The 120,764-nt window shown below is 39.6% G+C and overlaps 2 protein-coding genes and 1 long non-coding RNA gene across 4 annotated transcripts; 2 read left to right on the forward strand and 1 right to left on the reverse strand.

Annotated features, from left to right (window-relative positions):
• The first annotated feature begins 27,750 nt into the window (after positions 1-27,750).
• MAN2B2 (mannosidase alpha class 2B member 2) lies at positions 27,751-55,061 on the forward strand. The gene is made up of 19 exons (XM_041403070.1): positions 27,751-27,969; positions 30,159-30,305; positions 34,086-34,191; positions 36,608-36,780; positions 38,034-38,149; positions 39,140-39,317; positions 40,567-40,765; positions 43,187-43,377; positions 44,103-44,289; positions 45,137-45,267; positions 46,304-46,560; positions 48,508-48,699; positions 50,906-51,158; positions 51,267-51,377; positions 51,492-51,684; positions 52,345-52,500; positions 52,874-52,986; positions 53,842-53,959; positions 54,829-55,061. Exons 1-19 carry the CDS (start codon positions 27,838-27,840, stop codon positions 54,921-54,923), a joined length of 3,048 nt encoding a protein of 1,015 aa, XP_041259004.1. The 5' UTR covers positions 27,751-27,837; the 3' UTR covers positions 54,924-55,061.
• Positions 55,062-72,643: 17,582 nt separating this feature from the next.
• Positions 72,644-112,463, reverse strand: LOC121335192. Of its 2 annotated transcripts, XR_005952528.1 has the most exons (3): positions 111,133-112,463; positions 83,162-83,239; positions 72,644-72,784 (listed from the first exon to the last, which is right to left on the reverse strand). It is a non-coding gene; the product is annotated as an uncharacterized LOC121335192 (long non-coding RNA). The 2 variants fall into 2 exon arrangements; XR_005952527.1 differs by lacking the exons at positions 72,644-72,784; positions 83,162-83,239 and adding an exon at positions 104,757-105,624.
• Positions 78,114-82,457, forward strand: LOC121335191 (S100 calcium binding protein P). Its single transcript, XM_041403048.1, has 2 exons — positions 78,114-78,251; positions 82,308-82,457. The coding sequence occupies exons 1-2, from the start codon at positions 78,114-78,116 to the stop codon at positions 82,455-82,457; spliced, it is 288 nt and encodes a 95-aa protein (XP_041258982.1).
• Positions 112,464-120,764: the final 8,301 nt, after the last annotated feature.

Consider the following 120,764-nt stretch of genomic DNA (forward strand, 5'->3'; position numbering starts at 1 on the left):
CAACACAAACATTTCCTAATGCAAAACAACAAGGTCTCTATATATCTAAATTTGTCCATGAGTTAGTGGAGAACAACTGAGACTTCCCTTAATATCTGTGAGGTCAACTTTTTAACAACTAAAGATTCAACTCAGTGAACAAAGGTCTTGAGAATTCAGGGAAGCCACACCCTTAGATGGGAGATTTGTACATAAACCTGATCTTAACATTTTTATTTAATACTTGTTCTGAGAGAATAACTCACAGCTTCAACTTGACAACTTAACTAAGCATCGCAGAACATTTTAAGACATGCTTTCTCCAAAGGGATCATGGTACAAGTTAATTTTAAACTAGTTTAAAAATGAAATTTAGGCTTTAGAAAAACCAGAGGTTTGATGTATTGTATCAATACACTTATCACAAGTCTCAATTCTGCACTATATTTAAAAAGACAGCACTTGAATATGTAACTAAATGGAAAGAAGTCAAATTATGAGATACAGCTGTAAAAATAACACCTGCTCTACTCGTTCTTCCTTGAGGATCTGGTTAGATTAACACATATGTAATACTTATGATTTATTCATTGGTTTCTGAGTAGAAACATAAAGTAGCTAGACTGAACTATAAAAAACAAGTTAGTATAATTTCTCCTTTTATCACACTTGAGGAATAGCAATATGAGCCCTGTCAGATTGTACATGGGGGTTTTTTCCCCTTGTTTTAGAACAGCTAATTTAAGCACATGATTCAGTTATCACAGCACTGATACACTAGGCCAGGAAAAATACAGCCAACACGACTTTAAGAAAACTTGATTCTCAGATTCTAAAATTCAAATACAGAACTGTAACCCCTAAATACAAACTAACAAACAGTTAGAGAAACACAACAGGAAGCCTGGCTTCTCTAAGCACACATTCTTTAATCAGTTAATTTAAAAAAAATTTAGGAGTCTGATGATTAATACCTAATGCAATGAAGTAGTTACCATGAGGAAATCACCATAGCTCTCTCTTAGTACCCTACTGGCACACTGTGGCTTTAATGTCAGCTAGGCCAGGAAAACTTTGGTAAATCCTGACAGATGTTTCATTCTTGTGGTATTTCTAAAATTTTTACTATAATGCATAGAATTGGACCCTGAAGTGAAAAGCTTCTGCAATAGAAATGAGACTGGTAAAGGCATTTGCCATGAAATAAGAATCACCCCATACCTCAGTAAGTTGCTTTAAGGCAAGGGCAAAGGGCTTCAGTGCACAGTAATTAAATATCTCATTGATTTAATGATCATTTGGTAAGGAAAAAAAAATTAAATCAGCACTCATTTGTTGAAGCACTCAGGCTGTGGGCAAAAGCCTCTGACAAAAGGACTTTTATGACCTTCCTAGCAAAGACATGATGGTTTCAGCTGATAATCAGAGATACCTGGCAGAGGCACCAGGGTTGTTTGGGCTTTTTTTGGGGAGATGATAATTTTTAGTTCCATGTTCTATTGACTGAGATGTGACAGATTTTCCAAATAAACATGTATGATCTGCAGCCTAGGTTATTTTACAAATTGGCTTCAAACATATTAAAAAATCACATGACATTTTCCCAAAGTCTTCAGCGTGAACCTATGTTGTACATGTGTTCCAAATTTCAACTCAATCCCTATGGAAATAAAAACCATTTTTATTAGGTTTTACTAGAACAATATTCTAAATGAACTTCATGACCACAACACAGTTGTATGAGTTACATTTTTAACTTTTCAAGCACATAAGAAAAGAGCAATGGGATGAAGAAGAGTAGGCAATCATAATGCAGCCAGGCTGTGTCCACAAGGATGTGGTGTGCAATAAATAGAAACAGAGTGTGGCATATGGGGACTGTCCATCACTATTTACACGCTGTACCCGTTGGCATTGCAGCAGAAGAAATTTTTTAAAATTATTTCCTTTTTCAGAAGGAATTTTTAAGAATTTTAAATTCTGTGTTATTCTTGATTTATGAAACACAATTTCTCCTTTTATGAATGAAAATTGATAATTCAAGTAAAAGATCACTGAATTTTAACAACATGTGCTAAATCAGGCTCAGCCATCCAGGATGTGCAATTGTACTGAACAGATGTGCATGGAATAAAAAGAAAGGATAAAAACATCTTAATACACCAAAAATTATGTCCTTACATTTGGGTATGGAAAGTAAATTAGCCAAATCCTTTAAATTTTTACTCAAACAAATTACTAATAAAGACAACAACAGTTTACTCATTAAGGTCCTTAGTTATAAAATTTAAAACTTACAGGAGGACTACTGTTCCCCACAGAGGCCCCTCATAAAATTAAGATCTGTATTTCTTACTGAAAGTAGATAGAATAAAAGACTTTGGGGCCTAAAAGCTGTCTTCATAAAAAGATAATTATTCCCTAGTTCTGTCAAGAATTATTAATTCAGTGCTGGAATCACTGTGTGGAAATCCACAGTTTGTATTACGAAGCAGGCCAGACTAAATTGCTGAAATCACCTCCTTTTTTTGATCATCAGTGTCTCTCTGAGTGCTTAATGCTGTGACATCAAAGAAACAAGTGACAACATTTGCCAACAGCTTTCATAAAAGAAATAATGAAACAAAATCAATAAATGCTGCAAATATTAACTATTTTTAAACTATCTTACTATTGACTTAATGATAGAGATCAAATAGATCAATTGCACACCAGCTTTCACCAAAAAAGTCCAGCTATAGTCTCTAATTTATCAGTGGTCACTCACTGCACATACCCTAAAAATGTCAGCAAGACTTTATACAGAAGTATCAGAGAAACTGGTATTTCCTAAATATGTGTTTTCTCTAGCACAGAATGGCAACAGCACGTGGGTTTTTTTTATTTTCCTGGAAGTTAGTCAATATCTCCCTGCAACAGCAAGTTACTATCATTTCATGTTGTTTTTTCAGCTTGTCTAACAAAAAAAACATTAATTTTCAAGTAGTGAAAATTTGTAATTACTCTCAGTACAATGTTTCCAACTCTAATTTTATATGTATCTCCCCTAGGTAGACTAACAAGTGATTTCCTAAATTATATATATGAAATATAAATTACACAAAATCAAAACTGTAAAACATGTTTCAACTCTTCTCATACTCTACATTTGATCTATAGTTATAGCATATTTTCTACATTTTCCCCATGAATATCCCTATGGAAAAACTGCAATCAGTGCAGTAAAATACTGCATGTCTAGTCAAGCTACAAGAGACAGAACTAGGAGAAAAAAGTAGAAGACTGTACAATTAAATATATATTTAGAAGATTACTACACTGTGTAAAAGGAATGATAAAAAGCAACAAAAAAGCATGTCACAAATTAGTGTAGGACTTGGGTAATGCCTACAGACAGTGTTACAATATTGGTATAATGACTGTTAGCCCTGAGAGAGGAACTGCTTTGTTTTTCACATGGGAAGAAATGTACACATCCACAAAGGGCTGGGGTTTTTGTCAACATCTTCATCTGCCTGGTCTCTGATATTCTGTCAGACATTTCAGTGCCAAGGCAAGGCACGGTGAGCACAACAAATAAGCAAACCTAAAAGACTCCTCAAGCTAGACATAGCTAGAGTTTTCCCCGAAGAATAAAGGGTTCACCTTCTTCTTCTTCTTAGCAGCATAAAAGGCAAACACTTTCTTTTATTCTGTGTAAAACCAAGAAAACCTGAAGGTGAATGCCACTTCTTTAAACAAACACTGTACAGTTGCAGAGGTGTACAGTACACATAAAAAAGCTGTAAAATAAGGGCTGTGTTATTTCTTTTTAAAATCAGTTACTGGTTTGAAGCTACTAAAGATTGTTCCTGATATTTAGAACACCATGATAGTGAATGCAGATAATTGTCCTTGAAATCCAGTGTACTCAGAAATGTTGGGTAGACTTAAGCCTTGAGTTTTTACATACAATCTAATATATTTACATACTATATTTGTATATGTCCCTATACACTAGTGTATTTACGCAGTATTATGCTGAAAGGAAAATTTTAAATAATATCAGAATAGTGCTCATTAAAGTTACAATTAGTCTAGACTTTGCTGCACATTATTCCATCAGGAATCACACTGAAGAGCTGGAGGTGCTTGGGGGGTGAGTTAGCACAGCTGCTTCACATCTCTGCAGGTCCATGTGCACAAAGCCCATCTCACCAGGCCACAGCTGTCATTGCCTGACAAGAACTGGACTCTGCCTCTGACTAGACCCAAAGACTGACCAGACTTCACACAGCTGGATGAATTTCTGTGGGTAATACCTGCATTTATTATATATGTTTTTAATCACCCTATTTTCCTGCCAAGAAGTCCTGTCTTCAAGGAAAGTTTAAGTATTTTTATAGTAAGCTAAAATGTGTAATAATTGAAGCCTTAGGTCAGCAGTTTCCATGTCTGTAAGACCTCTACTACTGAAAATGTACTTCCACAGCTCTTGGAATAAAGAAAAAAAAACCATATTGATTGTTGAGCAGAATCAGCCATTTAAGAAAATATAACACACTCTACATGGCAATATGGAAAAAAGAAGTGGGTAAGGCACAGTTCTAACCATCTTAAATAAAGAATGAAGAAGATGGAGAAATTTTTAAAAAAGGTAAGATTCTAGAAAAATATTTACATTCAGATTATCATTCATATTCATATTATCAATTCAGAAGAGAAATGCTTTGAGTAATTCAAAAATCTAACAGCACACGCGAACAAAAAAAAATGCTGTATCAAAAGATATTTGTAGAAGATCAAACTTTTTCTGATGAAGACATTGTAAAAATGACATTTAATTATCTGTTTATACCTACAGGACTGGAATAATAACCAGTTTAAATCCTGCACATCTGTTGCTGTATTTTCTCAGTATTTCAAGGACACTGACTTTATTTAACCTTACCCCATACTGGCCACCTACAGTTAGATTTTCCTCCTATACATGACATATTGTTACTTTGCTAAAAGCCAAATTACTGGACCTGATCTGAGAAAAAAAATCTCACACAAGGCGACCAACTGCCCCGGAATGGGGTGGCAAAGGGGCCCAGGGGGCCAGCACAACCACGCAGTTTGTCCCCACACCGCGGAGCCACTCACGCCGTGTTCACACTCCAGCCATCCCAGCTTTTCCCCATCAGCACATCCCATAATTAAACACATGATATGCCTGTCACGTTAGAAGTCACCTGAGCTGCTGCAGCAATCAGAATTCCCGTTTGAATAAGGTAAATCACCATAATGCAACCTCAGCCCCCCTCCACACTCGTGGCACAAACAGCCCTTCCACGGCGTTCACCCGCTGACCTCTGAGACTGCAGGCAGTGCTGGCCGTCCACTGACACGTCTGCAAACGGGATATGACACACTCAGCCATAAAAATACAACAAATAACCCTTCTGGTTTTATTACTTGTCATCTACTAGATGTATTAAAAAAAAAATCCTGAGCAAATCTCCTCTGGGAGGATTTGAAAAGCTGTGATTTAGCAGACATTTCAGGATTTTCAGAAAAAAGAGGTATCTATGTTCTATATCCCCAAATCCCACCTGCAAGAAGGGAACAAAGCCAGCAGCTACAACTTCATGGTTTCAAGCAATACTTTACAACTGATCCCTGCAGAAAAACAGCTATCACCTCATCAGCAAAAATTGATATGAAAAGTCAGATTTCTGCTCCTCCTGAAGTCAATGAAGTTTTACTGTAGCATTCAATAGGTTCTAAATTGAGTCCCATTAGGATAGAATTCATTTTTTAATGATTTTCTCTTCTTCTTAAAAAGAGCAAAGTAACTGCATTCTAAAATATTAATTATCATCACCTGCAGACAATTACAGTAAAACCTTGTGACTTTGTAACAATGATAGAGACACTTGATAAGATTTTCTGATTTTGCAAATTAACCAACTGAAAAAGTACAATAGGAAAGCAACATAAATTTACTAAGTTTAGTTACAATTGTTTATACCACTTCACAATCTATCAGTCAATCTGGTATGTTGCATCTTAGTTTTCAGATCCTTCACTTGCATTCCTGGATGTATTTAAGCATCATTACTGCAAAATGATACTTAATGGTACGAATACAAAGGAAGTATGACAATATCCTGAACCCAGTAATAGGTTTTATTTCTCACCAAATCCACAGATTCCTTGCTCACATAATTTTCATTTTGCAGTCAGTTAGAAGTCCAATGCCACAAGACTGTCACAGCAGCTAAACTTCCACAAATTTGATTTTTTAAACTTTAAGTATTGCATATAATTATTCTTTTTATATATTATTATCAAATATCATTTACTAGTGAAATATGGCTTCTGAATTTGACTTTAATTTTCACAACTACTGCTATAAAGCTAATACCCTATAAAATTATGACATAATTACATTTGAAATCTGTGAAAATTGTATCTTTTTCATTTACTTTTTTCTTTTATAGCAACTTGTAAATATTTAGCCAAAACCTCCAGTCCCTTTCATTTTCATTTTCTATGTTCACACAGTTGTTTTTCTGCATTTGTACATACCCTTGAAGCATCTAAAGGCAATTGGGAAAAAAGATGCTAAAACATTAATTTTTTTAATCAGCAAGAGACTATGTGAGAAGACACTGTAATTACTTTATTTTCTTAATGTACTCTTTTTCATGCTAAATATTTCTGTAAAGCAAGCCATTTTAATCCAAAATTATTTTTTATTTCTGTAGTTATGGGAAGTCTCTCCTTCTCCCTCATAAACACAATTCTTAAAAAGTTATTTGCCAGCAGTGCAAATGCAAATAACCAGAAATTAAAAACTGCAGTATGTAACTTGATGACTGCTACATGCTGGGATCATCAAAATTTTTACCTTACTTTACTTAACACTCTAAAAAGAAATAACTCACTTAATGTCATACCTGTAGCTGTCTTGTTTTTTCCACACTACTCATTATGTGGCCCAATCCTTTATATTTCCTATAGTTTATAGCTTTCTCTACAGGATTTCCACTGAACAATGCAAGAGTGCCTACCCAGCAATTCAGCATCTCAACTTAGATACCTAAAAACTAAAACCACACAATTAGGGACAGCACATTAAAAAGTGCACTGCTTCTTAGCTTGCACAGAAACCCCACCACAGGGAAAGAGATTGCAGCTCTCCAGAATGCTAACAACACGTCTTCCAATTTTTGTAATAGATCAGACACGGCTCATAGAACAGTATTCTGCATTTCACTACTCTGATTCATCTGCTCAACCGGGTGAAAATTAAACCAGCATCATAATATAATTATTATACTACAATGCATACATGTCAGGCATTTAAATTAGGCTCCACAGGCAATTGCACACTTGATACAGCAGTTCTGAAGCGTTTCAAAGGTAAAAAAAAAAAAAAAAAGAGAAGGTTTTCAAAGGTTAGAAAATTTCCATGTTCTTAAAAAAAGAAAACATATTCCATTAGATGACAGAAAACCTAATACCTTCCCAGATCTTCTGTAACTTTGCAATCATTTTCTACTGGAAAATTCCCTGTTTCTTGAACTGAGTAGGTCGCTATTTGCTATAGAAACTTATCAGTCTGTGCTTTTAATGAAGAGCTGGCCTAAAAGTACATACTCCCTTGGTGGATTACAGCTTCACTGTCAATGCCAGCAGTGGTGCCAGGCAGCCTTCCAGCACCAGAAGTGAAGCAGTTCTCAAGTAAGCTGTGTTACTCCCTAGGCCATGCAGGAGACTCATCTCCATGTCTCTCCTCCCCTCCTCATAATGCCTCTTCCCATGTTTTCACCTCGTTCCCAGTCTCTGTTCAGGCAGCTTCAGCATGTAACTGTGATGACCAAATATTACCAGTGTCCTCCACACACCCGGAGTTCTGATTTCCTTTACACCTGAGCTCCACAGTGCCAGTCCCTGTGCCAGTTCCTTCAACCCCAGCATCCTTCTCCAAGGTACTCTTGATGGCCAGTACCTGCTCTATGTCAAATCAAACAGTGATTCTTCCTCTACTCAGCCCCTTTCCAGCAGACAGAGAGAATGCAATTCAAAGAAGAGAACAGAAAATTGTAAGACTTCAACACCTAAAAACTTCTCTGATTTCAATCAGACCAGAACTGCAGTTACACAAAGGTCAATTCAGCTCTGCATCAGGGTACATTCCCTGCATGCTGAGCTGACAGAAAAGAAGGGGAAAAAATTCTATTTACCCATTTCTACCAACACTTACATGAGACTATTTAAACAATCATTTTTCAGAGGTTTATAAGTTGGTCAAAGAGTGGGTATTCACAGGGACAGTCAGACACTCTTCAATATTGATTATATTCACCTTGCCAATTTGAAGTTCCTCCTTCAAAGCACCCAAGTACTAGAGCTTTTCAAGGAGAAGTTGATGGAATTCTTTCTTTTTTTAATGGGCAAAAGGATCCCACTAATTTTCCTGTGAAGCTTAGGGTCAAAGCTAAGTTGGCAGTCTTAACCAGATTTTTCTGTGAAAAATCAGCCTGAAGCCAGTCCAGGGGGAGAAAATTGTTAGCCTCAGGAGTTTGTTAGCCTCAGTGGTTGGAAACTGGAAATATAATCCTGCAAAAGGAACTGTATTACCTTCAATAACAGAAAACGGTTAACTTCTATCAGAGTTTAAAAACATAATTCAAATATATTTGTGGTAATTTTGACAGGATGTCAAAATAAATGTTTGCAGACAAATGGAAAACACTGAAAATTCTTTAAAAATTAAACTGAAAAATTTTAAAAATCACCTCTTTCCAGCTCATTGTAATTGACAAAAAAAACCTATTTTCAAATGAAGAGAAAGGACAAAAATCTTTAACATATGTGACAGTATATTCTACATACCAACCCTCCATTACTAAGAGTAACTAACATATTTAACATCAAATCCTATCTCATACCTAACAACCCATGATGCAAGCAGATGTTTTTAATCCCAACAAGGAAATTTTCTTCTTTGAGAACTGTGAAGTGGCATGGCCATCCACTTTCATCAAAGCCCTGTGTTCCATTAGGAAATCCGTGTCTCTGGGGACACATGCACACAGAGGAAGTTTACATGCTGGAGGAAAAACACATGCATAAGTAGAGCTACACCAGCTTTGTCCTCTGATGGCAGTAAGTGTTAAAACTATGACCTTGTTCCCAACACCAGGACTTTTGCCACTACACAGAAAGTAGTTTCCAATACAGGCATTTTTGTCCCACAGGACCCCCATCACCTCAAAACAAAACGAGCTCATCATGACTACCGGCAATCCCTGGCAGTATTGACTGTACATTTCTCTTCCCTGGGCCTGCATGCACAGTAATTGATTATAAAAAATAACTACACCATCATCCAGCAACAGTTATTGATCAGCTTGTAATGAACACAAATGTAAGCTTAGTGTTTTATAGAGCCTGTGTCTATTTATGTATTTCTGTTTACTACAAATAAATCAATTTCAAGTGGAACATTTTGCTGTGTTCCAGTTATCTCAAATCATCCCTCTGCAGTTCTTAGTTTCCACTGAAGTTTGCCATTATTTATTCACTTCAAATACTAAAACCACAACTACTAGATGTAAGAGGACAGAAAGAAGAAAACAAAACCATCCTTGTAACTATTCACACCACAGAGAACCCCCAAAATATTAGCTATATACATTGGAAAAATAAATGTTTTAAGGATGTTGATGGAAGCTTATGATCACAACACAGTTCTTATCCAAAACCTACATCCAAAGTATTCATGTTCTCATTTCAGCAGGACATAGAACCTTATGAATCAATTTTATCTAGGACTACACTCAAACACCAGGACAACTCCTGCTCCTTGAAGAATCACCATGGTTCACAATTCCCGCTCCCCTTCCTCATTTCATAGAATTCAGACACAGTGAAGTCATTGTGGAAAGACGAGACCAACTCTTGATCAGATGGCAGCCAGAATTTAATTAATCTTCATGTGCTTACCTAGTAAGAAATTGTTGAGCCACCATGAACGTTTTAATTTTCAGATGGAGTTCAAATTTCAGGTTATAAATTCTGACACAAGAAAACCTGCATTTCACATACACAAACTATTTCAGACATATGTGCAGTACTATGTGTGCAGTTCCTAACTAGCTTTTGAACACAATGAAACAGAACAATAAAGCTTTGGGAAGGCACTGGGCTGCCGAGTGAATTCCCCTAACCCTGGCTTTGAGGTAAGCAGGGACGGTCCCTATAGGACTCTGCTGAGCAGAGATAACAGGCACTGTCAAAACAGGTTTCCTAGAGCAGATTGCCTAACAATCTGGGAAGGGCAGAATCCAAAGATTTCCCAAGGAGAACATTTTTACATCCTATGAGCCTTTCAGCTCTGCCCAGACTGTCCATAAAAAGGCTCATATAGCAGGCTAAGATGTGATGGAGGGCTGAGAAAAATCAGTCTGGTAGAAACTAGGTGGAGTCTAAATTAATTTTTTTGTAGTTTACTGAAGAGAAACTCTTATCATGAACCTTCTTTATCTTGTGCCATTTCCTTTTTTTTTTTTCTTTTATTTCAAATAGCTGGTAACGTACAGCTATGCAGTGATTTTTTTTTTCCAAATAAATTATGAGGTATTAGCATATGCCACAGTCAAAGGGAATTTTTTAAAAAATAATCATGAATACTAAATCCAGCCTACAGATACAACAATCACCCACGGGAATGGGACTTAATATATCAATCTTAAAACATGGTCTCTCTCTCTCCACTGACCATTTCTGAAAGGCTAAGAAAGTTCATATAGATATTTCAGCCAACCAACTTCTGGAAATCCTGTAGATATTATTTTAAAAAAAAATTGCTGTGCTCATTAAGTACTATAATTGAGATATTTAAATTTAAATATAAATTCAAAACAAGGACACTTACACCTCTTCACTAACCATGATAATAACTAAACATGTCTAAGATGACCAAATCAGCAGATAGCTGGCAAACAAATAAACCAAAATTGCCCTATAAGATATTGAAAATAAATACATTCTATATGCTTTGGGATATTTTATAATGGAGCCTTAAGTGACAAATGAAATTGAATAGCAAGATGCATGGCTACATGCAGATAAACATCTGATTTATTTATCCTTGGTAGGCAAACAAGTAGACCCCATTAGCTGCAGGTTTAGTAATAGGGGTAAACAAAGAGAAAAAATAGAGTTAGATAAGGAAGTAGACCAGATTATATTTCACATTCAATATTACTCCCTTAAAAACAAAAGTCAACAGAAAGAGATAGTAATATAATCAATCATACAAGAAAGCAAAAAGACACACTAATCCAAATGGCCTCTATTCCATTTTTTAATTTCTGCACTGTTTCAAAAAATACAGATTTTAATTCTAAGAGACATAAAATGTGAATGTAAATACCTCTAGAAATGAAAATTTATGGCTCTCCTAGCAACTGTGTCTCATAAACTTGCATGCATGCAGTATTTTGCATGGTATTTGGTGTGAGCTTTTGTGCTTTCACAGCAACAAGGTTGAATTATGGTTGCTGTGGGAACTATTTCTTTGAATTTCTTGACTTGTGCTCTCATCTGAACTCAAATGTTGCATTTACATAGGGAAGCATTTGCTGGTGGAAAAGGAATCTACGTGAATGGTTACATACTTCAGTATTCTTACCAAAGAAACAACACAGCTCCATGTCTGGAGAAGTACAGAGCTCCCATCACTGTCACACTGCATACACAAAAAGTAAAATAGAGACACATAAAACCTGGCAGCCAAATGTGGCAGGGTACCTATAGCAACGGTAATATGGGATGATGTCACTGAAAGTTTGGGGTTTGCAATTGTTCAGCTTTTAACCACAGGGTTTGAATACACGCTTGCTTTCAACCATTTGATGAGAGGATACATAGAGAGAGAGAGAGAGAGAAAGAAAGAGAGAGAGAGAGGGAGAGAGAGAGGAAGAGATAGACAGTTGTCAGATGCTTTGGAGCCTTGTGAGTGATCTTAGCAAGAGTGAGAGGGTCAGTATTGCCCAGGTCAGCATTGCCCAGCCCCAGCCAGCACAGGCATTGCTCTGGGTACCTTCTGAACTTGCAGCTAAAGCAAGCAATGACTACACCAGTCCAACACTTGATGTGTAATACAGGTCACAGGCTGCTCTAGAGACTCACCTCAGCACAGGAGGGGAAAGAGAGACAGATCTTACTGCTTCTAGAGATGTTCTGTAGCAGAGGTGGTTTGTCTCATAGCAGAATCAAGAAGCTTAAACTTTGAGGTCTGTTTTCCTGACACAAAATATTCTACTTACTATTTCCCCAAAGATACATTTTATGATTTGACATCATCAAGAAAAGGGAAGTCAAGTCCTTCAAAAAAGCTCTGTGCATTTTTGGAATTATCATTGAACAATTATGCCGCTAAAATCATCAGACTAGGAATCAGAAATACCAAGTTAATATTGCAATATTCTTAAATTGAAATAAATTTCAATGCAGAGTTGCTACTTCCGAAAATCAACACAGGTATCATGCTTTAAGGAAGATTTTTGATTAATGTGGAGGAGCATGAGGAGAGGGAGAAATCAAAAAGCAACATAAAATCACAGATTCTCTGGCATGGTGTCACCTTTCTAAAGAAACACCAATGCACAGCTACACTCTCAATACACTCAGCAGACTCTCAAGGTCTCTCTAGCTTTCACTTAGGAAAGGTGGACATTCCACTAGGGCAAGTATTCTTGGGGAGAAAAAACTCAACCCAGAAAAAGCAATCAAACTGAAATATGGCTATGATGCCTTTGTTTAGAATAGAGGAATCAGCACACACTGAAAGTAACAGCCTGTCAAAATTAAGGAAAAAAACAAAAAACCGGCATGAAAAAGCTCAAGGGGGAAAAGCCCCACAATTTTAAGATGTAGTGCATGAAAAATAAAAGTTTTTCTTACTTTAAATTTATTACATCTACTTTGTATACCGTTACAAAGGACACCAAGTTAGTGTTTCTTGCAGATAAATGAAATCTGAAGCATGGGGTATTTCCACAATAAACAATCAATTTCAAAGCAGAGTTTATAATGTTAACACAAGAACTTACTAGAGAAACTTGAAAAATAAGAGTCATCTGACAAACAAAACCATATATTGACGAAAGCTAGTCTGTATTAAAAATTTCAAAGATCACAAAGATTACTCAGGAAATCAGATTTAACAAGAAACCATCAGGTCTTGCAAGACCACAATAACACTTCTACTATGCATCTTTGAGTCTAGTCATAACACAGAAGTTTATTCTGGGTATAAAGAGAAGGAATATTAATATAATTTGTATCTCCCAAAGAAAATGTGGGTTATTTTCATTTCAGGATCTCCAGATCACTAAATATGGTAATTAGTTATAGTAGTCATGTGAAGTGGAAAGGCCCATCACTAACAATGCAGCCATGCTGAATAGTTTTACAAGTCACTTTTGAATGACACATGCCCCCTCTATGAATAGAATGTCAAATCAACAGCCCCTGTTAGTGTCTAGACATAATTGTCTTTGAATTGAATACATCAGCATTAACTGCAATACCAAAATGGTCCCAACTAAAATAATGGAACTGTCTCTTGCACCATTCTTCTGCATATTTTGTAAAAATTACACAATACAATAGGTGGAGAGAGATTTACGAGGTTAACATTTTGCATATTCCTGCAATCAGCCCAACTGTCAACTCTATTCACTGTGACATGAGCCACTATAAAATGTGCTTGCAAATAAACATAACCAGAACATCTGGGGAATGTATGCATTCTGAAAAGAAACTGTATTTGATGGAAGAATTAAAAACTTACAAAAAGGCAATCAGTTTTTTGAACATACAAATGTTTTTAAATATTATGTACTTCAACTGTAATAGCCATGTGCAAAATATCATGTATATAAAAAAACAGTATTTATTTATGTACCTATTCTAAAGCCTCCTGGAGGAAAACTCAAACACATCTACACTGATCTTACTGAATTTTCTTTTTATTTTTATATTAACTTTGCATAGTTATAAGAAAAAAGTGTATATATGTACATCTGTGAGCATGTAAAAAATATAGAGATTTCAGAACTATTTTACAAAATAACTAAAAAGAAGCCACAGAGTTTTTCATGTTGGCACATTCTGATATTAGAATGTTGTACACAACTTCACAATGTAATGTCTAAACTGTGTAAGAGAGAAGCTTGCACAAAAAATCTGAAGGCCACATGACGATACCACAGAGGTATGAATGGAATCCAGTGGTACCTTCTATGAAAGCATTCATATTTATAGATTTACTAATTGGAAATGTGAAGTCAACAGCAGGATACCACCACATGCAGGAGTATTCAAGGTCGATAACAAATGAAATGCTCCATTCTCACTCTTCACTGGAACCACAAGGTCTATTACCATCCTATACTTATCTCCAGAAAAAGATTCACAGGATCACCTAGGTTGGAAGACACCCTTAAGATCATCCATTCCCACTACTAACACCACACCGGCAAATCCTCCACTAAACCACATCCTGAAGTGGCACACCTAGGTATCTTCAGCAATGGTGACTCCACCACTTCCCTGGCAGCCCGTTCCAATGCCTGCACACCTTTTCAGTGAAAAATGTTTTCCTAATATCCAACCTAAACCTCCTCTGGTGCAACTTGAGGCCATTTTGCTTGTCCTATTACTTGTTACTTGGCAGAAGAGACCAATCCCCACCTCTCTGCAATTTCCTCTCAGGTAGTTGTAGAGAGGAATAAGGTCCATCCACCCTGAGCCTCCTCTTCCCCAGGCTAAACAAGCCCTGTTCCCTCAGCAACCCTCCACAAGACTTGTGCTCCAGCCCCTTCATCAGCTTAATTTCCCTTCTCTGAACGTGTTCTAGCACCTCAAAATTTGCAGAAAATATGTAAGGTGATCACACACAAATATATAATCAACACAGTGCTGTATTCACTCTTCTTCATGAGAAACAAATATAAGCTTCCTAATACTGAGTATCCTCTTAGGCTTTTAATGACAAAAGACCCAAGGAATATATTAGGCAGTCAAAAAAAAAGTCTCACCTGTTTCTCAATATTCCAGTTACCTCATGAAACAAAGTCACATCACTGTGTCAGTTTTTAACACAAAATGAATAACAATGAACCTGAAGATATAATAGCTTTTGATAAGATCTATCACTAGAACAAGTATCAATCTAGGGTTCCACCCACCAATATCAGAACCTCAGTAAAATCATGCACTTGAAAATATGCTCAGGATGCTCAGGAAGCCTGGTCTCCTTCCTGACCATAAGTTCAAGTACGTGTTTTAATGCCTTCTCCCAGCACCTCATTGTTCTTTACTTTTATAACCCAAAAATTATATATGGAATCACTATAAATTGCTCTGCAGTGCTAAAGAAAAGAAAGAAAGAGAAAGCACATTAGAAACACACTGAAATGTGCACATTGGTTTTGCTATTTTACATATATATTGCTATTTTCAAAATACCAGCTGTGTGTTCCCACTGTGGCAGAAGAGCCACTCCTTACACAGGAAAAATACTACAATGACTCAGAAGCCACCTCTGTCTCATATGAGGAAGGCCAGCCACCACAAAGCCACCGTATGTTCTTTCTGCATGATACAGAAAACATCTCTTAAAAATCCATGGTGAGCTAGTCAGAAACATCTACGTTTAAAAGGACTTTGCAGATTAAGTAAAAGGGAGTGTGTTCATCACGTCAACCAAAGGTTTTAGTGTGGTATTTAAGCAGAATATTTAAAAACATACAATGAATTGATACCAAAAAATGAAAGAAATTAAAGCACTAAGTCTCTAATGCTGTCTTTAGAAATCTGCAAACTATGAACTGAGCGACCAAAAAAGCATCACATGAAACCCCTGGAGTCAGTCTTAAAATTAAAAAAGAAAAAAAAATTCCATGGTGGGTGGTTAAAAGAGACTTTGCTAAGTTCAAAACTGCTAGAAATTTATGTGGCAGCTCCCTCTTCTGGATCACCAAACCCTGACAATTCAGCTGAGATAGCAAGATCTAGAATCTGACTAGCAAATAACATCTTTTCACTGTTGGTGGGTTTTGTTATGTACCATTAGGCAATCACACAAAGACTTCTGGGCTATTGCCCATTATTTTGAATTAGTTTATATTCAAGTAGCATACTGTGAAGAAAAGGTAGTTGAAAATACCTGAATAGTTTGAAATACATTTGGAATTTTCTCACCAGACAATAAAAACATGCAAGAGAAAAAAAAAATGCATTTTACAGAAAAGAACTGATCAATGAGAATACTACAATTCAAACTGTGTGGCCTGCAGTATGACTTTTGAATCCATATTTGCAGAAGTTAAGCTTCTCGGTTGAAGCAGAAGAATCTGATCTTGACTTTTTTTCAGCTTTGACAGGTTCACACATAAAAAAATCCTTGCACAGTAGAAAAAGCTTATCTGTGCATCAGCTCTTCAGACACTCTGAAAGACAGCTTGGGCAATTTCTGCACACATTTCTAAACTGGAATTGGAAAAATCAGACAATTGGTACTCTCTGCCCCTATATAAAACTCATCTCCATAAAGGTACACTGGATTTCTGACTTGACCTATAATTGAAGAGGAGGCTTTGTGAAGACCTGGTGATTTCTATGTATCTCAGCTGGAACCATAGGCAATTCTATACTCTCTAAATTGCCCGTCACTATTCAAGCTGAATGACAATGTTTGACTTAAATATAAAAAATTACTCTAAATGGAAAATTTACAGCCCAAATGAAATCCCTGTTGACTTCATCAGTGTAATTATTGATAACAAAATAATTACCTGAATCAAATTATTGAGTGTTTAATGAGGAAGAGGGTGCATAAAAGATGTCCCTGTTAAATTCTGGACCAGGTAACTTGAAAGCATGATTTTTGACTTGCTAATAATTGCATCATCAGGTCCACAACAGTGTGATTTCATCTTTCATGAGATATATACACTGAGTGCCTCATAAAGTATATGGCAAACTGAAATACCAAGGAAATTTTTGTCATTCAAGCATGGATAAAACTAAAATTGCCAGGAGTTATTTGGATGAAACTGAAGGGATCATATAAAATGGAAAGCCTTATGAACCTGGTAAGAGTAAGAGAGAAGGAAAAGAGCTAAGATTTGCTATGGAGGCACCTGCTGCAAACAGCAGACTATCAGTGACACAAAGGAGAAACATCTTGGTCACACTGCCCAACAGTCAGTGGACTGAAACCACCTGCAATTCCCTTTGTGGAGGGGAAAGTTACAGAGAACAAAGGAAAAGTAAAACCAACAGAACCTGGAAAATCCAAGCGAGTATATAAAGGGGCAGACTGGAAAGCAATGCCTCACTAGACCTGCTGCTTACAAGCAGAGAAGGGCTGGTGAGAGATGTGGTGGTCAGAGGCCATCTTGGGTACAGTGACCATGAAATGATTAAAAGTTTTGGATTCTTGGTGAAATAAGGAAGATGATCAACAAAACCTCTAGCCAGCAGGACCAGAGCAGGGACTGACTCCCTGCACTCAGACTGTGCTGGTGAGGTCAGACCTTGAGCTCTGTCTCCTGCTCTGGGCCTCTCATCGCAAGAAAGGCACTGAGGTGCTGAAGTGAGTCCAGAGAAGGGAAACAGAGCATCTGGAGAGTAGATCTTCGTAGGAGTGACTGAGGGAGCTGAGTGTGTTTAGTCTGGAGAAAAGGAAAAAACTACATGAAAGGAGGTTGTAGCCAGGTGGAGTCAGTCTCTTCCCCAGGTAACAAGTGACCGGACAAGAGGAAATGGCCTCAAGACACACCAGGGGAGGTCCACACTGGACATCAAGAAGAATTTCCTCACTGAAAGAGTAGTTAAGTACTGCTATGGGTTGCCCAGAGAAGTGGTGGCATCACCATCACTGACAGTATTCAAGAAAGGACTGGATGTGGAATTTAATGCTATGGTTTAGCTAACATGGTTATGTTTGGTCAAAGGTCGGACTCAATGATCTTAGAGGTCATTTTCAACCGCAATGAGTCTGCCAGGCTATGACTAGAAAGTAAAAAGGAAACAGGCTGAAGACTACATTCTGGAAACTGAGAGGATGAAGGCTGCAGCTTATGCCATTTAAGATCCAGAGAATTAAAGAAGTACAGAATGTTAGGGGAGTGTGTGAAGTCCTTGAAAAAGGAAAATCTGAAAGCCTGGTTAAAAAAAAAAAAAAAATTTTGTCTGTTTTTCAAGCTTAATCCAAATAGAAATGCCACTTTTCAGGTTACTGAACAGGAGCTGATGTCTTTGGTAAGACATTTGCAAAATAAAATAATTAACAAGTATTTGTTTTATGGTCAAATGACATTTAATGACTCTTAGGAGAAAACACACTCTAGCACTCATATTAAGTTCCAATGGAAACACTATGTAGGCAAGACTTTTATGAATCACTGCAATTAAAGCATCTTAATGTACTTTAAAAAATTAATTTATTCCATAAATTAAAACAAGCTCTTAATCAAAACACCAAAATAGAAAACAACAAATAAAAAATGTAAATAAGTCACCCACCTTTTCCTTTTCATAACAAGTACATGTACTTTCCAGTATTTTATTCAGTCTTTTTTATTACAGCCTACAGAAATATGTGAATTAATGATTTTTACAAAACCCATGCCATGTATAAACCACATATTAAAATACCACAAATGGACTACTGTAGAAAAGTATCACTAGGAGTAAAGCTACCATAAATACAATTTCAACATATCCTAACCCTTCCTCTTTGCCTATCACGTTGAATTTTTCACATTGAAACTTACTGTCAGATTGTGCAGCAACAACCAGAAGTATAATCAAATACCCACATGTTCTTGTAATGAGTCATTTACTGGGTCTGGTCTTACAGAAGCACATTCAATGTTATAATGGGAATAAATTATGATGACACCACTTCAAACAGAAGCCCTTTCCCTGTACTTCAACAGCTCTCTGACATCAGTGGTAGTTAACCAACCAAATACCAATATAAGTCATTGTAAAATAAAGGATGGAAGAAATACAGGGACTTGGTGACTGTATGAACAGGAGTGTGTGAGGTAGGACTGGAATAACTGCATTATCCACATATATGGCACCAGAGGGGTTATCAGGGTATACACAGCCCTGTGACACACCTTGCAGCACTGTAAGCACTCTGGCAGCATCCTAAGCTGTTTAAGACTGGACGTGGCACTTACTGCCATGTTCCAGGTGACATGGGAGTGTTTCGTCATAGGTTGGACTCAATTTCAGAGGTCTTTTCCAACCTAATTGATACTGTGATTCTGTAAATGTGCACTGAGGTGAGGCAAGGGGAGTATCAATCTCTTCCAAGCATTTTGACTTCCTTTGAACAAAAACAGTATTGTGGTCTGCAGATAAATCACAGATCAGCTCACTAATCTCACAGTCATCAGTCACAGCCAGCAGGGTTTCATGAGAGGAATTCCTGCTTAGCAAACCTGACTCCCTTTTATGATAAAGTAACCCCCTTAATTGATCAATGGAAGTCAGTTGATGTCTTCTGTATGGATTTCAGCAAAGCTTTCAATACTGTCTCTCACAGGATCCTTTTGGACAAAATGTCCAGCACACAGCTGGATCAACACATGATGGGATGGCTGAGCAACTGGCTCATGGGTGGGGCAAAATGGGGGGACACCAGACTGGGAACCTGTCACTAGGGGAGTTCCACAGGGCTCCATCCTTGTCCCTTGTTCTTCAACACCTTCATAAGTGATGTGGATGCAGGACTGAAGCACTACTGAGCAAGTCTGCAGATGACACAAAACTAGGAAGAGCTGTTGACTCTCTCAAAGGCAGGGAGGCCCTGCAGAAGACTTCAACAAATAAGAGGGCTGGGCAATCGCCAACCGTATGAAGGGAATGTGGGGAATTGCCAGATTCTGCACCTGGGATGGGGCAACCCAGAATGTACAGACACACTGGGGAATGAGATGCTGGAGAGCAGTGCCAGGAAAGTGCCAGGGGTCCTGGTCAACAGAAAGCCAGATAGGAATCAGCAGTGTCCTGGCAGCCAGGAGGGCCAGCCTGGTCCTGAGGGGCATCAGGCCCAGCATTGTCAGCCAGGACAGGGAGGGGATTGTCCTGCTCTGCTCTGCACTGGAGAGGCCTCACCTTGAGTGCTGGGGGCAGTTTGGGGCACTACAAGGTAAGAAAGATATAAAGCTATTAGAAAGCCTCCAAAGGAAGATAGTGAAGATGGTGAATGGCCTTCAGGGGAAGCTGTGTGAAGAGTAGCTGAGGGCACTTGGCCTCATCAGCCTGGAGGAGACTGACAGGAGAGCTCACTGCAGTCTGCAACTTCCTCATGAGGGGAAGAGCGGGGGCAGACACTGATCTCTGCTCTGTGGTAACACTGGCAGGACCCCAGGGAAGGGCCTGAAGGGGTGCCAGGGGAGGTTTAAGTTGGCTATTAGGAAAAGGCTCTTCATCCAGATGGTGGTTGGGCACTGGAACAGGCTCTCCAGGGCAGTGCTCCAAGCCTGACAGAGTTCAGGAATTGTTTGGACAATGCTCTCGAGCACGCGCTGTGATTCTTGAGGATGTTGCTGTGCAGGGCCAGGATTTGGACTCAGTGATCCTTGTGGGTCCCTTCCTTCCAACTTGGTGTATTCTGTGATTCTGTGATCTCCAGACTGGACATCTGGAAGCCCAGTTCTGTAAAGCACGCCATCCAACTAAGATGGAAATATAACATCCATTCATGGTGGTGATCCTGTGAAAGAAATCTTGGCAAACTGTGGAGTACTAAGAAAAGGAATGCTATCATGCCTTTTTGTAAAAGACTGAGGAAAAATCACTTATTTGAATCTGCCACAAAAGGACTGAGACATGAAAGCATCTACAGATAAGACTTTCTATTTAATTAGACCTTGGTAATGAACACATGACTCCCAAGAACATTACTTTAGATGTAAGCTTATGCAATCCCACTGCTTTCTATTTCTATTGGTGAAATAATGGAAAAGACAGTATTGAACCAAATCCAGACTTACTGTCTTTGATTGAAAACTACAGTCAACAAAAAGCTATTGGAGATAAACCTGACAGTGATTAAACTCATATTAATCAGTTCACAAGTATTCTAGTTCCTTAGAATGGTATATTGTTCAATTGCATTTTCACAACAAAACAGTAGATTATCTGTCTTCTCAATAAATCTCACTTCAAATTATGAAATTTACTTCATAAATGAAAGAGAATGTTACAGCAGCATAAGGCAAGTAAAAGGAAGGTTCACATTGCAATTCACAAGGCTAACAGATGCTAAAAGAGCTTTCAAACTCTCAAGAGCACAAAGTTACAAAATAGATGAAAAGAAAATTTACACTGTAAACCAATCTCAAGTCTTTAATGAGGCAATTTTAAGAGTAAAAACTAAAAATATGATTTCTGACCGAAACTTTTCATTAAACATATTATCATTCATATCTAGAATAACATAATGCCAGCTTAGAATTCACAGCCTAAAATATTTCAAACATGCTTTAACTTACACAGTTTGCAAGAAGTTAATGTGATTTGGAACTTAAAGCAAAGGCTTTAGATTAAGCAATCCTGTTAACAGTCCAGTAGATCATTGGACACAGAGCAAAAGATTTGACTTTTTAGAAGTCCCATGTTGCTAGCTGCTTAATAGTTAACATTCAGCTTCTAAAAAAAAATCACATCCTTAACTTCTATATTTCATTCTTGAAGCCTGTAAATGGATACACTAATATTGTTCTTCATACAGCTTTTGTGAGGCTGCACTTACTGTGAGCAAAGTGCTTTGAGATTTTTAGCATGAATAAAATATGTTTTGCACTTAGATGTTAATTATAATAGTAGCAATATTTGAAATAGGATTTTGTTTCAAGGCAGCAAGACTAAATCAAACATGATTATCTTGGCTTTGATTGTGATATTTCACTTACTATGCTGCATTTTCCTTGCACTTGAAATATGCAATTTTTCTTTTCTGTTATGTAAATTAATGTTTTTCATCTAACATATCTATTTTTGGAAAAAAAGTAGTTTTTTTTTCCCTAGACTAAGACAGAAATGTTGCAGAACACAACTCTGAAGTTGTGAGACTACCGCAAGGTCAATGAAAGCATTCAATAGCAAAAGCAGCAAGAGATGCCCAGAAGACTAACTGAACTTAGAACATTAATATGCAAATGTTTAGATGTCTCTCTAGATATATAAATCACACTAGAATATTGAATAGAGATAAACTTGTCCTTCTGTACATCAGTTAGGTGGACAATGCAGCTAACCAATGCAGCTGCAATTAAAAGTCATGGCCTTTTGAAAAGTAAAAAGAACTGGGATAAAGAGAGAAAAGAAAGTCTGTGATGGAAGTCATAGGAACAATCAATTTTAAAATAAATATTCTGTCTAGATCTCTGTAATTTATTTTAGAGGCACACTTCAGCAAAGGAAAAGGTTTGGACTTTATCAAAAAACACTGTCAAGCAAAAGAGGTCAAGTCACTTGCCACCATGGACTTTTCTTTGAACTATTTTTCACTTCTGCAAAGTGTACTGATTATATTGCTCTATGTGTTCCTAGATATAAGTGCCATTAATGGCCAGCATGTACTCTGGAAAATACATGTCACATTTATATACAATATGTTAACATAAACAGGATTTACTACCTGCAGATGCCTTTGATTCTACAGTTTTTGTGATCAAATTACATTGCTTCAGCTTGTTTCCTGGTCTCTGAATTTCACATATTTCCATGCTGAGTAAAGAGAAAACATGTAAAATTCCTATTTAAGTTGGGGAATAAAATTGGGAACCCAAAAATTAGCAGCATTAAAGAGAACTGAAGTCAGGGTTAACAAAGTAATTTTAAAAATATGCCCTGTGAAAAGAAATGACCCAATAAATCTAAGAAATAAAACACCTGTTGAGAAAAAAATATTATCATCTCAAAGCAGTGCTGAAACACTGGTATTTACCCAGACAAATGAGGTTAAGAAGCATATTCTACTCATTCAAATCTTTAAATGAAAGTAAATGCCAACCTAAAGCTCATTTTCAGCATTCTGTGATGCCTGAGAAATGCTGTCACTCATTCATTACACTCCCTCACACGGATATAATTTCCACCCCCATCTATCGTCATCACATCTGGTTTGGTATGCAGCTTCACCAAAAAAAAAATCACGTAGGCAAAAAAAATGAAAACATCTTTTGATAAATGCTTTAGTATGCAATTGTGTGTAATTACACACACTCTTAAGTACACCTCAAAATATAAACCACCATGGAATAATTGGAAAGAAGAACTTAATCCAAAACCTTGGTCAAGCTATAGCTTATTATTAGTACACTGGGATTTAAATAATTTCTTCAAACAGCAAAACACAAGATACAAAACTTCAAAACCCAAAGGATCACGGACAATAGCTGAAGAGACACCAAACGGGTATTCTTTCTGCCTGCCTCAAGGCAAGATCTGTAGCTTTATCTCTTCAATGTATGTTTGTGAAACAAACATTAAATATCTCAGATGAGTGGGATTTCATTATCTACCTAATTCCTATATTCCAGTGCTCCCCTGTTGTCAAGTTTTCCTTAATGCTGACTCTGAAGCCAATCTATTACAGTGTGCCACCTTCCCCAGTATTGCAAAGTTTTTCAGTCTAACTCAACTTCTGATGCATTTTAAATGTTTACAAAGAGTAAATACACTCTTGTTAGGAATCCGTAATCCCAGCAGACCAAAAACATCGAGACAAGGTCTTAGTTCCACTTAACTCATTGACAACAGATACTGGAAGATGCTCATGGGCACAGCACACTACACATCTGGCATCCTGGAGAACGCAGGTTCACTCCTAAATTTAGACACTCTGCATGCTCAAAACCATACACAGTTTGGTATGGTTGGTATGAGAGACTTTCCTGCCCTGACAGCTGAAGACTGTTCTTCTGATCACAGAACATTAATAAATAAAACTTTCCAGGTGACTTCTTTCTTCGAAGTTAAGGAGTGAAAAAAAGGGCAGAAAACTTTCCAGCCCACCTTGCACCAGGACCCACTGACGCCAAGGTCAAAGGACTCACGCCACCTAAACTGCTACGCACGAAACAAACTTTTCCCACCCAAAAAAGCCAAAACAAAACCAGCCAAGACACTTTCACAAGGCCTGGATCATGCAAACCACCGGCAGAAATCCCTTTGCCAGCCCACCTCCACACCTGCCCTCGGGCACACGCTGCCACGGTCTGACTCCCACCAGCGAGCCCCGTTTCTCCACACGCTGCCGGCCGGGACAGCGGGCGAGGAGACCTCCCCTCAGCATCCCTGCACTCACCTTCAGAGACCTCGAACTCGGCCGCTCCATTGAGCTGGTAGAGGCACCAGTCAGCAGCGCTCTCGCCCGGGGGGCCGCCGGCTGGGCAGGAGGAAAGGCACAGTCAGTCGGGCACGGAGCCAGCGGGGCACAGGGCTGAGGAAGGGACAAGGGAAAGTGGCGGCCAGGGGAGAAGCCGAGAGCGGGGAGGAGAGATGGAAGGGGCTGAGAAGGGAGCGGAGGGATGAGAGGGGACAGCGAGTGCCGGGGGAAGGAGCGCGGTTCCAGATACCCTGTTTGTGGGACATGGGTGTTGTCCTCCGGAATGCGCCCACTGCTCTGAACAGTTCTTTGCTCCGCTCCCAGCGCCCGCGGCTCGGGGCGCCTCCTCCTTCTCCCAGCGGAGCGGGCGCAGGCAGCCGCCGCCGCCTCGGGGTGCTCGGGGAGCCGGGGGAGGGAGGACGGGAAGGAGGGAAGGCTCCGCCCGGAGCTCCCGGCGGAGGCGGCGCAGCCTCGCCTGGACCCGCCGGCAGGTGCGGGAGAGCCGCGGCAGCGCGGCGGGGCCCGGAGCCAGAGCAGTCCGGGGCGAGCCCGGCCACGGCGGCTTTGGGGTGATGCGGTGCCCCAGCCTGGCCTTGCCTCGGCCAGGAGAGCCTTCCCTGCTGCCCGTCCCGTTTCCGAGTGCGCTCCCCGTCAGGTGCCGCCCGTGTCTGCGGTGCGGGCAGCCTGGCGAGCGTGGCGCTCATCCCCGCTGTCCCGAAGCCTGGGGGGACACCGCACACCAGGCACCCACTGCCAGTGGCCCTTGTGCCACCACGGCACCACATTCACCTCAGTTCTCATACCAGCCCTAGGCCACTTGGGGTGTTTTACTGATTAAGGCTACAAATGCTACATAAACTGTCAGGTCATATATGCACTGCAAGGCTGGAGAGTGGTTTTCATCTGGCTACACAAACTGTCTTTACAGCATCACTGAGAGGTTAGTAAGAAAGCAAACCTGTCACCAAGTAAGACTAAAGGGCTTTGTGCAGTGACCTTTGCCTTCAGTGAGAAATAGCAAATTATAAAACACTGAAACAGTCAGCTAGAGCAAATATATGTTAATAAATGCCTTTATTCTTAGAGACTTCCACCCCAAAAACATGTCAGGAGGGAAATGTGAAGGTACATTAATTGTTCTGTTCACCAGGTGACTTTCTTGATACCTAATTTAAGACAATTGTGACTGCTTAGCTTATAGTTGGCAGCATCCTGCCTACGGCTTCTGTCTTATCAAGGTAACAGTGTCAGAGGCCCACGTATGGCACAGTTTGTGTCAAAAAGAGCAGCCACACTTCATATAGGCAAATGAGAAAAGCTTAAGAAATCAGAGAGGAAGACTCTAATCAAGTCATTCTATGAGATTAGGAGCCAACAAGAGGATAAAGTATCAACGCAGGCAGCTGTCATGGCATGATCACACTGGCTCCTCCGTCTATCTTTTTGTTGTTTGTGAAACGGTATGTAAGTGGCAGGGAAGAATTGGTTTTGGCATAAATTCCCTCTGACATACCTACATTCATCCCTTCTTGCAGCAAGTGCAGACCCTCCTGATATCTTCAGGTGTGTAAACTGTGGGCAGTTTGATTCACTTTTTCCTAATAAAAGTATTCTGTTTAAATATTTACATTCTTCTCCAAGACAGCAGCGCACTGTGGCCTTTGTGAAAGAATAAGGAGGACATTACAGTTTCTGAAGGAAATAGGTTTAAAATGGGAGTAACATTCAGCAAATATTCCCAGTTACTTTTAGAAACAAAGCAAAGCACTCATACTTAAGCTTTCCTGGGAACTTCACCTAAATTACAAAGATAACAATGCCTTCTGAGGTAAAAGCACCAGTTTGTTTAGACACTGTGTGTGTATATATCCCCAAGCCATATGCTTGCTGGATGTGCACTAGCATTCTTGGAAGTGAACAGGTTTATGCTGATGATTTGAGGGGGAAAAAATGTATTGTAGAGCTGTATTAAAGGTTCATCCAGCTGCCTCGAGTGGTACTAACTTCCCCCTATAAATTACCTATAGACCTTAACTGCTCTTTGGGACAATGTATTATGAAAAATAAAACTAATCTTAGCATTCCAGTATTAACCTCTTATTTTTGCAGAAAACTCTAAACCATTTGAATTAGCAAACAAAGGCCTTGTTCTGGGAGAGTCTATTGATATTAGATTTAAGTTTTATGGAATGTGGCCATTTAATTGTGTTAAACTCATTGTAACTGATTTGCATAGAGTATTTTTCATTCCAGACTTCAATCATTTACAAACTTTATATGTTAAAAAAATCACTGAGTTTGGTACTTAAAGCAGCACATGTTTGTTTTTTTTTCTTTCCAAATGAGGAGATCAATACAAATTGTGTTTACAGTGTGTGATCCTTTTTTACAGGCATCTTGAATATTGAGATGAGTTAATTTGCACCCAGGAGCCAGCTAGTCCAGAATGAATTCATCTTTTACTTTTATGAAAATTTGCAGATGGACACTACTAGGCTATTTGTGATTGTTTCCTTCAATCACAGAGGGATGACTGGTTTAACTAGGTTTGGGATCTAGTAATGCTAAATCCATACCAAACTTGAAGGTGGGAGCAGTTACCCTCCTTCCTGTGATGTTCTTTACTTTTGCACTGTTGGAATTGAGCGAGGACTTTGATATAACCTTTTGTGTCATTTCAGAAGTGTAATGTTAAAAGCATATGATTTAGTCGAACTAAAACTTAAGAAAGGTAGTTGATCTATATTATAGTCTATGTTTTTTAAAGAAGCAAAGTTTAAATATTTTAATCTGTTTTGGCTTTCTATATCACAATGAGTTAATAGGCAGAAAGTGGTGCAACTACTTACAAAAAACTTCTGAGGACACTGGATTATATTACACGACAATATTTTTTTAGTTTGGGGTTGGATTTTTTCCTTTTTCACTAGGACTGTATGCAGTTTAAACGGAAGCGTTTACCTTTCCAGTTCTCAGCAGAGTCCACCTGTTCCTAGCAGTGATAAAACAAGTGACAAAACCAATTTCAATGGGATCAGAAGGTCAACCACATAAAATTTAATCTTCTTCAATTTCAACTTCAGAGATGCAGACAATAATCCGTAATAAGCTAGTATACCATGAAATAAAGTACTCGCGCTCAAGTCAAAGGAATTTCTTAAAAACAAAAAAGATTTATAGGTGTCCAAGGTGCAGAACTCAGCCTCTCCCTGGGCAGCCCAGTGTTACCCAAAACCAGCTCCGGAATTCCCGGCGAGAGCCCCTCAGGGGCTGCGCTTTCCGTCCCTCACCCGCAGCGCCGCCCGGGGCTGAGGCGGAGTCAGCCCTCGGGCCTCGGCTCCCTCCCGCTCCAGAGGAGACTCCTGCCCCTCATTTTATTTATTTATTTAATTCTGCGGGGGAGGCGGTGCCGCGGGACGCGGAAGTGCGGCGGGAGAGCCGCAGCAGCCATGGCTGCCCCGCGCATGCTGCTCCTGCCGCTGCTCCCGCTCCTCGCCCTCCTCCCGCGGGCCGGCGGCGAGCTGCGGGCCTTCGTGGTCGCCCACAGCCACATGGACGTCGGCTGGGTGTACACGGTGCAGGTCGGCGGGGGCGCCGCACGGGTCGGGTGGGTTCGGTGCGGCCGGGGCTGAGCCGCAGGCAGGGCTGCCCGGAGCCGCGTACCGGGGCCGGGTCTGAGCCGGCTCCCGGGGCGCACCGCCGGCGGAGAACCGCGCCAATGCTTGGCCGGTGCAGCTCCTGCCCCGAGCCTGGCCTGGTGTGTCCGCCATCCCCTGGTGTTTCGGGATCCTCCTTCGGAGGAGGCATGGAGTCGTGCCCTTGAGCTGTGGGGTTTCTGTGTGCCTGTGATCAGCAGGATGCTCCTGATGGGGTTTTGGTATTTTGGTGGTTTGTTTTTGGGTTTTTGTTTTTTTTCTTTCTAAGGAAAGTCTTAATTCTGTTTGATGGGGCTCTGATTATGTGGCAGACTTTCATGGTCTTTATGTTTATCTTGTTACAAAGCCAAAACCCCAGGAAAACCTTCTGTCGTTTCCTCAGAGAGGAGGGCAGGATCCCAGGTCCTCGATGGCTGCGGTGGGGTTGGAGCCTAGTGCCTCTGAAGTGGGGCCTGGTGCCTTTTACAGTTGTTAGTCAAAATCCTAATCCTGAGTGCTTCTTCGTTACTATGAATTATTTTCATTTATGTGTGGAAGATGCTGTAGATACTTCACTCACTAGAGTGAAATGGCATTAGTCCTAACTAATAAAAAAGAGCTAGTGGTTCACCCAGCTGTCTCTGCTGTGCGTGTATTTTGTCTCCCCTTTTTAGGAAAGATTAATGAATTTCTCCTTTAATACTTCAAACTCATACTCAGAAATTGCATAACAGAACACAAAGCTAAAACTTCAAATCCTTAGTTAAAATTTCACATGCTTTTAAGTATGTAATAATCTTGATTTCGAAAAACCTGTATGAACCAATGGGAAAATAATTGAGGAAGAAATTATTTAGATAAACCCAACAGTATTTTAAGCCATTCCTCCTACACTCAAATGTTTTTCTAGTGGCATGGGCATTTCTACAAAGGTGGCTGGATTTCTGTTGTGGAAAGAAAGCAAGGGCCTAGGAAAAGTTAATTTCTGATTTGGATTACCTTGTCTTATTTCAAATGGTTATTTTCATGTAGGAAATTTACCTAAATGGAAACTCTGCATTCATGTTTTACATGTCACGTCCATTAGTTTTTCAGTGGGGAGAGATCTATGTGTCACCCACTTCAGGATGTACATTTTGTGGTGTGTGTTCTTAACTACCAGTAGTTTAAGTAGATAAGTGTTATGGTTAGTGTAAAATAACTGTCCAGTAACATGCAGATAACTTTGTTACAAGGAAATCCTAGGATGTTAGCTGTTGCCTTTAGACATTCTCTATCCCTTTGAAATTAAGTAAAAGGTGACAGACTGGATCTGGTCAACAAATGTTGTTCTGGTTGAGGTAAGTGTACAAAAAATATCTCTTTGTGTCTGCAACTTCAAAATTAACATGGTGTCATTAATTTGATACAATATAATAGGATATAACACTGTGGTAGATTATTTGATGGGTACAGCTGTCATATTTGCATGGCAATAAAGGTCCATAGGTCTCATTCTGAAAGAGAGGTGTTTTTAGGACCAAGATAGGTTAGATGCATAAAATCTCACATTTTCTGTGTCAACAGTTGAACTCATTCTAAGATTCTTTTACCTGCTTGGTTTTACTCTATCCTAAAACCTCAAGCAAAACAGAGTTATTTTTCATAATAGTATAATTTACAGTAGATGCATCACTGCACTGTACTGGTAATGCACAGCACAGAGTCACACACTCTGAAGAAGCAATTCTGGTAATTCAGGCTGTCAAAAGAAGAGCTGGAATGGGAGAATAAATTGTGCATGTGGGGTCTTTATGGTGGTGCAAAATACAATCGTTCATGGCATCAGTGATTTAAGGTGAGCAATGAGGAGCAGAATAGGCCATTCCCAGTGTGTCTAAAAGAAAGCCTGTGTTGGTGCTGGTCTTGGGAGAAGCTACACCTTGATCTAGTCAGGTCCCCAGTCAGGAGGATGTTTTCTGAAGCAGAAGGGCCAAAGGCCATATGTAGACAGCACTCGATCTTTCTAAGGCTACAAAGGAAGCGTGCAGCAAATGTGAGGTTTTTGGTGTCTCTTTTCAAGACCAATGAGTGTTTAAAACAGCCCTTTTAATTTAGCTAAAGCAGAACTTACTTACTTTTTTTTTTTCTTTCAGGAAAGTATGCACGCTTATGCAGCAAATGTCTACACTACCGTTATAGAAGAGCTAATGAAAGGAAAACAGCGCAAATTTATTGCTGTGGAGCAGGAATTCTTTCGACTCTGGTGGGATATGGTAGCCACAGATACACAGAAGCAGCAGGTAAATTGCACTGGAGCCATGCTTCCTGCTAACAAAGAATTCACGCTCTTTTTACAGGGGATAAATAGGGGCAAAGTACTTCACCATTTGCTTTACCCAGGTCTAATGTAAGCTGCCTCTGAATCTAGTACTTAAAGGACTTTAAAGGCAGTTGCAAGAGGTTAAACCCCATCTATAGATTAGAGCAGTAGGAGGTAGTAACCTTTGCACTGAAGATTTTTTTACACTTTAGAGTTCTTGTTTCATGGCAACTTACTTGTCTGGGGCCATGCTACTTTAAGATGTGGGTGAACCTGAAACAGGCTGCACCAATATCCATTAAAACGTCTGATACCTATCACTGCTCACAAGAAGGAACTTTTTGTTCTTTCCAGTTAAGTGCTGCTCAAAAGCTGCCATTTGTAAGCACAGATACTGCAGCAAAGCAGTGACTGTACATGTAATGGCAATGTTTTTTTTTCTAGTAATATCATTGTGGAGTTTTATTTGTCGCTTCTTCCTTCCTCTGACATGGAACAAACATGCTGAATCAAAGACTGGACTGAAAGGCTAGCAGATGATTGTTTATTTTGGATCCTAAAACCAAAGGGTGTACAGATGCAACTTCCCTTGGGCACTTAGAACTCCGTGGTCTGTTTTGTTACCAGGGTCCAAACAAAGGTTCTTTGCATTTCAGTTTGTTTAAAGTTCTGGATGTTTGAAGCATTGTGCAAAAAACACACCTCTTGTCTGTTTTTTTTTTTCACATAGTTCTTCACTATTCTAAATCTTCTGCTATGTTCCATCTTCAAATAACAGCCTGTGCACATCTGATCTTTGCAGGAGAGATTTTGCTGGGTTTAGGCAGTTTGCAGTTTTTGTGGGGACACTCTGGCCATATTTGCCTGTTGTAGCACAATTTTCTTGTAGATTTGTTAAATTAGAAAGCTGTGCTGTAAGTGGGGGAGAAAACAGCACAGGAACTGCTTTGTAGAAGGACAGAAAAGTCCTCCAACTTTCAAAGGTGGGTTGATCTTATTTCAAGTATTATCTGCTGCTATAACACAAATGTAAAGTCAATGCCAATGTTTCTAATATCTATTCCTGCTATTATGTGCAATCCAGAAGAATAATGTGTATCATGTTTGACCTTGGTACTGCAAAATTTAGTACCTATGATTCAGGATTTAGTTTCTTAGCCTAATTATTTGTAATTGTTGCTTTTACACATGGTATAGTCAGTTCCCTAGTTACTTTATAGTTTCTTCTTTCGAAATGTTTAAAACTAAATTCCTCTTAAATCTGTGTGTCTAACTTTGAAACTCTAATTTGCAGATAAATGATATGTTTTTAACATTAGCAATTTGCAAATCTTGGTCCCTGAAATTAGGTCGCTCTGGTTACTGCCCTGCTTTTTCCACTTGAACTCTAGCATTAATGATTTTCTGTGGTAGAGGCACTCTGATTTTAATTTTCCTTTTTTTTTTTTTTTGTCATTTAGTGGTTTACTTGGGATACAGGATGTAATTCTAGTTTGTTTTGAAGTGTCTGCTTTGTATTGGAACTCTAGCATTAAAAACTAGTAAAAGGTGTCGTAGTTGAGACTTTCATAACACAAAGCAACACACTCCATTTTCAGAAGGCTTCAAACTGTTTTATTCTAGCATGCATGTTTTTTACACATTCTTACAAAACTCCTAAGTTTACACTTTACTTATTGGTCACAAAAGACAAACAAGGTGCTTATTGGAACAGACAGTTGCAGTTTTATCTTATTTATCCTTCTTTCTTTCTTGGTTTCTGTGTCAATGACCTTGGTAGAAAATTCTTTCAGGGGTAAACATGGATCCTCTATCAAACTTCTCTCTGGCTCACAGAAGTCGCTGTAAAACCTCTTCAACACTGGGTACAGAAGTTGGTTTTTCAATTCAGAGAAGAGATTATGTTAGAGTGAAATGTACTGCAGCAGTATTCAGCCAGATGGGAGCCTTGTAGTTCTTAGCACAAGTTATTTACACTGAATTTTCTTGTGTGAGCCATTCCTACCTCCTTGATGTTGGTTGGTGTCTGGGTGCTTTAAGTGGGGGAAAAAAAAGATGTTTAGCCACTTCTGTCTGGTTTGTAGGTGGGAGTTGATGGTAGTATTGTCCCAGTCATCACAGATATGTTCTAACACCATAGCATCCTGCTGCTTATAGTACTACTGCATCTGTTTCCTCCATTCCTCCTTCCTTTTGCCCCCTTCTGATCAGAAAAAGTGCTTGTCTTTACAGATGCTGTTTTCTTTTCTTTTTTTGGGAGACAGAAGAATTAAATTACTTGAATTATTTTTCTTGTGTTTCCAGCCTCTCAGTGGTTCCACAAAACTTACATTAAAAAAACGTTTCTGTGGCCCCAAGTTTGGATCAGAGGTATATTTTGGACATCCATCGAAATGGGGAATAATAATTACAGATTCTTTTCATGTAGGTCAGGGCCAGTTCTGTGCTGACACCAGATATCAGATATCTGGTCTCCCAGCATGCTAATCAGTCACCACAGTCGGCTGGAACTAATTTAGGATTGCTGAGCCCTGGAGCGTTTTCACAACATTGTGAAGGAGAGAAATGATTATAATCAAAATTGACAATCTGGCATCCTATCTGAGTAGACACTGAAGGTTCCTGGGAAAATAAACATAATAGCTCTAAAAATGGCATCCTACATGACAGATTAAAAAAAAAAAAGTTGAGGATTAAAATATGTATTTGCATAAACCTTACTTATTGGAAGTTTGAGATATCTCTGAATTTCTAAACTAAAATAGAACCAGAAGACTCATAACACTTTTAGAAAGGGACATGGACTATTCCTTCCTCCCTCCAAACACCACCCTCCTCTTCATCCAGCATTTGCTGAAGGCTGTACTTGTCAGCATGTCTGTTGTTTCTAGGAGCTGAAATTAAACTCCCCCCCTCCCCCACCAAGAAAAAAACAACCCAACACCCCCCCCAAAAAAGCCACCACCAAAAGTTGAGCAGGTTGCAATCTATTGAAATTTTTTAATCTAGGAAAAAGCAGAAATTAAGGCTAGCAGTGGGTTATTCAGGCAGGCAAACCTGTGGAATAACTATTTCTTCTGAAAGCATTCTGTCAGTCACAAGTTGAGCAACTTGTCTGTGCCCCAAAGGCAAGATAGATGCATAGGGAGTGAGATGTTTGTGGCCACGGTGTGATGGCACAGTCTGTCTCTCTCCTGGATCCCACAGTTCTAGTTTCCAGCTAAAATCCTGTGTGCCTGGATATTACTGCTTGCAAGGAATTGCATATTGCTCCCTCATCCAGCCACCGAGTGCCTTCCCTAAGCCAGGCTGAATGCAGCAGGAGGAATATTTTGGGAGAAGCATTAGTGTCTTGTGTTTTAATCCTCCAGCTGTAGCTGCCTTGAGGCAGGATTGTAGGCTGCTGCCAGTGCAGTGTCTGGTGTTCAGGCATTATAAAAAGGCACAGTAACAGCACTACTGAGAAACACCAAAAGGTCAGTGTCTACCTGGCATCCTTTGTTCCTGTTACCTGCTTTCAGTGTAAGCTGGATAAATCAGTGCACTGTGCAGCACATTGAGATCTTTTTTTTCTGTTATTCTCCTTTAGACAGCCTCAGTACAAACAGCCCTGTATCTCAGTTTTATCTCACTTTTTGTCCTAGATGCCTTCTTGACAAATGTGTCTAGGTAATGTGCTGTGATATCAAATGAATTGGTAGCCTTCTTGGATAAGACTGAAATGATGCTTATGTTCTGTGTCTTAATTTCAATATCATAGGTCCATCAGTTGCTTCAGGAGGGACGACTGGAATTTGTCATTGGAGGGCAAGTGATGCATGATGAAGCTGTGACACTAATTGATGATCAAATTTTACAGTTGACGGGTAGGCATATTTGCATTTAACTTCTATTTTCCATTGTTATGACCTTGGAGGTTTTGCTTGGTTTTCATTTTTTCCTCTCCAAAATTGCTATTAATTTCTAACTTCTTAAGAACTAATAAAAGCATTTCTTATTTTTTACTAGCCAATGTATTATTCATATAAAAATTGTTGCTTAAACAAAAGCCATTAGTTTTGACATGACAGTTCTGCAGCAGGCACAAAGGTTACCAAAAGCTGGTTTGTCAGGCATAAACTTGTTTGGAGCAGAGGCCTTTTGTGTGTGTGTGTGTTTGAGGGCAAAGTTCCTGGGAAGATAGTTATGGTGAAATTTAGGGTATGAAACACTCCTCAAGAAAATACCTGGTAGAATTTCAGAGTGCAGGGATCTGCAGATCACAGGGATGTCACTGAGGTCAATTAAAATTAGCTGAAAGACTTCCTTGATGAAGAAACCCCCATTTGTAATCATCATCATTTTCTGTTAGAAAGAGGTGCATATTTCCAAGAGATGCACTTTTTGCCATTTTAATCTTCTAACTTTTGTATCGAACATTTGTGTGTTACACCTGGCCATCTGATGGTTTAAAGAGTGTTTTAGTACATGGGTTTATTTGCATTGGTCAGTGCAAACAGAAACAGGATAACTGGTGCCACCTCTGTGCTAGAGATGTCTGCTTTATGCCACGAGGGTGTAGCAGGGAGGGATGTGTTAGCACCAGCTGCCATGGCTGATGGAAGCTGTGCCAGGGCTATGGAAGCTGTGCCATGGCTATGGAATTTCTACATGGGACAGCAAAGGGACAGAAAACACTTCTGTTATTTTCTGCATCTGACTGCACAGCACCACTGGCCTTGCTCCTTGCTTGTCAGTGTTTATCAGGAGCTCAGGATTAGCAGCTGCCTCTGTACCTCAGTACACTTTGGCCAAGAGGAGGAGATAGAAACTTTTTTTTTCTCTCATCTGACTCCCGTGTTTAAAGGTTGCTTTATGTGCTTAGAGCATTGAACCTAGGACTTCTCCAAATAAAATACTAAAATGATTGAAGAGTCCTTTTGCTAAACACAGTCCTTTTGCTAAACAAACACAGCTTTTCTATTCATTGTAGTTAGCTGAGAAAGACATTATTTCTCATTTAACATTTCATTCTGTGTAAACATAATTTTTATTTTAAAAAAAGAAATTTTAGGTTTTGTAATTTATTAACCAGGAACAAAAGTATTAATGTATTTTAAAATGCTCATTTGTTTGTCCTGAACCCTCTATTCATTTTGAATACATACAAAGAAAATTGATTCTGTGGAGTTCAATTTGAGAAGACAAAGCCAATGCAGACATTTTTGGTCTAGATTTCATGTCTTTTCTTGTCTGTCTGGAATTCCAGTGTTTGGAAGCGCCTAGAAATCTCTTATCAGAATACTAAAACAAGTTGTGAATATTTTAGGTAGGGAAGACATTAACCCTGGGAAAAGATGAAGTGAAAAGAGGCCTTGCAGCCTCAGTTATTCAAATGTGATATTAAAATTTGAAATAGAGTTATTCCAGGGAAGAGATGATTGTATTTTCAGATAGTCCTGAGCATAATTCTGTAACTATGAAATAATGATCGGCAATTTTTTTTTGGGGGGTTTTTTTTTTTGGGTTTGTTTTTTTTTGGTTTTTTTTGGGTTTTTTTTTGTTTTTTTGTTGTTGTTGTTTTGTTTTGTTTTTGTTTTTTTTTTTTTTTTAATGATGAGTATCCAAGTGCAATATACTGCTTTCTTGGTAGTTTTACTTTGATTCAAATGGTTTTTCTGGGCTCATGCTATTGTCTGGGCTGTCCTACTTCAGGGGTTTCTTTCCTGAAAACTCATTTCTATATTAGTAACATTAGTAACTACAGTAGTAATATTAGTTGTAAATAACATCAAGTGTTAAGTTCACTATTAATCTTTGGCTTTTTTCTTTTCATATGACTGATAATCATATTCGTGTTAGTTCTCTTCAGTGGATGGCTTGCTTCCCTGTCCCTTTGTCATTAATATGAGACTAAAATTTTCTGAGAATGGATTTTATGGTTTTTAAGCAAACAAACTAAGCCCCAGGTTGTTGTTTTCATGCAGACTCCAACCTGGCTATTAGCCTTAACCTAATCTGTAGCTATGTACTTTTTCTGAGACCTCCCTCATCATAATTCCTTTTTGTTGTAATCTTTTATAATGTTAATAAGTTATACTTGGCATAACAATATAAACATTTTCAGTATGAAACTTTTTGGTGTGAATGATTAAATTCCCAAAACTTTGAATGCTTTGGGAAACAGCAACAAGAAGCACTTGAAGGATACTTCAAGTGCTTAACTGTATCACAATATATCTATTAAACTTACAAAATTAACTATTAGAAGTGTTCCTAACCTAAACAAATTTTGCTTTGCAGAAGGTCATGGGTTTTTGTATGAAACTTTTGGCTTCAGGCCTCAGTTTTCTTGGCATGTTGATCCTTTTGGAGCTTCAGCTACAACGCCAACTCTTTTTGCTCTGGCTGGTTTCAATGCTCATCTTATTTCTCGTATTGACTATGATCTGAAGGCTGACATGCAGAAAAACAAGGTAAAAATACCCTTAGGTATGAAACCATTGCTGGCCTCTACTTGCAGTAATCTGAACTATGACATGAAGATAAGAATCTCTGTCATCTGGGCAAGAAAATGTAGGTATTTCTTGTTTAAATGCGACATGCTGATTGCATGTGGTAATGGTGAAACATATTAAATCTGTGTTATATGGTCAATTAATGTCTTCATGACTTCTGGTCAGTGATAAAATGCCTGAAGATGACACAAAATGTAGGCAAATAGGCAAGTCTAAATGGACACTGAATTAGGAGAGTTTGAAGCAGAGACATGTAGGAGTTCCAGCTTTCCCTGAGAGAATCTTGTATCTGTTGGGTTTTATGTGAGCAGTTTTAAAGCGTAACTTTTGGGCACAGTGTTGTCAGGCTTGGAACACTTATTTGTGCCTGTGAAATTAATGATACTAGGTCAGTTAAAGTGGCAGCTGGTCATGGTTTTGCTGAATTCAGGTTTTCTTTCCTGTTCTGCCTTCTCTTGCACAGTGCCCTGTACACAATAAATGCTTTTCATATCACTGTGTTGGACCCTGATCTGTCATCAGTTTTACTCACTACATTATGTGAAAATGAGGGGCTTTCACCACGGTGTTCTGGGCACTAGGCAGTTTTTATGAATCTTGGGTAAAACTCAAGTGTTTCTGAAGAAAACAGAATTAATGTTGAATTTAGTGAAGCCTGGACCTACCACCTTGTGTTTGCAATGATTTGCAGTACTTATTTTCTGTTAAAATCTTTTACGACCTTCTGACAATCTTTGCCAGCTATTTTTTTTTCTGGCCCTTAAGAGTCTGAAGGCTTCCAAAACAGTAAAATTCTACTTCAATAGAATTTAAACATTAACATCAGTTAAACATTCATTCCCACTGACTACAGTGCAGTCAGACTACATCTGGATCTTTTCTAGCTTATAGGTGTTCAGCTTCCAGTGAAACAACAGAGGTATAATGGCTGTGATAAGCCAGGCTTATCTCTGGATTTTAGTGTGCTGGCACTGTGCTGCCTCTTCTCCTTCTGCATCAATTCTAATGGAAAGAGGCACTGATGTGGCCTCCTGTATATAGTGTGTGACCTTACCCGGGCTACCATTGGCATTGAATCTTCAGAAAAAGCGCTTAAAAGTATTAAAAGTGGTGGAAGGGAAGATGGGAACTCTGAAGTCTTAAGTTGTTAATGATGCATTTCTGTGAATGTCAGCAAGAGTAATGGTTTCTTACCTTTTTTTGTTTTCCAGAAGCTTCAGTTTGTATGGCAGGGCTCTCCTTCATTATCTGCAAGACAGGAGATCTTCACCCATGTTATGGATCAGTACAGCTACTGTACTCCATCACAATTACCTTTTTCAAACAGGTCCAAAGATTTCCCAAATATGCAGAAATGTTCTTGACTTCTGAGAGTTTTTGTTATTGGGTTTAAGCATTTTCTTTGACAGTTTTCTTTCAGAAGTATCCTACTGTTTTGTCCTGACCTGTGGTAGGTCAAGGACATGTCTAGACTCTCTACATCTGAGTAAGAAATGTAGAGATTATTAAGCATCCCCAGCTTTCCACTGTAATAAATGAAGTTTGCTCACTAACTAACTGTTGAATTCTCAAAAGTGGCACTTGGTATTGACAGGCATTAAAAATACCTCTAAATATTGACAGACTTGTTTTCTTATACCAGGAGGTTTGAAATATAGGTATGGCTTTCATCTACTTATAATACAGTGACTTACTCACAATGTCCGTCCTTTTTAAAAAAAATAGAATAAAAATGTGAAACAAAACAATTACTGTGAATAGAAAATGTCCAAAGCTGGACTGGGGTCTTTTTTCTCTGCCTGGAAGTAAAGATTTGAAAGCTCCAGGAAGCTCAGTAGGCACTTGGCTATTGCTAATTGATTTTCTATGGGAGATGTTCAGCATTATCTTGAGCTGAGATTGTGTCTATTGTCCCTGTATAAACTAAAGCAACAAAAAATTGCCATTTATTTTGTAAATTTGAGAACTTTTGAAAAATTTATTTTGCTTACTGGCTTATTCAGTAAAATACTCTTTGAAAATCAAGTCTACTTGAGGGAACATCCTCATTGTTACAAAGCTTGCTGGTTTGTCCTATAGTTTCTTTGTTCTATGCCAGCAAGCAGCACGGGCTTGAAAAGTTGCACAGTGTTGAAAGAAAACTGGAGACTCTTCCCCCTACCTCCACACCCAAATAAATGCTTAAGCCTAAATACTAACAATGAGTATATACAGATTTTTTTTGCCTCTTATTCCCATTTATAACAGCAACTTTTGATGTGTTTTTCCCAGTGAAGTAAATCCTGTTTACAGCTTGCTTCTTTCTACTTCTGCTTAGGTCAGGATTTTTTTGGAATGGATTTGCAACTTTCCCAGATCCACCAAAAGATGGTGTTTATCCAAACATGAGTCTCCCTGTTACAGATGCTAACCTCCACCAGTATGCACAAACCATGGTGGCAAACATCAAGGAGAGAGCAGCCTGGTTCCGGACAGGGGATGTCTTGTGGCCATGGGTAAGTGCCTGCTCAGTGTTGCTTTGGAAGAGACAGGGACACACCAGAGTGTAAGTGGATGGTTCTTGCTGCAGTAGGTATTGCAGAAATGCTGGTACAGACCACATGACATGAAGTGTTTTTCTAATAATTGTGGTCCAAATGACTGAGTAGTAATGATATATAAAATTTCCTTGTATGTCCTGCCAGTTGTCTATCAAGTCTTCCACCCTACTCAAGATAGAAAAAAAACTCAATATATTTACAAAACCTACTCAATATATTTATACCCTACTCAATATATTTATAAAAGTGTGAAGATAACCTCTTGCATAACTATATATTACAGTATTGCTTCCTTTTTTCACCCCTTTTAAATGATCTCCCTTTTTAATTGCTTAGCCCAACATAACTTAGTGTTAACAAAATTATAGCATTCTAGGAAAGTGTATGACACTTAGGTAGACATGGTCTTTCCTAGCAGATGTCCAATCATTTTCTTCTAGAGTCTTTGTATTTTAGCTAGAACCATAAGCAAGCATATCCCAGTTTGGTCATCCAAACACTTTCTTCAGCATTATGCTGTGTTAATTACATCCTACACGGACATATAGCACTGATGTGCTCTTGCTGTTTTCAAGACCTTAGGAAAGAATAACTTTGCCTAAACTGAATGTACAGTCTGATTTCTAATTTTGATGGATGCTATAGGTCTCATAATTGCAATATTAAAGGATTATGGGCTATTTCACCACAATATCTGTTCTTACAAAGAAAAACTTTTTCTGACTGATGAGTCACTGATTTGTTTTTCCCCTGTGTTTATGACACTGTTGCTAATGCTGAATTTATTATTTTTGTAGAGAGTGAGAAGTAGAATAATAACACTCTGTAGTTGTGCTATAGTGAAAATTGTGCTGGAATGAAGAGAAGTTTTTGATAGTAAAGATAAACCCCTAACATCTAGTTGCAAACCACAGTTTTGCAGTAGTTTTAGAAAACGTGCAGATTTCTATGCTTGTGATAATGGTATGTAAAGAAGTAGAGAGAATGTATGGTTCTAAAACTATGTTTTTTAATTATTTTTTCATGATTACAGACAAGCTGTGTGAGTAACCCTGCCCAGTCTTGGTAGTTTTGTAACTAATATCAGTTATATGGGCAGTCAAAATCAAAATAAATACCCCTGGAACATAGACTAGTGTTAAAAATGATCCTCCCTAATTATCTGACCCAAAGTGATTTGGCTGTTCTGCGTTTGCAACTGCAGGGCTGTGACAAACAGTTCTTTAATGCATCTGTTCAGTACTCTAACATGGACCTGTTGGTGGATTATATTAACAAGCATTCTGCTGAGTTTGGAGTGACTGTCCAGTATGCCACTGTCAGTGATTACTTCCAAGCAGTCTATAGCAGGAATCTTACATGGGAAATTCGGGATTCTCAAGACTTTCTTCCATATTCAACAGGTAATGAAGTTCACAGCTGCCTAATGTCTGCCTCAAATGTACCTATATAAAATTTTAATAAGGGAAAATGAGCAATAAAGAGGAAAAATGCCTTCTGATAAGATTTTTTCACTCTATGAGGTGTCATCAACAGACTGGTTGATCCCATCTTAGTTGTGTAAAAAGGATGCGTGTGTGGCCAAATAGAACAGTGTCCCATTTATACTGTTTAAAAGAACTGGATTATGCATAGCTTAGACCAGAGGTGGAAAATGTGATGTGATCTGTGAATGTCTGGAGAAGCTACAGGTAACCAAGGGACCAAGGCAATCTGAAAGCTCTTGGGGTAGTTCTGTGTTCCTACAGTGGGATGGGGGTTCCCAGAGTGAAACAGTCAATGTTGAGGATTTGGGAATTGAAGGAAATATATGATCTGGTCATATAGACTTGAATACCCATTAATGCTTGTTACATCCATCAGGAATTCACTTTGTGAGCTCCAAATCCAATCTTTTCTATAAAGCAAAGCATACTAGGTAAGGATGATCCAAACAAAATATTAATGGAGATGAACCCCTAAATTCTCCTGTAGGAGAAAGTCTTGCCTTTTTCATTAAAGAAAACACTTTGAAATTTTGGGGCGGGAAAGAATTCTCTTACAACTGAAGTCTAAACATGTAAAAATACAGTCAGTATTTCTGAAATTTTGTAATACAGTGTTACAAAATTTCTTTGCTGCTCCTTGTTGCTCACATTCTGCACTTACAGCTTTTCAAGCAGAGGTGAAAAGTACTAGAAAAATACAAAAAAAATTCATGCCATACCCAACATCCCTTTAATTCTTTTCCCCTATAAATTTACCCTTTACTCATATCAAAGTATGCAGAGAGAAGACACAGCCAATTTCTCAATTTCTAAACTCATTAATTTATTGTATTTTATTGCCTGGTTTATTATTAAAATCCCATTGATTTCATTAATACTCCTTTCTGTATAATTGTATAAATGCTTCATCACATTTTTTGGCTGTGTACGTATATTTCAGACTGTGCTGTAATGTGTCTGTTAACTTTTCAATGAGTAAAAATAACCATTGCTTCCTGTGAATCATGGCATGGACTGATCCCTGACACCCTCACCTCCCTCTAGGGATCATACCTAACAACTTACTGATAAAAGCATTGCCAGTTCTAACTGCTAATACCCTTTTACATCTAGGCTCTTTCCTTTATCTTTTGGCATAATTTGCCTGCAGGATTCAATTGCTGTTAGCTTGCATAATAGCAGCACCTTCAGTGTTCCAGGTGGGTGCCCACACAGAGATGTAGTTTTTTCCCCAAATGACTTTCTGTGCCTGGCAATTGCAGCATAGATTTGAGTGCACTTTCTCCCACATGCTGTTTTGCTTCTTGATGATTAATCCTCTCTTATTCTTGCTATGCCCTTTTTTTGTGAGTCACTTATTGGGCTCAGTGTCACTTATGATATATGGAAACTCAAGTTTTAAGTCCCAGATAAGTATTTCCTTCTGCTCTGCATTCATTGTACTGTGCTGATACATATGTGTGCTTCTTCTGCTTGTAATGTTTAAAGCTAAAATTGAATTAATTCTGTTGAAACTTCTAGCACCTTTCAGTCAAAAAATAAGTTTTTTGAGCAAAAGATCCTATTTTCTAATCATTGCCTTTGATCTTGGGCTGATAGCAGATTATTACATTTGCATGTATGCTCTTTGGAAAACACTTTCTGCAACTTCTTTTTGGAAAACCTATATATCACTAGTATATTTTAAAAGAAATTGCCTCCAACCAAACACACACTCCCACCCCTAAGGAGATCCCTTTTTGAAGGTTTTAAAAACAAATAATTGTTTTCCTTGTTCACTCTGTGGGCTACTGAAACATTAACACAAACAGAATGTTGAAATACTTTCCAGTAACCACTTGAGGGCATCTTCTGATGTAGTTTGAGGTGCTGCAGTGGTTTGGAGTCATGACATCACTATTTCTACTCCAGTTTGAAGAAATAAAATTTAAGCTAAATCCCTTTGATTGAAAGGTTGAAATTTAGAGTGTGTGTATCAAGGAATTACCAAAGATTATAATGTATTTTATTAACAACTAGTAATAATATATGCTTCATTGAAGCTTCAAAAATTCTTTTGTGCAGATCCACAAGGAAGAAATTTCCATAAACACAGGTTAACTTGGTTGGTACTGGCTTTGTGTCAAACTTGCATGTTACTAAGCCTGTAGGAGAGGTGATAGTTTTTCAAAATGTTCCTGGCTGAGTTTCTTTGTAGGCTTTATGACCTTTCTACCTGATGGCTGCTGTGTTAATCCCCAGTAGGATTCATGTAACAAGCTGAATAGTAATAGTCATAGTAGAAGAATAAATGAAGTGGTATTTTGATGTGTATTGGATCTGTTCCACTCTAAACAGAGCCATTCCAGGCATGGACTGGGTTTTATACTTCTCGGAGCACATTAAAAGGAGTTGCAAGGAGAGCAAGTTCACTACTTCATGCTGGAGAATCTTTTTTCACACAGTATGTCCTGAAACACCCAGAAGGTTCTATTTGCAAATATAAAGCCTTAAAGCAACTTCAGAGTCTTAGATGGGCAGTTTCAGAGGTAAAGATTGATTTATTTTCTGCTTTGAATGAAAATGTTTATTTTCCAAATGAAAAGCTCGCATAAGCGTTTCACTTGGAGTATCTCAAAGTTGTTTTTATATTTTTGGAAATAACTTTTCCACCCCCCTTTGCTAGTCATAAGTAAAAATAAAGCAATTTTTCAAAAAACTGTCTTGAAACATGACTTCAGCCCCTTAACCATGTATCCTGGTTACTGGCAAATGTTTTCTTCAACTGGTGAAAGAGTATGTGGTTTGAAACTTTGCATATGAAATTCCTTTTCTTAGTGTTAGTTTTGTTATTTACAAAATTGTTTTTAAAAGTAAATAAAAAACAAAGAAAAATGGAACTAATTGAAAACTACTGATAATCTCTACTTTGCTAATTAGAACAGGAAGGACAGATTTGTTTCTTCAAAGTTCAGCAGCTAAGTGATTAGCCTTGTATCATTAACCATTTGCAGTCCTCAGTGCTTTTGCTGTCAATAATTATTTTGTTTGCTAAGGTAATGACCAGATCTGAGTATGAAATGAAAAACCTTTCTTGTTACAGTACATTTGCTGCATTCTTGGTTTTGGTAACTTGTTTGGTTTTTCCCTCTGAATATAGCTGCCATATTGTTTTAAGTTGTGTGTCAGAAGTTTATTTCACTATTATGTTAACACAAATGCAAACCTGAAGTTGTCATCCTGTTGCACCTTTCAAATTACTTTTAAATACAAGGTCCAGCACCATGATGGTATAACAGGCACAGAGTCTCCCAAGGTGAAGGACATGTACATGAATAACCTGATGTATGGAATGTTCAACGTGAAGAAGCTAATGGCTTCCATAATCTTTGATATCAACAATGCAAAGAAGAATGGAGAGGTCTATTCTTCTGTTTACACTAAAGACTCAGGAAAACCAGGTACTTTTTGCACAGCTTTTCCAATTTTCTAGCTACCTTATGAAAGCTATCATATTTTCCTTCAAAACAATCAACATATTACGTGCATCTAAGTTCTGTGAACCATGGCTAGAAAATTGTTTGCCTTCTGAGACCCAGGATTTCTCAGCTGTTAGACAGAACTCTACCTCAGTGCAAATATTAGACCTGGCTCTCAGATTCAGACTTCAAATGTAAAACAAGGAGAGGAAGAGATGCTGATCAGAATAGTCACTAAGCTAACTTTACTCTGCAACAGAGCATTACATGATAAGGAACACAGTCAGAGTCAAGAAATGTTCTTGCTATAATGTACAGCCAGCTTGTGTAAAAATTGTAAAAGGATTTTTAAGAAGTCTGTTCTAAAGACTGTACACTCCCTTTTATCTTGACTTTGGAAAACTTTTTAAACTGTCAGATATAAGCAGTGCCATGGGCTGTGCAACAGACCGATTTGGATTTTTACAGGGCTGTTTTTAAATTCAGCTTCTCATTTGATCTTCTGTATAACTCTGATAAAGTTAATACTGCATGACAATGAGTTGTAAGCAGCTTATCTTCACTAATGCATTTACATTCAACTCAGGTATCATTTTTTGAATACATGGTCTTTTTTGACTGGGCAGAGAATAGAAGAATAAAGCAGAAGAGGTTTTAATGAAGGACTGTAAAATGTTTTCCTTTTTTCAATCATGAAGTTTTACTGCGGGGTTTTATGTTAAAATTTTGTAAGATAGTTGTACCTAGACAAATTTCTTAAATACATTTTAATACCACGTTTTAAAAATACATAATGTAGCAACTGCATGTTTTGTTTGTTTGCACACAGGTGCAGATGTTGACCTGTATGTGGTTGTCTACAACCCACTGGCATGGAACATCACTACCTTTGTCACAGTTTCTGTCAGCAGTGAGGCAATGAGTGTATATGATGAACTGGGACATTCTGTGCCGGCACAGGTACATCAACTTTGTTTCTTTCTGTTACTTTTTTCTTACTTGTCAGTTTTCATTAACTGGATTCTGCTTCCTGTTGAAGTTGGATTTTCCTACTTGTCCTTCAAGGGTTGTTTTTGCTTGTCTGTTGTTTCAACAGAGAGACTTTTTTTACTCTCCAAAAGGACTTGCTGCTCTTGTAGTGTGTTTGGTTTGTCCTTTGCTTGTCTGCTGTGTGTGACCTGGTGTTTCTTACCTTATTTTTCTTTCTGTAAAAAGCACTATTTCAAATAAATAATATGTTGAAGCACTGCCTTACAATTGACAGCCCTGTTTGTACAATTGACAGATTGCCTTGGGGAGGGAGAAGAAGAGAATTAAGAAATGTAGGTCTTAGAAACTGGTGTCAGTCAGCTGCCATTTGATGGCTCATTCTGTCACAGCCAAGCTCCAAGACACAGCCAGCTGTTCCAGGGGAGGGAAGAGAGTGGCCTCAAGTGAGAGCTAGCACGAGCCTTTCTCAGGAGCATCTGCTGTACAGAATGCATAATCGTCAGTGGCTTGATAAATCTCCAGGAATGCTTCCTGCACATAAAGGCCTGAAGAGGCCTGACACAATTCCAGATGCTTCCCTCTGTCCCTGAGATGCCAGATAGCTCAGCAAATTCTGCCAGCTGCAGTTTGTGTGACCTGTGGCTTACGACTGTGACCATGCCTGAAGGCACATTGTAGTCAGGTAGTGAGGCACAGCAGCTGTCCCTTGTTCCTGTGCATGTGATGGCATAAGACCACACTGCCCTTGTCTGGAAACCATCAGTCTCTTTGGGTTGGCCCGTGGTCATGCTTCACTAGAAAGGCTCAGCTTAATCCAAGCTCACCAGGCTCCCAATTAAAAGCAGCATGGATCTACATTATTATTTAGAATTATAAGAATGACATGTTTAAAAAATTATTAAAATAGAAGCTAATTTTTATAATTTAGGGCTTACAACACATGAAGGTAATTGCCTTGCTAATTAATTTTCCATAATGAAACATTTTTGTGTATGCTAATGTACAGGTTCAAAGCTCCGTGGAATCCCAGTCTACCTATGATCTGTATATTCTAGTTGCAATAAGTGGTCTGAGCTACAGAAAATACAGTATTAAACCCTTGGATGGGCAGCAGGCTGCCTTTGTTGGGAGCTCAGTCAAGTACAAGCGGAGAGACTTGACTCGTGCAGGGCAGCAAAGCCAACAGTTGTTTCCTGTGGTTAACAGCTGCTACCAGATCTTGTTTGACCAAAACACAAACCTGATGCACAGCATTACAGACAGGTGAGACTGCCTGCTTGTTTCAATAGCGTTCCAGATTTTTTAAAATGCTTCATAAAAATAAGTCCAAGGACTGTATTATGTGTCTTAATTCCAAGAGTCAACAAAATGTTCTTTATGGTGTTTAAAATTGTTTTTTATCCCCACTTCACATGCCCTCTTTTTACAGGACACTTCAACACTAGCACAGTCTTGATTCCATACTAGTTCTGTGATGTTGCCCTATTTAACTTTGCAGTTGGTCTGAGATGACATCACAGTAATAACTAGTATATCAGCAGAGTTTGTGTGCTTTAGAACAAAAGAGGATTATGAATGTGCATTTTTATTAAAAATTACTAAGAAGCACATACACTATGGCTGCACAATGAGCCTTAAGTGATAAAGAGTTTACTTACATTAAGTAGTGTTTTGCAAGTCTTGTATCACTCTTTCTGTGGTAGAAAGCTACAAAACTATTTGAAAGGAAACTTTTAACTAAGGAATTTCCATTTAATCAGGGAGGGAAAATGGAAGAATTATCAAGATTTAGGTGAAATTTGAGGTTTTCAGGTGGTCTCTCTCAGCTGATGCAAATTGGCCCAATTTCTTCTTTACTTCTTTTTTCAGCTTTACTGCAGTTGTGCTGCATTTTGCCTGCTCAGGATTCAGATTGTCACCCATTATATACTGATGGAATATTTCACTCCTTTGACACTGGCATGGTGATGGCTAGATCTCTTTCACCTTTGTGGTTTTGTTCATAATTCTGCCTCCTAGACCAAGAACTTGCTGTCCAGTATCATTAAAATCAGCTTTAGAAGTATAGCTGGACCTTAACTAAGAGCCCTGGAGTATTTACTCAGAGTGCCTCCAGATCATGACTACCTCCAGATTCTATGAGAAATATAGTGTGGAAGAACAAAAATCTAAATTCACATTCCAGTTTTATCCATCCTGTTCTGACAGGCAGCAAAAGGTGGAATTCAGCATGTAGGGGAAATGAGATACTCAATCCTTTTGAGCTTTTCTAAAGGCAATTTAGAAAAGCTCAAAATACTTGAGTTTCAGAAAGTTTGCACTGGGATAATGGGAAAGAACGAGGCCTCACAGGACAGAATGGGAGGAAAGGTTGAAAAAAATGGGGATCTTCAATTGGGAAGTCCTTTACATTCAACTGCAAGAGTTAGAACTTCTAGATCCTGCCCCTGCACTGAAAGTGCCTCATAAGAGAAGTAGTAGAAAACACTTGGATATTATCATCAGTTAGTACAAATTGTGAGTAGCTGTATTAACATGAGATAAAATGTTTAGCAGTATAAATTTATATGCTAGATGAAGTGATTTTTCCTGTTTTCACAGCAAGTTGCCAAAGGCAGAGCAGGTAGCTGAGAGCAGCATCTTAAATTGCCTTCATATGACTTTCTAAAAATTGTGATACTAAGTCATGAATAAGCTAATCTGTAAGCTTCAGTGGAGAGAGGAGGAGATACAGTAGGTAGTGAGTGATTGTTGATGTTGCTATCCTGTTGAGTTTACTCTCACCAGTGTTAGACATGGGAACTTGCATCATGCTGATTTTACCTAGCTACAAAGTTCAGTGAACCTCATTATTCATTGGAGCAGTGCAGTGTACCTCATTCTTGTGAAATGGGTATCTTTAATCCTGTAACAACTCTGGCATCAAAACAGTGAGGTAGTATAGATGATGTTTAATCTTAAGGTGTTTCTCTTCTACAAAAATGACATGGAAACTCCATTTGCTGACAAACTGACATATATCTTAATGGGAAGCACTTCAATTCTGTGCTGTCCTCATTTACTCAGTCTCACAAAATCAATCCACTGTGAAGAAACATTTTTTTGTCCTTGCATTTCCAGCCTCGTTCCTGTTGCTGTTCAGCTTTGCATTTATCATGTACAAAATGTGTTTGTAACTTATATAATTTTTACTCTTCTGTGGATTCTCAGGGAGACTAACCAGACTGTCCAGTTCACCCAGGAGTTCCTTGAGTACCACGTAAATGGAGACACAAAGAAAGGACCCATTTCAGATAACTACTTATTTGCTCCAAATGCTTCAGCTGTTCCAGTATCAAAAGCAGTGGGGTTGGAAGTGATGTCTGGAAACTTGATGACAGAGATAAGGCAGTATTTCTACAGGTACAGCACCATTACAGCTGCACTGGAATGTTTAGATATGTATTAAGTTAATTCTGTACAGTTACTGCTAAACAGTGAGCTCTGAGTATTTGTACTGTTTAGGATTTAGACAAAAGAACTATCATACATCTGCTGGATGTACTGCTGAGGAAACTCCTCCTGTAAATCATGGAATCATAGAATTGTTGGTGTTAGAAGGACTGTAAAGATCCAGTTCCAAACCCCCTGCAGGAACACCTTCCACTAGACCAAGTTGCTCAAAGCCTCATCCAACCTTCAGAGCCAGAGTCTTCAGCGCCTCCAGGGATGGAGCATCCAGTTTCTCTGCAACAGTGTCTTGCTACCCTCAGAGCAAGGAATTTCCTCCTACCATCTTATCTAAACCTACTCTTTTTAAGTTTAAAGCCATTTCCCCTTGTCCTATCACTACATGCCCTTGTCAAAAGTACCTCTCCAGCTCCCCTGTAGGTCCCCTTCCGTGGTGTTTGCGAGGGTCCCAGGATCAGGGAGGAGATGAATCTGACTCCATGTTCTTAAAAGGCTGATTTATTATATTATGATATTATATTAAAGGGAATTATATACTAAAACTATACTAAACTGTAGAGAAAAGGATACATCAGAAGGCTTTACAGGAATGAATAATAAAAACCTGTAACTTCTCAGAGCTTCGACACAGCTGGACATGATTGGTCATTAAGAAAACACAATTCACATGGAACCAATCAAACATGCACCTGTTGGTAAACAATGTCCAGACCACATTCCAAAGCAGCAAACACAGGAGAAGAGAATCAGATAATTACTATTTACATTTTTCTCTGAAGCTTCTCATCTTCCCAGGAGAAGAAATCCTGGCAAAGGGATTTTTCAGAAAATACTGCAGTGATACCCTTCAGGTACTGGAAGGCTGCCTTAAGGTCTCTCCACAGCCTTCTCTTCTCCAGGCTGAACAGAGTTAAACTGTCTTCATAGGAGAGATGCTCCAGCCCTCTGATCATCTTTGTAGCCCTCCTCTGGACTCATTCCAGGAGGTCCTAGGAGAGATGCTCCAGCCCTCTGATCATCTTTGTAGCCCTCCTCTGGACTCATTCCAGGAGGTCCTTGTGTTTCCCACGTTGAGGGCCCCAGAGCTGGATGCAGTACTCTGGGTGGGGTCACATGAAGGGGAAGCTGAGAGGCAGGATGCCCCCTTGACCTGCTGGCTGTGCTGCTTTGGAGGCAGCCCAGGACTAGTTTGAGTTTCTGGGCTATGAGCACACATTTGCCAGCTCATGTTGAGTTTCTTCTTAGCCAACACCCCCAGTTCCTTCTCCTCAGGGCTGCTCTCCAGCCCTTCTCTGCTCAGCCTGTGTTTGTGTTTGGGATTGCCCTGACACAGTGCAGGACCTTTCTCTTGGTCTTTTTGAACTTCATGAGGTTCACATGGGCCCCCTTCTGAAGCACGTACTGCTGCAGGAGGGAGGGAGGGATGGGTGTGGAGATTGTTTAGGGGGATCCTTTGTGCTACATTTTTTACTTTCAACTTCTGTTGAGAAACTGGTTCTGTACAACTAAATTAATGTTGCAGCTAATATCTTACATGGATGGAAATTGGACATAATGATACATTTTCACAACTGTGAATATCTGTCTTGAAAGCAAATTAGAGAAAGGAGAAAGTAATCTTCAGGAGTCACTCTGACCCCTGATGAACTAACTATTCTCTGTGGTAAAATTGTATCAGTCTGTAAACCCTTCACCCTCTTTTAAATCTGCTTGTTTGATTGAAGTCTTTTGCTTTACATGGCATTGCTCAAGGATTGTAGTTGAGAAGGACCTTTGGAAAGTAGTTCCATCAAAGTTGATGTCACGCAGATTGAAAAAATGCATGTATTCAATACCATGTAAATATGTTGCTTAGGGAGTCATAACAATTTTTAAAATTTGTTGCTAATTTTGAGAAAAACAGAGCCTTTGTAATCAAATGAGGAATCCTCCTTACACTTGTAATGTGAAGGAAACTTATAGGATATCACTTACTGTGGTTGAAAATGTGTATATTTGAAAGTTAAATTGAAATTAAAAATAATTGTGCATGAAATCAATAGAAAGTGGGCAAGAAGTTGTCTGTGCAGGATGGCATCATGAGTGCCTTGCAAGCTTTGTCATAACCAGTCAAGTGTTTCACCTTATAAACTCTGCATCCTTCCTCTCATTTTTGTAGCAATGTTACTTCTCAGGAGTACATTTATGCAGTGTACACCAGGCTGTATTCAGTGCCAGAAGGTTATGATGGGAAGCTGCTTTGCCGTAGGATAGAGCAAGAATACAGTGCTGGACCTCTGGAATTAAATCGTGAAGCAGTTCTGAGAACAAGCACAAATCTGAACACCAAACAACTTCTCTACACTGACAACAATGGGTATCAGATGCAGAAAAGACCATTCAAGGCATATGTGAATAACACAGTGGCTCGGGTAGGCACTAAGGTGTAATCCAAAGTCAGTTGTGTCTTATCTTTGCTCTCCGTTACTGTTTCCTCTGTTAATATTATCTCTGCATGGTTTGCTGTGTGGTTATTACAGAACTATTACCCTATGGTCCAGACTGCCTACATTGAAGATGGTACCACAAGGCTGATGCTGCTTGCAGAAAGAGCTCATGGTGTGTCAAGTCAAGGGAATGGACAAGTCGAGGTAAAGTATAAATTGTTATTTCTTTTTCTAGGTGGGCATAATTTCATGGCTGCTGATAATGTAAGTAAAGCCTGATGGCTGATTCCTGTTGTGACATTTACCTTCCCAACACAGGTGATGCTACACAGGAGACTATGGAACAACCTTCAGTGGGACCTGAATAACAATCTCACTTTGAATGACTCTTCAGTGGTGCGCCCTGTACTTTGGCTTATTTTAGGAACCAAGGCTGTCACCAACACTTTGTATCGGACAAGTGGACTGGCATTAGAGCATAGGCCAGTAGTGATGTTTGGAGCACTATCAGGTAATCATTCAGTTTACTATGCTACTTTTAGCATCTGAATGGCTTGTTTATGTGGCTTTGATTTATGCTGTTGAGTTTTTAAATGCAGACTTCAAGCTTCCTGTGAGGCAAAGTTAGCATGTAGTGAGTTAGGAGACAGATTTAGAGTCTGCTAATTACTTTGCATTAATTTCAAACGTGGATGTTGTCCAAGTATATGTAATGTTTCTCTTGTTATATAATTATCTCTACTTTGAGAGGAAAATAAATTTTAAAGGATCTAATGAGAACAAAATGTTCACACAGGGAATTAGTGCAAAGTAGGTAGTGCACCATATATCAGCTTCCTGGATGCTGAGTCCTTAATGACCATTTTTACGTTATTCTTTTAAAAATATTTGTTTACCTTATCAACTAAAACTGAAGCCTGATATTGAAATAGCAATTTCAAACTGAAGTGAAATTTGTTTTATGGAAAGCTCTGACACATTTTTCTAGCAGTTAAAATCACATTGCTTTCTGCTTAGTATCTTGGAAGGCCTTGGATGAGAAAGCATATCATCTGCTTTGCCTCTGCCTTGGCTGAATAAGCAAAAAGCCCTTTACCCTTCCACAGTGCCCTAGCCAGGCTTGTGTTTGTGATGGATGTTTAATGTTTGTTTTGTTTTATTTTGCATAAAGGAGGAGATAAGCCAAAGCTACCCAGACAACCTCAGCAGAATTCAGTCCATGATTTGCCTGTAACTGTGCCACCTAATCTTCATCTCCAGACTCTGAGCATTCCAGGGTGGAGGTACAGCTCTAATCATACAGAGCAGGTCCGCAGCATCCACATGGGTAGGTGCCTTCTAAAAGGTGGCTGGATGTTACACTTAAATAAGGTGGTTTTCTTTTTTTCTCTCTTCTGTGGCTAGTATTTTTATTTATTCAAATCATTAAATTCCTCAGTCAACAAAGTTAATTTTGCTGTATTATTTCTCTGCTCAAGTAGTAAAATATTTCTCCTGCATGAGTGTGTCATGCCTGTTAGTAACATTCCTGTCAAAGTGGGAGCTGAGCATTTCCTGATATTAGTCCTCTTGCTAACTTTAAAAAATAGGAACTGAGTTCAAATGATGGGAGTTTAAAGTTTAAAAAAAAAGTTTAAAGCTTGGGTTTAATTTTAAAGAAATATTTTAAGAAAATATATGCATTTTGATTTCTTTTGAAGGTGAACAGAAGCAAGGTGATGCAGATTTCAGTCGTGTCCTGCTGAGAATTAGACACTTGTATGAAGTTGGAGAGGATCCTTTGCTGTCTCAGCCTGTGATGGTAGATCTAAAGGTAAATCTAACCCTTTGAGATGGAACACCAAATGAGGTGTTTTTATTTCAGAGAGAAATGGTTCTGGAATGACACATCCTGTGTACTATAAAGTACACAAAAGATGGATATAAATGTATTAGTAGAACTTTACCTCAGAGGGAAGTGAGCCTTTTTTTTCTGACTTGGCTTTGCAACACAGAAGCCATCACTTCAGATGAAGTTGCCATAGGCACAGCATGAAGATCTGCTAAATACAGGTGGAACTGGTTCTGCTGAGCTGTTGGTAGTGTGACACTTCCTGCAGTACCTTTACCAGTGCAGAGTAGGATTTGGTTACGTTGCTTCTCTAGTTATTGAAAATTGTACCTATAAGTAATGAATCTTGGACAAGGTTAAAGGAAAACTTTTTTTTCTCTACAGTTTATTTCTGTGAATTGTTCAAACTTTGTCACTTCCATCATGTACTCAGTTTTTTCAGTTTCATGTTTATTTGATCTTTCCTGTGGAAATAGATTACTTTATACTCCATGGCAGCAGTTATTTTTTTTGATTTTCATGACAGAAACGTGGGGAGCAATGTGTAGGATTCTCTGTTTTAGTTAAAAGGGGAGCGTGAGTTTCAGCCCTTTTAATAGACTCTGTACTACAATGCAGAGGAAGCTTTCAGCACCTCAGCTGCTTGGTTTGAAGTCTGGTGAATCTGTATTTGCCCTTGTGCTTCATGACCTTGTGGATTTTCAAAGTGTCTCTGCTCCAGTTTACAGGCCAATGCTAGAGTTGAAAATTCTGTCTGGTCTTACTGTGTACTAGGCTGGTGAGTTGAAACTCTTGTCTATGAACCCTCCTTTGATTCCTGGTGTTCTCTTTACTCAGTCTTTGCTAAAGGGATTGGGATCAGTGATGGCAGTGGAGGAGCGATCCCTCACAGGCACCTGGGATGTGAGCACTTTGGAGCGGTGGAAATGGAAGACTGCACAATATCCAGGCAAAAGTAGGTGGAATAAGGTGGTTGGTGTCCATTGACTGTTGAAGCTTGATGATCAGTCTAGTTAAAAATATTTTTTAAAATTGCAAGATTAGAAATGCATTATTGTCTTGTATGAGAGACCTGGTACCGGCCACAGACTGCAGGTAGGAACATTTAGCTAAGATTCCCTGCAAGTACCAGGCTATTGTATTTATCTGATAGCTTGTTTTGCCTAGAAGTGATAAAAAGCTTGGAATCTTTCTGGAGTTTTCTTTGTCCTGATAGAAGTGTCTACTTTATGAATTCACACTTGTGACACAGATTGATTTGTCAGATGCTGATGAGTTGTGTTTCTCTAAGTTGAAGCCTGTGCTGCAGAAAAACACACAGCTGCAGTTAAAAATCTCTGCTGTAATCAGCTTAAAGGACTCTGTGGATATGATTCAAGTTGGGGCTGACACTCAGATCCAGTACTGTGGGTGACCTCAGTTAGTTGCTTGGACAATGTCCTTACTGTCACTTACATACATATTGTGCCTTGTAAAAAGCTTGCAGAGGTTTTGGAATGGGCTAGGTGAGCGTTCAGAGCTCTGTTTGACCTGCAGCTCAGAGCTTGCTTGCTCTTTATTCATGATGAAGAAAAGGTGCATGACTGGAAGAGTCATTTCACGTTTTCTGTGTGAGTTAGTGTGTGAGAAGAAGAGAAATTGTTGTATATTTTAATATTATGAATGGGTACCTCTTATGCGCTATACTACTGGAGTTTTAGGGAGGAGAATCTGCTCAAACACTAGCTTCTAGGGAAGGGATGAGTTAAAACTGATGTGATAGAATAATATGTCCATTTGAGTAGAGCTGCTGTAATAAATTGCCAATGCTTTTGTGTTTTACAGGGTTCTTCAACAGCACAGACATCTCAGAAGACTTTGTAGTAACTGTTCACCCAAAGGAAATAAGGACTTTCTTTGTATACTTTCAGGTTCAATAATGTTTGATGATGTATTTCAGATGAAAATGTAACATCTTTGAAGTTTTGTTTCAGGATACAAATTATGATCTTGAAAAACTTCCTACTGCTGTTAATGAAAGAAAAATTAATTTTTCTTTAATAAACTTTGAATTTCATTGAGTTGTTGGCCTGAGCTGTGGGTGTTTTTATTGGTTAATTATTTACAACTTTTCTTTTCTGAAACTTGTTCAATGCAAAAAAGACCTGTGTTGCAGAGTGAGCATATTGAACATTATTTTGCTTGCTGTTGATGGTTTTGAAGTGATTGCTTCTATGATGCTTCACTGTGTAGCTCTAGCAAAATCATATTAGTCCTAGAGTCTTGAATTGTCTTTCTAATTATTAGTGCTGCCAAGAGTCTTCACTTAAGGTTTTCATTGTTAGAGAAGATGAGTTTCAAATCACAGAATAGCCATTGGTCAAGGGGTGGTCTGTTCCTACATGCAAGGAGAAGTGCCTGCTGTGTTTCAGCTACTTTGTCTTCTGGGCAAAAACTGCAAGGTTTCTGCTTTGCTGTAAGCTGAAATGGAATGTACTGTTTGTGTTTCTTAGCCCCAAGTTCATTTAAATTGTGTCTCCTTGAGGTTCAGAACTGATGAACTTTGCCTGACAGAATCCTGGTCCTGGATGTGTGTCTTGTGGTCAGGGTAAACTGAAGCCAGTTTAACACCAGAAGGTGTGTCTTGTCCTGTGGCCAGGAGCTGACTCATCATGTAACCCAAAGGAGGAACACTGTTCTTGTGATGCTGTGAACTTTCTTCTCAGGCTCAGACAATGTGCACAGTGGTAGCAGGAAATGTTCCAATAGCAGCAAGTCAAAGTTGACTATGGAGTACTGTGTGGAGAGGTTAAACTGGCAGTGAGGGCAAACTAAGCAGATCTGATTGAGCAGCAGAAGGAAACCTGGATGGTGACTAACTTTCCCAAGAGCTGGTATGGATTTTTGTCAAAAATCTGCATTTTTTCTATTTTGGTTCTTAGCTCTAGAAAACGTGGATGTGTAGAATCTTACTCTGTTCTCATGCCATTGGGCATCTCTACTTCTTTTGCTTATTCACCAGGAAAATGCCCACAGCTGAGATGAGAATCAAGTCAGTCACTTCACTGCAGTAGTAATGATGAATTATGCTTGGTGCAACACTGTACAAAGCTGTATTTCTGATGAGTGAAACATAAAACTAAAAGAGGAAATAGAGAGGCTTAAAAGAGAATAGGTGCATTTTCAGCCACTTAATAGTCCCAGATCTAGAATAATGTAAAAATGACATTTTACTGTGGTAATTGTTCTAATTTACTTTGGCTGTTCAACAATAATTTTCTCCATGTGGAGACACTGTTCAAGAACAAAGGAAAAAGAGTGAAAAAGGCCCTTCCAGAATACCTATTGGGAAATAGTTTTGCCAAAGACCTCCACTGGTGGTCAGCTTTTCTGTGTAGACAGCCAGTTTTGCATCTCATTGAACTCACTTCAGAAGCTGTCACATTCAGTTACTGGATGAAGAAAGGTTGTTTCTTATTTTCTGATGGTCATTTTTCATCCATGGCTGTAAATATTTAGTGATGTGCCAATCAAACCTGTCCTATTGCAGTGGAAGCCATTTTCCTGCAACATCGGGAAGCACAAAAAACCAGTTACTGTGATGCAGTAAAGCATGATGGCAGCTGGTTTTCATTTTGTTTTGTGTATGTATTTGGGAAATGGAATGTGTTCGTTTTCCTTGATTCTACACCTTCCTTCATTCCTTGCTTGGTTCTGCTGTGGAATATAATGCATGGACTACACAGAGATATGAGTGCAATTCATATTTTTGTGACTGAAATGGTGATGGTAACAAGTGATGGTAACAGCAAGTCATGTTGATAGATTTTTAAAAATTGAGCTGTTCCTTTAGTGAGCAATTGCATGGTCAGTCCTTGTTGCAGTGTGCTTTTATACTTTGTAATAGTTCTGATTTTGTATCCCCTTATTCTCCCCAGATGATGTACCCCTTTTTGTACCCCCTTCCTCTACCTGTGTAACCATTCTCCTGTGTTGAGATCATCCCCCAAATCCCCGCCCTGGCTCTCTGTCAGTCACTCAGCATCCCATCCCTTCTATCTAGATCTTTCGGTCAAAGCCGTCGAGTGATTAGCCCGAAGCCAGGGGTCAGCCCTCCAAGGATGATGTTATACGCTATCCCAAATGTCCATCCCCTAAGGCTGTATCCCTGGAGGGTCTTTATTGGTCAGCAAATGTATCTACCCTCGGTTTCCTCCCCCCCTTTAAATGTAACCTTGAGATTCCTTTGTCTCACTCTGAGCACGGCGCACCCTGAGGTGTGGGGCTCTCTGGGGAGCTCCGAATAAACCTTGGACTGGCCCCCTGTTCAGAGACGGCCTTTACCCTCCACCCATGTCTCCAGCGTCTCTTCTGCTGCAAAGGCGACTAGCCTAGCTGCCCTCAGTACCCTCGGGGCACCAGAGAGTGTTCCCCCCGCTGTCGGTCACTTCGGGGCTGCCCCCCCGCTGTTTGCCGACCCGGGGCTGGCCGGGGTTCACTGGGAGGCACGCAGAGAGACGGAGACAAGTCCTGGCCAAGCAGCAGAGGATCCTACAGCTGCTACCTCTGGGTGCTGCTTTGCCAGGTGGCAGATTGAGCTAGGCCTACAAAAACCTTCTTATACCGGATAATACAAGCAGGAATACCTCATTACCAGCTGATTTATCTCTTTGAGGGAATTTCTGTTTTGATTAGTGGAAGCTTTCTGATTTAAAGGAAGAAAGATGACATAAAAAGGAATATTTTATCTGGAGTTATTTCAGTGCAATTGGCCATCAGGGAATAATTTGCCAGAGTCAAATCTTGTATTGCACCAGAGGCATCCCAGACTGTGGTCTGTAAAAAGCCTGGCATTCCTGCTAGAAGAAGATGTCATTCCATATTTTGTGTGTTCTTTTTCCTGAGAAGTCTCAGCCTAAGGAAATGGAAGCCTGCAGGCATTCAAATCTCAGTAGAGTGACCTGTTTACTGATGATCCTTTTTCTTCCCTCACATATATGAATCTAGTGAGGAGGAATACTGCAGTGATACATAAAAAATTGATAGAAATCAAGCCACTCAAATACTACTTCAAACCATGGATGAGACAGGACCTGCAAAAGAAAGAGGGTTGATGTAATGTTCTAACCAGAGGACAAAGTCCCACGTGTGCATGTTTGTGCTGTGGGAAGCAATGGTGTTAGTTTCAGTTCCACACACACTCCACACACACATTCTCCTCACTCTTGCTATCTATTAATAAATTTTCCCAGCTGGCAGTTACACCTCAAAAAAGCTGCTGTCTCATTAATACTTGTATTACAAGCTCTAAACAAGTCTGATATATAAGTAAGAAGGAAGAGGGTTTAGATCCTCTTTGTTCAAAAGTTTCAGGTAATTTTCAGTGTGTCTCAAGTGATGCTTTTTGAAAATGACAGAGAAAAGTTTTGGGAAGAGAGATTTGTGGGAAGTGTTTGGAGGAGACAGACTGACTGTACTGAGCAGCTGCTCTTCAGTCATCTCCAGCATACAGGTGAGTTTACACATTTAGAGAATCCAAATTCATCAATACAGTTTCCAAGGTTAAATATGATTGAGTCACAGAAAGATCCCCTTAGTATTTCTTTTTGTTGTAGATGTTTTCCTGACCCACAGAGTTATTTTGTGTGCTACACTTCTCCTGGCAGCAAAGGTCACTTAAGAAATTTTGACACCATATTTTTCCACCCACTCGGTAGTGCTGTCATGAGAGTTTGTGAGGTTGTGTTGTAAAATGGTACAGAGAAGTTACCAGGGCTAAAAATAAACCTTTCAGCCAACCCCTTTTTTTGTGTGCTAGTTCATTTCATGTCTGAAAGGAGATGCTTTGGACTAGAACCAAAGTGTCTTTTAGAGTAAATACAAGCTGCTATCAGCACTATGGAAAAAGCTTCACCTAGTTTCTAGACAAATTATTCTGCATGTTGGAGCTGCCAGCTGCACAAGTCAACACTAAATTCACAAATGCAATAATTTAAATACAAAATAAAATACTTTTTCCTTTGGATTTACACATGCATCTTTGTGTATGTAAATTTTTAGTGCAATCTACATCTTTGATCAGTACTACCAAAGCATGGATACAAGCAGAATTATTTATATAATAAAATAATATCCTTAAATATAAATAATTTCCTTTAATAAATCCCTTTATTCATTTGAATTTGAAGGTATTTATGTCCTCACTAGTTCTAAAAGATGATAAACAGGTCAGCTGATACCATCAGAAATGGGGCTAGCCTGTAGCACTTTGTGACATTTATCTTTGCTATCTTCTTCCTCTTAATTTTGCATGGCAGTCTAAATATCACTGAAATTATATCTGTAAGGTAGATACAGAGAAGTAGATGAGCTGGTGCACTGTGCTTTTGTTGCTGATTACTGGAAAGAACAGTGCCTTAGGCTCTAAATGTGACTGTGTCATCATTACAAAACGTTGTTCAGCGGTTTCTGGGCACCTGCCCAGTGCTACTAAAACCTGATATAAGTTCTAGGAAATTAGTAGCTGACAGATTCTTAATCAAGTTTTTTATGTAACTGATTTATATTCTCAGCATGTTCTATTTGATTTACTTTTTTATCTTTTTGTTTCCCTGTCATTGTAATTTTGACATTATCCAACTGAACATTTTTGCAGGACAAATTTTTCTGGCCTGGTAACTGCATTTGAAACATTGAATAAGATGGATAAGTTAAGAAACAAATGCAATGTTTTGTCTTCCAGGGAATGCCTCTGGCCAGGCCATATAAGTGTTTCTGGGTTGGAGCCAAAAATCAGTGCTGGAGAATATTAAGCAGCTTAGAGTTACCTGCATTTGCAGAAATTTTTTTCATAATTGGTGGCGAATAAGTTTTACCCTTGCCTTGATGAGGTAAATGTAGATAATTTTCTTTTAACCTATGCTTATAATCTTCCTGAAATGAGCTTTAGTTAATGCACATGGCACTGGTATTGCATTAAGGCAGCTGCACCCACAGAGGTGATGGTTGATGTATTGCACGCACAGCATAAGATCCCCACTGGTGTTGTAAGATGCTGGGGCCACTTCAAGTGGGATCATGGCACTCAGCCTTCCTCTGCTGCTCCTGCCAGCAGGGCTCTGCTGCCGTTAAGGCAAAAGTACTTCTCGCAGGAGGGAAGAATTCAGGCAACATTTCAGCAAGGAGGCAATGAAATGTATGATAAAGAGAGATAGGAGCAACATCAGTGTAACCCACATGCAGTCATTGTCTCTGGCTTTGGATGAGATTCAGCTGCTTGGCTGGAAGAGGCTGCTGACAAGCCCATGCACAGCAGATGAAGAAACCTCACCTTTTAAAATGCTGTTAAATGAAGGATTTTAGGACAATGGCAAACGCTGCCATGAAACCACACATGGAAAACCAGCTCTTTATGCCATCCCAGAAGAGAGACTGATCTAGGTTGAACAGCAGCCAGCTACAACACAGTTTAAATGTTAAATAATAAATTATTTAATTTCAAATAGGATGGCTGAGTTCTGAAACAGCAGTTTTACAGAGTGTAGTGAAAAATTGGGTTGCATTTAGGTTGCATCATCATCGCCACATGAGGGGAGAGGAAGTTAAGCCGCAAGTTTAATGTGCTTTCATTTGGTGTTTTGCTGATTTTCAAGCAAGGCAGCGTGATGCAAATGCTAATAATTCTGCATGATGATAATAATTTCAATGAAACTTCTTTTAACAGTGTGTTTTGGCTGCTTAGGTAAGTGTTGGGGGGTTTTTTGTTTTGTTTTGGGTTTTTTTTGTTGTTGTTGTTGGGTTGGTTTTTGGTTTTTTTTTGTTGTTGTAGTTGTTTTGTTTTTAGTTAGTTGCCTGTAATTCTTGAGCTGGATTTAAAAAAATAAAAAACTTATAGTATAACCACCTCAAATACACATGTGAGACAAGGAGAATATTAACTTTTTTTTCATAATGCTGAAAGCAAGATTAAAAAGCATGAGAAATCAAAAAGCATTTTCACAAAGAAATTGTTGCAGGGAAAGCATAGAGGAACAAATTGAACACTTCAACACCCAAAATGATGTTAGGTTAATGTATGCACCATCTTTTTAGGACTTCTGACTTGAATATTTGTTATGACAAATGCTGAATGTAGAATTTTGAACTGTTGAGAAGGATTTTTCTAGATCACATAGGTACTGAAATACAAAGAAGATTAGGATTCATAATTCTTTCTTGTTCAATACAAATCACAGTGGATAATGCTGAAGGTATTCCATATGAGTTAAAAAATTAGCTAAATATTTTTTTCAGTGATATTTTTCAGAAAAATAGTAAAGATGGAAATATAGTGCCGTCAATAGCAGAATTTTGTTTTAAACAACAAATGAAATTAACAGAAAAACTGAAATCAGTGATTATTTCTGTAACTTGAACAGCTTCTAAGTTGTCATTTACACACATCAATTATTTCCCTTTTTTTTCTGCTGCTTATATTACCCCTATACTGTCCATATTGTTCTCTACAAGTTTTTAAGTGTTGCATTGTAAAGATGGAGGTTCCTGACTCCTTTACTTGTGATGAATATATGGCTTTTTCAATTGAAAAAAATAGAAACATTTATTTGCATATTTTTGATAAAACTAATCAGATGCCATTTTAGGGTGAGATATGAAAAAAAATTGTCTAATTCATTATGTCGTACTGTGAAATGTGCCTGAGTGATAAACAGGATAAAATTTAGAAGAAAATCATGCCATTTACTCCTATTAGTTCTTCACTTGAATGTTGTATAGGATAGAAAAAAGGAATTATAATTCTTCATACAGCATATGAAAATAATTGTCTCAGCAGTCATGGGAATAGATTTTATAGGATTAGCACTTTTGTAATGAGCATCAACGCCATTAGAATGTAAAAAGAGTTATCTGATACCCACACAGTGGCTTCACTTTAGAAGAAAATGTTTTGTACATATATTGCACAATGTCTCATGTGTCACTTACTTTGCATGCTGACAGTGAGAGAAAAACGTATTGAAAGCAGGAAGGAACAAAAAGTTTGATTTCTACTGATACTGTCCAAGTCAGACTTTTCTTAGAAGCCAGACAAGAGACCCAATGATCTGTGTGGCTTCTCCTATTAAATGAAGGAGGTGGTTGGGATATTATACACTACTTGTCAGCAAGTAATTAATGGAAGAAGTTGAAACCAATGAAAAAACCCACCTCTAAAATTCTGTACACTTGTCATTCACTAGAAGCACTGCTGGACAAGAAGTCCTACATAGGGACAAAAATTGCAGCGTCTTTTTTCTTTAACCTTGATGAGTTTTTCACTATTGATCAATTAATCTTTCTGAATTACTCCTTTTGTTTCTTCTTTATCTGGCAGAGAGTGTTTAATATGTTTCAGACTCATTCTCTTTTTATAAAGCGTTTTCTTGAAGATAAAAATATGTTTATCAACAAGCATGCAGAAAATATTAATTTATTGCACACAAACAATGATGGAGGACTTTAACACATCAGATTAAAAGTTTACTTTAGCCAGAAAAAAATTGCTGTCACTCAAGGGAGAAGTGAGTAGAAAGCTTGAAAATTAATGTCATCGTGATTTACAGTATTACTTGTTATTTTAAATGTTTATTTTAATATTGAAACACTTCTTTAATATTTAAATTATTTATTTTAAATACAGCTTTAATGACATCTCTTTGTTGTTTTACCTTTTAAATCTATATGTATTTCTCCATAGCTATAGATCCCAATAATTTAAGAGTCATCCAAACACCAACAAATATAAATCTATCAGTTGGAGACTACACTGAAATCACGTGTATTTGGGAAAAAGCTGTTCAGAGGTATAGAGCATACTGGAATTTTGTTAATAAAGTGAACATCACTAAAAGTATATCAGCAAAACTTCTCTATTCGTCCAACATCACCCGTGAAAACAAGGATGTGCTAGTCATCAAATCTGCCAATGTAAATGACACTGGATTTTACTACTGTGAGATAATTATTGAAATACCTTTCTTTAAGAAACTACGTGGAAATGGGACAACAGTGATTGTTGAAGAGAAAGGTAGGCTGGCAAGAACATGTTAGTGCCATATCACTTGTCGTCAGAAAGATTCTTCAGTTTGAACTATGTTATGCATTTCCTGCACCTCCCACCTTCCTTCCTCCCCACTTGGACTTCTGGGTAAAAGAGACAGACACAACTTTTAATCACAATTGACTTAAACTCTCTGCCTTAATATCTCCTGTGTAGTGTTTGTTTTCCTCCATAAGGATTTGCTAATAGGAATTATTACCTAAGGTTTACAAAAATGCTGTTCATGAGCTGCGTGTTTCACGCAAGACCCAGCCACAGTTCCTTCTCCTCAGAGGGGGATAGGTGTGAGACACTGAGTGAATCTGCTTGTGCTTACAGGGGGCTGCAGTGATCACGTGGTTACTCTGCTCAGTAACCTGGAACCTTTATTAACCACTTTATTTTTTTATTCAAGTTCTTAATGAAAAGTGATAAAACAATCAATATGAATGGTAGAGCAGTATGGGCCCTATATGGATTTGTGTCCATAAAATTGTTGTGGCTAATTGTTTTATATGTGCTGTGTCTCCCTCTTCTACCAAAGTCATATGCTCACTTTTACAGGTGAGCAACCTGAGATCCCAATTCTGAGTTAAGCAATGAGAAGCATGAATGCAATTAGTATTCACACACGACTACAATTTTCAGCTATGGGAGTGAGATCTGTTTATCCTTAAACTATTAATGCAATGTGAGACACCCAGAAGACAATTTGCCTCACTTCTGTTATACAGCTGAGTGAAGGCATTATTCACCAGTTCTGGAAGATGCTGATCTTCACCTCTCTTTATACCTCTCAAAAGCAGAGAAAGACTAGGGGACTAGCTATGGTTAGACCTTTAGCATTACCAAACATCACTCACTTGCTGACCAGTCAAGTCACATGAAGCCTTTCCAATCCTGCAGTACACTCCAGTTTTGTACAGTATTTTATACCATGGATCAGCTGGCTCAAAGGGAAAGACAAAAATTATCAAAGATTTAGAAAATATCAGTGCCAGAGAATCAAGGAAGTAGTGTTCAAAATGGTGGGAAATGAATGTAGATTATTTTAACTCTTTAACAGTGTTTTAATGTCCTAAAATGAGCTAGGGAATCTGATCTCTTGCTTGGTCAAGTACAAGCAGAAAAGACTTGTGCTAAATACTGTGGGGAGGGGGAATGTGAATCTGCAGGAGCTGTAGGAGGTACTGACATTATTGTTCATCAGGCATGCATCCCTTAGGAACGGAAAAGTGACCTCACACCTGATTCACTCTTGAAATAATTTTTAATTTTACCTGCCTTTCATTTTGCTGTGATGTTGATCTTTTATTTTATCTTGTACCACTACATCACTTTATTTAAAATTTATAATTGCAGAAGCTCACTCACTGGAAAGCAGGTATTTGGAAGCATGGGCCGTCCTTCCTTTTTTAGTGGCAGTGGGAAGCTTGTATCTTTGCTACAAAAAGAAACAGCACTCCACCCTATCTGGTGAGTTACAATATTTCCATTTGCACATATAAGTTACGTGGTGGGTTTGAGCTGGCTGGAGAGGTGCACTGAAGAGGTATTTCAGTTTTTATTGCTCTCCTGGTCCTGGTCTGCTGTGGCATCTCGAGCTGACAGGAGGGATCAGAGACACAGCTTGTAGTTCAGGTGAGTGTTTTGCAGCCACTTGCTTTCATTATTTACCTTTCAAGGAGAGTCATCACTTAAACTGAAGATCCTTGACCTGGCTAGGGTATTAAAGGATATCAGTTCTGATAATTTCTTGCTGATTTCTGACTGAAAAAGTGAGGAGCCAGAACTTAGCTCTGCATCATAGTTTCTTACTCATGGTAGTGACAAATGGCAGTGACATGTGAAAGACCCAGCCTTGAACACTGAGTTCTGTTTCTTTCAAGCTGTGATTTCTTTTTAGTTAACTATTAATTTTGGTTGGTAGGGTGTTTTGGAGGGAAGTTGTGTTTGTTCATTTGGGTTTTTTGTTGTTGTTGGGTTTGGAGGTCTTTTTCAAAATCTGGAACTTTAAGGGTGGAAGAAGTCATGGGAAGATAATGGTGAATGACAAGGGTGCAGGCAATTATAAATGTTGGGCAGCTGTGAGCAGAGGTCTCAGATCAGTGAGATAATCTAAGGCAGCCATGTAACTGTTTGGGTTGTTTTCAGCTTATTTCATTTACAGCCTGGATCCCACTTTAGTGCCTGTCATCAAGACTAGTTGTACAAGAGCTCTGCACTCTCCATCTCGGTGCTTATCGAGCTCTGGGAGAGTGTCAATGAGACTCTGGACATGGACAGTAAGCAAGCACTGACTGCAGCTTGGGTTTTATAAGGTGCTGCTCTGCTTCCTGTGCTGACAGCAAGGCAAGAGCAGGAGCAGAGACTCGAGGTGGGAGAGCTTCATGGGAGAAATGAATCCACCAGGCAAGCAGCTGAGGAAAACTCATCATCTGATTCTGCTGAATGGGTAAGAGGTTTATAAAAAGACTCATTCTGTGAGAGGGTTTTCAAAATGAGGCACTGGGGAGTGGACAGAGCAGAAAGCACACAAGTACCTGCTGTTCCTAGGACAGCATCTTCCTACACATTAAAAAGGTTTAAAGTGAAAAAAAAAAAAAAAGAAACAAAAAAAACCAAACAACAAACAACAAAAAAACCAAACCCACTCAGAAATAAGAAGAGGGATATTTATGTAGTAGGAAAGTATTGAAATCTGTTATTATAGTTAATAGAAAAAGGTTTAAAGCGAAAAAAAAAAAAAAACCCAAAAAAAAAAAAAACCAAAAAAACCCAAACAACAACAACAAAAAAACCCTCAGAAATAAAAAGAGGGATATTTATGTAGTAGGAAAGTATTGAAATCTGTTATTATAGTTAATAACACTCTAATATTGTTGGAGAAGAGGGCAGCAAAAAGTGGAGAATATCAATACAGAAACTGAGTGAAAGAAAGAAATGTAGGTGAAGTAAAAAGGGGCAAGAAAGTCCCTTTATGTGTAATTTTGTACCAAGCTCAAGTGGCTTGGACCAGCTTCAGCTCATAGGGTCATTAGAGCAGGCAACGCTTGCTGAGAGCAAGTACAGATTTCCAGCAAGCTCCTTTTCCCATGCAATTATTCATCTTTTAATTACATTGAAACATAAATTAGGCAAGGGAAAGAAGCCCTAATTTAACCCTCGCATAGACAGGCAGAGTCTTCATTGCAATCAGCTGGACAGGGCAAGTCACACAGAAGAGACGAAAAATGTTCAAACCCATGGTCACAATCGCAGTTACTGAGCTTACAGATTCCCAGGTTCTCCTGTAAGGAAACCTGGCTGCAGCCTTGATTTGGTCACATTGGTACTGTGATCATGGCAAAAGAAAATATCAGCATGAAGATAGTGAAACAGTAATATCCATCTTTCATTGAGCAATAGTCATTGCTCTAAGAAAAAGAAAATACCTGGGAAAATTCATTATCTGTAAGTAGATTGCCACTGAAGCTAAGAGACTTGCTTTTACTGGAGATATCATAGTTAAAAATTACAAAAATACAAGTCATAATATGGTCTGGTCATAGTAATAGATTATTCTAATTGCTAGTTACGAAGGGATTACTCTTCTGCTTGTTAATATTTAATGAAGATGTAGGAAAACAAGGTTGAGAATGAGAAAACAAGCATCCTAGGGGGTGCTGAGTGAAAAGTTCATTAGTAGCCAGTTACTGCTTAGGATTTCTCTGGATAAGACTACTCCAGAGAATGTGTGATTGCAATAAAAATCTTTTGCAGCTGCTTTACAATTTAGCAGCTACCAGCCACAGTGATATGTCATGGCCTAGGTTCAGTATTTTCCTTCATGTAACAGGCCTTTTTGCTATTTTAGTGAAAGCAGAAAGAGTGGATTCATAGTGCCATCTTTTTAAATGTTCAAGCATAATTGGATGTTGTAAATAATTCAAGATATACAGTAGATTAGTGAAGCCAGTGCATACCATGTGTATGGACACCACATTTCAAACAAATTAAGCCAGTAGAGATGAGCAAATATTGTGGTATCTCTGGAATTGCACTTACTACCTTTCAATTGTATTGCAGAATATTATCACCTTAATTTTTTTTTTTTTCTGATTGTGAGGAAGTCTCTACTTACTTGGGGAAAACAAGTCTCACACTGGTTTTTAACTTAACTTACACTTTTCTTTTTAAGTTTGGAAATTTGTTGAATATTCTGAGTAGATTTGGGCATCATTTCTAGAGCAACGAACATGAAAGTTTGTATCTGCCTCTGCAAGACTATTTAGTCTCATGCTTTTTTTACAATTCTTGGTGTTGGAAAGGCAATCCTGTAACACAGAAATTGAATCAAGGCATGGAGTTTATTCTCACCTGTATTATATGTCACAGCAACACTGAGCAATTAGGTCAGATAACAACACACCAAGGTAACTTAACCTGGGAATGAACATCCTCATGGCAAAGCTGGATCCTGTAGCACTTGTCTCTGTCTCTAGAGAATCATCCCACGTTTCCTCAGCTGAGATGCTCAGGGAGTGCTTCCCGTACAGTTCTTCCAGCTGCAGGGGAATTTGGCCTTTGAGGGAATTCCCATTGCAGTTGATGATTTTTTCATCTAGTTCTGCAGGTTCCAGCCAAAATCTAAACACTTTTGTAGCATTAATACAAACCTCCAGCTCATGGTAGCATGCATAATGCTCACTCTTGACCGGGGGGCTCTGGTTATTCAAAAGGCACAGAACTGTGATCCAGTTTAGTTGGCCATCCCTACCAGGCCTCCTGTTTGACATTTGTCTGGCAGGTACCTCTCTGTGCTGAGTATGGTTCATCAGAACACAGACAGCAAACCCCCACAGCAGCATGTGAGTGTGAAGACAAAAGGCCACTTCATGACTTCCACCCATTTATTTGTTTATGCCATCTCAGTTTGAGAATTTGATTTTATATGTCTGTGGGAATAGGTCTTTGTGTACATTTCAGGCAGATCTTTAATTCTCATATTTTGCTAAAGGACTTACCTATGTATGTTTAGGAATAGGATGACTTTTGCACTGTCCAGAAGGGCATCTGAATACCACAGCAGTGTGCTAGTTTCTGCATCAAAAGAGCATTCATCCAGAGGGAAGAGTATGATCAATTTTTTTGGAAATATCAGAGTTAAAAGATTAAGGGGGTAAAAATGTTTTCCATTTCAGATTTCATAGAATCTGATCTTCCCTGGAACTTGACATCTTTAGTATTCTAAAAAAGTATTTTGTGCCTGCTGCCAAATTAAGTAAGAGAATTGAATCTGAACATAGGAAGGCTTTGCCTTTCAACACTAACACAGAAACATTCATTTCCTCTGTAATTGTAACTTCATGGCCTTTCTTTCTTTGTTTTCCTGGGGCTGTGCTGTGTCATGGGTAAAAGTTCATTTTACATCTACTTTATAGGTAAAAGTATTGACTGACATTTTCTTTGCTTTTTAAGGCTGTGTCTATGCTTTATGAATCACTTGAAATTTGCAATGAATCAGGAGGAAAAGATGACAAATCCACTGCAACTACTGTATCTAATGGAGAAGATGAGCAAATCCCACAAACTAGGGCAGCTGAAAAGCCTAGAATGAGACAAGAATCTTCTATCTACTGTGACATTCAGAACTAAACAAAATATGGCTAAATAACTATGAAACTGAAAAATATGATAATTTGCTGCTTCAAGACGGATTACGTGTTTCCTGTCAAAAGCTTGTCAGTGGGACAATATACAAGAAAAACAGTTGGCTGTAAGCAGGTTTTGTATGTTTTATCATTAACAAAACATTCTAAGGAGTCTCTGAATTTGGAGGATATGTCATTTAGCAGACTGTCTTCAGCTCTTCCTCTGGTGTCCAGAAATACTCTGTTTACCATACTTTGAAAAAAACTTCTGGACTGAACAACATTCTCCAACACAAGCATTTCTTCAGGAAATCCAGGTGTGAATAGGAGATGGTAGAGATAAAAATGCATGGAGTCTGAGCCCTGAAACTGTCATCAGTTCTGACCACATTATAGGCAGAGAGGTATGCCAGAAAGGATTAGATTCCTGTGGAAAGGGACTGTTAGAGTTAATTCATTCACAAACTAGGAAAAGTCTTCCAGAGAAAGAAGTCTCCTACATACAATGAAATACTATATTTAAATGAAGCTATATCTATATCTATATATATATATATATATATAAATGTATAATTATTGTCTAACTGTTTGAGGAAGGCTGCTTGGAGGAGATGGGGTGGTAATGCTTGTTCCACTTTTGCCAGCTTTAAAACTTTTCAAAAAATCACTGAAGAAAAAACAAAGCTGAAAAAATTCAGGAGAATCTGGCTTCCAAGGCCAGAACACAGGGGAAAATTTTGACAGCAAAGCTAATGGCATTTGTCCAAGGGCTGAATGCTAAGAGTGGATATCTGAAATGTGAATGTGTTTATGTATCAGGGTTATGCCATCTTCTGTTAATGTTTTTTTCAGGGCTTGGCTGGAGGTTAGAACATCTTGCCATCAGTACAGGTAGAAATAGTTTCACTGCTCGAGATTTTTGTCCAGCTCGTACCTGGGCAGTGCAATAGACACAATCCAGCTTTCCCAGAGACCTGAAAAACTGCTTGTGTAGTCTAAATGAGTGACTGGCTTCCTAAATGCTGTTAATGAAATCTTTGTGGCCACCCAGCACAGCTTGTGGTGCAGCTCAGTCTGTGCTGTACAGACTGCAGTTCACAAAGCTACCTCTCAAATCACTGTAACTCAGCTGTGTCGCACTCTGTGCTTGGATCCTCTTTCCTGGGTTGCTCTGTAACCTGCCCTGAATTCCCTACTGCAGTAAATATGCTGCTGTCTGAACTAGACTGTAATCAGTGCTCTGTGATTATGTCTGGTTTGAGAGAAACTGTTACATCTCATGGTATTTATGTGCAAATTGAATAAAGCAAAAGAATATTATTTTTTTCTTGTAGTTTGGGTATTTTAAAATCCTGGTGGGATTTGTCCTGAAAATCACTATTACAGATCCATTTCCTTTACTACATGGTGAAACTCTGTCATGTGCCATATTCCTTTAAGGATCAGGGATGGGGCCGCTCTGGATTCCCCCAAACCCTGTAACTTTGTTTGCTACACAAGAAAGTCATAATCTGTAAAATGGTGACCTTCAGCCCAAGTCCCTGTTCAAGGAAGCTCTCAATTATGCACCAGAGCTGTAAGTGGGTGCAGTAAATTTTGGTCTTTCTATATACTACTGCTTACTTCTCTGTTTAATCACAATGAGATGTACAGTGTTCAGGAAAAAATGTTACAGAAAAGCACAGCTTAATAGTCTCCAAATCCTATTTTCATTAAATTTTGATTAAAGGTGTCTCCTAACAGCAAAGCATGCTACCTTCTTAACAGCTACTTGTGTTTTGTATGTTAACATGGTCATTTCCAACATCTGTAGAAGACTACACCCAATTTATCATGACCTATTTTTATCTGTGGCTGACAGTGGTGGCTATGAGCCAGCAGAGTATTTTTGGAGCTCCAGCTTTTGACACCTCTGCCTCAAATATATTAACTTCTCTGCTTCTGTGCCACTTGGGAAGCAATAAATCCTTCTGTGTTTTAGTTCTTCTTGGCTGTTTTGTTAGCTTTGAAACAAAAACAGCACTCTGTAATTAACCTCAGGTCACGTTCTAGCATGCAGTATGATCTCAGTTTTAACTGACTGTTTAGCTGATGAGCATATAATGAAGGCATCTGTTTAATAATAGAACTTGAAGACAGTCCTGGGCCCTTGCTTTTAGCCATTTTATTGGTTATTCTCTTTTGAACAAGCTGCTGAAAAATGATGGTTCCATTCCATTTAATTTGATGCCCAAAGTCCTGTGTTGAGCACAGGTTGAAACACGCTGGTTTAGGAGCAAGTCTGGCACAATGAATTCAAAAGCCTTGTGTGTGCTCTATGCTTTTAATGTCTCACCAATGCACTTGGCTTAGTCAGAGTCCTACAAATGAGGCTCCCTCTCTCTTCTGTCATGCTCCTGACCCTGGTCTGCAGAGCTAGTACAGTCTACTTGAGCCTGAACTCTCTCTTCCCAATCCATTGCAAAACCATGCAAGGAGTCGCATTTTATTTATTCTACCTAGCACTTGGGTAGCTGCTCTTAGTGACTGAGTATGATCCAGCTTGACCTGCACATTTTCTTCCAAGCCCTGGACTGGGGTTCCTTCCTCTCGTTGTGTCCATGGAAGGAGATTATGGAGCAGGCATTTCTGGCCCCATTACAGCAAGGACCCTCAGTGGCAGGCAGGATGATGGGGTGTCCCAATGAATGCATTTGCAGAACAGCCCTGTTGTGTGTGGTGCTGTGGCTGATGTTCCTGTGCCTGGTAACGGGGTTGTCAGAACAGCAACGATGTTTGTGGATTAACCCTGTCTGGCAACTGAGCTCTGCACAGCCACTCTCTCACTCCTGCCTCCCCTGGGTGGTTACAGAGAGGGCAGCTGTAAAGGGCTTTTTATTATCATTGTTTCTACTAAGTACTCTTCTGTCAGCTCTTTGTAAACAGGAAACTGCAAATACAACTGACAAATACTCAGATCAAAAGAATGTGAAGTAATTTCTCTAATGAAGAGAAAGGGCAGGTGATTATCTGTCAATGTTTCTTGTTTTCTACATAATGTGAAATGCTGAGGTGGAAGGAAGGCTTTTTATGAACATTCAAATAAAACAGCTTTGGCTAAGTTGCTGTGGTCTGGTGCTGTGTGCTGGTGAATTTTGCTGGCTGAGAGAATGTGACAAAAATTAGTTCCTTGTCTTTTTTCCAGAGCAGAATCTGTTGGCAGGGCTTGGCAATATCTTATGCAGCCAAAGCTGCCTTTCCTAACCTTGTTTCAGGAAGTATTCAACTCCACAGAGGTGGAGGAGTATAAAAAGGGTAAGGCAGAGAGGCAACAAGTGCAGCATCTGTGTTAGATACTATTCATGGGCTTAAGACAGCCAGAGATCAGAGGTATGACTGAACAACTTAAGGGTTTGAAATCATAGCAAGGAACTGGGCCTGTCACGTACATTTGCTCTGAAAAGTTGTCTATTTTTTCATCTGCTGATGTCCTTGTCTTGTCCTAAACTTGAATGCTCTGCTCCACAAGCCAGGAATGTTATTTCTGTAAATTGCCAGGCCTAACACAATTGCAGTCCATGGTTAGGGTTTCTGATACTGCTGTGGAAATAAGTCATTAAAGGAACTAGTAGGTGTTGCTCCCTCTTTTCAGCTTTTAACTCTGGAAAGAGGAAAAAAGCCATAAACTTCTCTAACAAAGCACAAAATGGTTGGGTAGTAGGGTGAAAGACACTTCAAAAATACCCAATTTTTTTATTTTCTCAGATAGAAAAGCTTTGCTTTTTCAGTTTAGCAGCTGTACAATATTTAAAGTTGTCATTTCAAGTTTCTTTTTAAATACAGAGTAAGCTTAATCTAAACTGCGGATCTAATCTCAAAGAGGGGCTGCTATCAAGCAAGAAAGGAAATTGCAAGAGTAGTTACCACTTCGTTCAAACCGGTTGTCCCTGGGTAGGAAGAGTTGCAACAGCTTTCTCACCTCACCTTCAGATGAGCAGTGTGGTCACAGTTGTGTGAGTGCTGATTCTGGGTGCTGAGCACGGGGACGTCACACAGGTACAGGTTGTTCCTGGGACACCATAACCAGTGTCCTGGCACAGCAATGGCTGCCCTAGTTAAGACACATACCAGGTAGGACATCCAGATAGGTATAAGCATATTCAAAGGATAAATTTTGGCCAAAATAATGCAGCTCCTGTATTTGTATTTGTGACCGCATTTCCTCAACAGAGTCAAGCATGCTCTCTTCTAGGTGAGACTATTCATGGTTGGATTCCCCTCTCCAAAGCAAGGATTCTCTCACTTCTGTGCAGATCATTTTTTATTTTCTTATTTGTTGAAAGCTTTCTCTTTTTCTGATGAGTGAAATCTGAAGTTAAATGATCTGTTACAAAAGCAGGCTCTAGTTCTGGTTCCCACCCCTGCTTCCAGTTTTTCTGAGCCCAGCATTTTCTGCCATTAGCAGTGACAGAACTGCTAAAAAAGCCCCACTCCTTATCAGTTGCACCACACTCTGTCATTGCTTTCAGGAAACTGAAAGCATCCAGCTCTGTAAAATGTATGTGCCTGGGGAACTTCCACTCGGGCAATTTGCCTTGTAAATCTTCCTGGCAGCATCTATGGGTATCACCTCACTTTACACACAGTTCTGGGATAGTAGGTCAGTCCTACCCAGATCCTCAGTGTACACATAAATTCATATTTCAAAAGCAAAAAAAAAAAAAGTTTTTTAAAAAGGAAAATGCATAGGCATTTCTTTGATGTGTTTCCTGCATGGACACTCAACACTAAATAACTTTCTCTTAGGTATTCCTTCCTCTCGAAATTTTTTTGTACAACGAAGGAAATAGTGTATTGCTTAATTCATACTTAAGCATGACAGCTAACAGAGCCAAAATATTCCTCCCTGCATACGAAGTCCCTTGAGAGCTTTGTTGGAATTGGCTTATTCATTTTTGCATGTTTTACCTCTCTATATCAAATAGAACTTCCTTTAAAAGGTATACACAGTTGCTTTGTTACAAAACAGCTATCCTCCCTCATAGCTGTTTTTGAGCCTTTCTGATTTTTCCTCTCTTTTTCTTTTCCTTTTTCATTTTCTTTTCCTCTTTGTTTTTCTTTTCCTTCCTCTTCTCTTCTTTTTCCCCTATTTTTTCTGACCATGCCATAGACCAACTTTTTGCTATGCTCACCACAGCTCAGCAGGATTGGCTGATAGCTGAGTGGGATTTTACACAAGTGTTAAAGTAAAGCAAATGACACTTGGGCTGCTGGTGAGAGACTGGCTGAGGAATCAGATTTAGAAACTACAGCACTTGTGTGGACAACATTTGGTTACTTTAGGGTGTGACCTCCTTTTCTGTCATTACAACCAAAAATAAAAAGTATTTTTGGAAGGCTTAACATCAAGAACCTTAAACCTGAAGTATAAAAGAACCCTGCAAAGAATGGCATCCAGAAAATTATTCAAACAAGGAGTGAAAACTAGACAGAAGTATTTACCCTGCAAATATTAATTTATTGGCTGTAAATATATTCATTGATTTTACAGTCTAATGTGGCTATGTCTCATGCACTAATAAATGTGTTTGATTAGAGTCAATATGCAGTGCTGAGAGTGAGTTTCCCATGGCACAGCTTTGCCAGATGACAGTGTTATTACTCCAACTCTAACTCAGGAAATCACACAGCCAGTTAACTGACCTCAATCTTATCCATTTCACCTGCCTTTAAACTTCACTGAAATGGTACGTGAGCTTATTAATTGCATTTTTAAAATACAATTTTAAGGATATTCTGAGAAGTAAATGATAATAAAACAATGAAAACTGGTCTGTCTATAATTTACAGGACCTATCCAGTGTGTCACTGAGCAGCACACTGTGCTTGTATGAACTCCTCTTCTGCCTGTGACCCACCAGTGTCTCTTTAGTCTGCTCTTTTTTTACTTTTTCTTCTAAGCAATGTAGTAATTGCATCATCTGCTCACTAGATGTAAATAAATTCACTGTGTGTTGCGGAATTGAAATGATCTTTAAAAACTGTTAACCAGACACTGAAAATTTTGAGAAGCACTGCAAAGTAAATGAAGTTGTTTATGCTTGAAGTTCAACAGACTGTCCAGGACACTGGAAAATTCAGGGAGTTTGATAATTTTATCTCAATGTGGAAAGAGAAATGTTTGTTTATTGTTGAAATGTTACTCTCTTGCTAAGAGGAAAATAAATTGCTTTTCATATTGCTGCCAAGAAACCAGAAAAATAACAAATTCATAATTTCAGGTTGTTTTCTTCCTCTTCTGCTTCTTCCATCCAGATACATAACAAATTTGTGGAAATTGTCAAAAAGTCCTTCTTGTGTAGCTTCCTGCACCTTTAGGAATAAGATAAGGTATAAGGGATGAAAAGCTCTAGTAGAAGTTTACAATTTCAACTATTCATCTGGCTGTGACACAAATGGGCCTTTACAGTAGAACTGAAAAAATCTATTTCTTCAGACTTTTCCAAAACAGACACTGCTGCAAAGAACATGGAATAAAATTTATTCTCTAAGAGAATATCAGCACAGTCACACAAATCTCATGTAAGCTTGAATATCTGACCAAATGCCATAAAATTGGGGTACACCTGAATGGGTTTTGAAAATTATGCATGTGACAGTCCCCATTTTATCACATGTATAATTTAAACTTTTGGTCCAAGTTAGGAGCACCAAGGCACAATTCTGTACAAACACTCAGCTTATACAAATGCTCATCCAAACTGTTGCCTATATCATTCTTCAAAGAAAGAAACTTGAAAGAAGCAAATAATGAGTATTATTTATATTATAATTACAATATAAAACTTAAACAAGCCCACAGAAATGGATTCTCTCACTGGGGAGCTGGACAGATGGATTGGCATCAAAATACTGCCAGCTCTCCTATGTGGGCCTTCTATTTGTACTCTGTTTTGGTTTTGCAAACAACTGTAATAATCTGTGCTGTGTGCACAAAGCTGCTATTTTTAATGACAAACAAATCATAAGAAAATATTTAAACAATACAGAAAGAGTGAATTGAAGATCTGAGCAGTACTGATGTGTGTGCACATGCATGAATTCAGATAAAATACACATCAAAAACAAACAAACCCAACCAGTCAGCACTACCGTGGTGACCTTTCCGTTAGTAGAAATTCAAGCTCTGTGGTTTGTTCTGTGTTTTAGCACTTTTGCAGTCATATCATCGAAAACTGTGAGTCACCTATGTTTGCAGAGGAAAATGTTTGAGAACACCTTCTTGCCACGTTACGTGGGAGAGTTGTGGACATACTGACACATCCTGTTGACTGAAGCTGATCTCCCTCTCTGCCCTTTTGGGAACTCTTTCTTCCTTCTGTATAGCTAACACTCATATTCATGATTCAAAGTCATAAAAATGCATGAAATACACATTTTAATTTCTTTTTTCCTTTAGATGCAAGAACTTATTTTTCTTTACTGGCCATGTTTAATATTCATGTTACAGACATGTCAGAAAAGGACAAAGAAAAGTTCCTGGCAATTGACACACCAGAGAGTGCCTTTGTGTGGGCGTGTGCAAAGACCAGATCATGTTCATAGCTGACAAGGGCCAGCTGTTTGCTTTATCCTAGTTTCTTCGGAAGAAAAACCCCACAGATTTCAACATGCACTTTAATGTAAAAATTTAAAACTTCACTTAAAACCCTCATACCTGAAATGCAAATCAGTTGCAACTATGTCATAAGGTTGAAATCAGGAACAAATAATTCTCATTAACTGTTTGAATAAACTTCAGCAGCCTGAGGTGCTGCTGTGATTTTTGGGAAATGCAAAATCACTTGTTGGAAATTGTAAGATGGAAAATCATAGGGGTTTTTTTTTCAGAATGGTTCTAGATTTCTACATGCATGGGATGTGTAGTCTTTCTCTGAGATATTGTTGATGTTAGAGGACAGATTTTGCCTGGGGAACAGGTGGCTATAGGCATTTCAGAGAAAGGAGTTTAATTTTTAAAGTTTTGCTTAATTAAAAACCAATTTTTCCTAACTCATCTCTAGCATATTGTGAGTAGAAAGTTATCTGCAAGCATCTTCAAGGATGTCCAAAGACATCCAAACTCAGGTTTAATTTTGGGAATCCACAATCAGGGTCTTGTATAGAAGACACTGCACCCTGGGGTCCATCAGCATTATTCATGCACAATGGCCTTGTTTTGATGGATTCCCCCAAATAATTTGCTCAGAGTGTGTCCATTCTGTATACTCCACATGTCACTCACCTCAAATGAGCTCCTCCATGTCTGGTGTAGGCACCTGGAGTCAACAGAGACCAAGTTACCCTGTGCTTGGCCAGAAAGCAGAACTTGTTCAAAACTCAGCATGGCTGCAGCTGATGAGCTTCCACCAGCTGTGCTCCCACTGTCCAGGTGCCACCAGCTCCCAGCACAGACCCTCAAACAGCTCTGCTCTGGGTAGGTGTGAGCCCAGCAGTTTGGTGTCTGATGATGGAGGACCTCGGTTTACAGGCAAACCACAAAGATCATCAAAGGCCAGAGAGGGACACAGGACTTGAGAGTGACCTTTTGTTTTCAGTAAAAGTCATTTTATTGCAAAATTTGTACTGAATAAAGTAAATAGCAAGTTATTTTACTGCAGATGAAGATGGATTTTGATACTGGTTTGCTAAGTATCAGATTTACTGCTTCAGATATTTCTGCCTGAGCAAGTTTTTTGTGGAGCAGCTCTGCAAGGCTCCCTTTGTTGGCCCTGGACAGGGCTGTGGAGAGATGCTGGCTCACAAGATGTGTTTGAGACAACTGCTATGGACTGAGCACAAGCCCAGGAGGACTGTGCTATATGTCTGCATGGCAGATCTCTGCTTTTCATCCAGAGAATCCCAGCCCAAGTGTGTGCTAGTGATTGATGTGGTTTGTAACAAGGTGCTCAGTGTGGCAGGGAGGGCAGTCCAAATCTTCAGCCCCTCACAGTCCCTAACTGCGCTGGTGAGGGAGAGGTGAGATGCTCATCTTGCTCCTGAAGAGGAGGCTGATACTGCATCAAAACTGGTCTGCCAACCCTCTGCTCCCAAAGGATATCTGAAAGAACAAATCTCGAGCAAACAGCCAATAATAAAATCTGATTTTTGTTTGTTAGTCACGTTGTGTACATTGAAGGAGAGGCTGGTTTCTACCAGTGAGCAACTAACTGGTTGTACCAGTCACACCAGGACAATAAACCTTTAGTTTTGAAAAGGTGTTGGCACGGAGGTGTGCTCCAGATACAGGTGTTTGCTAATGCATAACTGTCCCCTGGGTGTGCAGCCACTGATTGGAGGGGACAGATGCATAAAAAACCCCAGAAGCAGAGCAGGCTCCATCCTCCAAGAGAGCCCTGAGGCTGTGACTGCTCAGGAGAAAGCCAGGCTCCAGAAGCAACATGTCTCAGCTGGAAACTGCAATGGGAATGACCATTGCTGTCTTTGACCAGTATGCAAGGACTGATGGCAATAGGCAAACCCTCAGCAAAGCAGAACTAAAGACTCTGCTGGAAAAGGAGCTCCCAAATTTCCTTGCGGTAAGAGAACAGCGCGGCACCATTTCTGTGCAGCAGGTGCAAGAGCAGCCTGCAGAAACAGTTTTTAGTACATTTTTAGGAAAATTATATCCAAAAATATGCAATGGTTTGTAGGAAAATATGAAATTTAAAAAATGTTTTGCACAAACTGTGTAAAACTGGGTCAATATGCAGGGCCATTCCCAGTTTTCTAAATTCATCACTTGAGATATCAGGACAATGGATTTGAAATTGATTTAGTTTCAACTTCAGAATTCACATACTTCTGTTTATCCCTGGATTTATCATCTCACTTCATGTCACAACTTCTGTGAAGGTGGTTGTGCTGTCAGCAATTGAGGATCTTGATTGCAGATGGAGAATCTCTCTAAATATTTACACATTTACCTTCTCTAGGTATTTATACTGCATACTCAGTATGCTCATCAAAATGATGCATAAAACAGAACAACAGATGAATTCAAATGAAACTGTTTGGAATTTGTCTTTAACAGCAAAAGAAAGACATGGATATATATTGTACAACACAGATTTGCATGTAATCATAAAGTGCTTTTCAGTAGGTATTCAAAGTGCTTAATATATTCCAGTACAAGCTTTAGCCTCCAGGGAGGCAATTTCAATTGTTTTTTAAAATTTGTTTCCCTTCACTAAAAATCCAGAAAACATCTTTAAATACATTGTTCTTTCCACATTGAGGTAATATTTGTACTGTTTTGTTACTGTTCTAAATGTTACTGTTTTGTTACTGTTCTAAATGGCAAAAGTCTAGAACCAAATGCTCATTGTGTGGGTCTGTTTTTGCATCCAGCATTGTTCAGTTTATAACAACTATTTCAGGGCACTGTAGCCAGGGCACTTAATACAATTCAGTATCTTTCCATGCAAGCTATGCAAATTCACCATATGAAATCCATGCCTGCTGGAGTTATGTCTCACAAATTAAAGAGATGCAATATTCAGAATGAGGACCTGGGTGCCTCAGGGGGGATATATGCCAGAGTTTGTGAGAAATCTGTGTAAGACAGATGAGTGCTCGTGACCCAGCAGCATCACAGAAGGGTCCTGCTCCTGAGCATGGAGCTTTGTGGTACCCACAACACTTCCATGTCAAGAAAAACTAAACCAACAACAAAACCACAATCCTATGATGGCATGGAAATCCCCCAGACATCTGGCATTTGGTCTAAATAAGGCTGGGGAGCCACTGCAGTAAGCAGCTACCAAATGGGATGATGCTCACAGGTCAGTCCTGACTGTTTGGAGGACTGGCACCACTTCTTCCAGTTCCCCACAGCTGCTTTTACTGGCTCGACCTATTTCCTGCAAGTGGTGGAAAAACTGGAATTTTCCAGGAAGATAATTAGCTAATTGTCCTCTTATATTCCAGTCTCCATCTCCCTTTCCTGCTTTACCTCTTCTAGGAAAAACAAAAGCAAAAACAACTCCAAACCCCCACCCACATTTTTATGCCAGTATTTTATAAATTTAAACCAATAATATTCCATGTTCCTGTCTTGCCAGACTGATACCTGCAAGAAAAAAAACTGAGAACACAAGTCTGACTTCAGAAAAAAAGTTCTACCTGCATTTTCCTGCCATTTATATCTGTATTTTTTCATTTGCTAGAAAATCTAGGGAACAGTGTTTTCTACACTCGTGTATACTTTTGGGTTTAGAATTGGTTAATCAACTTCAGATCACAACTTCCTGGAAAGGTCTTGAATCAATCAGGCATAAATATGACAGGACTGAAGGACTGGACTCAGTTATAAAGAATTTCCAAAAAACAATTCCCATTTTTGCATCTCAGAAATAATTCAGATGCTACAACTTGTTCATATAGTTCACTAAATAATTTGAAATATCCACTTATAAAATTAAAACAATGTAATTTATGAATTGAAAATAATTAAACCTTCCAGACACATTCATCTGTCAAATCTAAGGAAATGGTTCAATTTTTCGTGATTTTAAAACATCTGCATTTAAAGTGAAACATTAAATTGCAGGATGAAAAATTTTGCTAATTGGAACATGATCAAAAATTGTCTTCACATTTAAATTTAGCTACTAATAGTTTTAAATCGGTGGAAATTTTTCAGAAGTTTATATAATTTCTTTCTAGTATTATATGAGATTTTTTTTTCCCTCTACAAAAGCCGCATGATTGTTTCCTAGATTTAACAGGTCTGTACTGCCATCTCCTGTTTGTATTAAAATTGCAGCTTCGAAAATTCCTGTAGATTATCCGCGCTAAAAAGCCCTCCTGTAAGCTTCTTTTCTTTTCAATATATTTTGGGAAAAAAAAAAAAAAAACAAAAAACAAAACAAAACAAAAAAAAACACAAAAAAAAAAAAAAAAAAACCCAAAAAAAAAAAAACAAAACCACAAACAAAAAAAAAACACTTTCAAATTTGATTATGTGTTTCTTGACTTCAGTCTTGAAATGTAGTGGTTCAGAGAGTCACAGAAGCACAGAATGCGCTGAGCTGGAAGGAAGGGACCCACAAGGATCACTGAGTCCAACTCCTGGCCCTACACAGGACACCCCAAGGGTCACACTGTGTGCCTGAGAGTGGCTTCCCCTGAAGGCCCTTCACCCACTCCACTGCACTCCTTTGGACACTCTCTAATAGTAATCCCTGTTTCTTATATTGTGGTGTCCCAAACTGCCCCCAGCACTCAAGGTGAGGCTGCCCCAGTGCAGAGCAGAGCAGGACAATCCCCTCCCTGGCCCGGCTGACAATGCTGGGCCTGATGCCCCTCAGCACAGGGCTGGCCCTCCTGGCTGCCAGGACACTGCTGATTCACATTCAACTTGCCACTGACCAGGACCCCCAGGTCCCTTTCCCTGGCACTGCTCTCCAGCATCTCATTCCCCAGTGTGTCCGTACATCCAGGATTGTCCAATCCCAGGTACAGAATCCAGAACTTTTCCTTGTTGCCTTCATATGTTTGGAGATCGCCCAGCCCTCTCATTTGCTGAGGTGTCTCCACAAGGCCTCCCTGCCATCAACAGAGTCAGCAGCTCCTCCCAGTTTTGTATCATCTGCAAACTTGCTCAGTAGTGCTTCAGTCCTGCATCCACATCACTTATGAAGATGTTGAAGAGCAAGGGACAAGGATGAAGCCCTGTGGAACCCCCCTAGTGACAGGTTCCCAGTCTGGTGTCCCACCATTTTGCCCCACCTATGAGCCAGTTGCTCAGCCATCCCATCATGTGTTGATCCAGCTGTGTGCTGGACATTTTGTCCAAAAGGATTCTGTGAGAGACAGTATTGAAAGCTTTGCTGAAATCCATAAAGAAGACATCAACTGGCTTCCATTGATCAATTAAGGGGGTTACTTTATCATAAAAGGGAGTCAGGTTTGCTAAGCAGGAATTCCTCTCATGAAACCCTGCTGGCTGTGGCTGATGACGGTGCTCAGTCATTCCATCAGAAAAATGGCAACTTAGAAGAATAATTACAACTTAGAAGAATATTTGCTGTGTTAATTCAAGCTCAGCATCCCACAGGCTTCAGGAGGCACCTTCCCAGCCACCAGCTCCCATGAACAGCTTCTGCGGGCCATAAGGCCAGTGGCAGCACCCAAAGCACTTTTGAGGCTGTTTGCATATTTTCTGGGTGGAAGTATTCAATGAAGTTTAAATTTTACATTTGCCACAGGAAAGCATGTTTTTGCAAAACTGCAAACTGCCTGTGCTTCAGCTGAGCCTTCCCAGGGGAATGGATGGGGAACTCATAGCATTTGATTCATCTGGGTGCTGTCCTCAGGGCGTTGTGCTACACAGCTTTAATGGTGATAAATGCTGTTTTAAATGTATCAACCATGCCTCTCTGTGACAGTGCATGACTGCAGCTCTCAGGTGTAACAAACTGAGAAGCACATGCTTTAGATACTTGCTGCTGCTGTGCAGACAGTGGGAGCACACGGCACCTTACCAGAGGGCCTTTGGTTGGCCCAGAGCCCAACCAAGGACCTTGTTTGGAGAAGTTGCTGCGCTGAAGTTGTGCAGCCTCTCACCACAACCTGCTCTTTTTCTTTTGCAGTCTGGGGAGGACAAGAATGCTATTGATAAAGTCTTCAAGAACCTGGATGAAAATGGAGATTCCCAAGTGGACTTCAAAGAATTTGTCATCTTTGTGGCATCTCTGACTTGCTGCTGTCACAAATATTTTCAGCAGAATGCAGCCAAATAGTTGTCAAACTACTCACAAAAGCTGTCTTTGCGTGTGCTCCATATGCCAGTGATATGGATCACTTCACTCCTTCCATGTGCTGCCAGGAAGTTTGCAAGCACGCTGGACTGTAAAAATAAACTCTACTGAGCTTATTCCCTGAATCTTGAATGCTAATTTCTTCTCATTTGTGGAACAGCCTGGGTTTAATGACTCCCACTAACTCACACTGAGTAGCTTCTCCTTTTCTCTGGTTTTAAAATTCTTTTCTTAGCCAAAAGGTTCAATATTCATACCAGTGCAGAAGCTGCACAAGAATAAGGGCTGCTGGAGCCATGAATCAGCTGGAGGCTGTTTTTATACACTAGCATCTCTGGGATGCATCCCAAGTCCACAGCTGTACAGGACAGGCCTCACTGGCACTACCTTTGAGCCTGTTTGGCACCCTCAGCTGTGCGGTTGTTGCAGGGCTGGCTGCCTTGTAGGTTCTTCCGTGGTTAAAACAACAAAACAACCCCAAACACCTTTTCTGATTTTTTTCAGCATGGAGGATTCTGTGCAGTTTTGTGTGCTGGTGAGCCATCTCACCCAGATCACATAGATTTATTTTCTATGGCACCATAAGACTTTTGTACCAATACATTGATATTACTTTAAAATGAATTTAAATACCCTCCCAAATAGTGTGCCTGAAGCAAAAATTACAGCAGTTGTTGCTTCCTTACCTGAAAAATGTCTGTGTGGTGAAGTGGAAGAATTTGCTTTCAGAGGAGCAGGCAACAGACATCAGCTGAACTCTGCAACTGAAGGAAGACTGTATACAGAATCAAATCTATATTTTGAAGCACTTTGCCAGTGAGCATCCCAATACAAAATGCAAAAACATTAAATTTAGTTCCTTTATCTACAAAACAGTACTGTTCCGTGCTATTCCTATGCTATGCCAGCAGCCAAATATTTCACTGTCCTACTGTGTAGGTAGAGGTGCCACAATTCCCTCTGGAGCCCCTGAAAGATCATGTAGCACAGCAGAAGCAGGAACAAGAGCTCATTTTCACTGTATTTCCTGAATCTGAAGTTACACCACGTTTGACCCATTCATAACCCTATACAAACATACTTTGTTTAGGTGTATTCATCTTTTGGGGAGCTTGATGGAAAATTTTGGTCTTATTAGTTCATTTCAGCCTAGTTTATTTCAGTTTATTTTAACCTTTGCAGGTTTTGCTTCATCTAGCTTGCTCTGGTGCTGGATGGCTGGAGATGAATTGCAACACATCCATTACCCTTGCAGAAGTACCATTACCTGTCTTATTGACAACAGTAATACTTTCTGCATCACTTGAGCAAGAAAACTACTCATCCCCAAAATGTGCAAATGTCTTCCCAATCCAGAGATCCCAAATTAGCCTTTTCTTCAGAGACTGCTCCATATTACTGCCATTTTTGAGACTCCTTTACAGCTCTAATCCAGGATGGCTCTGTCCTGTGGCTGCTGTGCCACTTGCAAGGGCCAATTCCACTATCACATCCCTCACCATTTTGTCAAGGCTATAAATGAGCAAAATGTTCTGCTTGCTGCAAAGCAAGCTAATTCTAAATACAGAGTCAAAAAAATTCCTATATTGCACATTTATCTAGCTAGTGGTATAAACCATCCTCCAACAATGAAATCTTGGTGATACACATCACAAATTGATTGGTACATCCTAATTTTATTTGCCATTTATTTTTACTTTTACAAGTTCAGCATTAACACCTAATGTCCTGCATTGTTTCAGAATATTCAGCCTCACTGAATGTTTTGGGTTTTTACCACTATGTGGCACTAAATGCACCCTTTTTATTGCTCACTGAGCCCAAAAGTCCATGTATCATAGAATGGAAACAATCTTTGTTAAGATTAGAAAAAAGAAAACCAGAAGTGCTCATGACATCACTTTATGTCAATAAAATGGCAATTTTATTCTGGACAAATACCAAATGTCCCATTGGGGGCATTTTAGTGGTTGCAGTGGAAACAGCAGGAGCTGAGGGCCATGCAGAGGCTCCATCTCCGGCGTTTTTGGAAGGGTTTAGCTGCACCATCCCAATTTCACCCTTTTGAAAGTTTTTTCCTTACTTGTAAATTGCAAACCTACTGTGCAATTTATGGCAGCATTGTTCTCCGCAGCATTGTTCTCCACATCATTGAAATTGCTTTTAAAACATAGCTCTTAAAGAGAATGTTGGGGAAAAGTTCTACCTGTCTTGTGAGCCAAGGGATTCACCTTGTTACTCCATTTTATCAATCAGATCTTTAAAACCACATTATTGAGCAGTGAGAGCTATGACATACCCCCTAATTCTCTCTTATTTCATAAACTCCATGCCCCCATTCCAATATCCATACCATTTCACTCACCCATTAATGCCATTTTGTCCATTTTCCTGAAAATCTGTAGACTTTTCAGTGCTGGAGGACTGCTCACAGCAGTCCTGGTCCCAGCAGCCCAAAGCTGCTTTGTAACCTCCCCAAAGGTGTTCTGCCTGACCACAATGAGCTCAAGTCCCTTTGTCTCCTTGAGGGAGTACCAGGGCTGCCCCTGTTCTCATTGTTCTCATTGTTCCTGCAGCCCCAACCCTCGAAACTCTTACATTTGTCTTGACCTCTTGGTCCCACATGAGGGGACACCTGCAGAGCTCAAAGGCCATGCCCAGAAGAACACGGATGCTGTGTGCAGCTTTGCTAACCCAAGGGAGCTGTGCCTGTTCACAGCTGCATGAAGAGGGGGAAGAAAAGGTGTTCAGGGCTTTTTCTCTTTTTCCCTACAGATTTTTCAAAAGCTGTAACTCTGCGATGAATATTCATTTCAATGTAGTACTGAAAACTCAACTTGATGACACCTCAGAGAGAAAATGATCCAGGAATAAAAGAAATTAACATATAGCTCCCACCTTACCATAGAACAAAAGTGACTTTTCAGAATATATTATTTAACTTAAAAGCATCTGAACAGAGTCACTTTAGTACCTTTCAATCCATTAATTTTCTTTCCCAGCATTATTAATTTTCACTATGAACCTACAGTTTACCCAGAATATATTGTGTATTTCCTTCTCTCAGTAAACTTTTGTAACTCAAAGTTCAAGATACAGAGACAGTAGACCTGGTTTTAAACCTGTCATTTAATTTCAGCTTTTAGGCCTCAACATCTTATGCATGATGAGATAATTTAAGAAACTGTTTTAAGAAACTGTATAGGCACTGTATGGGAAAAGAAAATAACATAAAAGATAGCTTGGAATATATAAGCTATCTTTTATATAACACTTGTGGCTTGTGCACATTTAACCTAATTATCTGAAAGGAAAACAATATATGGGAAAATATGTTACCAGCAAATGACAATATGGGAAATCATCATTTGTGATGAGATACAAATTAAGCAAGTCTTAAAGGCAGAGGTGAGAAAGTTAGCTAAGCAGCAAATCAAACAATAGGTATTTTTGTAATGCAGAAAAAATATAAATTTATATTAACATCAGATAAATTCTAAAGATTAAAATACTCCAGTATCTGTAGTTGCCATTTTGAAATCTAGTGGGCTACTGTCAAAACTCTTCAATTTTTAAAATAACATCTTGAAATCTGATTTCTGAGTGTGCATACAGGAGAAAACAGGCATAATGTTACCTAACCCTTAAGTCACTCATGGCCACTTATGCTGCAGTTTTGGCTGGGAATATTCCTCATTATTTTACCTTAAAGTTCAAGAAAAAAAATTGAAAAAAAATTTAATCCAATCAAGTATGCTGTTAATCACCCCAGTAACGCCAGTTTGGGGCTGAAAACGGGAAGATTTCTTTCCCCAAACTCTCTGAGCATCCTGCACTAGCAACGTGCACTTTCAACACTTGACCTGGAGTGTCAAGATCAAGCTTTTCACAAAATGCACTTTCACTGCTGGTTTCCTTACAGAAGGTGGGCAGTGGAGGAGGAGGAGATGTTACCTGTCTTTTATGTAACAGCCTCGCTGTGAAATGCTCCTGTAAGAGCTGGGAAATTGTGTTCAAACCTTCCCTTGAGTGAAACCCACCCACGCCAGCTGTGTGTACCAAATAGCAGGAAGCCCAGGGCACCTGACAGTGACTCCCTCCACCGTGGTAGATGCTGGTGGGGCTGAGGAGGACTGGAAAAGGGTGCATGAGAATCAGCACATCTCCCTGGCTTGGTAGATGGAGTACATGGCCAGTCCTGCAAGTGTCTGTGTCCCATAGACAAGGTAAGGGCACATTCTGTATTTTAGTCATTTAATACAGACTGTTTAATACAAAACATACAGCTGGCACAGTTGAAAAGATGTATCTTGCCAGGTGAGTTCCCAAACCACTGAACAGTAGAAGTTTGGTCACTGCTCTGGTCCTCTCTCTTGGACAACATTCTCTGCAACAGGCTGAAAAGGTGACAGCAGAGGATGACAGGGAAAACCTCCTCCATCATTTTCTCCTTCTCCTCCTTCTCCTCCTTCTTACCCTCATCCTCTCCCCTGAGGGAGTGTCTCCTCCTCCTGCCCTGTGAAACAGCAGGTGATGTTCACCAGCAGCAGAATGAAAGTCCTGCTGGCACATCTCCCCTGCCTTAACCACTCAGCAGCGCTCAGAGAATCTTTTGAATAAAAATTAAAAGCTGACTCCTGCTCAGGTACCTGGAGGGAAGGATTGAGGTCTCTATTTTGCTGAAAAGGTTAGTGACTGCAGCCCAGGGGAGGTTCAGAGCCTGCCTGGCCTCCTCTGGGCCATGCCCTATTGCCTGTGTCATAAAGCTCCCCAGCAGATGTGCTCATGCTTTTGGGTCCCTTGCTGAGGTACTTCTCCCACGTGTTGGGAGCAGAGCCTTGGGGCTTAACACAGGTTTCTGCAGTCTGCTCAGATCCACCCACCTAGAAATTAGTCATTCCAGCAGCTAATTGACTATGCTTTTGTACAGCTTTTACAGGCCATTTTCTTCCCCAGAAAAATTCCTTCCTTTTCCTTCCTAGTCAATAATTTTTTCTTAATCCTGTACCAACCTCTAAACCTCTGGGTCACAGCTCCATTCTGGAAGCTGTTCATTATCTGAAAGGAGAGAAAATTCCATTTTTTTAAAGGATACAACTCTGCTACTCTCCAGCAGGTGATCAATAGATGCACACACTATATTATACTGCAGGACTAGGCACCAGAATATTTTATAAATGGGTTTGAGTTTGTCTTTTAAACTTTTCCATTGTATCCAAATAAATGTATTTGTCTTATTTTCCTCCTGATTTTATAACTTTCAATTTGATGCAATTGCCAATAGTATTTTCTTTTGTTTCATGACAAGCAGAAGTAGGTCTCTGTAGTATTAGGTAACTATTGACTGTTGCCTTCACAAAGAACAAAAGGTTCCTGGAAAGAAATGGATAAGAAAGCTAGGCAGAGATCTGCTGTGAGAGCGAGAAACTTCCTTTTCAGGAGGAAAGTATGTGAACACAGAGACTGAAGCAACCTGCAGGTCCCTGCTACAGTTTTAGCCATGCTACTTCAAAGGGTTTAAACCTGATGAAGGCTTGAAGACCCAGGATTGTGGGTTTATTTTGGAAGCATTTTAATGTCCAAGTATTTCTTTCCCTTAGACTGCAGAATCCTTGTTGTAGTGATCATAACTGCTTTCTTTCTCCTCATTGCCAAACCCTACTCTGTAATTTAAGTCTGTGATGCTTTGACCAAGTGGTTTCAGATGGAGATGCTCTGGAAGCCACCAATACATCACAAAGGTCAATTTTGTGTTTCTGAATTAACTTCCCCACCTGTGCTGACCTCAGTCTCCCCATACTCTCTGTGAGATTTCCTATCTATCAATGCCAAGTTAATATGTCTAAAATACTGAGCAGTAAAATCTGCAGAACAGGCAAAAGGTCAAAGATCCAGTGCCCTCTGTTGTTCTTTCTGCAGGTACTAAGAGGGCTGTCTGAAATGAATATTTAATTTTCCATGAGAAAACCAACTTCTTCCTTCCTATCACTGACTTCCCAAATGAAATGAATGAGAGAAAGAGAAATTCCAGAGTTGCAGCTGTAGGAGAACTGGAAAGGATCTAAAGTAAATAAAAATCCCAAGTAAGGCAGGGATGATGCTAGGCTTGTCTTGGAGGGCTCTCTAGTTGGTGGTGAACATGTGTGCCTTGCCTAAGGCTCAGCCTGGGGCTCAGCCTGGGTCTGGGGCCAGGAGAAAGGGAAAGCCCAGGCTGCAGTTTTAGGGTGTTGGAAAGCACCTTCCAGAGCCAGCTTGGGGCTGATGTTTGAATGAACAAACGTCATGGCCTGAACATGTAGCTGGGTGCCCAGTCTTGTGCCACCTTACCTTCCAAATTCACAGGCATGCTGAAAGACACACGCTCCCAAGGCTGGTAGTGTCACCAGCCATCATTTCAGGGGTAGTTTTAGTCTGGTTTTGGCAGGGATAAGTGCAACTCCTGCAGGTCCAGGTACTGGATCTTTTGATGGGGAGATTCTGCCGGCTCTCCCTTGTGCTGAGGCAGCAGCAGATCCTCACTGACAGCCTGACCCTGCACACAGGCTGCAGGCACATCACCTCAGCTCTGTGAGCTGGAGAGGCAGGGAACACAGCAAAGGGCCAAAGGCAGTGGAGTGGGGTGAGGCAGACCTGCAGGGCAGGACACTACCCCTATATCCTTGTTTTTCTCTGCTTTTCATGCTTTCTTTCTTCTTTTCCTTCCTATTTTCTTCCAGCCCTAATATGAAGGAGCTTTTCAGCAGAAAGCCACTGTGTGGTTTATTCTGTAAATTACAAACCAAAGCATTTCTGTCCTGCAAAGTCCCCCAAAGACAAGCAAATGAGCTGTCCTCTTCTCCACAGAGGCGGCTGCTATTTTGGCTCACAGTCCAGCGTGCACAACACAGTCCTTTCTGCTGAGTCCCACCCTGCTGCATGGCAGCTCAGTCTTTCAGCCCTCAGAGAATGAGCACATTGGGAGCTGAATATAAGCAATGTGTGATTCCAATTTGCTCAGGCTATGCCCAATTACTTTATTAATGGGCTGGTTTGCAGCAGGGTTCAGATAAAACAAAGCTGTGCTTTAGGCTGGGTTTTGCAGCCCTCTCGGTTTTAGAGCAGTAAAAGTGAAGCAATGTTAACCTTCTTTCTGGAGGATATTGTCTACAGAAGCATGAGCTAAAGATCTCTCCGTGGGCAGCCTGTCCTGTGCAGAGCTCAGTGCTAATGACAGCAGAAGGACAAATAATTTTATTTTACTGATACCTTTAATAAGAAATTATGGTTCTTCAAGAGACAGTTCAACAGTACTAAATAGCTGTTTAATCTTTATTTCGGAAAGTGCAGCGCCAAGCAAGTCCAGGGTCCATTTGGCTCTGTGTCCTCCTGCAATTATGCTTTTGGATTAAATTCTCCTCCACAGGAATGTTTTAGGTAATCAGGAAAGCTGGGGAAAGGCTTTTTAGAGAGATCCAGGGAAGATCTGGACCAAGCTCTGAGGATTAGGAACAGAGCTGCTGACAGCAACATGCAGGTAGTGATAACCACGTGCCTCAGAAAAAGCTGAGGCTGCCAACCCTGGACAGGAAGGGGATAAAGGAACCACCCCCACCACCCACCTCACATACGAGGTCTGAGTCCAAACAGGATGACAGTAACAGGAGCTAGGTTTACATAGGTTTCTACTGTTGCAAAGCCTAATTTTGGCTACATTAATACTTTGCCTCTCAGAGATGAGAGCATCTCTGGGCTTTCACGTTAACTGGGCTTGGAAATGTTTCCTGTAGAATCAGAGCAGGCAGAACTATCCCATAGGGAGCAGTAGAAGACACAGAGCTGTTGAATCACAGACACTCTGCAAGGCTGCTGTCCTGAGAGATGATGCCCAGAGCCTGCTGTAAACTGGCCCCATGCCTGAACTGAGACTCAGCAGCTGTTTCACCTGTAACTCCAGGAGGTCATCTGTAATCCAGAGGTTTTAATGGTGGTCACTAGCTGCTGTTCTCTGTATATGCTGGAATGACCTCACCCTTTCTTCTAAATCTCCCTATTCTTGGAAAGAATAATCTTCAAATTAAAATAAACCAATTATTAGTATATTTTACCATCCTGTGAAGCCTATTTTGGTTTTTTAAAGTTTTCTTAAATTTCAAATTTTTAAAAATTAGAAAATTATTATTTCTTTAAAGACTTTGGCTTCATATAGTGTTGTAAAATAAGTTAAAAATAAAAAAAAAAAATATTTTTTTTAAATCTCTGAAAATGTACATGATACTGAAGTACATCTAGAAAAGAACATGAAAAGAAAAACAGAAATACAGAGCTGGTAAATGTGTCACAATTTATAGCCACATGGTCTTTCCAAACAGCATCAAAAGTCAGCTGTACTTGGACCAGAAGTGGTGACTCTCCTCCTGTCTGGCTACAGGAATGCTGATATCTGGTCATCAAACTTTGGACCTTGGCATAAAGATGTGGGGATTAATATTTGTGGTTGGAAAAGTCCTTAATGTGATTTGAAAAAAAGTGCTGGGTCCCCAAATCCAGTGGATAGCAAAGAGTACAGTTTGTCAACAATATGGGGTGATAGAAGACAATTCATGATAACACACAAAAGAGCCTTAAATGCTTTGCTATAGAACATGGTTTGTTCTCTGTTTGCATAGTGCCTTTGTTTCAAAGTACAAGTGAAGGATAACAGTAGTGAAACAGAAAGCAATACTTGACAATGAAAGCAAACAAGACATCAGCTCTGGACCTCAAGTAAAAACAATAGATTGGGCTTACAGAGGAAAAGAAAAGACAAAGACTATGGGAGAAGCAGCATAAAATGAAGAAAATAGATTCCTATGAACTGTATTTAGAACTGAAATTGTGAATGATAAGGAAATACATTTTTTGCTGCATCTCCTTGAGGGAAGAAGCAGAGACCAGGTCTACCTTGCTTTTAGACCTCTTCTAGTGTTCTGCTTTGCTCACAATGGTGCCTAAGTCTGCAATACCCCATTGGAACAGCTGCCACAAGTTTTGGATTATTTAGAGTCTCCCTACCTTGCACTGATTTATCTGACCTTCTGAGAAGCATTGATGTACTTAGCAAAATCATTTCAGCTTTGTTTTTGTCCCTCAAACAATCAAATTGCTCATGTCCTTTGCCCTCCTCTTCCACAAAGAGATTCTGCCTCACCCCTGTCATTATCCACCCTCCACTAGGAAAGCTGGAAACACTATTCTCCCCTCCATGCTCTCCATGTGCCATCCAGTGCTTATCTGCCTCTGCTGGGTTGGGACAGTGTCAGCTGGGCTGGGAATCACAGCAGCCCCCAGGAAGACAGCAGAAGATGATGTGGGAGCACTGAAAATACTCTTATAGAGAGCGTGGGGAAAGGGTGGAGATGGCAGGGGGCAGGGAGGGGGATGTGGAGAAAGTACCTCTCAGGGCATTAAACCAAGCCTGCAGTGACTCTTTCAGTGCAGGAAGGATCCAAACCCTTCACTGTTGTCCCAATAAAACCAGATGTATTAATTTCCATTGGCCATGGGTGAAGAAATGCAGTGAACAGCCAGCAGCCAAAGGACTAACAGTGATGTCTGTGTGGTTCTGCAATCAGTTCTAGCCTCTTGCTCCAAACAGGAACAGATTCTGTCTTCCCAGTCCAGCCTGGGAAATCTTGAAATCAAACATTTTGGGGCATATGGGGAAATTTGAGGCCTGGGGATAAGTGAAGATTCTGCAAAAGACAGGCAATGTTAGCAGACACATCACAAGAATGTTTTGACCTTCTAAAAACCCAGGAATTAAAATTATAATTAAAAACTGTGCCAACAGGTTTTGGCTCCATTTAACATGATCCCCCCCCAACCAAGGCTTGAGCCTTCATTTTCTTCCCAGACTGGCTTCTGCAAGATCAAGGACTATTTGCTCCAACAGGCTGGCCACTGACCTACACAGAGCAGCAAAGCACAATGAAATAAAAGGAAAAGCCAGACTTCCTTTTTAAAAATAATCCAAGTTTAGAAACAATTTAGGTGCTGATGTAGCTCCAGAAGCTGCAGAGCCTAAAGCCGGTGGTTTAATCCGTACCTGGCTCTTAGCAGATCCTGTTCTGTTGCTGATTTTCCAGCTAAATATCTCTATTTAAGGAGTTACTAGTTCTGAGTGGCACAGACATAGATGGAGGCACAAAGCAACCGTATTTCTTAATACATAACAGTTTCTAAACATAGTATTTTATATTAATTTAAAGAGATCTGCTCTAATTTATGCATGATGCTCAAAGAAAATTCAAATTCCTGATCTAGGTCCCTTGGCAGTATGGCAAGAGAAGTAAAAAGTGTTAATAATATCTCTCATTATGTCTGTAGTTGCTTACAAGTGTTATAATAGTTTTTAGAGCTGGGATCTTCCAAACTCCTCAGTGTTGGTCTAACTCCAATGTTGTTTCTTCCAATGTTGATTAAAGGATTCATTCAAAATAGGTCCCAATATGGATATATAATTTGCGATGTGGAAGCAAATTTATTTCTATTCTTATGGAGTAATATTTGATGATTAAATCACATAAAGTCAATCTTCTGCCAACCCTCATATAGTTTATTGGGGTAGATCCTATGTTCATCTCTCTCTTGTTGAAAGTGTTTGATGTTTGATGACCCAAGCACACAGTCAATTGTATAATTTCTTAATTTGTGTCAGGAGATTTTAGAAGTGCAACTCATAACATATCTCAGCAAAAAAGCCCTTACATGTGACATATTACTGGCCATCCATTTTGTGATCGAACACAAACAGCAAGGTTAGTTATCATCTGTAGCTCAGCTGTTATTTTTACTGGGTTTTCAAAGCCATGGGGAGGATTTTGTAAAGCTATTTAGCCTGAAGGAAGGGATTAAATAGGTTTCTCCCCATGAAACATCTGTTGCAAATGTACTTTCTAATATTTGGAACAGAATGTTAAAATTAATCAGAAAGGGCAGGAGTCTCTTCCCTGGTCAGCAGCCGTGCTCTCTGCTCAACCATCCCACTGCTTCTTTCCCAACCCAAACCAGAAGCTGCTCCCAACACTATGGACCACAGGACTTCTTTGATTGTTGTGGCTCCCAGTGCCTTGATGGGATACTTCAACCTTTTCCTCAAGCTCTTCTCCCTTTTGTCAGTTAATGAGCAAATGGGACTTGAAGTGACTGTTACAGCAAGAAAGTCCAACCATCCGTGAGCTCCTTCCCTTCCTGCCCTAATTTCCACATTCTACAAGTGGTTTTGGTACATGCACTTGCACTTTTTTTCCAAACAGGTACCTGCTGGAATAGTGTGTAACCATGCCTACTGTGAGCAATAGCTGATTATTTTCCCAAATGGAGCCCTTCATCTAGAATTCCCCTGTGTGGTCTGTGTGATTTTAAAACCAAAAGAAAAGACTAGAGAATTGAACACTCTTGGATACTAGCAGTTTCTGCTACTGATATTGCCCAAAAGCTGTTGTCTGTACCTTTCTTCTCCTCACACAGGGCTCTCTTCAGCCCACTTATCTCAGCCCCAGAATAAAGCCTGTACTTCAGGCGCAAGGATAACTTTTTTCTCTAGTAGCAGATAGGATTAGACTCTGCTTTTATAGAAAGAAGTGGAAGGGGAAAGGAAATATCTGGTAATAAGCAGGCATATTCACTACAGAGCAATATATACTGAGCAAACTCTAGTGCTGAAAGAAGTTGGATAAATACAAATTCTCAGTTATTCTCCTGGTTTGTGCAGAGGAGATTTCCAGAGAAATTGAGGAGACCCAACTTAGTGCTTTCATTCATTATTAAGTTTAAGAAAACAGTCTGGGATTTTTTCAATATAAATGGGGAAAGAATTACAAAGTCATGCTTATAAATACTGGGCTTAGTAAACTGAAGACTCAGGATGGTGGGGGAATGGCTCACTGGCAGCATCACAGCAGTATCCTAGACAGAGCCATAAGTGGCACTGATCACCCTGCATTTCTGTCCTCAGTTCATCCAGACAAGCTCTGGACCCCTTAAAAACACAATATCATTGCTGCTGCTGCTGGTGCCCCATGAAACACAGGAACAGGAGTAGCATGGCTTATGGAGGCTGCAGAATGCTTAGCAGGACATAGCTGTCCTTGTCCCTCCATGCCCCCAGCTCAGAGGAAAGGCACTGAAGTGCCTCATTCCCTGGGCCAAGTTCACCTGCTGCCAACAGATGTGGGTGCAGAAACAGTGCTGAAGCAATGGACAACGCTTGTGCTAAGAAACAACAAAGCAAGGATACTAAGGCAACAAATCCTAAACCTGGATGCTTGGGGACCTCCCAGGAGGGCTCAGGACCTACACTCTGTAGTCATCTGGGAGTGGAAGAGGTTATTCTTGCAGTGCCAGGCTGTGCTAACAGAAGTAGAACAGACATTTTTAAAGTACTTGTTTCAGGCTGATGTATGGAAGAGTCAGAGTTTCCAGTGCTGAGCATGAGGACAAGGTCATAAATAAGAAGGCACACAATAAAGCTCCAGCAACTGCCTGTACCTACTGCTACATTGCTAAGCAGGAACATTGAGGTTGTGCCAGAAATCCTGGTGAATACATCCTGAAATCTGAGAGGATACAATAACTGAATGACCAGGATTTCTTTCCAAGGAAGGACAAGTCTTTTCCCATCACTTATAGGCAAAGGCCATGCTGTGATAATTTGTGAGTCCACCTTCAGTGCTTTCTCAGACCTTGTGGTTGACAATAAATAAAAAAAAGTGAAACATGTGAGTTCCTGCCTATTAAAAGCTGGAGTAAATCCAGAGCAGTGTCACAACAGGTCATAAACCAGCCTGTAAATAACCACTGAAAAGCTGAGCTGTACTAAAACTGGTGATATGTGATTAAGAAAAGCTCTTGTTCCCCTTGGACTATGTGCCCACAACCAGGTGACATGCTGCCTCCTCTGTGGGGATGGCTGGGACACAACAGTTGACTTGGCAACTGCTGCTGTAATAAAATATTTTCCCTCTGGATCAGAAAGCAATAAAAACATAGTGACAAAATGCACCCTGCATTTTTTCTCATGTAATAAATCTGCTTTTTATATTTAAAGAACATGCTTTTTCTCCTGGGAGGCCACAACTATGGAGTATTTCTCTATTCGGAATACATTGTGGCAGCCCAATTTCTGTGTAAAGGGGTGATGCAGACGTGCAAAAGAGGGGTTCTGTGCAGGCTGCTGCTGGTGGAGGCACAGGATATGTTCAAGGGACAGCCATGGGCTTTGCTCAAGATTCTGCAAGGAGCAAGCCATTACACAGCTTGCAGGCTCAGCTGGCTAATGCAGGACAGAGGTCTGCCCAAGCCTTCCCAGCCCTGGGAAAAGGACTGCCAAAGTCTCCCACTCTAAAACCATCCTGAGAATAGCCCATGGCAGGTGAGAGCACTTAAGTGTGCTGTAAGACCCCTACAGAACATGTACAGCAGCTGTGACCTGCTCTCAAAGCCTTTTGACTCCAGGTATTCAGATAATTGCTTCTGTTGAGGGGTGGGTGTATGAGAAAGGAGCTAAAGCAATTTCCAGGAACATTCTGCCTTAGGGGGTCGCTGCCTAGCTTTGGGGGACATGGAGCTGCTCCCTGAAAGGGGTGCAATCTTACATCTGCAGCCAAATCTCAAACACCTTGCCTTGAATATATTATTGGCTTTTCTATTTAATAGAGGTATCTATTAACTAATTATCAGCCAGTGTTATAGAGCCTTCCCAAGTATAGCAGAATCAGGATTTCTGGTGTGCATGACAGCTGCCTCTTTTCCTACATTTTTTGCAAAATAAAGGCATGCAGTGAGGCAAGCCTCTGAAACACATTTAATTAGATAGGCTGAATCTGCAGTGTAGAATTGGGAAACTATCCAGGTTAAGGATGGATAATTCAGTAATCTGGCTGGGTGATAGTGGACTCTGCTGATTTGTGTGTGAATCAGCTGGTGCTCTTCTGGCTTCCCCCTCCATCCCAGTGATGCATTTGACCAACCCTTCTCCCTTCTGTGGGTTGTGGGGTTTTTCACATTGACATGCCTGTACCCTGAAACACAAACACACACACAAACACACAGGGGAGTGAGGAGCAGAGGTGAACAGATGAACTTGCACAATATTATGACCTGGAACTCAAGGTGCCAGTGGTCTTTGCCCAGCTAACTGCACCCAAACTGTGGACTGTTCACAGGCTGAAGTTAATTCCCAATGATCCCAGTCACCATTATTTAACATTGTCTGAGAAGAGAGAAATGTGCATGTCCTCTGCATGCCCATTTTTGGGGCCAGACACAAAACTCCATGGGGCAGAGGGCAGTGGGGAAGGGGCAAAGCTCCCAGTGAGTACAGTGATGGGTCCTGCTGCTGGAGGAAAGAGGGAGACTGGGACCTGGGGGGAATGTCTTCAGTGGAGGACAGAAAGCTCCAATTCTCAAAGCTGCGCAGCAGATTGAAAAGAGGAGTCATTGCCTGGCATTTTCTCTCTCAACAGCAAACTGCTGTCCAGATGCTGGGAAAGGAAACTCAACAAATTGCTTCCAGTGTCACCTGGAGATCTAAAATAATTCTTAGCTAGCTTGAAAATATTTGGACTTAACTGACTGTGGTAGTGCTGGAACCCCATGGAAAGAAATGATGAGGAAGGGGGACACAGGGCTGAAAATGCAGGAGGCATGCTGTGTTTGCACAGCAGGCTGCTGGTCCCCAGGCAGCCTGTCATCACTCCCTGCTGCTCACAGAGCAGGTGCTCCATGTGCCCGCAGAATACAGCACAATAACACATCTGTGCTCCAGAGGATGCCTCAGCTTCCCTGGCCTACGAGCAGGGATGGAGGTATGTCTGACAAATGAAGAATTTCAAAATGACAGATCATATGAAGGCTGATTTCAGAGGGCTTTGTGTGCTTGACTGGGTTATAATGTGTGTAATAAGGTGCAGGCAGTGATTGAAACATTTCCTGCAGCTCTCTCCTCCCGCGTGTGAGTTCCCTGGTACTCACTAACACATTTGCTTTCACAGTATAATCTACCTTACCATGGGGAGTGCTTATTTTCATCTGCCTCCCTGATGGAGTTTTGCAAGGCTGTGAAAGCAGACCAGCTTTGAGACATCTAAGACTTGATTCCTTTAGGTTGAAAATTTTGGGGTTCCATTTTGGGAAAGCATTTGTGGTGTAGCTCCATTGCAGGAGTCTGTTTTAAAAGCCTGATTCCTGATTTCTCTTTCAATTAATCACACTTTTCAAGACAGTTTATTTCATATGTCAGAGTTAAACAAAAGTGCACATATATTATGCAGATGCAAATAAATTACCTGTTTAACTCCAACAGCATCCAAGCCTCATGAAATTCCTTTGCTGGTAGCTGGATGGATTAGCTGAGAACATTCTGCATTAGTTCTTCAAATTAGAGCTAAACCCATTGTTTTTGGTGACAGAGCAGCAAGGAAGCCTGTGCTTTACTAGCTTTAATAAAAATTAAAAAAAAGAAGCAATAGCATTTTCTTTTTCCAAGACTCTCCAGTGAGTATTTTTCACAACCAATATATTTTCTTCCTTCAAGGTAAATATATTGCTCTTTTGCTGGTTGAAAAATGAAGCCAAAGAATCTATATTAATCTCATAATTTTAAGCTGAAAAAAAGACACTTGTGCTCTAAGAAGCTAACAAGAATAAATGGCTGATCAGCATCAAGGTTTCCACTCTGATTTGACTCTTGTGTGTCTGCTGTCCAGATAAGTCCTGAGCTACAGAGGCCAGAGTCCAAATGCTGCCTTTATAGTGCAGAAGAGCACTTCAGCTCTAAGCAGGTTTAGGTGTGGGCACATACCAAGTCCATTTCTTCTAACAAAGATCTCCCCATTTGTCTCCCCAGCACATACCAGCATTTTTCTGCAGAACAGTCACTACCACTGCTGGTCCTGCGTTCAATGTTCACATCTGTGCAAGACAAAGAAAGGAACTGAGGAAGTCTCAAGCTAACTTAAATGGCATAAATTCCAGGTACTGTAGTAATATGGTGAGACTGGACTAATCTAATTTACATTTAACAAACCCAGTTCTGGCTAATTCCAGTCAAATCTGATACACAGCTCCAGAAGTCAATGAGAACTGAGAAAGAGATGAACAAGCAGACAGAAGGTCCCTACAAAACCAGGAAAAAAAATCACCCTGCTTTGTCTTGTTAGGCCTTAGCTTAGAAAATATACACCACTCACATGCAAATTCACAAAAGGGCAGGAAAAGCTTCTTTGGCAGGTAGAAAGTCATGCTGACATACTGCCCTATGTGCATGTCTTATTTCATGCACAAATCTTTTCCAAAATGCACCTTCCAGCTGTGTTCCTGTTCCTGTGTGGGACAGATGCTTGGCCAAAGCAGTATCTTTTGCACAAAAGTCCTATTCTCACCCCACTGAATTTAACAAGGCTTAGAGTTCCATAGTGTGTAGGGGTAAAAGAAGCTCAAGATGTGCTGTGGTGATTTTTCTCCTTTGAAACAGCCAAATGTACCGACAGAATGGTCTTGCAATGTGCTACATATGTTTTTTACCTCTTACACAGGGAGTGTGACTTATAAAACAAAAATTTAGGATTTTTACATGTCATAAAAGGGAGGTATTAAAAACAAATTAAATACTATTGAACAGATTTTTATATTTCTTAAATCCTTTCCACAGTCTCTTCTGCACCAAGACCAGTCTAAAAGTATAAGGCCCAAAATATATTTCCCTTAAAGTGCAAAAGAAAATCCTTTTATCACATCTGCTGTAAACATGACATTCAGGGCAGCATGTTGTCCTAGACATTTTCAGGCACAAGCATCTCATTTACACTAAGATCCTGCTCAGTGTCTCAAGGGTGCACCTCTAGCAGTGGCATATTCACTGGGTTGGAATAGCTTAGCATGACTTTAGAGAAATCACAGAGCTTCTAAGGAATACCAGCAAACCCCTATAATGGTGAAGGTTGTATGGCACAAATAGGGAACTGTGGAATTCAGCCTTCAGAGGATCATTCTGGCCACAGATGCAATCCAGACTTAAAGGACAATCTATAAAAGACCTAAGACACATCAGAGTGAAATTAAAACAAATAGGTACTTCAAAGGAATGAAGAGCTTTGTTGATTTTCAAAAATGCAAATTCTAGCCTGATACCATGAAAAAAAAGGATATTAAGGTGTTCAAAAGTTCCCTATTGAGAAGTACAAAGATGCTTTAGTCACAGGAGGCCCAAACTAATGTCTTATTAGTAGCTGGATGGTTACTATATGCTTCCACAACAGATTAAAATGATGTTGAAAAATTTCCAACAGTGTTTCCTAATATATCACGATGGGGTTTAAAAGGAATTATTTATTTTTAAAAGCATCTAATGAAGAAACAGAGCTGCTAGTCAAGGTGATGACCAGCCCCAGCTGTATGACACTTTGTTTGGGTGCTCTACCAAGACAATTTTAAGATTACAGCCTTTCCTCCCAGGTTAAAGTCTACTGTCCAGGTGGACTGTAAGATTAGCCCCAACCCTGAGCAGATTTGCCTTTTCCTTTTACCTCTCAGATTTCACTACCTTCTGCCTTTCTCCACCTGATCAGATGAATCATCAAAGCATATTTTTGCTGAGCAGAAAACCCCATCCCAGTATGGGAACAGCATGGACATATTTTCAAAATAACCCAGTCTTGGTTTTGATGAACAGAGAAGATGAAGCCTGATAGTCCATGCAGAGTCCACCAGGTACTCCCGGAGATTCACCAGCGGGTTTCATTTCTCTGAAAAGCCTCCAAGATTTTACATTTTAAAATCAGGCTCCATCACTGTCACCTGTCTGTCTCCACACCCTCCTCTGCACCTTCCTGCTGCCTCCTTGCTGACATCTGCCACATTGCCTTGTCCCACACCTCTCCTGCAGTCAGAGCTGGAGCCAAGCCAGGCAGCCTTGCTGGAGTTTATCAGGATCTGCCAGCAGCAGGTCTTGAATCCCTCTAGGGCTCGCGTTCCCTGCCACCAGGGTGTGTCTCTGTGCCTGGAGCAGTGCAGGCACTGAGGAGCCTCGGTGTCCCCAGGGCCAGCAGGACCCGCAGCACTGTCCCCTTCAGCCACACCAGGCTGCAGCAGGAGGCTCTGTGCAAATGGCTGCATCTCTGCCTGGCTGGGATCTGCCTGTCCCAAACTGCACCTTTGCTTTGCAGAGGGTACGGGGCTGCTGCTGCTCCCGGGCTAATGAGCTCTCAGCAGGGCCAGTCAGTCTGGGGAGGATGGTGGGTTAATTCGGTGGCAGCACTGGCTCATCTTCTAGTTGTGACCTTGTTTGCCTCTAATTTGGGTACCTTGTTGTCACACTACATCCTCAGACCTGGCAACATCCGTACTGCTTCAGAAATGCCACTTAGTCCTCTAGTTCATATGAGCTTCGTCACGCTCAGCAAAGCTACACATAAATACATTTTAAACATCAGGCACCAGCACACTTCTCAGGTGTTTCAGGAATCCAGCCCACACAGCCATTTAATGCCAACCTGGGAATGCCTAATTGCTGCTTCATGCAAAACATGGACTGACACATTTTTTTCTGTATCTATCACAAAAGAAACCAAAATGCAGCATAGAATACAATAATCAAAATTCTAGTGATCACCACCCTACTAGTTCTTGTGAAGAGGGGACAGCTAGAATGGGCACCTAGAAGGCTGAAAATCCACAGGAACATCTGTTTAGTGATAAGCCCTGAAAACTGATTACATTTATTTGAAGATTGAAATCCTGTTCAGTCTCCCTCACTTGCTCATGAGGGAGGAAACTAACACTTAAAAGTTGTATATAAAGCCTTCAAAAAAACATTTTAAATGAGGTGACTGTCTTCAGTTTTACTTTCAAAATAAATTCCTTTACACTGGGCTCAAAGTCACAAGGCTTAAGGCAGTGGTAGCAAAAAAATTTAGTAGGCCTTTAAAATAAAGACATAACTTAAACAAAAAAAGAGTTAAAATTTAAAAAAATCATAAGAAAATGTCTCATTATACTTGCAATAACCTGAATTATTGTACCATACCCATATTTTAATTTTACCTAGTCATCAAGGTTGAAGTATCATGTTATTGCCATACTTCTCCAAGTAGCAACTGTATTACTAAAGACATTATGAAAAAAATATGGACTTTTACTGCTTAGTAGAAGCAGTGTAGCAGGACCAAAAACAAAAGAAAAAAAGAAAGAAAGGTTTTGTTCAGTATCTTTGAGGCATAGACAGAACCAAATTTCTGTAAAATTGTCTCTTTCATCTGTCAGAAAACTGAGCCTGTAATTACATTTTAGATCTTGGTAGAGACTTGGTATTTATATAATTGTTATCCAGTTCTTCTTCAGATGTATGTTAATGTGCCATTTTTTGAGTTTTCATAATTTTCATGTATAGATGATTCATTTTCAGCAGCAGTGAAGGAATCTTGAAAATGTTCATCTCTTTTTTCCACACATTTTTGCAAATCCGGCCGTAGCTCTGCACGGATGGGAGTTTGTAACCGAGTATTTTCAGGCTGCATATTTACAGAAACAGCTCTGCCCTGATGCGAAGTAACCACGGAGAGCTGTGACAGGGTTCACAGTCCAGCAGCACTGAGAGGAGATACTGGAACGTGCTGCTGTGCAGAAGAACTCAGCAGTAGCCAGTACAGATGTGTGTCTGGGGGGGCTGGCAGCGTGGGGAGGCGCGATTAGCGGGGCCCGGCAGGGACGGGGTTATCACCGCGGGGACTCCTGCCAGGTCACGGGGCAGCATTTCCCCGCAGAGCACAAGCTGCAGGAGTTTAGCCATAATAAACCAGGATAAAGCGTGTTTTCGTCAGCACGGAAAGGACGCAGCCCAGCGCTGCAAAAACAGCTGTGAAAACTGGCGGTGTTTTGTAGTCTGATTTTATCAGCTTCAACATTTTAGATACTGAATTCTTCATAGAGCATTTGAACAGGAATCAGGGGCCATGAGTAGAAATTTAAGGTCTGATTGGGGTGAAAATATTTGCAAGGGAATATGGTGTTTGGGATTTTGTTTATGCAAAATCTGGTACAAACAGAAGGAATTGAAGGGGCAAAAAGGAACTAAACTTTTTTATCAGACACATTTTCCCACAGGACGATCAGTGAAGCACAGACACTTGTTTCAGTATGTGCAATATCCAGTTTAGGGAAGTGTGTGAATATCACAGGGGGAGTTCCAGAATTAAATGTCAGGATCTCTCAGACCTGGATTCTGCACAGAGAAACCAAAAGGAAAACCTCAGGCACTGCTGGCACTTCCAAGATTGCATCAATAACTGTGTTGCTTCACTCATCGCATGCTTGCTGCAGGGTGGTATTTTTGTCACAGTTATAATGCTGCAGCACAGTGATAACTCACTGGGAAACTGCGTGGGGCTTCACTGTATGGTTTCCTCTGTGCTTGGGCTGATCTTTCAGCTTGAGCCCTACCAAGTGCCATGGTAGGACTCTGGGTAGCTCTGTTTCAGACTATGTCAATGTCCTTTTTTTTTTTTTTTTAGTTATAAAAGGGTTTCCTCATTTAATCCTTAATTCCTGCTCAAATTTAGAGATTTGTCAACAGATAAAAAAGTTTCATGTGGGCACCTAGATGTTTGATCCAGCTCTGTGTCTATTGCTAGATGACTTGGGCATTACTCATATACTCTTGTACAGCTCAGAGAGCTTGTGCTCGCAGTCCTTGCAGGGCTGGGGCCATACTTCATGAGTTAAGAACAGCTCTCCATGCTCAGCCATGTTTGGCCTTGGCATGTTGCATTTGACAAGGCCAGCTGTACTCGTCAGGGTCTGGGCGTCTAATCAAGCAGAAAGAGCAAGCAGCTATCTCTGGCGGCCTCCCCCATTCCCCAGCAGAACACATTTTTCCAGGGCCACTGATACTCTTGCAGCAAGTATCACAGACTTTACAGTTTTACAGATTTATGACTGGTGCCCTCAGGAGCTACTGCAGTGTTCCTACTTAATTTGATAGTAATAGTTACAGTAGCACAAACTGATAACATTTACAGAAGATCTTTCTGTAAATTACTTGTACTTACAGAAAAAAAAATCCATTAATATTTCCTTTTTTTCCCAACTTTCCATTCTGTCAATATGTGTGCTCCTGCATTTGTATAAAAATATCCTCAAGACACTCATGCCCAAGCATCACTGAAACATGCACAAAAACATATATAAATTTACAAGAGAAATACAGTATGGGAATTAAAGAAAAGAAATACACTCAATATAGTCTGTCAGAGAAATGCACTGAAGAAATACCTGTTTTAAATTGCCCATTCAGCCCACACACAGTCCAACAACTACACTGTGCAGTGGGAAGGTCCCCTCCACTACTTTCAGTTGAAGTACACAAAGCTCAATTTAGCAATTAGATAAAAAGGTTCAGCTAGTTTCTGATTTCCACATGTTCGAGCACATGACTCAATTAGCAGAAACATTTTGTGGATTAGCTTTTGCAAACCCTGCTAGAGGGGCCTCGTGTTCTGAGCCTTGCTGGAACTGCCCACGGATGAGCTAAGGCACAGGTGAAACCTGCACAGCCCCGTGCCGCTCGCTGGAAACACTCTGCTTGTGGGGGTAGGGTCTTTCTATTAACTCCAAATGCTTTCAACATCTCAAAATTGTTTGTTTGATAGAGGGCAGTAAAGAAAGGTGAGAAAGCTGTCCCTTTGACCCATAGTGCAGTGCTCTGCAGCAGCACGCAGTAGCCTCGGGTGGTTTTTATGCCCAGGATTAAAGGGATTGGGAACGAAGCTGAAGCAGTGTGCTGAATCAAGGGTCGGAAATCGCTTTGCGGGGCAATTTTTCTGGTAAGGTAAAAAACAACTATGATTTCCAAGTGCAAATAAACACCCTAATGCCCTATTTTCAGAATTTGTTTATTTAATCTCAATTTTTGTACCGTAAATGGTGCAGCTAAGACTTTGATTGGATGATCTGACAATGTTGTGTTTCAAGGCACAGAGGTTTGGCTGCAAGTGACAAAATTATCAGAAATTTTGGGACAAGTGAATGCAAATAAGTTTGTTAGACTTTGACAGCAAATGAGAGAGAAAAGAGGACATTTTCAATCAGACACATCATATTATGCCCTTTTTTCCTTATTAGGGAAAGCAGTGAAGCATTTCTGCTTATGCTGGACTTGCTTCTGGTAGTTGTGGATACAATTACTTTAAAATATGCGTTATTTTTAAAAATCTGTATCTTCCAACTATTTATTGAACTTCAATAACAACAACAGAAGAATCTCTTGGATCCTTTCTTAATCAGATGGATTTCTACCTCTGGCTTTATTTTTCTCCTTATGCTCATTTTGGCCATATGAAAAATTCAGTATTAGGGAAGGTGAAACATTTCTTTTGCTGCCAAGTCCTTCACTCATAAAAGCATCACACCATTTTTTTCCTCATCTTTGATCCTCTGTGTCTTGTTCCATTTCCTCTCCACAGTGTCCAAGCATCATAAAAGCCAAAATTCTTTTTTCCCTGGGTTTCTAATAATTATCTCTGACTTGTTTCTACAATTTTTCTTCTATTCCCTCTTAAAAAAGATTGCCAGTATTCTACAAAATGCATATTGAATAATAAAGAACTATTATAACAGGCATAGCTGTAAGCACACTCATGAATTATTATTTAAGTTTGATTGTGAAGACTTAACTTTGCTTCAGATATATACATGTATTGAGGATATCAGTAGCATCTGTTACAGACAGAAATGTCTCCAAGTATTCTGGGACAAGAGGAAAAAACCATGTCTTGATTTGCACTATAGCAGTCTCAAGAATATGACTGTGGAATCAAAGTGCTTTCTTCTTTACCCTTAACTGAAGGACAAATTCACATAGTTCATCATGCCGAGCTAATGTATTTATGGTCCAGAGCTCTCCTCACTCCCAGACTTCAGGCTTACAGTGGAATCCAAGGTATGTAATGATGATAGGAACATGATATACTTTACTGTAACCTGTGCTTCAGGCAGCTGTTAATGCCAGTCTAGCTTTCTGTAGTCTTCAGCCAAAGGAAAGCTGTCTGCAGCATACGCACAGCTCCAGTCCCCAGCACACGTCCTGTGAAGTCAATGGCATGCTGGAGTAGATGCCACAGAAGCAAACAGCCATTTGCTGAAATTCAAGTTTCATATGTTAATGTATACTTGGGATCATTTCCCTGCCTAAGAAAGAAATTCATTTCCTTCCTGCAGAATTATAATTGCAGCAGTGTCTAAAGTCTCGCACAAAGACCCAGAGACACATTCTACTAAACTTTATGGGAAAGATGGTCTGGCTCCAAAGAGATAAAAGTCAAAGGTGGCAAAAAGGTCAAAACACAGAAAGGAGAAACCAAGAACTTCAGTGGGAAGGGAAACAAAGAGAAACACTGACCTCTTCACTCTGCTGAGCAGATCAAGAACAGAAGGATTTGAACTCAGGCTGCAGGTTCCTAGCCTAGTCTTCTATTGTATGCTGCTGCTTGTGACAGTCTTGGTCAGGAGGGATATGCCTTATTCTTTCAATATTGCCCCAAATAATCTTTTCAAGTTATTTTTGCTATGCAGACCCTTACATACCCCTAGTACACTAAGTAAGTTTTCAGATGACTCTAAATTGGGAAGAGCTGTTGACTCCCTTGAAGGCAGAGAGGCCCTGCAGAGAGACCTCGAGAAATGAGAGGACTGGGAAATCACCAAACATATGAATGGAACAAGGGAAAGTTCTAGATTCTTCACCTGGGATGGGGCAACTCTGGATATATAGACAGCCTGGGGAATGAGATGCTGGAAAGCAGCACCACAGAAAGGGACCTGGGGGTCCTGGTCAACAGGAAGTTGAACAAGATTCAGCAGTGCCCTGGCAGCCAGGAAGGACATCCCTGTCCTGAGGGCATCAGGCACAGCATTGCCAGCCAGGCAAGGGAGGGAATTCTCCAGCTCTGCTCTGCACTGGAGTGGTCTCAGTTAAAGTTCTGGGGACAGTGTTGGGTGCCACAATAAAAGGAAGACATTAAACTATTAGAGAATGTCCAAAGGAGGGCAAGAAAGATGGTGAAGGGCCTTCAGGGGAAGCCATGTGAGGGGTGGCTGAGGGCACTTGGTCTGGTCAGCCTGGAGAAGAGGAGACTGTGGGGAGAGCTCACTGCAGTCTGCACTTCCTCGTGAGGGGAACAGCAGGGGCAGACACTGATCTCTGCTCCATGGTGACAGTGACAGGACCCCAGGGAATGGCCTGAAGTTGTGTCAGAGAAGGTTTAGGTTGGATATTAGGAAACAGTTCTTCACCCAGAGGGTGGTTGGGCACTGGAACAGCTCCCCAGGGAAATGGTCACAACATCAAACCTGACAGAGCTCAAGAAGCTTCTGGACAGCACTCTCAGGCACATGGTGTAACTCTTGGGGATAGTGCTATGAAGGGCCAGGAGCTGGACTGGATGATCCTTGTGTGGGATCCTTTCAATTCAGAATATGCTAGCATTTTGCAATCCTAAATTTTCAGCCCTAGTTTATGCAAGTCATGTGTTGCTTTATTAAACAGTGATCATTTTTTTGTGAGTGCAAATGCTTTCAGTGGCATTCAGGTCAACAATATCCTACTCCCTTAGTTTATGAACATGCTACACTTATGTACATGATGTAGATCAAAAATGTGCACAGTGAGCTTCTCTGCAGCATCTGTTAGTGGTTCTCGTCCTGAACTGTCAAGGAAGGGAATCAATCAATCTAGTTGCTTGTCCTTGGGCTCCTGCTCTCATTGATCTGTGAAAAAACATGATCAATTTTGAAGTTTAAACGTTCAGAAAGCTAAGTAGTGTGGAAGGATTATTTGGTTTTATTTACATACAATATTTCTTCTATGACATCCTCAGAGGATGTTTACTTTTGTGCAGCAGTATGACACTGCTTACCTGTATGTGCTCTTTTTCCCTTCTTAAAATACTTTTATACTGAACTGCTGTTGGTAAGCAGTTTTCATTTTCACATTATTGATTTTAATTTAGTAACACTAAATGATGTTTATCAGTACCTAAATGAACCTCAACTATGAAAATACCCAGGTGAAGTACTATCAAAGGCTTCATTAACCTCATCGCATATACTTACACCTTCTCCCTGTACTCTTATTTATGTGCATACATTAGTGAAAATAATGGCAACATCTATTGATTCTACTGTGGATTAGATTTTAATTATTACAGTTCATAGAATAACGACATCATTAAGTTCATGCAATGCACAACTGCTGTAGGATAACTTACCTCCTTTGCAAATTCTACAAATCCAGTTCCCTATGATGTGACTGGTTTTAATCATACTGACAAAATACAGAACTGTGTTAATAATTCAGGTGCTGAACACCAAGTACATCTTCAGTGTAGGGGTCTCAACAACTTTTTGGAGTGGAGGGGCATCAACCATACTCGGAAAGATGTGAAGCTGAGGTATGGGTGCAGCTATCACATACATCTGAATTTCTTAATTACAGAGCCAGCTATTGAGGCTGCATTTGCATGTGCACAGTGACAGGCAGGCTCTGTGGACAAGTGAAGATAAGAAGTAGGTGCAAAGTTTGCAGCTGATCGATGTGGACAGCACAGATATGCTATTTATCTTCCCAAAGCTCCTTGGAAAGGGCTCAAGGCACCTTCAAGGGCATTTCATCTTGCAAGAGAGAAAGTGAGCTCCTCTGTGGCTAAATTCCCTAGTGACCTACGAAGGATTAATCTTAGAGTGAAACAAGAAGAGCCAAAGTTGAGGAATTGATTTTTGGCTGAGAGAAGCACTCAAAAACAGTACAGATGTTGTAGTAGCTGGCAAAACTGATTTCTTGGATCTAGTGCTATACTGAGTTATGGAAAGGGTGTAGACAGGAAAGATGACAGCAAGACCACAGAGCAAAAACAGAAAGTAGAAGCTGGCTGCATGTTAAGAGGAGATGGAAAAGAAGGCAGAAACTATATTAATGTAAATTTCTTTCCATAAAATCCACTTATTTTACAAATTCTTTCAATTATCCTACAATTTCCATTAATGGTATGTATTCATTCCAGTAATAAATCCAACCCATAGTTTCTAGATACCATTATTTAATAAGATTTTGTAACTTTGCAATTTGATTACTTGCATGTCTGATTATTTCCACGTTTCTGCTAAAGTACTTGTCTGTGTGACATTCTGACGACTACATGCATCACAAAACACACTTTGTAGTAAATGTGACAGTGGGGGTTTGCTTGCCAAAGCTTTTTAAAAATTGAAAGGCAATTCCAAACCAGGACCTAACCTGCATGTGTACCATCATAAGACTACTTTAGCATCCTTCAAACTTGTTTGCAAATACCAAAATCAGCCATTTGAGCATGCTAATCAAGGCACTGATTCTGCAAATACTTACTACCAGGCTTAATCCCTTTTGAAAGCACAGGGACTGTTCATGGTCAGAAAAGCTGTGCCTGTGAGTAAACACTTGCCTCTCACAGCCCTTGAAAGCAATTGCAGCCAGTATTTTTCTTCTGGATGGACAGTGTTCTCTTTTTGGCAGTCCACAAGTATGAAATGACATATACTATAATTGTGAAAATTATACAGGACTGCCCCTAATAACAGTGTGCAGGCAGCAACTGGCTGGGTGGTGAGAGAGAAGCGCTTAGTCATCCTGCGAGAGGCAGGCAGGAAATGTCGAGATGAACTGTCGTAATTAGACACGTGTTATTAGTATTTATTAAAACACAACTAGTTACACTGGTTGTGCATATTCTGTAGGCAGACCTTGTGCAAACCCGAGTAATCTAGCCTTAGCTGTGCAATACAGAGCTTGTTTACAATAGAGAGTTGTGCTGACCTAACTACATTAGTACAGTTAAAGCTGTACATCTCCAGTTTAGGAACTGTGTAAGAATAGCTTATTTTTCCCTAGCAGAAGTAGAACCAGTGTCAGTGTAAAACACCTTCATATCAGTATAAGCACACATCATTTTAAACAGTATAATTGAAAGGGATGAAAAAATTCACATAGCTGAGATAACATAATTAATTTGGTACATGATGTATGAAGAGAGAAGACTCACTATTTCATAAATAAATGTCAATGGATGAATCTCACTCCTCTTGCATATGAGAAGGAGGAGAAGTGAAAAGAACCAGTGTTTACGATGTAACCTTTTTGTCTGAGCAACTTGTGACCTAACCAGCATTTGCAAACTCAGGGAAATGCAGTGTATTAATTTGGTGGCTGCCTGTAAAAGTACTTGAATCAGTCTAAACTGATTCTTTGCATAGGAATGAAGAGGGAATCACTATGGCTGGATGGAGTGAAGCTGCTCATTTAAGAAAACAGTAAAAGATCACAGAGGAATAAAAGTTTCTGGCAGCATATATTTTACTATAATGTTCTGGTTTCTCATCTTGAAAATATAATGGATTTTCCTTCCATTTTTTCTTCCATTTTCAGTCTTCCAGTCAGATAAAGTAATGCCTATATATGAATAAGAAAAGGCCTGTGCTGTTGCAAAAGCTGGCTAATACTCCCTGAAGATTTCTGTTTCCCAGTGATCATTGCTGAGCACCATGGAGCTGGTGGACAGATGGCAGAACCAGGCAGCTGAGAATGGGCTTCTGCCTGGGCCCCTGTCTCTGATCTGCTGTAAAACCTTTGGTAAACCACCTTCTCTCTCTGTGCCTCAGTCTTCTCTTCTACAAAATGAGAGAAAGTCAATTTGCAAAGCAATTTGAGAAGTAACAACGGCAAGCTACTTCTCTATATTAGTTGGTGGAATTCCTACTCACTTCTACACCTTCTTTTCTTGTGCAAGAGCCACCATTGCAGACAGAAGCTTCAGTTTTGCTTATTAGATAATTGACTAATTTTGGATCTAAATCTGAATTTAGATTTCAAGTAAAGATCAAAGTTTCAAATTATTGAATGTGGTTTTTTTTCAGTTTCATGTTAAATGTTATGCAAATTTTCATACAGAATATTTCAATAAAACACATTTTGTTTCTACCTATGATTATGAATAACAAAATGGAGACAATAAATATGTTTAGCAATGCTACCTCTTTTTGAAGATTCCCCTCACTATGTATTTATAGAGAATTGATCCAAACACTACCAGTAATTCCATTAGGTTGAATCACTGAGTAACCTTGTTTCTGACACTATAAGCAAATATATCACATGAAAGTAGTGAAATGAATGCATCATGCACCAAGTGGCTGCTGAGGAAGTTAGGAAAGAGAAAATAGCACACAAATATGGGATCTAACAAACTAAACAAGAATTTGGAGCCCTTTGTTCCTTGCTGTATCTTACTAGTAAACTCACAACAATTACATTGACAACAACAAAAATGTTTTGATTTGCATAATTACCTGTAATGTGGCACATCTTTTACATAAACTCTAGAATATGGAAATAAAACTATTCACATGTCAACATATTTTCAGGATGAGAAATTATATACAGTCTTATACAGTGTTAGTTTGGGTTGGAAGGGACCCTTAAAGCTTGTCTAGTCCAGTCCTCCTGCAATGAGCAGGAACATCTTACATTAGACCAGGCTGCCCAGAACCCCATCCAGCATCCACTGCCTCGCTGAGCAACATGTTCCACCTTAATCATAACAAATTTCTCACTTACAATTAGTCTGATTTTCCCTTCCTTTCATTTCAAACCAACAGGTCCATGGCTTTCTTCTGCTGAGGATCCCAAGCAGGATGCAGTACTCAGGGTGGAGTCTCACCGGAGTGGAGAGCACAGGGGCAGAATCAGCTCCCTTGACTTCTGTCACCCACACTGCTCTGGATGCAGCCCAGGGTACTTCCTAATCTCCAAGCACACACTGCCAACTCATGTCCAAATTTTCATCCACCAGCACCCCCAAGTTCTTCTCCATGGGGTTTCTCTCAATCCATTCATCCCCCAGCCTGTAATGACACCAGGCAAAGCAGATGCAGGACCTTGCACTTGACCATGTTGAACCTCATGAGATTGCCATGTGCCCACTGCCTGAGCTTGTCCAGATCCCACTTGCTTAATTGAAATTGTCTCTATATTTATTTTTTTTTTTTTTTACTGTTGTCTCTACTTTGTATATACTAGCTAAATTTATGCACATTGATCACACATTTTACATTTGAAATATTTGGTTTGGGTTTTTTTTGTTGACACAGCACAGAAAAGAATCTAAGGCATACATTTTAATACATTCTTTGTCAAATTATTGAATCTATTTCATAATGGACCACTCCTTTACTTTTTTTATTTTTTGTGGTTTTGGTAAGTGCAAGAAATTCTCTTTATATGCCATCAAATCTATGCATTATAATAAGACATTATTTTCTGCAATATAGAAACTTTGTTGGTATGAAAATTGTTCATTACACAATTCCTGGTAAATCTTTCCAATATTTAAAGGTACAATCCTGAACACTGGTGACCCACACCCCACTGGCTTTATCAATATGAATTTTTGTTGAGCTATTTGCCAGGATGCACATCATTATATTTGCTAACAGTCTTTTGGGTATCATCCCAGCATCTTCTGGTCATTCCAAATCATGTTTGCAAGAGATGGGTTTGAAGCAATTCTCCAAATTCGATGACTTCTCAGTTTAATTAAATTCAGAGGCAGGCTCTGATGTACTCACTTCTTTTACCAAGCTCTAATTCTGCCCAGATTTGTATGAAGATGGATTTGTAAACATGCATATATGGATGACAAGAGCAGTCTAGGAGCTAAACAGGTTTTCTTCCCGTCCTTTAGCTGTAAACTGTCTATTTTTCTGACTCTAAATCAGGAAACCACTTTAACCTGTGATTAAATCCCAGTGAAATCAAGACTTCAGCACACAGTTAAGGCTCAGCCTACACTTCAGTGCTTAAAGGGCCAGATTAATAACATGCATTCCTGAAAGAATATTTATCATGGCAAGCCATTATTTCCCTGTGACTGGAAAACACAGGCAATCCACCATAAGAAATCTATGAGATCATGAGACGCTTGAAAATATATTAAATAACACTGAGACCACTTAAATATTCAATTTTGTGAGGTCCGACGTAATAAGTTTGGTAGCTCCACCCTTCCCACACCCTGCAGGTGACTCCTGGCGTTATCTCAGTTCTCCACAACCCCCACTCCCTTATCATTCACCTTCAAGAATTCAGTTTATCTCTTGAAACATGCATGGAAACGATGTACACTTATACTGAGAAATGCAGAGATGTACCATTCACCAGTCCTTGCTGAAAAACCCATGTAATTTATAGACAAGAATATATAGTAGCAGATGCACGTGTATTTATGGATTTCTGCTTTCACTTTTTTGCACCTCTGCAAGAAACTTTGCAACACCAGTATTTTCTTCTTTCTAGGGAAATAAGGACTTTGTATATATTAACCAAGTAAACTTAGATTCATCTCTGTGTAGCACCTTACCTGACAACTTTCTGAACTGCAAATTGGCTGCATCAATGTTATTCTGTGTTTTCTAGAAGTCCTTAACTAAGTTTTCAGCATGATGAAGGTGGGAGACTATTAGAACATTCTACATATGCTATATCCTGTCAAAATATCACAGAGCTCATGTGGTCCTTCCACAGAGACCTGTCAGGCATAGGGATTTACAGGGTGCATTCTTATCTGACAGAACCAAATGTACACCACATTGTTTAATGCAACCAAAATATTTTAACAATGCTTAATTTTCAGAAGTGGGTTTTCCAATGTCATATAAATGGGAATATTCTGTGGTGGCTTCTTGGTGTGAAGTGCCTTATATTGTAGGTATACATATTCTTTTTGATTATTTTATGACATGGAGGACTGAAAGTGAAAGAAACAACCCTAATGCAAGACGAAAGGAGCATTCACAGTTGTATGTGATAAAACTTTCATAAATTATGAAACTTATTTTTTTTCATTGGCATTACATTAACTTCTCACCAAGACATTCAGCCACTGCAAACAGCAACTGATACTGTCTGCAACTATCATATACTGCCATGGGTGTTCCAGCCAAATACAGCCCACAAGACAATTCCTGTCATACCACCATTACCATCTTGTGCAATCTTGGGCTGGAGATAAAAGGAAATTACTAGCTCAGGAGATGCAGGAATCTCAGCAAAAGTTGCTGCTCCCACATGAAAGAGGGATTTGCCATCGCTTTGCAAGGAGACACTGGCATATTTGTCCAGCAGCTCAAGGGTTAAAAAAGTGGAGGATGCAGGAGCATGAACCTTCATAAATCTTTACACCTTCTAAGAATGGGTTGGTGCTGCAGTAATATCACAAAACCCTGTCTGTGGAGAGTTCTGCCACCGTTCCAGTGAGTGCAGAAATGTTTTGGTACAACCTCTCTACTCAGCCCTGGGCAGTCGGAGAGCCTGGTAGGACCAGTGGCAAGACAGAGCTTTTACCACACTGTCCACTGTGCCAATGATGACATACTACTGACAGGTGGCAAACCATGTCAACCTCTACAGCTGCCATAATGTTCCCATTGTGACTATATCTATGCATCTATTTATGGTGATGTTTTATCTTGCAGATTTTAAATATAACGTGTTAAAACACAGTGCAGAGTAATCCAAATGCAATTAAGCAAGTAACTGTAAAAGTCAAAATTAGGATACAGAGAACAATGTATTTCAAGTTAAGTGGGAACAAGATTACTTGCTAGATGAAAATAACGGGCACCATCAGTGCCTTATGTGTATGCAAATGATAGGTGTGCCAAAGGAGTATAATCTCAGCTGGCATTACAAACTCTACCACAGAGAAAAACAAGAGCAGTGCACTGGAGAATCTAATCATTATGGAATTAAAAGAAAAATCTCCCTAAATCCACATCACAAGCAAAGAAGAATGTTGATTTAACATTCTGATATTTGAGTTTATGCAGCTATCATTTGATAGCTGCATAAACTGAAAACTTGCCTGCTCCCAGTGAGACATGACTCAGGTGAACACCTGAAATGGGGTGGTAAGCGACTAAAATGTTCTCTGTACCTATAGTTTAAAAAAAAAATTACCAAATCATGGGAGCTTGTTATCATCTGTACATCTGTATCATAACTGTACATAATTCTGTACTAAGCAGAATAGTTAATGCAAACAATCACACACCAAATTCGAGACCAATCACAGAAAAAATGTAAGCACTTACCATTGACTTTGGATGAAACCAGCAACAGCAGGGAAACCAGGCAGTTACTACATTTCAGCTGAACTATTGCCAGGATTTTCTTTGTGAAACAAATGAGGAGGTACTTTTAATGTACATTTGAAGTACTTTCTACCACTAGCTCACGGAACAGTTTTCAAAACTCCCTTGTCACAAATAATGACAAGCAGTAACTGTCTAGAAAAGTCAGTTAACGAGTTTGCTGAAAAGAAATTGCAGCTGAATATCTCACTTTCACTGCTATATTAGAAAAGAAATTGCAGCTGAATGCCTCACTTTTACTGATACATAGGCAGTTGGTGGTGGATCTATGAAACAAGGAACATGGACTATAGTATCATATATATGGATAATTTCATTCACAGAAGGAAAACTGCACAAACATACAGAAAATGTAAAAAATATCTTAAGGAGTTGAATCCAACCTACACAAATTTACTCCCTCATTTAAAATTGGGTGACTGTAAGCAGGGAAACTGCCATCTTTACTTTTCCAAATGTGCTTGTCTTGAAGATGAGAGGACAAAAAACATGTTTCAGTTATAAGAGCCTATTTCTGCTCATTGGTCTTCCTGCCAGTTTTGTAATAGCTCCATTCTGCATGGTGTCTAAAATCCAAGAGAGCTATTCAGGTCACCTAATATCATGGAAGAGCTTAAAATTTACTAGAGTCTCCATATTGGACTTCAAAATTTTTATATAGACCCCACACCCCCAGATGCTTAAAAGTATCCCAAACTGAACTCTTTAAGTAGTAACTGAGAAAGAAATGCCTAAATTCATCCCCAGAGAGGCCATTCCCACACCTAACATCCATGAGTAGTTCTGAATTTAGCCCAAATGCCATTTAGTACTCCCAGTTGACATTAGCACTCTTAGCCTGCGTGTGGAGTGAGCTCTTCCAGAAGACTGCTCTAACCAGTAGTGTAGACAATACCTTGGGATGAGGTTCACATCTCCCTCCGTTCAACTCTCAGTAAGTCACTCATGAGATAGAGACAGCATTCACAATTGGCACTGCAAAACTGGGTAAACTGCATACACACAAATGGAAACAGAGTTTGAATCCCAGGACTTTTAGACTTGTAATTTCAAAGGAGGATCTTCCAACAAGAAGATCCAGTAACAAGATAAAGGGAGTTTGGGTCTGGTTTTATATTTTTTCTGGTTCTGTCTTTCCTTTCTGAACAGTAACCTAGCTGCAACAAGAGGGATGGAGAGTAGCCTGTATCCTTGGGCATGCTACCATTTGCTCATTCCTTGGGAAAATCAGAATTGGTGAGTGAGCTCACTCAAGACTGAAAGGGTCCTAGACCTAGACCTAGAAAACACAATTCTGTCTTCCGGGATAACTTCCCAAACCAACAGGTACCTTTGCACAGGACTACATAGTACATAACTGTTAGCACAGCTGGCCAACAACAGCTGCCTAGCATCATCAGGAGGTAGCATAAGCCAAGAACCATCCCTGATAGGAAACCTGGATGGAGCCACACTGGCTTCAAGGAGTGGGAAGAAAGAGCAGTCATGTGGATGTGAGAGTGGGAGCCTCTCATGGCTCCTACTTGTAAAAATGTCTTGGTGTCAAAAGTTTGTTCTGGCAAAGCCAAACCTGCTGACTCTTCAGATGATTTTCAGAAATGTTTTGCACTGACGAGCTCTAAGCAGTGCTCTGTTTCAGCATGTGGGAGTGCTGGATCAGCTGGCAGACGTAGGCAGTCAGAGCAGAGGAGCTGGTGGTGCCTCACACAGGTGCCCTGAATTCCTTTTCACAGGGCCTTATAGTTTTTCATTGACTATGGAAGAAATGTTGTCATAATATTTTTTGCCACAGCAATACTTCAATTCCAAATACAGAAATCACTTTTATGCACAACAGCGAAGCATGGAATTTTCATCTGGTTTCTTAAGGATATGTTTTCCTACCTGGAAAAGTTCAGAGTCAAATACTGTTCATTCTACAGAAGAACATGCATCTGTGAAAGGATGCTCCCAGGAATAAAAATCTATAAAATCAAAACATTGCAATAAGCCAGAAAGCGATGCCTTTGGCTATCAATTCTTATTCAACGCCTTGAATATTGACATTTACATTTAGGAGGAAAATATTTATTCTGAGAAATAAACTATTATCTTATTTAATGTTACTGCATTCATTTTATCCCTTTAACAAATAATGTTCAAATGATCCCTCTTGTAGGATTATACTCCCATTTGTGATCTGTACTTGTGGCCCACTCCTGCCCCCTAATATTCTCCTCTGCTATACCACCCTGCATAGCTTGATTAGCTTGGTCTTTAGTGCCTCCTCCCTATATAAAGTGAACACGGTATGACCTGCAGTCAGCCTCAGAGAAAAAAAAAAAAACAACAAAAAACCAAAAAAACAAAAAAAAAACCAAAAAAAACCAAAAAAAAAAAAAAAAAAAACCAAAAAAACCCCCCAACTTTCTTAGGGGAAATGACACCTACAAATGAATGCTCTACACCTGGAAAAGCTGGCTGGGTTTAGGCATTTAAATGTTCATTTATTTCATGACCTCTTCAACTGCCAAAATATGTGGGGGTGTTTTAACACCAAGACAGCAATTTTTGTTCAGCCAGTTAAAGCTATGCCTGCTTTTTTTTTTTTTTTTTTTTTTTGTTTCTTCACAGTTGTTATTGAAATAGTATCAAACTCAAAAGGCAACCCTATTTTAACAAAAAAAAAAAAAAAATCCTAATGGAACCAGAAAACAAGTAGTTTTCATCTCAAACTCTACTGAGATAACTCTGTTGAGAGAAAATACCTTTTTAGCATAAACACATAAGCCAGCCCTGGAAAGCAGGTAGTTTTCTTCCCATTAACAAGTTCCAATGAGTAACTCTTTAAATGAACATCTAATCTAATTCAGTTAGAATTACAAGCCAAAATATCACAAAATATACTTTTGAGAGCATATCAGTCTAGTTAGAAAATATTGAAATATTAGCTACTTCTTCACAGAAAAATACCCTCTCCTTCTCTCGTGGTGCTCAAATGGTTTCTATTTCAGGCTGACAGCCCTGTTGTCAATCACACCAGCTAGAAATCTCTTCCTAGAGCAGCTTTGGAAATGCAGATACTAGAGCTCTGCATGTACTGCCAATTTTTTTTCCCCTTAATATCAAAATAGTAGTATATTTGGTAGGGATTCAATACCCATTTTTAAGTGCTGCTTTTTTCAAACTTGACTTTTTCTCCTATTGTAGATGAAGTCATTGTAATGGCAACTTGTGTTAATCAGCCACTCTTAACAGTCCTTTGATATCTACAGGATGAATTATTTCTAATGGCAGCACTTCCCAGCCCATCAGTTCTATCAGAAAGCTGCAATGGCCATTCTGCCTTTTGCTCCCACACAGATAAAAAGTTCACACAAATAAAAATATCAGCATTTTTATTATTAAGAACAACAATAATTATCTTATTACAGTCTGTAAGCCATGTATACAGATTCTGTCACTTTCAAGTCTCAGCTTTCAAATCAAGTTTAAGGGGGGTTTTATGTTTTTGGGTTTTTTTAAGCATCTGAAAACATACAACCTTTTTGCTTTGCAGTTTTTTACTACAGATAAGAAAGATAAGAAAACTTTTTGATCAGTCAAAACATAATGTCAAAGTGCCAGGAAAATAAGCCATTAATACACAAATGAATACTTTTCTATTACCAGAGTCTACAATAGAATATATTGCTAAGAAAATGCTAAGGAAAAGAATAATACCTTCATTGCAATTGCTTTAAGAACTCAATAAAATTTCAAGTGTTTCTTTCACCTTTCATTTTTTATAGATCATTAATAAAGATGGTAGAACATTCATTCCAAAATCTGTGGCCAGATCGTTAGCTATGAGAATGCATTCAACTCTGTTTTCAGCATTTTCACTGACTGAGAATAGGGTCAATATCTGGAGAAAACGGTGGTGGAATTCATGTAGAAAAATATTGTTTCTCTGATGAGCAAGACAAGGATTGGATGCTGATGCTGCAGGCTACTCAAGGATGTTTAATTGTATTCATGAACTATTTGTAAGACGGTGAGCTGCCAAAACCTCAGACATTTCCAACATGGTAATTCTGGAATGGCTGTAGTATATAGGAAAAAACAGATGTCATAATGTGTTTCATCTAGTTTAAAACTTAACATGTAATTAATTTAATAGCTTGACAATAGCTGATGTAGCAACAAATACAATGCAATTAAATTCATACCTCATTATGACATAAAATTCTTCTACATATGCATTACAAAAAATGATCAGATTTTGAGACACTGGTATATTTAATGGTGTCTAATTGTCCTTAAAATGCAATTGCATGTAATACTTGCTTCATATTTCATCACTTGTGAAAATGGTTTTATTTTTGTAACACTGTACTTCCTGTAGTCCTTTTATTACACCACAAGTGAAAGCTATTCCTTGGTGTATGGTTTCGGATGCTGTATCTAGGTACTCGGACCTCTACATTCATTATGTAATGTTTTCATTTTTTTTCGTATTGCTTGGCTGTTTGTCCAAACCGCTGCAGACAATTACCATGGTTCTTTATAATTTTTCTCTGAGTACTTTTTATAATAGACTTCAGGTGGTCAGTTTTAGGCACACAGCACCATGTTGAGACAGAGTCCTGTTCATGTATTACTTTGCGCTGTCCAAGAGTTTCTCAAGGTATTATTAGGGTTTCTCAATTGTTAGTGCTGCAGAATTAAAAAGGGTAAGAGTAACACTGAAGCCAAATAATTCTTTTAAAAGTAGAGTCCTAAAGAAATACCAACACCAAGCCCAGACACTTGTTACAGAACGGCACTGCCTGACCTGCAGTTTCTGTGACAGTTTCCTACATGCAGTTTCTGTTCAAAGAAAACAAAAATACATTTTGAGGTTATAGTGATCAAGTTGGATTAAACAGAAAATAAATTTACTTTGAATTATGTAATTGATTTTTCAAGTGACTCAGATCTTCCAACGCTAGTGTGTTCCTATCAAAGACACTGAAACCCCTTTGAGAGGAGTCTGAAAGGAAAAGGGTTGAACTGTGGCATAATGAAAACCCCACTAAAATTTAATGACACATTCCATTCACTGCAGTAGATGAGGTCCTTGATGCTGACAACAGAGTCGTCCTCTGATTCTGTGGGTATGTACAGCTTGGTTTTTGGTACAGCACAGGGATATTATTAGGAAAGAGGGATCAGTAAAAAGGAATCTGAAACCTGATCTAGTGCTGAGGAATGCCTTTTGAATGTGTCATTTGAACCGAGTTATTACTTCTGGGAGGTGTGAACGTCTTTGCTAAAAACCTGAAATGGATCCTGAAAAGAAGTAAAAAAGTTAGGCAAGCCTTTGTGGAATTAAGAAAAGTAGTTTCAAAGAAATAATTATAATTTTGATTCTGTGCATCAAGATTTCAAATAAAACTCATCATGAGTCTGTTGGATATCCCTTGTTTCAGTTTACATTAACATCCATCCATTTTCTACATTTTAAAAACACATTTTGACTTTATGTATATATTTAGATCCTGCACATTTAGGTGATCATTTAAGTTCTTGGAATACATATTGGAATACATATATTCCCTCACGAATGGTACTGTAGCTCTGTTTCTAAAATGCTGAATGGGCAGATTGTTTTCATCAAGCATTTCATATGAACGGTTTATGAACTGTGAACAAGAGAATTGTCTACTGATTGGTTATCATGACTTTCAAAGCTAACTGATACTTAATCCCTGCTCAGGGAAAATCAGGGGATTTTTATTGCACCTACAAGGAAATTTTAGGGAATATTATAAACTGACTGATTTTAAGGAAGTAAAAGGAATGGCTGACAATAAAATGCTTACAAGCTGTGGCTATGTAATACTAAACTGCTGTGCAATTTCTCCTTCAGTAGGTTACTTAAAGGAAAAAATAATATATTATGAAATGGACACATTTTTAGAAATTTATTGGAGACCCTTTCAGCAGGGATCACAATGAAAAAGGGAAATGGTCTACTTGCTGAGGCTGACAGCTAAAGGCACAAATCCATCAGTCACTCAGCTGTGGTTTAGCATT

Source organism: Onychostruthus taczanowskii, unplaced genomic scaffold, assembly GCF_017590055.1.
Source record: "Onychostruthus taczanowskii isolate IOZ18803 unplaced genomic scaffold, ASM1759005v1 scaffold2, whole genome shotgun sequence".
NCBI lineage: Eukaryota > Metazoa > Chordata > Aves > Passeriformes > Passeridae > Onychostruthus > Onychostruthus taczanowskii.

Coding starts and splice junctions, on each gene's coding strand:
- MAN2B2 (XM_041403070.1), top strand. CDS start 27,838: ATGGCTGCCCCGCGCATGCTGCTCCTGCCGCTGCTCCCGCTCCTCGCC. Junction 39,318..40,566: donor GGGATGTCTTGTGGCCATGG/GTAAGTGCCTGC, acceptor TTGCAACTGCAG/GGCTGTGACAAACAGTTCTT. Junction 45,268..46,303: donor GACATTCTGTGCCGGCACAG/GTACATCAACTT, acceptor GCTAATGTACAG/GTTCAAAGCTCCGTGGAATC.
- LOC121335191 (XM_041403048.1), top strand. CDS start 78,114: ATGTCTCAGCTGGAAACTGCAATGGGAATGACCATTGCTGTCTTTGAC. Junction 78,252..82,307: donor AGCTCCCAAATTTCCTTGCG/GTAAGAGAACAG, acceptor TTTCTTTTGCAG/TCTGGGGAGGACAAGAATGC.